The 121,896-nt window shown below is 40.7% G+C and overlaps 1 protein-coding gene, 1 non-coding gene and 1 pseudogene across 6 annotated transcripts; 1 reads left to right on the top strand and 2 right to left on the bottom strand.

Moving 5' to 3' along the window:
* The first annotated feature begins 4,771 nt into the window (after positions 1–4,771).
* On the top strand, positions 4,772–98,060 carry LOC149270110 (LIM domain transcription factor LMO4). Of its 5 annotated transcripts, none has more exons than XM_089465702.1 (5): positions 4,772–4,925; positions 16,214–16,522; positions 36,704–36,857; positions 84,952–85,137; positions 97,824–98,060. In XM_089465702.1, exons 2-5 carry the CDS (start codon positions 16,279–16,281, stop codon positions 97,954–97,956), a joined length of 717 nt encoding a protein of 238 aa, XP_089321828.1. In that variant the 5' UTR covers positions 4,772–4,925; positions 16,214–16,278; the 3' UTR covers positions 97,957–98,060. The 5 variants fall into 5 exon arrangements, with proteins under 5 accessions (XP_089321828.1, XP_089321829.1, XP_089321832.1 ...); XM_089465703.1 differs by having other exon boundaries at positions 4,802–4,925; positions 16,192–16,522; XM_089465706.1 differs by having other exon boundaries at positions 4,810–4,884.
* Positions 60,489–60,561, bottom strand: TRNAK-CUU (transfer RNA lysine (anticodon CUU)). Its single transcript has one exon. It is a non-coding gene; the product is annotated as a tRNA-Lys (tRNA).
* Positions 98,061–112,467: 14,407 nt separating the features above from the next.
* Positions 112,468–120,224, bottom strand: LOC149270109 (uncharacterized; annotated as a pseudogene).
* Between the last annotated feature and the right edge of the window lie 1,672 nt (positions 120,225–121,896).

The raw sequence follows: 121,896 nt of genomic DNA, 5'->3' as shown, positions 1-121,896 counted from the left end.
GGGTCTTAGAACCAACACTGCTCCAGGGCCGGACGGGATCCCAAATCGTGCCATAAAGCTAGCCCTCGCCTTGCACTCTAGTACGTTCGCTGAATTATTCAACGAATGCTTACCACAAGAGACGTTCCCGGCAAAATGGAAAGCCCAGAACCTGGTGTTGCTACCCAAGGCTGGCAAACCACCAGATGAGCCATCTTCATACAGACCGATCTGTCTCTTAGACACCATGGGAAAGGTGTTTGAGAAATTGATCTGCTCTAGACTGGAGACTGCGATTACTAGCACCGGAGGCCTGTCACCAAATCAATTTGGATTCCGGAAGGCCCGGTCAACAACGGATGCGCTAAACAAAGTTGTTGGTCTGGCCACTTCCGCCATCCATGGCACAAGATGGAAGCATAGGACGAAGCAGTACTGCATTATTGCGACCCTGGACGTAAAGAATGCCTTCAACACAGCTAGTTGGGATATGATACTGAATGCGCTGTCACAATATAATATCCCTAAATATCTTAAAGAAACAATAAAGAGTTACTTCAGAGGAATACAATGCAATACAGAGGAATACAATACAGTGTCAGCTGGAGTACTCCAAGGCTCTGTGCTGGGGCCTCTCCTATGGAATATCATGTACGACGACGTACTGCGCTTGGAACTACCAGCAGGTGCGCACACCATTGGCTTTGCTGATGATGTAGCTGTCGTAGCCATAGGAAAGGAACTCAAAGATGCAGAGGATATGTGCAGCGAAAGTATCAATCGCATACGAAGTTGGTTGACTGGAGCTGGGCTCGAGCTAGCGGCACACAAAACTGAAGTTGTCCTAGCCAGCAGTCGCAAAAGAGTGGTGTCTGAGTTTTGTGTTCAATCTACAATCAACAATCTACATAACTCATCCTAAACAAATTAAGATAGTAGGTAGAATGGTTATCTGCAGTACCAGAACAATTAGCAAATAACCCATCCTTATCGCTAGGTATAAGTATTGGGTTATCTGTTATAAGATAGCCTTTTCTGACCGTAATAAAAACTTTTATATATTTATTTAGGTTTATTAAATAAGTAAAATTCCATAATCACTGTCTTGTATTGATACCTACCACCTAAAAATAGTATATAAGGCCATTACGTTCATAAAATAAATTAGTAAGAAAATAGCACTTGAAAATAGAGCAACGAGTCTCGTCTTTCACTATTTGATACTCATCTCCGTTGTCCAACTGGTTCAAGTACTTGTTGCGACGCCCGTAGTCACTGGTTCTGTACTAGAGGCTTACAATTAAACACAAATACAACTACCTAGTCTTGGTTTTGTACCAAGGTCTAATAGATACTCAACAAGTGGAAACTGTCAATATAAAGATCGGCAGCGTTACCATTGCGTCAAAGAGGGCGATAAAGTATCTTGGTGTCATGATAGACACAAGATTAACTTTCCGCAAGCACTTAGAATATGTGCATAAAAAGGCAGCTGATTCTTGTAGAGCTCTCTCGAGAATTATTCTTAACACGCGGGGACCTAAACAGCAACAACGTCTCCTTCTAATGAGCGTCATTAGGTCCGTCATCCTCTATGCTTCGCCAATATGGGCAAGAGCGATGGCAACGCCGAGCTACAGCCGGGGCATTTGCGCGATCTACAGACTGAGCGCAATCAGAGTCAGCTGCGCTTTCAGGACTATCTCCGATGACGCGGCGCTCGTCATAGCTGGTATGGTACCATTGGAGTACTTGGTCGCCGAAGCCGTGGAGCGGAATTCGCACGCGCCTGCGCGACTCAACGCTATCAGGGCGAACAGCATTGCACGATGGCAAAGGAAGTGGAATAGCTCAGCTAAAGGGCGGAGCTTGAACCATGGGTTAACCGCAAACATGTCCTCTCTGGACATGGATGCTTTCGGAGCTATTTCTTTTCGAATGTGGACGGTTCCTGGAGGAGAGGCGTCGTCTGGAAGAGGCAGTGGGCCACTCCATCAGAGCGGACAACATAGTCAACGCCATGCTGGAATCGGAGGAAGCTTGGGAACTAACAAGCACCTTCGCGGCCACAGTGATGATGGAGCTCCGCAGAGTCGAGCGAATAAGAAGACGAGCTGTCCCAGGCTAAGGTAGCGCACAGTGCTTGCGAAGCAATGCTTTACGGCCGTCCCGCAAGCATAGCGCACTATCCTAGCCACCACGCAACTTGCAACTTGTATTAAAGATTATATAAAGATTGGCAACAAACAAATATATAAAAAAAAAAAATTTAAAAAAAAACAAGTAAGAAAACTCTAGTCGAGAGTGCTCGACTAGATACTACCCTGAACCCAACAAATAAAAATGCTCATTTAGTATGGCTGAAATTTCAATTTCGATGTATTTAAAAATATAAATAAAATACCAAACTCATTTAATAAAATATAAAAATATTTTGAAACAATTAAAAAAAATTAACATCAGTTGCATCGATCGGGATTCGAACCGCGACTCCTCGATCGAGCGTCATGCTGCTAACACACTAGGCCACCTCACTCCTGCTAGTGGCGCTGGCAAAACTCAAATAGATTCACTGCTGCAGCGCCATCTACCAAAACTAAACGAAACTAACTGCTGATGTGATTCTAAGAATCTGCTAGAATAACCAAACTATTAAAAACGCACATAAAGCATAGTTAAAATTTCAATTGCGGTGTATTTAAAAATATAAATTAAAAAGAAAACGTATTTATGAAAATATAAAAATATTTTGAAACAATTAAAAAAAATTAACATCAGTGTTGCACCGATCGGGATTCGAACCGCGACTTCTTGATCGAGCGTCATGCATCTAACACACTAGGCCACCCCACTCCTGCTGGTGGCGCTGGCAAAACTCAAATAGATTCACTGCTGCTGCGCCATCTACCAAAACTAAACGAAACTAACAGCTGATGTGATGTATTTGTTGTAGCTGCTGCACGTGCGTTTGTTAATTGGCCAAATATTTGATTATTTTTTATTAATTTTTGACTGAACGGAATTTAATGAAACTTTCAGCATATGATCTACATATTATATTGAATATTTGAGAAATTTAAAAAAAAGAAAAATCATTCACAATTAGCTATAGAGGCATCTGATTTGAACTTGAATGTTTTTACTCGATAAAAACATAACGGGATGATTTATCGAATTTTAAAAGCAAACTCGACGTCCGCGCTGTATATACGGTCATTTTAAAAAAAAAATTCAAGTCTCTAGCTCTTATATCTTCGGAAATCGACGCGTTCAAACATACGGACAGACGGACAGACGGACAGACGGACGGACGGACAGACGGACAGACAGACAGACGGACAGACAGACAGACGGACAGGGCCAAATCGACTCAGCTCGTCGCCCTGATCAAGAATATATATACTTTGTGGGGTCTGCCACGCCTCCTTCTGCCTGTTACATACATTTCAACAAATCCATTATACCCTGATTTCCCATTTTCAATGGGTTCAGGGTATAAAAACACACACACACACACACACACACACCCGAAATAGTCGAAAATTTCGCAGAAGCAAAAGAAACTACTAAAAAAGTAGGAGTTTCGATAAGTGTTCCCCGGGTTGTTGGACGCCAGGCAAACAGAGATAACCATACTGGTAACCCAGAAGAATACTATCGAAAATCAGTTTTTATCCCATTTTTGGATCATTATTGCAGAGAATTGGAGTCAAGATTTATGAAGCACCGTGATCTTCTTTCAAAAATTCAAACGATATTGCCATCAAAATGTGATCAACTGGACTTCTATAAGATCAAGTCTGGTAGCACAATTATTGTTGAATGATATATTTGTTCGCATTATTTTCATGTTCATTTATTTCATTTTTGTTTCCTTACCTTTCGATGGAAAAATAATTCAGTAAATCAAGTAAAAATGTGGTTACAAATTAATTTTTGTACTACGCCATAAGATAAAATATAGCAAAACTTTTTTCAGGCGATGTTCGGAAATCTCAAAAGATGAGCGACAAAACACGTTCATTGATGCATTGAATCATTGTTGCGAGTCTTTTTACCCCACGGTTCATCGGTATTTGTAAATTGCTGCGACGCTTCCAGTCTCTGTTGCTCCGAGCGAACGCTCTTTTTCTTCACTAAGGAGGCTGAAAACGTACCTAAGAAGTACAATGGGTCAAGAGAGGTTAAACGGACTAGCTTTGCTCAACATCCACTCTAAAATTGAAGTCACTCCAGAGGATATTTTGAACGAAATGGCGAAAACAAGTCGCAAAATAGACACTCTTTTGTAGAAAAAAAATTTGAAATAAAGGTCATCCATTATATTATTAAGTACGAATATGTGTATTTAATATTTGCTGATTTTCGTAACCCGAACGTGAGGAGCCGAGCGAATACGAAGTTGTCCTGGGTGCTAACGCTCGAAAAAAAAAAGTGTGCAAAACGCTTTACACTACTTTTCCGGTCTGTGCTCTATGGTTAGTGGGCGGATTGGGAAAATTTTAACACTAGTACTACACTAGTATGTGCTCCAAATTTAAAGTCAGTTTCAGACGGACAGACGGACATTGCACAAAACCAATATACTAATTCACTTCCGTGAATGAGTATTAAAATACACTTTCGTGAATAAGAATAAAAATGAGATGCTGCTCATTTACAAAATTTAATACATAAAAATACACATATACAAAAAAATCATTCTTCATGTTCACTGTTATATGTACGCAAAATATTAAGAGAACGGGAAAATTATCACCGCTAAAATATTTGGCACTGATTATAATAACACCTACAATACATAAAAAGTTATCGATTGCCAGTTATTTCCATCTCTGTAACTTTGTATTTAGCATTAGGAGCGATATTTATTATCAAAACATCTCGTTTCAAGTTAAATCTGAAGTAATTACTGGAATGTCGATTTATATATTGAGTTTTTAAATGTGAGTTTCTCTATTAGGAAATTTTCTGTTATTCTTCGTGTATTAGTGAATTATCCTCGTAAATGTATACACATATACATATTGATGTGCATTTTGCATTTTAATTGTATGTAGCTAAAAATGGTTATGTACATAATGTGAACTATAATATCTAATGCATTTTAGTTAATATACACAGTGAAGTAATTTGGTCCTTATCAAGGTTGTGGTTATTTGAACAGATATATGTATTATTGTTTCATCAACAAGTAAATATGTATGACGTGCATACTCTCATTGCCGAACAAAAAGAACTGTCGTTTATTGCAGAATCAAATATGGCACCATATTCATAAACACTTTCAAATCGTGAATGCATATACATACATACGCATGAACTTATAAACATAAGTACTGTTCGTTCGATTATATTTATGCTATATATATATATTATATGCTTATGTTTGTTTTAATACGTACGCAATGAATATGCATATGCCATCTCATTGTTTACATAGCTTTAGGTTTCACTTGTGACTATCGAAAGGTAATTATTGCAGTTGAATTGAAGTTCATATATTTTATTAGTTAAGTACAAGGGAAACAGCAAAAAATCTAAGTACTAATAAATATATTTATTTAAAAAATTTAATGCCTCTAGCAGAATGTGCATTGTTTTTATCCATTCAGTAGGTAAGTTTTAAAATACTATAATGCAGGTTATTGAGGAAGTTAGATACATAGATACATAGTATATGCTTAATAACTTTCAGGAAATAAATGTAACCAAATTTATATAAATACAGTGTGCGTCATTGAAAATCGTACAACTAATATGAATTTAAAATTTAGCTCTTAAATTCTAAATTAAACATTTTTGTACAAAATATTTTTTAAAAGGTAGGTTGTACAAAAAGGTTTAATATAATTTTCATAAAACAGGCGTTGGTACTCCCATTTTTTCTTAAAATGGGGCAACACCTCAAACTGTACGAAAATGTAGTGTCACTGAAAGTCGTACAGCTGTTTAATTAAATCAAATTTCGGGTATTCCAAAAACTTTTCCAATTGAGCTTAGCCGAGAATGTAGCTGGAGGTGTCTTTAGTGATTTTCCGCTTAATTTATGTAATTTAAAAGCTTCACTTAATATATCTCGAAGTACCATTCTGTATATCATGAAATGAATTAAAACAAACAGTATAGTCCAAAATAAATTAAAAGTTCAGGCAAATACCAAGTTAACAGGAAATAATACAAAGTGGATAGTTCGACAAATAAAACAAATTGCCTTGAAGTCCTTCCCAAAAATTAACAACGAGCTTAAATTATATTTTAAAAAGGAAGTTAATGATTCTACAGTCAGAAGAGTGTTTTGAAACAGCTATTATCATAGCAGAACAGCTTGTACCAAGCATTATTTTAATAAACGCAACCGGCCAAAACGATTGAAATGTAAATAAGCTAATAGAGTTCTGATTTAATGTTTTTTTTCGGATGAGTCGAAATATAACATATTTATATATGATGGCAACCAAATGGTGTGGAAATAGCATAATACGAAGATTGATGTAGCCGATATACGCCCAACGGTCAAACACGGTAGTGGGTCCGTGATAGTCTTCGAGTGTACATACATATGAATGTCAGCTATTGGGGTCGGCAATTTAGTTTGCGCCAGTATGGTTACATAAACATACTTAAGGAAAATTTTTATTCCATGTGTCGAAAAATTGGACATGAAGATCACTTTTAAACTTCATGAGGACAACTAATGATTATTAGTTAAAATTTATTAAACAAAATATGTGGCAGACGACGTAGATGCAAGTCTACGAAAAGTAATTTTATAATATGAGGAATTGGAAAATAGGGAATAATGGTTTTGATCATATATTTCTCAGGTAAAAGGAAGCCTGACAGGCTGTATAAATCATAAAGTCTGTCCAAAATGAGTTGGCACACTGAAAAAAATGAATTTTTAGACTTTGAATCCAAATATCCAAATCCAAAGTCATTAAAGCATAAAAACAATTTTTTATACCCTGTACACATTGAAAAAGTAAAATCAGGGTTTTGTTAAAAGTATGTAACAGGCAGAAGGAGACGTGGCAGACGAACTGAATCGATTTAGCCCTGTCCGTCTGTGTGCTTCCTTACGTCCGTCCGTATGTATGGCCTCGTCGATATCACTCATAAATAACAGTGATCATTTTGCTCATCTACTTTGCTCTTGTTCTTAGAAGTAACGGTACTTTACCGTTTGTTTACATTTGTTTTACATTTCTTGCGATTTGATTGAACATTTTTTCTTGTTAAGCATTTAAGCGATTAAGCCTTGAGATAATGCAGATAGTGCAGCTCATCTACCACAACCACGAAATGAGAAAATCCGTTTCAGAATTGATGGAGATGTTTTCTGTAACTAGGAGAAGAGGTTTTAATGTCAAATCGGGCCGAAAATAAAACAGGCTGCTTTTAAAGACGAGAGGAGGGCCGCAAAAAAAAAAAAAAAAAAAAAAAAAAAAAAAAAAAAACTAGACAAGTAGAACGGTTTATTCTAAGAAAAGTGAACGCTACATACATATTTCGGTAAGAGGTCTAGAGTTGAAAGAAGAATGTGACATACATAGATGTCTCTCAAAACCTCTCTCTCAAACCGTACGAAATTATTATCATTCTTATTCGTGTAAATATAATTCGAACTGAAATTAATTCCCCCATAATTTATTACACCCTGAGATCGATCCTTAGACGCTTGCAGATGCTGTAACGAACCTTCGGTTTATCCCGAGTCTAAGCCGGACTAGTTTCAGCTGACTGTGGATTCGTGCCAACAAATTTATTTGTTGAAGCCCCTGCGATATTAATTAGTTACTTGTGATTTAGTTTATAGCGTAAAGTACATTTTCAGATCTCTCTACAGATCTCTCCTACTATTCCACTCGCTCACAGCACAACACTAGCTACGTTTCACTCACAACCACTTCTCTTGCGCACGGCTACATGAACTCACTCAGATGTGCAGGCCTCGCTTAAGATGCTGGGCTGCACCAATGTCCTTGTTGGTGCCGCTGACGATCCTGCGGGGCCTCTCTGCCGTTTGCACCCATAACAACGGTAAAGTGGCGTGCTCTGGGTGACGCCACTTTCCCGCCAAATTGCGTGGCAGCCTCCTATTGGCCGAAGTACCGTTGGTTCCCTGCGAGTGAAAGTGTCCACTACTCTCACCTAGCCCGAACGGCACCTCGGCTAACGGTCCTCGATGATCGACGTGTGTACGACGCGAGCCCATTGCTGAATCTGTAGGAGCGAAAGAGGCCGACTATAATCGGACCTTGACCCATTTCCAGTCGCGAGGGTCGCTCCTACAGTACGTGCGTCGCTGTGTGGAGCAACTTGTATATGCACGTATATGTATATAAACGCACAGCAACTACGTACGTTCATATACATTATACGTGCATACCAATATTGCTCCTCACACCTTCCTCTTTCTTCGGGAAAACACGAGACCATCGTGTTTGAACTTTGGCGCCCGCCTCAGCTGCGCTGCTCCGTTTTGCGTCACTCTATCCCTCGATGCTTCATTTTGCGCTGATCGCTGCTGTTAACTCGCTATTAACGACATCAGCTGTCCTTTTATTTATCGCTGGCAATGCTATATGCTGCTGGTAAGTAACTGGAGTTAATATTCTTAAGTTCCCATAAAATTAAAAAAAATATCGTTTTGCAGGCTGGGCATCTTCTCCATGCCCCTTGACCTGATGGCCTGCCGCTGCCAATGCCCACGCCGGGCGCTGCTGCAAAACTCGCCTTTCGGTTTTACAACCCCCGGTGGCATTGACGCATGAGCGCACGGCAATTGCCATTTCGGCCATTTCATGCCCGCTGTCCCTCGCCGCTGGAGACGTCTCTCTGCTGGTTTCTGCTGCTCTTTGGACCCTTGGGGATGCTCCGGTGGGGCTCTGCAGTCATTTCATGTACTGCTGCTAGGAGATCGGGCCACAGACGTCGTTCGCAAATGGACACCGTTGTCAAGTCTTTGGTGTCGGTACGCTTGATGGCCCCTCCATCTTTCGCGCACAGCTCCAGCAAAGTCGCTGGCCAGTGCAAAACTCACCTGTTGGTTTTGCAGCTCCGGTGGCCTTGGCACCCGTGCGGGGGCCACCTGCTAAGCCACCGGGGCCCGGTGCGGCTCACTCCTCATTCGCGCACAGCTCCAGCAAAGCCGCTGGCCAGTGCACGAGGATCGGCCAACAAAACGCGCCTACGCCCCAGCACAGACAGCCGGTTGGATTCGTCTCGCGGCAGGCATCGATGGTGAACCAATCTTTCAATGGGCTCCTCCTCGTCTTCACTTGGAACACTTCACTCGACACACTGCACTCGAGCGCCGTTGGTCCACTCTGGTAACTCATCCACAAAAAGCCCGGCCCGATGCCAACATGCCCATTTATACCCTCTGCTGCCGCGCCGCCGGCTGCGTAGGCGGCAGCATATAACGGGTCCTGTGTCCTCTGTTCAGCCCACTCTAGCTTTCCCTGCCTTATGGCTGAATTCCAGGCAGGCTACGGTATCGCCTTGATACCGTTTTTCCCACTCTCATCTACACATGCACACACAGCCTTTCGGTGGCCGAGCATTCTAGTGCAAGCTCATTCATTGTTGGCCGTTTTATTTATCTCTTTGGTGGTGGTTGTTTTATATGTTGCTGTGTGTTTTGTTGGTGGCTGTTTTGCATGTCGCTGTATGTTTTGTTGTTGGCCGTTTTATATGTCGCTTACTTTGACATCTTCGTGCGCTAGGGCCCTTGCCTACGCTCGCTCGCTCTCGCTTCGCTGTGTGTGTGTGTGTAGAAATTCTTTCGCCTGGAATGCGTACGGTTTGTTGTTTTTCCGCTGTCGCTTTTGTTAGAAAATTCATGATTTCGGCTGCGCGCGTTGTTGCCGAGTGCGCATGTACTGTAGGTGGATGCTGCTTGCACCTGCACTGCTTGTTGTTGTATTGCATTGCGCATGCACTGGCAGTTAAGTTTTAGGTACCGAACTGTACACTGCTTGTTGCCATGCGTGCGCAATTTGAACATTTGTTGTTGCGCAATTATACAGTTAATTTCCCGGTGGTAACTGTGGTTTTTCAGCCACAGATGCGTTCGACGACAAAATGATGCATTTTGAGCAAAATTGTTACTGTTTTTTTCTTCTTCTTTTAATTCGCTTAGATGAGAAGCAATACACTTCGCTGTGTATTCACTCCCTTGTTTTTCGAAAAAAAAAAAAACGAAACGAAACAGTTCTATTGGGGGCTCCTGGCTGCTGCTCCCGCTTGCCCCTGGCTGGCGGGTGCCGCTGCTCGTTTCCCGACTGGCAACAGGCAAAAGTTCACACTCCAATGTGCACGCACTGCCAGCAGAAATCCAGCGCCCTGTTGCGGGACGCAAAAGCGCGATGCCCTTCTTGACCACACATTCGGCAAGCCCTGGCTGGATTTGGGATGTGCGTCCTTGGTCCTGATGTTCCTGTCCCCGGCGCAGGAGAAGGCTTTGCCTCATCATCCATGCGACGATACTCCACGTCGTCTCCAGCGTCGTCCATGGAAATCAATCGCGTCCAGCTCCTCGAACTCGTCTGTCAGCTGCATCAATTCCACCAGAGTCCGGAATTGATACGGGCGAGCGTAGACACGCAGATCGGGCAGGCTTTTGTTGTGGATGAGCTTCATCTCGCGGTCTGCTGCTGTTGGCCACATACCACGTCAAGGCCATGCCTTTCAGCAGCTCTTGCATCGCCCTCGGGATCATGTCCAACTCCAAGCGATATGTTTCAGCTGACCACTCCACTTGCTCCAGGAACTCCAAAGGCTTTGTAGTGCCATCAAAGCGGAAGCTCCACTCACTTGTTTGGCCACCTTTGGATACTCCTGAGCTGTGGTGCCGAGCCCTCGTGGTCTTATTTCAGGTTGCGGGGTGGATGTGGCTCCCATCTCACCTTGCCGCGTATCCTGCAGGCGTGCAGCTGCGCTAGTGGAGGGCACACACAGCCGCGCCACATGCGCAAGCTCTGCCTCCAGATCGTCCTCCGTGACGGCGGTGGTTGCCTCATCCCTGAGTGAGGCACGGCGCCCATGCAGTCGCTTAGCTCGGCGATCCTCAGTGAGTAAGTAATGCTTCCATCATTCCTCTAAGCCCACTCGCTAAACTGCCTCCGCATAACGCTCAGTGTGCCGGACAAACTCACTCCGAACTCGTCACCATAACGCAGCACTTCATCCTTTTTCATGTTATATACCCACGCTCGCACCATAGTCATTATTTCTAATTAAACTCTTATCGCAGGGCTCCACGTTGGGCGTCAGTTGTAACGAACCTTCGGTTTATCCCGAGTCTTTTTCTGGGCTAGTTTCAGCTGACTGTGGATTCGTGCCAACAAACAAATTTGTTGAACCCCCTGCGATATTAATTAGTTACTTGTAATTTAGTTTATAGCATAAAGTATATTTTCTTGAATATAAGTTGTTAAATTTACACGTCACTTATTTTATGTTGGTTCGCTTTAGCAAGGCACAACGGCTGAGTGCTGGTTAAACGCACTCCGGCTGGGAGAGTGTTGTGCTAAAACACGCTAGTTTCAGTGGAACGATTCGGAAAACGCCAGGATTTGAGTCTGTGAGCTCAGGCGGTTCGCTCGGCTATACAGATCTCTCCTACTATTCCACTCGCTCACAGCACAACACTAGCTACGTTTCACTCACAACACTTCTCTTTTTACGCACGGCTACATGAACTTACTCAGATATGCAGGCCTCGCTTAAGATGCTGGGCTGCGCCAATGTCCTTGTTGGTGCCGCTGACGATCCTGCTTGCCTCTTTAGTCGTCGCAAGGATTCCCACTAGATGTCCTTGCTGTCCTTGCTGTTTCTACGATGTCCTGGGAGTCGTGATCTGCCACTCGCGTTGACTCTTACTTTACTGTTTCACTTCGGCACTTTTGTCACTCTGACTCTCACTCTTAATAATCACTTTTTACTCTCTTAACTCATTGACCGACCCCGTATGGAGCTGCCGGTGGCCTTTTATAGCCCAGTCACTCGGCTCTGGAGCGGGGCCTTTCTGCCGTTTACACCCATAACAACGGTAAAGTGGCGTGATCTGGGTGACGCCACTTTCCCGCCAAATTGCGTGGCAGCCTCCCATTGGCCGAAGTACCGTTGGTTCCCTGCGAGTGAAAGTGTCCACTACTCTCACCTGGCCCGAACGGCACTTCGGCTAACGGTCCTCGATGATCGACGTGTGTACGACGCGAGCCCATTGCTGAATGTGTAGGAGCGAAAGAGGCCGACTATAATCGGACCTTGACCCCTTTCCAGTCGCGAGGGTCGCTCCTACAGTACGTGCGTCGCTGTGTGGAGCAACATGTATATGCACGTATATGCATATAAACGCACAGCAACTACGTACGTTCATATACATTAATACGTGCATACCAATATTGCTCCTCATAATGCTAAAGGAGGGTTTAATTATTATTAATATTTTTGTTATTATCACCATTGTTAATTTTTTGTCTAACTATATTTAATAAATATTCATGTGAAAATATTTTTGTCCAGCCAAAGAATGGCAATCTGCCATGGAAATAATTACAGATAAAGAATGAGTTATGTTATTAATGGAATATTTTGGGAACTTATAATTATTGAAATCATTCATAAAAGTGTCTCTATCTTGCTGTCTGTAGGATTGTAACTATGTTGCCGCTATGGAAAATCGATTGTAGGGACTTGAAATGCGGAACATATGCTCGTGTATAGTCTGTCAAAATATTCCCGATCCTCACATTGGGGACGTGGCAAAGCGATGATGAATTTTCTGGTATGAAATATTATGATTATATAAAGATCGATGAAAAATTATATGCCACTGCCCCCGCCCACTTGTTTGTCTTGGTTGTTCGCCATACTATGTTTTATAAATGAGCCTCCGCTTAGTACTTTTCCGCTTTTAACGACAATCCACTTATCGTGACGATTTTTGCTCATATTTTTCGGTCATGTACCGGGTATTACGAAATTCCGAAAAAAATGCAGCGAAATAATAAAACAGTTAAGCGTTAAAAGGCGCTCTTAGCAATGCACACAAACAAGGGTATTGATCATTGGTAAATACATATGCACATATATACATGGAGGCTGCCACGCAATTTGGCGGGAACGTGGCGTCACCCAGATCACGCCACTTTACCGTTGTTATGGGTGTAAACGGCAGAAAGGCCCCGCTCCAGAGTCGAGTGGCTGGGCTATAAAAGGCCACCGGCAGCTCCATACGGGGTCGGTCAATGAGTTAAGAGAGTAAAAAGTGATTATTAAGAGTGAGAGTCAGAGTGACAAAAGTGCCGAAGTGAAACAGTAAAGTAAGAGTCAACGCGAGTGGCAGATCACGACTCCCAGGACATCGTAGAAACAGCAAGGACAGCAAGGACATCTAGTGGGAATCCTTGCGACGACTAAAGAGGCAAGCAGGATCGTCAGCGGCACCAACAAGGACATTGGCGCAGCCCAGCATCTTAAGCGAGGCCTGCATATCTGAGTAAGTTCATGTAGCCGTGCGTAAAAAGAGAAGTGTTGTGAGTGAAACGTAGCTAGTGTTGTGCTGTGAGCGAGTGGAATAGTAGGAGAGATCTGTATAGCCGAGCGAACCGCCTGAGCTCACAGACTCAAATCCTGGCGTTTTCCGAATCGTTCCACTGAAACTAGCGTGTTTTAGCACAACACTCTCCCAGCCGGAGTGCGTTTAACCAGCACTCAGCCGTTGTGCCTTGCTAAAGCGAACCAACATAAAATAAGTGACGTGTAAATTTAACAACTTATATTCAAGAAAATATACTTTACGCTATAAACTAAATTACAAGTAACTAATTAATATCGCAGGGGGTTCAACAAATTTGTTTGTTGGCACGAATCCACAGTCAGCTGAAACTAGTCCAGAAAAAGACTCGGGATAAACCGAAGGTTCGTTACAACTGACGCCCAACGTGGAGCCCTGCGATAAGAGTCTAATTAGAAACAAGTAAGAAAGCTCTAGTCGAGACTGCTCGACTACGAGATCCCCTGAACCCTTGGAGCAATAGATATTTTAATAATTTTTCGCGTCTTTCAGCTTACATAAGAAACACGACACGAACTGCGAACTGCGACACACACACACAAACGCATACACACACATACACAAACAATTACATACATATACACACACAAGCATAAATACGCATGGGCGGCAGTGAGCGCTTACTATGAGAACTTAATTGCTTAATAACTTTTTTTGTGGACATACGATCTTCATGAAACTTTTAGATTATGATTATAACATGGATATGCATGTAATTGCCAAAGCACAAGTCTCTAGTATTTGAAATACGCTTTTTACAAAAGTGAGGGTGAGGGGGTGAATTTAAGGGTGGGGGGTAAATTTTAACAAAAATCGAAATTGTATAAATTGCATATAAGCATACATAACAAATTTGGAGACTCTAGCAATAAAGGTGTAGAAGATATAATTTTATAACTGGTTTTCGATAAGGTTTTTTATCGATAAAAAAGATCGGGATGAGTTGTCGATTTTTAATGATAAACTTGATATGCGCGCTGTAATTACAGACATTTAAAAAAAAAATTTGAAGTCTCTAGCTCTTATATCTTCTGAAATCGACGCGTTCATACATACGGACAGACGGACAGACAGACGGACAGGGCCAAATCAACTCAGCTCGTCGCCCTGATCAAGAATATATATACTTTGTGGGGTCTGCCACGCCTCCTTCTCCCTGTTACATACATATCAACAAAACCATTATACCCTGATTTCCCATTGAAAATGGGTTCAGGGTATAATAATGACTATGGTGCGAGCGTGGGTATATAACATGAAAAAGGATGAAGTGCTGCGTTATGGTGACGAGTTCGGAGTGAGTTTGTCCGGCACACTGAGCGTTATGCGGAGGCAGTTTAGCGAGTGGGTTGAGAGGAATGATGGAAGCATTCCTGGGCGACTGCGTGGGCGCCGTGCCTCACTCAGGGATGAGGCAACCACCGCCGTCACGGAGGACTATCTGGAGGCAGAGCTTGCGCATGTGGCGCGGTTGTGTGTGCCCTCCACTAGCGCAGCTGCACGCCTGCAGGATACGCGGCAAAGTGAGATGGGAGCCACATCCACCCCGCAACCTGAAATAAGACCACGAGGGCTCGGCACCACAGCTCAGGAGTATCCAAAGGAAGCCAAACAAGTGAGTGGAGCTTCCGCTTTGATGGCACTACAAAGCCTTTGGAGTTCCTGGAGCAAGTAGAGTGGTCAGCTGAAACATATGGCTTGGAGTTGGACATGATCCCGAGGGAGAGAGCCAGAGCTGCTGAAAGGCATGGCCTTGAAGTGGTATGTGGCCAACAGCAGCAGACCGCGAGATGAAGCTCATCTACAACAAAAGCCTGCCCGATCTGCGTGCCTACGCTCGCCCGTATCAATTCCGGACTCTGGTGAAATTGATGCAGCTAGCAGACGAGTTCGAGGAGCTCGACGCGATTGATTTCTATGGACGACGCTGGAGACGACGTGGAGTATCGTCGCACGGATTATGAGGCAAAGCCTTCTCCTGCGCCGGGGACAGGCGCATCAGGACCAAGGACACACATCCCAAATCCAGCCAGGGCTTGCCGAATGTGTGGCCAAGAAGGGCATCGCGCTTTTGCGTCCCGCAACATGGCGCTGGATTTCTGCTGGCAGTGCTTGCTTGTGTGCATAGCAGCGACATAAATGCTGCTAAGACAGAATGAGACAAACTTCAATGCCAACGTCACACAAATGTTTCTACACCATGTTATTGAAATAAATTTTTAATTGTTTTTGTTTTGATTAAAAAATTAAATTGTTTTATGTTAAAACTTATTACAAAAATTGCAATTGTAAAAAAAAAAAAAAAACAAACAAAAATATATATCTTGCTCCTTGTGGTTTAATCGTCCTCCAGTTATAGGGACGTAACATCGTCGGTCCTTTGAGCGTCCTTGTAAACGGATTCCTCTGTACTTTGAAAATATGCATTTCCTAGACTGATAAGGAATAAATGGTTGTCTTGTACATCTATTTTGCCAGTACGCCCTAGAAATGTATTTTCTGATTCTTAGGTCTCCAGTGAGTGTTACATTTATACACTTTGTAAACTGATAAAAAAAAAAATAGTTTTTGCAGTAAACTAAATATTAATTTTACTAATTGTATTATTAATAATAAAATACAAGATATACGTTTGTATTTTTCCAGAGTCCATCGTGCAATAAACAGCCCCTATATGCCTTTATAGATAATATCTATCGCAAAATTTTGCAATGAATGCATCGTTCCATTCATATACTGATATACTGGCGGCGCATCAGCAAGATTCCTCTAGTCCGGAAAATTTCCCTTCAGTAGTTGTTGGCTATAGAACCAGCAACGCAAAGGATATTGCTGAAAGTAATTCAAATATCTCTTCGTCTCAATTATCGTTTATGGATGAGTCCTCGAATGAATTTAATAACCAACAGTTAATACATCCAAACACATTAATAAAAGTATGTGGAGGCTGTGGAGGTAAGTTTTAACCCATCATATATTAAAACTAATAAATATTCTATTCTATTGAAACCATTGAAAACAAGCACGAGTTTTCAACTCTCTAGTCCTAAACAAAAAGCAGGGAATGATCGATTAATATTGGGAAATTATCGACAGCTATTCATTTTCAATGGGGAAATCATGATATAATGGTTTTGTTAAAGGTATGTAACAGGGAGAAGGAGGCGTGAGGCTAAGCCCTGTCTGTGTATCTGTCCGCCCATCCGTATTTATGAACGCGTCGATCTCCGAAGATAAGAGAGCTATCGAGTTTTTTCCAAAAATCGATAACTACCCCCAAATATATTTTTATCGATTAGAAAAAAATTTTATTTATATCCCTAACCATAGATCACATACACCTGACAAGTAGTGTAAAGCTTTTTGCACACTTTTTCGAGCATTGCGTTCCACACAACTTCGTATTTGCTCGGCTCCCCTCTTTTAGGTTCGGACTACGAAAATATACGAATGCTGAACAAACAAAAGTTTATGTGTCTGTGTGTTTCTTGTGTAAGCAGAAAGTCGCCAGGAATTTTTGAATTCTTTCTAGAAGGGTTCAGTGGATCTCGTAGTTGAGCAGTCTCGACTAGAGCTTTCTTACTTGTTTAAGTTTTATAAAAAAGTTTCTTTCCGTCATATGAATGTCTATCTAAGTTTATTTATGTACATAAGTGGCACACGCATATAAAGGGGGCTATCCACAGACGAATTTGTTACACGAACATGTTGTGTTCGTCAAATATTCGAATGTGGATAGGAGTGTTCGTACTAACATTTTGTTCATTTTGTTGTTTTGTTAAAAATAGAAATGTTTCTTTCTTACGGGTGTTCGTGCGAGCATGTTCGACAATGGATTCGAGTGCTCGCACAAACATCATTTCTAGAAATATTTCGGCCAGCAACATAAGCCAAAATGAACCGATAATTTTTTGATTATTTTCAAAATGAGCAGGCTTTGTGGCAAAATAAAAGCGAAAACTATCAAAATAACAAATTGTGCAACAAATCATGGGACAAATTATAATTAAAATACAAAGTTGTCGAAGAAGAAGACACAATTAATTTTGTCAAAGCAAATGTAAATTGTATGCACGCTTCATATAGGCGGGAACTCGAAAAAATAATTGGGGGCGTGGCAAATCGGGTAAAACTATATCCTCTACAATCTTAAAGCTAGAACGGTGAGACCAAAACAGTTCCACAGCTTATTTCAACCAAAAACTTTTCAGCGGATCACAGATCCGTTAGTTTGCATTGCAACGGTATATTCTTGGTTAATGCTTTATTCACTGTTTTCGCAATATGATGAAATAAATTTGCACTGAATTTTAAGTGCTCAACTTGCTGGAAAGTGATTTGGGACCACGCACAACTATTGAGCAGCGGGATCTTGCTGATGGTTGGATTTAGTGATTCTATAGTTCAAAACATCCTATACCGACTTGTCCGTGAAAATCAGGGCTGTCATTTTAGCTTTTTTCCCGTAAGATCTGGCTATATTTGAAGTCCCATTGCGGGGAAAATTCGAAAAGGGCGGGCTGCGGGAATTCTGGCTTTAAATTAATTAATTTAGCTCTATTTTAGCTTTATTTAATTTTCATTTATTTATTTTGTTTTTCTCTCTGTCAACACTAACAAGTAAGAAAGCTCTAGTCGAGACTGCTCGACTACGAGATCCCCTGAACCCTTGGAGTAATAGCTATTTCAATAATTGTTCGCGTCTTTCAGTTTACACAAGAAACACGCATACACACACACACATACATATAAACATTTACACACACATACACCAGTGTGCCCTTATTATGAGAACTCAATTGTTTAATAGCTTTTTTTGTGGATATACGATCTTCATGAAACTTTCAGATTATGATTATAACATGTATATGCATGTAATTGCCAAAGCACAAGTCCCTAGAATTTAAAATACGCCTTTTACAAATGTGATGGTGAGGGGGTGAATATAGAGGTGGAGAGTAAATTTTAACAAAAAACCGAAATTATATAAATTGCATATAAGCATACGTTAAAAATTTGGAGACTCTAGCAATAAAGGTGTAGAAGATATAATTTTATAACCGGTTTTCGATAAGGTTTGTTATCGATAAAAAAGATCGGGATGAGTTATCGATTTTTAATGTTAAACTCGATATCCGCGCTGTAATTACGGACATTTAAAAAAAAAATTGAAGTCTCTAGCTCTTATATTTCGGAAATTGACGCGTTCAAACATACGGATAGACAGAAAGATGGGCAGGGCCACATCAACTCAGCTCGTCGCCCTGATCAAGAATATATACACTTTGTGGGGTCTGCCACGCCTCCTTCTTCCTGTTATATACATTTCAACAAAACCATTATATCCTGATTTCCCATTGAAAATGGGTTAAGGGTATGAATACATGAATACAAGTATCGATACATGATTTTATATCATATCGCAATTATTTTGTGGTATGAGCAACAAACAGGTCCTGTTTGTCAACAAGAAAACACAAATGTGCACGAATTGGACGGGCACAAAAAGAAAAAATTGATTTTATGCAAACTCCAACAAAAACCGCAGAGCAAGAGATAGCACTTTGCCTCTTTGTGGCAAATCACGCAATAATTTCTCCTGTTGGGCTCAGCAACCAGCGCTTCATTGTAATTAAGAGCGGCAGTTCATAGAATATGTTAGCATTTAAGAGAATTTGTAACGGAGGTCACGCTCTCCCTTTTGCGTTGTCTCTTTTTCCCACGCAGCGGCTCAGCTTAATCAGCCGGCTCCCGTACATTGAAATTAGTATGCAATTAACTCTTGTTTAGAGCAGATGCAGTGTTAGATTGACTATTACATATAAACTCTGTAAACTCTAACAATCAATAATAATCGTTGAGTAAATTCAATCGTTTAATAATTGAAAGCTTTTCGAAAAATCTCTATAGCTCAATAGCTCCCATCAACAACCTAGGTATTCTCTGCCAAACAAAATTATCCGACAGCATGAACGTTTAGCGATTTAGACTACGCCGTACTAAATGTACAACATAATTAAACATGCGTTGGCTCCTCATTTTCTGGAGGATCTTAGAAATAAGATTGGAAGCGTTAAATTTATTTTGGTTTTGGACAAATCAAATGACAAAGTGGCTGGATAAATAACAATTATTTATTAAACACCTGACCTCTCTTTAAATGATTGAATATTTTATAATTTGTATACATGTATATGCATGTATATCTATAATATCTTCGTTAATGGTGTTTAGGTGTGTGTTTAAATACGTCTCTGTTGAGAGGGGAGTGATGATTTCGACGTTCCTGATTTTAATATTTCTTTTGAAAGTGGAGATTCCTTGTCTATAGTTGAAGGAATCAAACAATTAAAAACAAATGAATAATCATAAATGAATTTAATTAAGAAAATAGTGTTGTTTAAACCCAGCTTTTATTTTGGCTTATTTTTTCTTGAATTTAGTTTTTTTTGCCAATCTGGTTCTATTTGCTCGAAAAATTATGACAGCACTGGTGAAAATAGAACCCACGATAAGGGGAGCAATGCTCCGAACAAAATTGTTAATCCCACGGAAGAGCGCTATATTGTGAGAAAAATCCGGGACAACCCAAGGGATAGCCTCGACAAGTGGCCAATGATGTTAAAAAGGGGTTGGGCAAGGCATGCCACCCAGAAACTATTTTCCGTATGCTTTGGCCACATGATTTTAATGGCAGAGCACCACGCAAAAAGCCTTTTATAAGCGTGTAAGGTGGCCTTTTTTGCCCATCACCTTTATTTGGATATGCCGGCGGGTTTTTACGCCGCCGGTATACCACACTCTCTAGCCCCGGGTCCCTGCTCGGGCGCTTGTAAGGTTACATTATTTTCCAGCCGGGGTCAGAGTCTCAGTCTGCCCAGGGCAATAACTCAAAAGAAATTTGTAAGTTGATACGGGACGTATTGAGTTAGAGAGGGGGGGAGAGGGAGAGGGGGGGAAGTTGTATAGGTTAGGCGACCACGTGGCCTGAGCTCGCCGACCACGCCCACGCGCACGCGTTTGCGCGTGGGAGGGCGGCCGCAGTCGAGTGGCGCGATCAAGCGCACTCCAGATTGCGGGGGTCGGGGCTGCGAAGGCGTGTTGTGGAATGTTAGTGGGGTTACTACGATTGGTAGACCGCGGATCGAGGAACGGCCAGCGTTGCCGCCGGCGTTCGCTCAAGACCACGCGGTTTTACTGCCAGAGTTTTAACCTTCTGGCGAACGGGTCGTGACCTCGTTCAAACTACCAGTTAGTAGTGTTACGGTGGTTATGATTAGCAGACTGACAAAAATTAGTAGATTGACAAACCAGATCTGAATAAAACACGCAAGTTACTCCCATTATACATGTTCTTACTTTATTTATGCCTTACGTCCTCTATACTCGCTAAATCGTCTCGCTGCCTTTTGTTCTCGCTGTCGCGTCCGCTCGCTTCGGGAGCTCGAAACTAACTAAAACTGATGCGCAGCTTTCGATCCTTTTCTCTCGCCTCTGCAGCTTTCACCACGCGACCAGCAATGCAGCTCACCACGACGAGCTTTCAAGCCGCCGGGTTGCACTGTTAATCGCGCTCAACTATTTAAATTTTGCTTACTTTTAAGGCTAATCGCTACGGCACTTACATCTAATTATCAACTACCTAGTGCTACCTTAGGAACTAACGCTTATTCTAATAACAACTAACTTCTATCAACTTATAAATGACTTCAAAATGTAAACCAAAATCTATATCGAAATCCACCCTTACAAACTAACTCTTATTCTAATAATACACTTCAAAATATAACCTTACTATCTACCAAATCAAAATCTCCAACAAAAATCCATTTCATTTCAACGTCTACTTAGGCTATAAACATGTAAGGTGGGCAAGAAAATGCCGCCTTACAAGCGACAAAAAGAAAAGGTCTCGCTTAAATTTTGCTAAGGAGCACTTCCACAAGAACATTTGATTCTAGAACACTGTTTTATTTTGCGATCAGTCCACATTCAATTTGTTTGGGTTGGATGGGCCCTCATATGTGTGGCGTAAGCCCAATACATGGTTTGGGTCTGTATACCAGCAGGCGGCGTTGAGGACTTGGAGTTCATAGAGACTACAATGGATACAGGCAAATATTTTGATATTTTTAATTCAAAGTGTCAGAAACTCTGATCAAAGAAGGACTTCAGACTTTACCGAGATAATGACTTCAAAGACACTACAAGAATAGTCTAGACTTGGCTGATTTGGAAATGTCTGAACGTTATGAAAACACCAGCCCAGCCACCAGATTTTAACGTAAACTAAAATTTGTGGTCGATTTTGGAAATAAACTTTTGCAATCACAAAATATCAAACAAATGGGACATAAAAGACGAATTGGTTAAGGAATGAGATACCGTTACTAAAATTAAATAATTAAAATAATTAATTAAATAATTTCAATAGTAAAACCGAACCGATGGGGGTATTTTATTTGCCAGTCTGGCCAGCTATGCCCACGTCTCACAGCCAAATATGGTCAGTGATACTAATGAAACTATAAAAAGAAAGTGTTAGTAAGAAAACTTAAAAAAAATATATTAAATGTAGATTTATTAACTATACCTAACATAATAATTAAAATAATTCTTAAAAAAATAAAATAAATAAAATATCAAAAACAAAAAAAATTAATAAAAAAAAAGAAAAAATAAAATAAAAAGAATTTAGTATAGAAAAAGAAAATCGAAGGTATTAAAAGAAGTTGCAAGAAAAGTTAATGCAAAGAATAGGAAATAGAATATAGGGTAGAATTGAAAATTCACTACACAACATTGGCAACGAAAACGTATACCGATGCTTATGGCTGGGCATTGTGAGTGTTTTCCCTAAGATAAGCTAAGAAGTAAACTTTTTATTTTAGGAAGAGAGAGCTCTAAGGAAAAAACGTGATAATGTTTATTAAAATTAACAAAAAGAACATGAAACGCACTGTGCAAAGAATAATCCCTAGTGCATACAGGTAAATGAAGCGGACGATAATATCTAGTTGCTCGGGACGGAACCGAAAAATTTAGACGACCCAACAAAGAGGACGAATCTATATCACCACTAATCAATTTATGCAGAAACACAATTCATTAAATTGTTCTGCGATTGGTTAGCGATGGAAGGTCAACAAGCTAGAGCCTACCTACTATGATAAACCGGTAATCGTAAATTACTGTCCCATCTAAGGTCTCTTAAGACAAAAAGAAGAAACTGTTTTCGGACCGGTTCGATACGATCCTGATACAGTTTATGCTGCGGAGACCATACATCAGAGCAATACTCTAAGATAGGACGCACAAGCGAATTGAATAAGCGCTTGGTAGTAAAAGGATCTTTAAATTCCTTAGACCAACGTTTAATAAAGCCAAGCACACTTTTGGCTTCATTAATGATGGTAGAAATATGAAGATTAAAGTTAAGATTACAGTCAAAGAACACACCAAGATCTTTGACTGTTAAGATGCGTCGTAAGGAAATATTGCTAATTTTATAATCAACAATTAGGGGAACGGTACGACTGAAGGTCATTGTCATACACTTTGAGCAATTTAAGTCTAGCTGGTTTGCCACACACCAAAGCTGAAATGCATTTAGGTCATCTTGAAAGTGATGATGTCCATTTGCACTGGAGTATGGAAGGCAAAGTTTTACATCATCAGCATAATGTAAACAGTTTAATTATACCCTGAACCCATTGAAAATGGGAAATCAGGGTATAATGGTTTTGTTGAAATGTATGTAACAGGCAGAAGGAGGCGTGGCAGACCCCACAAAGTATATATATTCTTGATCAGGGCGACGAGCTGAGTCGATTTGGCCTTGTCCGTCTGTCTGTCTGTCCGTCTGTCCGTATGTTTGAGCGCGTCGATTTCCGAAGATATAAGAGCTAGAGACTTGAATTTTTTTTTAAAATGACCGTTTATACAGCGCGGACGTCGAGTTTGCTTTTAAAATTCGATAAATCATCCCGTTATGTTTTTATCGAGTAAAAACATTCAAGTTCAAATCAGATGCCACTATAGCTAATTGTGAATGATTTTTCTTTTTTTTAAATTTCTCAAATATTCAATATAATATGTAGATCATATGCTGAAAGTTTCATTAAATTCCGTTCAGTCAAAAATTAATAATAAAAAAATCAAATATTTGGCCAATTAACAAACGCACGTGCAGCAGCTACAACAAAAACATTCGTTGAATCACATCAGCTGTTAGTTTCATTTAGTTTTGGTAGATGGCGCAGCAGCAGTGAATCTATTTGAGTTTTGCCAGCGCGACTAGCAGGAGTGAGGTGGCCTAGTGTGTTAGCTGCATGACGCTCGATCGAGAAGTCGAGGTTCGAATCCCGATCGATGCAACTGATGTTAATTTTTTATACTCATTCACGAAAGTGAATCAGTATATTGGTTTTGTGCAATGTCCGTCTTGCTGTCCGTCCGTCTGTCCGTCTGTCCGTCCGTCCGTCTGTCCGTCTGTCCGTATGAACGCAATCTATTTCGGCGCTATTGAAGCTAGAGAAATTTGGAACACATACTCGTGTATATCTCCGATTTATAAAGTGTTAAAATTTTCCCGATCCGCCCACTAGGGGCGTGGCAAATCGGAAAATGCAAATCATGTTTGTTGAAGAGCTAGAAAGCTGAAACTTGGTATGTAGGTCCGCGTTGTCCACCCAAGATCACGAGCTATGGCGGATATATCTACGCCCATTGGGGGCGTGGCAAATCGGATAAAACTGTATCTCCTAAAGTTATAAACCTAGAATGCTGAAATTTTGCACGTCAGCTAATGGTATGATTCTATAAAGTCTGAAGATAAATTATAAGTCTACGCCCGTTGAGGGCGTGGCAAATCGGACCTGAAGATATAGTGATTTTTTAAATTCTATATTTTGGACACTATTGATGGCAGAGACCTCAAATTTTGTATATATACTCGGACTGATCACCCAAGACCAAAAAGTTTTGTCGGATATATGTCCGCCCACAGGGGGCGTGGCAAACCGCAAAAGTTTTTATCTCCTAAAGTATAATAGCTAGAAGCTTCAAATTTGGATAGTTGAGTTACTGGTAGCCTCCTCTATCGATTCCCCAAAAATAATTTTTACGCCTCTTTAGGGGCGTGGCATATCGAAAAGTACCCTGTAATTTTCACATTTTTTTAGGGTAAGCATTCAAACTTTGCAGTTAGGGTAACGTTATCTCTTTCTAAAAACTGACCAAAAATGAGGTGTCTACGCCCAGTTGGGGCGTGGGAAATCGGAAAAACCTGTATATTCTACAGTATTAGAACGAAACTTAACTACTAAATTGTTGATGGGATGTGAATGAGTATTCCGCAGTCGGTAACGCCCGACTGCAACGTTCTTACTTGTTTTTAATTGTTTCAAAAATTTTTATATTTTCATAAATGAGTTTTATATTTAATTTATATTTTTAAATACACCGAAATTGAAATTTTAACTATACTTTATGTGCGTTTTTAATAGTTTGGTTATTCTAGCAGATTCTTAGAATCACATCAGCAGCTAGTTTCGTTTAGTTTTGGTAGATGGCGCTGCAGCAGTGAATCTATTTGAGTTTTGCCAGCGCCACTAGCAGGAGTGAGGTGGCCTAGTGTGTTAGATGCATGACACTCGATCGAGAAGTCGCGGTTCGAATCCCGATCGATGCAACTGATGTTAATTTTTTTTAATTGTTCCAAAATATTTTTATATTTTATTAAATGAGTTTGGTATTTGATTTATATTTTTAAATACATCGAAATTGAAATTTCAGCCATACTAAATGAGCATTTTTATTTGTTGGGTTCAGGGTAGTATCTAGTCGAGCACTCTCGACTAGAATTTTCTTACTTGTTTTAATTTTTGTTTTAAACTTTAAAACAATCAAACAACCAAAAGTTTGGTTGGAATTTTTGAAAAATGAAAGAAAAACATTGATTTTAAAATCTTTTTTAGTCTATCCCTATGAACTTTCTGTGTTCTATTCTTATTATTTGTGTTTTTTATAACTATATTATTATTATTTTCTATACTAGTGACCTCAAATGGTCCTGTATAAGCAGGTTCTAGCTTATGACCTGTTTCGTTTTTTAGATAGACCTGGTCTCCTACTTTTAATTTAATGTCTAATAGTTTCTTATCATTTATGTCTTTTTGTTTCATTTTATGTTTTTCTAAAAGTATTCGAGCTCTCTTATGCGCATATTCTAGTCTAAACTTAACTTCTTTAGCATAATCTTCTATATTGTATAATGGTTCACTTACATCTACGGTATTAAAATGTATTGGAAGGTTACTTTGCCTTCCAAATACAAGTTCATATGGACAATAATTATGAGTTACTGATGGTGTTGTGTTAAAACAATACACGAAATACTGTAACCATACGTCCCAATCAGCTTTATCCACTGATATATATGAACGAATGTACTCATTGACTTTTTTAAACGGTACCTAATGTCTGGTGGTGATGTGCTGTAGATGATATGCTGTCTATTTTTAAATATTTGCACAAGTCACTTATAATGGAATTCTTGTATTCTGTACCCATGTCCGTAATGAACGTCTTCATTGGACCGTACTTCAGAATAAAGGATTCGAATATGGCTTTTGCGACAGTTGCTGCGCTTTTATTTTTAATCGGAATAGCTTCTAAATACTTTGTCAAGTCACATATTAACGTAACAGCGTATTCATTTCCGTTTTCTGAGCGTGGTAGTGGACCAATCGTGTCTACTATCACTCTGTCGAAAGCCTCTATTGGTGTCTCGGTTATAATCATGGGTGATCTATTGTGTTTCGTCGTTTTCGACGTCAGGCATTTTGGACATTTATTTATGTACTCTTTTACATGTTTAGTCATGTTTTTCCAATAATATTGTCTCTTTAATTTCGCTAGCGTTTTCGTTATGCCTGTATGACCCCCTTGTATTGGATCATCATGTAATGTAGCGAAATTGTTTCTTTTTCTTTTTTATTATATATTGTGGTCACCGGCTTGAGTAGCGCTACTCTTAAATTCTTTAATGTTTTTTTGCCCATATTTTTAAAAGATTCTATTGAAATTGTCAAAGATCTTTTCGCTCGGTGCCATTCTTAGTTTGCTAATTTGAGATACCCCGGCTTGTCGTTCAAGCCTTTGGAAAAACTGACCTAAGTCGAGGATTCCATTGGAGTATAAATCGCTAACTTTAATTCTTGCTATAACTTGTTTTCCATGTTTCAATAAACATGTAGAATCTGTTAGTCGCAAGGTCACTACTTTTCGTACCTCGTCATTTGTGATGACTTCGTATAGGTTGGGCTTAGAAGCTTGTTTCAGACTTTGCCTTGGCAACAGTCTCTCTTTATTATCTGCGCAGATATTTTTTGTCTATTTCGTTGCCTGGTAGTGACTTTCAGGACTTTTCAGTTCATATCAATTAATTCGGATATTTTTATCCTTGAGAAGTCATCTGCCACGAAATTGTCTTTTCCTCTCAGATACTCTACTGTGAAATCGTATTCTTCTAACTCGAGTCGCATGCGTGTTAATTTTGAGCTTGGCTTTACCATGGAAAATAGGTATGTTAAAGGCCTGTGATCCGTTCTAACTGTGAAGTGTTTGCCATAAATATATGGTCGGAAATGTGTTATTGCCAAATGTATTGCTGCTAGTTCTTGTTCTGTAGTACTCTTATTGCTTTTACCATTAGTGAATGTTCTTGATGCAAATGCAACTGGGAGCTGGTGTCCATTATAGTTTTGAGTTAAAACTGCACCACATGCTTGTTTGCTTGCATCTGTGATTATGCAAAATTCTTTGCTAAAATCAGGGTACTGTAGTAGATTTGGTTGAACAAGTTTATTTTTTAGATATTGGAATGCTTTTTCACACTCCGTTGTCCATTCAAATGGGATATTATTTTTACATAATCTTGTTATGTGCCGTGAATGTTCGGCGAAGTTTCGTATAAAACGTCTATAATAATTGCAAAATGCAATGAATCTTCTAGCGCTCTCTGCGTCCGTAGGGACAGAATAATTATTAATGACCAGAGCTTGCAAATGAGAGTTGAGCGTTTTTTCGTTTATTCTCTTTCTCGCATCATACTCAAAAAAAATTGTGTAGACACGTCTCTCTCTGAGCGTCACTCTCTTTTTTCTTTAGCTTCTGTTTCGCTCAGACGCAATGCGATGACTCATTCGTGTGACGCTCTCATATGAGTGTCGCGTAAAACTAACACGATTTTCTCTCACACAAAGCCTCTCAGCAAGAAACACTTTGACTAACAAACTCAGCAGAAAATGTTTTTGCCTTCGTGTGCATGTAAATACACGCATACATACATACAAAAAGAACGCAGCAATCGCGCGTGATTACCCATACAAACGCAACTTACCGTTACTTCATTTAACTCAAGCAAACGATCAGTGTTTGACTTGAGGAAACGAAAACAGAAACAACTGTCTCCCTCAGAGCGCGAGAGAGCTAAGCCAGACGCGACAAAAACAGTTTCTGTCTGAGTTTTTTTGACTGTGTCAGTGAAAGACACTTTTTTGCAGACAACGCAAAAGTGTTAACAGTTTTTTGCGAGCTATGTTAATGACGTAAAATTTCTTGTCATCTGGTAAGATTCCTTTATCTGTGCATTTATGACCTAAGAATGTCACCTCGTGCATGAAAAATGAACATTTTTCTGGATGCAGTTTCAGATTATGTTTTCTGCAAACATTGACAACATCTGTTAAGTTTTTAATCATATGTTGTTCAGAACAACCAATAACGATTAAATCATCCATGTAAAGGAAAGCTTGTGTGGTCTCTAGACCTGAGAATGCTATTGTCATCATTCTCTGAAAAGAATTAGGCGCTATTTTTAAACCAAATGGTAATCGCTTAAAGCGATACGAACCATTGTTTGTTGAAAAAGACGTTATATCTCTTGAGTTTTCCTCAAGTTCAATTTGATGGAAGCCTGACATTAAATCAAGGCATGAAAAATATTTTGCTCGACCCAATTGATCAAGAATATCGTCAATTCTGGGGCGATAGTCAATTACTAATCGCCATTTTTCTTCTGCAGTGCCCGGAAGGGCCTTTTTGGGAACTAATAAAAGTGTGCTATTATAGGATGAAACAGACGGCTCAACAATATTTTGCTCAATTAACTTTCCAACTTGGTGCTGGATTTCTTCTATTTGGCTATGCGGACATCGATAATTTTTCACGTATACTGATTCATCGTCTTTAAGTCGCAATTTTTGTTTATAAAAGTTGTTTATTGTGATTGGTTCGGTTTCAAGTCCGAAAACATCACTATACTGGGTGCAAATTTTCTCAAGTTTTTCTTTAAATAAAGGTGGAAAATTCTTCTTTAATTTGTTAAGTACGGACTCTGTTCTATTATCTTTGGAATTTTGAGCTACATTGTAGTTTGAAAGTGTTTCAAATTTCAATTTATCTATGTTTACTATTTGTTATGTACTGGTTGTATTTAAGATTCGGACAAAAGCGGTTTAATTTCCTGATTGGGAATTAAAATATTTTCTTCGACTGAAGATAATTCTATTTTGCGTATCACCTGGGATCTGGCTGGTAGAAGGGTTGAGTTAGTACCAGAATTAAATGTTATTGGAACGTAAATGGGATACGTTAGGTTTTGTGGTGTAATTATAAACTAATCTTCTGAGCTATTATAATCTAATCTGCAATTAAATCTTTTAATGAAGTCTAGTCCTATTATTCCATCGCATGGGACTGCGAAGTCTGAACGAAGTATGTGAAACTTGTATGGAATAATAAATTTGTCTGTTTGTGGTTCAATTGAGGCTATTCCCTTGGAATTTATTATTCCTTCTCCTATGCCTCGAATGTCTATGATTCTATTGGTTTGGATGTCATGAAAAAGTTAAATTTTTATTTGTTGCAACATTTTTAAAGGATACGAAGTTATTGAGACTCAAATTGACGGTAAATATTGTTTTATTTAGCTTTGAGTATCTGGAGGCGTTTGGGAGTTTCCCGAAGCTTGCTTAACAATTCTTACGCTATTGTTGTGACCTCTTGTCGAGTTGCCACGGCCTCTTGAGTTGTCTCTATATCGGCCCTGTCCTCTACTATAAGTGTTGTTAGATTGGTAACCATTATTGTGGTTATTACCTCGACTGTGGTAATTCCCACGGTTACCCCTGTTGTTCTGTCTCTGGTAATACAGGACAGCATTTGACTGCCCTGTTGCCTCAGTGCAACTGTTGACGAATTTACATACGGCTTCGTTCATGGTATTAAACGTTCCTGCCTGCATGATAAGTTTTACCTTATCTATTGGGTTTTGGGTCATGGCTTTTACAGCTAGGGTCGTACTATATCTGTTTGCCAGTTGACATGTTAAGCCATCGCTTATATACGCACCCTCGAGAGCCTTTGCCAAAGTTGCCACCTCTTGAGTGTACTGATTGGCTGTCTTGCTCCTTTGCTGAAGGTTAAGGATTTTTGCAGATATTACCTTTACAGATTCTCCTTTAACTGACTTTGATAAGCTAGCAATAATGGCGGAAATTGTCTGCTCATTACTTATCAAATTACGTGCGTGACCCTTCAGTTTTGTCTTTATTAGGTTTATGGCAACTGCTTCGTGGCTGCCCTTTAGGGAATCTATAAGTTCCAAAGCATCCACGAAACTACGTAGATTTTCAGCTTTTCCATCGAACTAACTAATCAAAATATAAAACAGGCACGAGAGTGACAACTGTCACGGTCGCCATGTAAACAGTTTGGTTGATGGATAGCGAATGCTCTCCGTATTTTATTCAAATAAAGTCTTAGCCTAAAATACATAAAGAATTCTGTCGCTAAAAGCAGCGGCAGAATGGCAGTATATAGCATGCTGTATGTGTGTGTATATATGTTTGAATGCATATGCAGAAGGCATATACATTTTAGCGTTTAAGCTGCGGCGTGGACAAGAACGTAAGAATGCTTACGTTGCAGATCCCACGCTGCAGCCTGGTCTGTACATAAGTGACCAATCATATTACGGCACTTATGTATAGCTGTTATAATATAAATAAAGCAATAAAGTGTTGCTATGTTGTGAGCATGATACTCTTACTTATATTTCGGGCATATGTCAACTTCATATATTGTATACACTACAATACTGTGAGCATATGCTTATATGACATACAACATACTATAATACATAAATATAGTAGAATACGAGATACAACTAGGAAGGTCATTTATAAAAAAGGGAAAAAAGCAATGGACCCAAATGGCTACCCTGAAGGACACCAGACGAAACAGAGATAAGTTTAGACGTAGCAGTTCTCAGCAAGACTCTTTGGGTTCTACGCATTAAATAGGATGAAATCCAAGACACAAGTCTAGGTGAAAATCCTAAGCGTTCAAGCTTAAGAATTAGTATGTGATGATGTACTGAGTCAAATGCTTTACTGAAGTCAGTATAAATAACATCAGTTTGCATTTTTTAAGAAAAACTGTCATTAACAAGCGAAGTAAACTCAAGTAAATTAGAGGACGTTGATCGATTTTGAACAAAACCATGTTGAGATTGTTGAATAATCGATTTGCAAAAATGCTGCAAGGCCGATGTTATGATTTTCTCAAATAACTTTGGAATAGCAGATAATTTCGTAATGCCTCTATAATTCCACCTTTTTTTATATAAGGGATTAATGGAAGATTCTTTCCAAATTGAAGGGAAGACAGAAGTATCTAAGGACAAGTTAAACAATTTTAGTAATTGTGACTGAAGAGAAACACTGCACTCTTTAATCACACAACTAGGAATATTATCGGCACCGGGTAAGATGATTTCAATGTCCTAATGGCTGCAGGCAGAGAGACTGCAGAAACTTTAGGAGTATTAATAGATATGGATATACTGCAGTAGAGATCAGCAGAAGAATAAGTGGATTGAAAAAGATCAGCAAATAGATCAGAAGAATCCTGGTCATTGCAAGTTTTTTCACCACCAAGGACAAATGAGGACGGCAAACCAGAAGATTTACGCTTCAAATTTACAAAAGAGTAAAATTGTTTGGGATCTCGAGTAAACTGACGTTTGCAACGTATGAGATAATTCTCATAACAGCTAGAATTTAAAAGATTGAAGTTTGGCTTGGCAATGGAATATTGCCAGTCAACACTTGAACCAGACTTTTTATAATTTTTAAAACAGTTAGTTTTAATGTTTCTTAAGTTCGAAAAAGTCTTGGTAAACCATGGTGGCTTATTTGAAACTGGCGAATTACGGCAGAGAGGGACACAAACATCCAGAATAGCGTTTAAGATAGAATAAAAAAACGATGCTGCTAAATTCATATCAACCGTAGACCAGTCTGTTGAATTAATTAATTGGTTAAGCAAAACAAAATTGCATTTACGATAACAGCGACTAAGTTTAGAATGCATTGGAGTATTAGTGGGAGGATTATCAACAGTTAATAAAACCTCTAAAGTGGGGTGATGTATATCATCTGGTAAGCAGAAAGGAGTTGATCTCGCGACATTAATGAGCGAATCATGATTAACAAACACAAGATCTAGAGTGCGATTTAGATGGTTTAAAAAAGAGTTCATCTGAAACATAGACAGGTTAAACAATTCATCAAAAAGATAGTGGTCAATTTTCTGAATAAAGTAATTTGCATTACGAATCGATGACCAAGAAGTGTTCGGAATATTAAAATCACCTAACACAAGAAGCAAGTCTCTATCATTTACATGCTCATAAACTTCTTTAATACAATTAATATGTTGAGCATAAACTTGTACATCAGAAGAGGGAGGAATATAAGAACATGTGATAAACAATAAGCGCGATTGGAGAGGGGATAATAGACTTAACATCGATTAACACACCACCCCCTCTGCGAACAGAACGATCGAGTCTATAAGTAGTGAAATTACCTGAAAGAATTTCAATATTATGAATATTATTACTTAGCCAGGTTTCAGTGAATGCAATAATATCATATTGTACACTGAAACTGTGCAAGAATAGATTTTTAAGTTTAGAATTTAAGCCACGTACATTTTGATAGATCAGAGACAGCTGAAAAGATTGTAAATTATTTAGTTTTTTGGCACAATGTTAGATGAAGATTGTACCGAAGGTAAATTTACTGAAATAGGAGTCGATCTGTTCGATTTTTTTTATGTCCATTTATACAGCGCGCATATCTAGCTTATCCCCAAAAACCGATAAAGCATCCCTTCATTTTTTATCGATAAAAACCTTATCGAAAATCAGTTATAAAATTATATCTCCAACATCTTTAGAGCTAGAGGCGCCAAATTTTATATGTAAATTCATAGGTACATATACGAGAGACTTTAGCAAATGCACTCATTTTAATGATGCAATCACAATCTAAAAGTTTCATGAAGAAAGTACTTCCAGAAGCAAAGTTATTAAATAATTAAGTTCCCATAGTAAGCCTACACTGCAGCCCATGCGTGTTTATGCGTACGTACCTATGTGTGTCTGTGAGTGTGTATGTTTCTTGTGTAAGTAGAAAGACGCGAATAATTATTGAAATATCAATTGCTTGAAGGGTTCTGAGGATCTCGTAGTTGAGCAGTCTAGACTAAGGCTTCCTTACTTGTTATACCCTGAACCCATTGAAAATAGGAAATCAGGGTATAATGGATTTTTGAAAATGTATGTAGCAAGCAGAAGGAGGCGTGGCAGACCCCACAGAGCATATATGTTCTTGATCAGGGCGAAGAACTGAATAGCCATGTCCGTCTGTCCGTGCGTATGAACGACGAAAATATAAGAGCTAGAAACTTGAAATTTTGCATAATACTCGTAGTACGTAGAATAAATTTATCATATTTTTCCGATAACTCATTCCGTTTCATTTTTGTCAAGAACATTCGATAAATTGAATTCGTTTTCATACATTGAACCAGTGTTTGAAAAGCTGACAGTCACAGCAGCAACAGTCGTAAAATTTTCTCTGTGCTGTGCTTCTGCAGCCAACAGTTTTTGCAGTTCTGTTATTGCTAGAACTGTTGTTGCGAGTATTTTCGACAGTCGCTTCGGGAATCGACAGCTTCGGCAGTTTTGAGAATGCTGTTGCTGCGAGCATTTTCGACAGTCGCAATCGCAGCAAAAGCGAAAAACAATTCTTGATCAGCAGCGCAGCGCTTTGAACTGCGTTCAGCACAGCAGACAGCTTCCACAGTTTTTGCGAAATGAATGAAAATTAACATTTTAATTATTTATTTATAATGGCGATTATTTATTTTTTTATTTTTGATTTGATTTTCCGTCGGTTGCCTTGAAGCCGTCACAAATTGGGCTTAAAATATTTCGCATATTATCAGAATTTAACACATTGAACGATATGGAGTATTCCGTAACGAGCCCAATGTGTGACCTTATTAGTTGCTTTTTGATTATTTCAATTTTAATTTATTTTTATACCCTGAACCCATTTTCAATGGGAAATCAGGGTATAATGGTTTTGTTGAAATGTATGTAACAGGCAGAAGGAGGCGTGGCAGACCCCACAAAGTATATATATTCTTGATCAGGGCGACGAGCTGAGTTGATTTGGCCCTGTCCGTCTGTCTGTCCGTCTGTCCGTCTGTCCGTCTGTCCGTCCGTCCGTCTGTCCGTCTGTCCGTATGTATGAACGCGTCGATTTCAGAAGATATAAGAGCTAGAGACTTCAAATTTTTTTTAAAATGTCCATAAAGTCAGCGCGCATATCAAGTTTATCATTAAAAATCGATAACTCATCCCGATCTTTTTTTATCGATAAAACCCCTTATCGAAACCCAGTTATAAAATTATATCTTCTACACCTTTATTGCTAGAGTCTCCAAACTTTTAATGTATGCTTATATGCAATTTATACAATTTCGGGTTTCGTTAAAATTTACCCCCCACCTCTAAATTCACCCCCTCACCATCACTTTTGTAAGAAGCGTATTTCAAATACTAGAGACTTGTGCTTTGGCAATTACATGTATATTCATGTTATAATCATAATCTGAAAGTTTCATGAAGATCGTACGTCCATAAAAAAAGTTATTAAACAATTAAGTTCTCATAGTAAGCGCACACTGCAGCCCATGCGTGTTTATGCGTGGGTGCTTGTGTGTGTATGTGTTTGTGTATGTGTGTGTGTATGTGTTTGTGTATGTGTGTGTATGTGTATGTGTGTGTGTATGTGTATGTGTGTGTGTATGCGTTTGTGTATGTATGCGTGTGTGTGTGTGTCTGTATGCGTGTGTGTATATGTATGCCTGTGTGTGTGTGTGCGTGTTTCTTGTGTAAGCTGAAAGACGCGAAAAATTATTGAAATATCTATTGCTCCAAGGGTTCAGGGGATCTCGTAGTCGAGCAGTCTCGACTAGAGCTTTCTTACTTGTTTTCGTATAATTTTAGACGACGAACAAATAGAAGAGTTTTCCGACAGAGGAAGGAGGCGTAGTTTTCAAATGATGTACATTGACAACATGAGCTTTTAAATATGAAATTCCATTGGTTTTAAGTTTGCTTTTGCATGTTTTATATGTAGCAAAGTCCCCTTCCTCATTGTTATCAAAATACTTCTAAACATCACATTGTTTATTACGCGTTATTTTTGCTGTTGCTCGGATGCACATTAATACAAGATTACGCCTACGATCTGTTTCATTGCTACAAAGTATGCCGCAAGTGACTTCGGCAATTACAGTTACAAAAGTTACCAAAACAAAGCAAAGAAAAAACTGTGGAAGCTGTCTGCTGTGCTGTTCGGCAGTCGACAGTTTTTGCTCTAGCTGCGACTGCGACAGTCACCAGTGAACGCAGTTCGAAGCGCTGCGCTGCTGATCAAGAATTGTTTTTTGCTTTTGCTGCGACTGTGACTGTCGAAAATGCTCGCAGCAACAGTTCTAGCATTCTCAAAAATGCCGAAGCTGTCGATTCCCGAAGCGCTGCGCTGCTGATCAAGAAATGTTTTTGCTTTTGCAGCAACTGCGACTGTCGAAAATGCTCACAGCAACAGTTCTAGCAATAACAGAACTGCGAAAACTGTTCGCAATTTTTTAAACACTGCCCTGAACCCATTGGAAATGGGAAATCAGGGTATAATGGTTTTGTTAAACATATGTAACAGGCAGAAGGAGGCGTGGCAGACCCCACAAAGTATATACATTCTTGATCAGGGCGACGAGCTAAGTCGATTTGGCCCTGTCCGTCTGTCTGTCCGTCCGTCCGTCCGTATGTGTGAAGGCGTCGATCTCAGAAGATATAAAAGCTAGAGACTTGAAATTTTCCTAGGTCCGTTTATATCACGCGCATATCGAGTTTTTCTCTATATATCGATAACCGCGCCCGATATTTTATTATCGATCATAAACCTTATTGAAAGCTGGTTATTTAATTATATCTCCTACACCTTTAGAGCTAGAGCTTGCAAACTTTAAATGTAGGCTTATATGTATTTTATATAATTTCGATTTTTGTTGTAATTTACCCGCCACCTCTATATCCATCACCTCACCCTCACCTTTGTAAAAGGCGTATTTCAAGTACTAGAGACTTGTGCTTTGGAATATATTTTCACCATATGATTACGCTCTGAAAGTTTCATTAAGATTGTACGTCTAGAAATTAAATTATTCAACAAATAAATTTTTATATGTTGCCCACACTGCAGCGCAGCCCAAGCGCAGTCGCTGCTCACTGCGCAGTTAGAAGAGCGCGATCAAATACGTGCGTGTGTATGTACATATGTATGTTTGCCGAAGAGAAGTGCAGAGTGATTAGAATATCAGATTAGAGGGTATATCTTAGTCGAGCAATCTCGACTAGAGTCTTCTTACTTGTTTTTTTTTTTTTTTTTTTTTTTTTTTTTTTAGAATATAAGAATAATATACTTTTCTGAATAAACAGATTTTGTAATTTACGTATTTCGGCTCAATTTGTAAAAACGGTATTTCGAGTACTAGAAACATTTGAGCCATTTCAACATTATGATTACATTCTGAATAAATTTATGAATTTAATTATAAATTTATTTTTGTTAGTTATATAATTAATAATTTAATGTGAATTCATAAATTATATACTAACTCGTTTCTTTTCTTTTTGTATTTTCATAGACAAAATAAGTGATAGATATCTTTTATATGCGTTAGACAGATATTGGCACAACAGTTGCCTAAAATGTCATTGCTGTGGAGCTATGTTAGCCGACGTTGGCTCAAGCTGTTTTACTAGACGCGGTCTAATACTCTGTAAAAAGGATTATTCCAGGTATGGTGGATGCGATCATAAAGAAAAAACTTTAACAGATTTAAAAAATGATTAGAAAAAACTAAAGTATTAAATTATTTTTCATTTATAAACAAAATGTATATTGTTATCCCCATTTAAAATAGGATATCAGGGCAAAATAAATTTCACTAAAAACGGATATTTATTAAATGATGGACATAAGTAGCAGTTCCAAATAACTATCCTGGGTACATCTGACAAAGTATATACACTCATGGCTAAATCAATAGATGTGAACAATTTTTTTAAGGTAATGACGTCTACCTTTTCTCGTGTAACTTAAAAAAACTTTGTGTTCAAAAATTGACATATCTTAGAATAATAAAAAAAAAAAAAGTTAATAAAATAATAATGCTTAAAAAAGTTTTGGCATACTTCATACTTAAAAAAATATTAAAATTTCTAAAATATTGTGGAATATTTAGAATATATATAATACCTTTTATGTCCGGCCTTATTCGCAATTACTTGGCTGATCCCTTAGGGCATAGAAGATATTAACTTTCTACACATTTCCACAGCAATGATGTACCAGTCCTTCTGAATATTTTCCCGTAATTGGGTTTTATTGGAGCAGCTAGTCTTGGAAATCCTATTGGAATTTCCATTTTAGAGGCATGTTGTTGTCATATGGTGGCATAACACTGTTCAATATTTCTTTATACAGGAATCTGTCCATGATGCTGTGATTTCGATGAATGTGATTGCCATGAAAAGTAGCCTAAGTAATTATGCCTTCGTGCTTAACCGTCTTTGTATATCTAGGATTCAATTCTTTGCCATTTGGTCTTCGAACATTTCTGTTTGACTCATTCCCAAACAAATCTGTTTTCGTCTCATCACTCCAGAGAATGGAATCGTCTATTACGATAGTTTTCCGCCGGACACCCCGCTTGTCTTTATCTTTTGTGAAATGAATATATTGGTTTTATGCAATGTCCATCTTGTCCGTTCGTCTGTCCGTATTAACGCAATTTTTGTCGGCGCTATTGAAGCTAGACAATTGAAATTCGGAGCACTCACTCGTGCATATCTCCGATTTATAAGGTGTTGAAATTTTCCCGATCCGCAAATCGGAAAATGTATTTCCTATATATCAGAAATTATATTAGTTGAAGAGCTAGAATGCTGAAATTTGGAATGTAGACCCGCATCGAATACCAAGATCACGCCCATTGGGGGCGTGGCAAATGGGATAAAACAGTATATCTTAGAGTTTTACAGATAGAACGCTAAAATTGTGCACGTAAGCTAATGCTATGATTCTATAAAGATTCATGAAAAAATAATATGTCTATGCCCATTAGGGGCATGGTAATATTGAAGATATAGTGATTTTTTAAATCTGCTATATTAATGCTAGAGACCTCAAATTTGGTATATATACTCGGGCTGACCACCCAAGACCAAAAAGCCTCGACGGGTATATATCCTCTATCGATGACCCAAAAATTATTTTTACGACTCTATAGGGACATGGTATATCGTGGTAATTTTCACATTTTTTGAGCGTAAGCATTCAAATTTTGCAGTGGGCTACCGTTAGCTCGTTCTAAGAACTGACCCAGTAGGGACGTAACAAATCGGGAAAAACTGAATTTTCTGCAGTATTAGAGCAAAACTTAGCTGCTAAATTGCTGATGGGATGTAAATGAGTATTCCGCGTTCGGTAATGCCCGAATGCAACGTTTTTACCTATTTCCTCTTTCTACAAACATTATAATTTTTTAAAAACTTTTTTGGCATTATTATGATTTTAAGATAGGTCTATTTTTTAACTCAAGTTTTTTTCTTTTAAATTACATGAGAAAATATAGACGTAATTACCCTTTAAAAAATAAAAAATTTAGCATCTATTAATTTAGCCATTATTGTATATGAGTAAATTATAAGCGATCAAACCTTTTTTACCCTGTACCTAATACAAATGGGAAACCAGGGTAATTGGTTTAGTTAAATTTATGTAACAGGCAGAAGGAGGCGAGGCAGATCCCATAAAGTATATAGATTCTTGATCATGGTGACAAGCTGAGTCGATTTACTCCTGTCCGTCCGTCCGTATGTATGACCGCGTCGAAATCGAAGATATAAAAGGTGGAAAGTTGAAATTTTTTCTCTAGATCCGTGTATTGCACGCGCATATGGAAAAATCGATATCTTCTCCCGATATTTTGTTATCGGTTAAAACCCTTTATTAAAAACTAGTTAATTGATTATATGTCCTAAACCCTTAGAGCTACAGTCTCCAAATCTTAAATATATTTTATATAATTTCGACCATACTTTATATATTTTCCGCCATATTTTTTAGAAGGCGTATTTCAAATACTAGAGACATGTGCTTTGGCATATGCACTTCAATGTTATGATCCCGATCTACAAGAATGATGGAGATTTATTTATTTATTTTTTAAAGCTATTGACAAAAACGTTTAATTAATATTTGAAGGTGACGTGAATGATTGAGTACTTGTCAATTAACTAATATACTAGGGCTGTCGAATATTTTAAAAACATCGTATCGATATTTTATAAAATAAAAAATAATAATAATAATAAACAATTAAGAAGACTCTAGTCGAGACTGCTCGACTAGGAGACACCTGAACCCTCTAATCTGATATTTTAATCACTCTGCACATGTTTTCGGCACACATACATACACACGCACGTATTAGAATGTGCTCTGCTACTTTGTGGGGTCTGCCACGCCTCCTTCTGCCTGTTACATACTTTTAACAAAAACATTATACCCTGATTTCCCATTTTCAATGGGTTCAGGGTATAAAAGCAAACAAAAAATATCGATATGATTTTAAACTTTAAACAAGTAAGAAGGCTCCTGTCGAGACTGCTCGACTAGGAGATACCCTGAACCCTCCTGAACCCTCCAAGCTCATGCACTTCTTCTATGTACACATACATACACATACACTTATAAGCACGCGCTCTGCTAGCTGCGCAGTAAGCAGCGGTTGCGCTTGGGCTGCGCTGCAGTATGGGCAATATTATGACAATTTATTTGTTGAATAATTTCTTTTGTAGACATACAATCTTAATGAAACTCTCAGAGCGTAAAATGTGTGTACATTCCAAAGCACAAGTCTCTAGTACTTAAAATGCGTTTTTTACAAATTGGGGGCGAAGGGGGCGTGGTATCCAAAATCTGTAAATTACAAAATCTTCGTGTCTATTAACTCTATATACAACGCAAATTTGAAGTCTGCAGGTTTAAAAGTGTTCAAACTAGGCTGAAAAAGCCATGTCGATTTTTCGATTATTCTCGATAAAAAGTTATCGGATAAGTTATCGAAAAAATAAAGCAAACTCGTACTGCCTATGGTATACACGAGTATGCATGCCAAATTTCTCTTATATCTTCTGAGATCCTTTTGCTCATACGGACGGACTAGAGCTTTCTTACTTGTTTTATATAAGAAAAGGAGCATATCAAGTTTTGCGCTTGATAGCCTTGTTCGCCTTTCATTTAAAATTTTTCCAGAAGAGGAGAATACTCGCTCGCTTGTTGCAGAGCTTACCGGAATACATAAAATATTTTTGGCCACCACTTACAACAATTTAAGGCTCATTGCCTCCTGCCAAAAATTTAAGAAGAGACAAGTTTGAATTATAGCGTGTGGCATAATATTTATCAATTTCTAAGTCAATTGCATTTTTTGTCAGATTCGTCAAGCTTTCTTTTTATATCCTGAACCCATTGAAAATGGGAAATCAGGGTATAATGGTTTTGTTGAAATGTATGTAACAGGCAGAAGGAGGCGTAGCAGACCCCACAAAGTATATACAGACTGTCAAGAAACACTTTACACAGTGGTCATCGAGTTGACCAAGTTTTGGATATATTCTAGGAGTATCTTCTGCCACTCCTCCATTACAAAAGCTTTTAGCTGTCCACGGTTGGTTAGATTTATTCCAACCTTTTTCTGGGACTTTTCCACAATTGTAAAGTAGCCAATTGCGTACATTGTACTCCTTATGTTTAGGATCGTTGTCCTGATAAAATTTAAAAGTTGGCCTATTTTCGGTTATAAAGCCAAATTTGGTTGCACTTTGGCGTAAATTTGACTTCAAAATTTGAAGATATTGCTCGGCTTCATGATGTTTTCAATGAATACCAGTTCACCGACTCCTTGGCTGGATATGCAGCCCCAAACCATAACCGACAGTTTTCCAAATTTGACTGTTGAAATGATATTCGCTTTATCATAAGCTGTAGATACTTTTCGCCATACTTTTGGCGGACCTTCGTTGTAATACAATATTATTTTGGTCTCGTCGCAAAATATAACGTCCTTCCAATAGTCCTCTAGGTGCCTAAGCATAGTAAGAGCAAAAGAGAAGCGCTTTTCCACATTCGTCGACGACAGCAAGGGGTTCTTACGTACCACTTTCGAAGAATACCCATGCCGTAGAATGGCCTGACGTACCGTTTCGTGGGACACAACCACGTCGCACTCTTCTTTGAGCTCCTTGGCAAGAGTTCTGCTCGAAATTTGGGGATTTGCTTTTATCTTTCGCATCATAAGGCGGTTTGCCCGATCAGAAATAATTTGTTTCCGGCCACCTACACCCTTTGCCTCAAATCTTCCCTCGTTTTCCGCGCGACTGAGAACGTTGTATATTGTTTTTCTCGACACGGAAAGCATTTCCACTAATTCTGGAACTGATTTGCCCAACTGCCGATACCAGAAGATCAATTGGACAACATCGAAACTTAATCTCTTTCCAGGCATTATTAATCAAAATTTTAATTGCTTTTTATACCCTAAACCCATTGAAAATGGGAAATCAGGGTATAATGGTTTTGTGAAAAAGTATGTAACGGGCAGAAGGAGGCGTGGCAGACCCCACAAAGTATATATATTCTTGATCAGCGTGACGAGCTGAGTCGATATAGCCCTGTCCGTCTGTCCGTCCGTCCGTCCGTCCGTCCGTCCGTCCGTCCGTATGAGTGCGTCGCATGCATACTCGTCAGTACCATACGCAGTACGAGTTTGCTTTATTTTTTCGATAAATCGTCCGATAACTTTTTTATCGAGAATAATCGAAAAATTGATTTTGTTTTTTTGGCCTAATTTGAACATTTTTAGACCTGGAGTCTTCAAATTTGCGTTGTATATAAAGTTAATCGGTACAAAGATTTTGTAATTTACAGATTTTGGATACCACGCCCCCCTCACCCCCAATTTGTAAAAGACGCATTTCAAGTACTAGAGACTTGGGCTTTGGAATGTACACACATATTTATCATATGATTACGCTCTAAAAGTTTCATTAAGATCGTATGTCTACAAAAGAAGTTATTCAACAAATAAATTCTCATAATATTGCCCACATTGCAGCGCAGCCCAAGCGCAGTCGCTGCTTACTGCGCAGTTAGCAGAGCGCAGGCATATGCGTGCGTGTGGATGCATCTGTATGTATGTGTGCATAAAAGAGGTGCAGAATAATTAGAATATCAGCTTAGAGGGTTCAGGGTATCTCCTAGTCGAGCAGTCTCGACTGGAGCCTTCTTACTTGTTTCATGTGAACTCAGCCAAATTTCGCACAAAGTGAAAAATAAACACAAAAATCGAGATGCATACAGAGATTCTAAAAGCATAGTTAACGGTAAAGCACCGTTATTTCATAGAATGAGAGCAAAACAGACGAAGAGAACAAAATTTGAGTAAACTAAGTTGTTGTTTTTTTAAGTTTCACCCTTATTGTTTTTGTTTCTGTTTTTTATAATTTAATTTAAAAATATCTATTAAAAAGTTAACCATTGAAAAAAATTAGCTAAATTAAACAAAAACTCTTTATTTCTGCAAATTGAGTTTTTTTTTCCACTGTGTAAAGTGTTTCTTGACAGACTGTATATTCTTGATCAGGGCGACGAGCTGAGTCGATTTGGCCCTTTCCGTCTGTCTGTCTGTCCGTCCGTCCGTATGTTTGAACGCGTCGATTTCCGAAGATATAAGAGCTAGAGACTTGAATTTTTTTTTAAATGACCGTATATACAGCGCGGACGTCGAGTTTGCTTTTAAAATTCGATAAATCATCCCGTTATGTTTTTATCTAGTAAAAGCATTCAAGTTCAAATCAGATGCTACTATAGCTAATTGTGAATGATTTTTCTTTTTTTAAATTTCTCAAATATTCAATATATTTTTGTGGATCATATGCTGAAAGTTTAATTAAATTCCGTTCAGTCAAAAATTAATAAAAAATAATCAAATAATTGGACTATTAACAAACGCACGTGCAGCAGCTACAACAGCATCGTATGCGTGTGCACACATACATTCAAACTTCTTCAAGAAACATTCGTTGAATCACATCAGCTGTTAGTTTCGTTTAGTTTTGGTAGATGGCGCTGCAGCAGTGAATCTATTTGAGTTTTGCCAGCGCCACTAGCAGGAGTGGGTTGGCCTAGTGTGTTAGCTGCATGACGCTCGATCGAGAAGTTGTGGTTCGAATCCCGATCGGTGCAACTGATGTTAATTTTTGTTAATTGTTTCAAAATATTTTTATATTTTCATAAATCTATTTAATTTATATTTTTAAATACACCGAAATTGAAATTTTAACTATACTTTATGTGCGTTTTTAATAGTTTGGTTATTCTAACAGATTCTTAGAATCACATCAGCAGTTAGGTTCGTTTAGTTTTCGTAGATGGCGCTGCAGCAGTGAATCTATTTGAGTTTTGCCAGCGCCACCAGAAGGAGTGAGGTGGCCTAGTGTGTTAGCTGCATGACGCTCGATCGAGAAGTTGTGGTTCGAATCCCGATCGGTGCAACTGATGTTAACTTTTTTAATTGTTTCAAAATATTTTTATATTTTATTAAATGAGTTTGGTATTTTATTTATATTTTTAAATACATCGAAATTGAAATTTCAGCCATACTAAATGGGCATTTTTATTTGTTGGGTTCAGGGTAGTATCTAGTCGAGCGCTCTCGACTAGAGTTTTCTTACTTGTTTTTGGTTGATTTTTGTCCAAAAACTCTTGAAATTCATGGTTCAAATTTGGCGGAGAGTTTTCAATTTTCGCGTACTCAATTGAATCATTTTGCATATCATCATCATGCATATCATGTCTTCTAAGACATGATTTTTTTTTCAGTTAGCAAAAAACTTAATTCTTTGAATAAGGGATTTAAAAATAATCCAACCAAATGAACGGAAGTTGGCTGAAAACGCTTCTCTAAAGAGTTCATAACTCCATAACATTGGAGTCATATATTTCAATTTTACAATTTTTTATGCCCTGAACCCATTTTCAATGGGAAATCAGGGTATAATGGTTTTGTTGAAATGTATGTAACAGGCAGAAGGAGGCGTGGCAGACCCCACAAAGTATATATATATTCTTGATCAGGGCGACGAGCTGAGTTGATTTGGGCCGGTCCGTCTGTCCGTCCGTCCGTCTGTCCGTCTGTCCGTATGTTTGAACGCGTCGATTTCAGAAGATGCAAGAGCTAGAGACTTCAAATTTTTTTTAAATGTCCGTAATTACAGCGCGGATATCGAGTTTATCGTTAAAAATCGATAACTCATCCCGATCTTTTTCTATCGATAAAAAAACCTTATCGAAAACCAGTTATAAAATTATATCTTCTACATATTTAAAGCTAAAGTCTCCAAATTTTTAATGTTTACTTACATGCATTTTATACAATTTCGGTTTTTGTTAAAATTTACTCCTTACCACTAAATTTACCCCCTCACCCTCACATTTGTAAAAAGCGTATTTCAAATACTAGAGACTTGTGCTTTGGCAAATATCCGTACATATCCATGTTATAATCATAATCTGAAAGTTTCATGTAGATCGTACGTCCACAAAAAAAGTTATTAAGCACTTAAGTTCTCATAGTAAGCGCTCACTGCCGCCCAAGCGTGTTTATGCTTGTGTGTATGTATATGTAAATGTTTGTGTATGTATGTGTGTGTATGTATGCCTGTGTGTGCGTGCGTGTGTGTGTGTGTGTGTGTGTGTGCGTGTTTCTTGTGTAAGCTGAAAGACGCGAAAAATTATTGAAGAAGCTATTACTCCAAGGGTTCAGGGGATCTCGTCGAGCAGTCCCGACTAGAGCTTTCTTACTTGAATGGTTGGGTCTGTTTCAAACAGTGTTGCCAATTTTTGTTGAGCAAAATAAGCTGTTTTTAGTGTGAAGATACTTTAAAAAAAAAAACGAAATTTTGTGAAAAAAAATCGGAAAAAAGCTGATTTTTTTGCTTTGATTTGACTGATATTGAAATGTATTTTTAACAACTTATAATCATGGCATCATTCTTTCAACCACCGCAAGCCGTATCTGTGAAGTTTTATAATATATATGTTTTACCTGATGCTTAAAATTGAGTTAAGTATCACAGTATTGATCTGACGAAAAATGTTACCCACTTGGGCATTGACAAAGAAAGCAATGCAAAAGTGGCCAAGTTCCTAAATTTCTTATATCCTATCAAACCCTGAGAACACGCTTCTCAACTCAAAACTTTGTAGCGTCTTGAATAGTTTCCTACTGAATTGAGTGGATGTTCTTCTATTGGGGTTCAATACTATCAATGTTCTCCAAAAATATATATGCATGAAAAGGAACATTTTTCACTATTTGAAAATTTGTCGGCAACCTTAAACACATAAATTCTTGTACTACACGCTATCAAAAGAGTTGCATACATTTTTTAATCTTTTCGTTTCATTTACATAGAATCAAAAAGTTCGATGTTGTTGTTCACAATAAGTTCTGAATTAAATATAAATCATATCCTAGTCTAGTTAGTTCCATATTATTACCGCTTGGTTCGTTCATTAAAAATTGAATTACTGAACTATTTGGTTTTAACTTAACTACAATGAAGAAAACTTCATTCTTCATACGAATTATATATATAACATCCAAAAATTTCTTCAATAAATAAAAAAGCGTAAATAAAGCAAATTATTCTATAAAAAATCCATAATTTCCGCTGCCCGCTGTTTTGGAATTTTTCCCGCAATCGGCTTTTCAAAAAAGCCAGATTTAATCAGAGCTCGCAAATGAGAGTTGATCGTTTTTCGTTTATGCTCTGCTTCGCATCATAACCAAAAAAATTGTGCAGACATGACTCGCTCTGAGCGTCACTCTTTGTTTTCTTTAGAATCTATTTCGCTCGGACGCAATGCAATGACTCATTCGTGTGACGCTCTCACATGAGCGTTGCGTAAAGACTAACACGATTTTCCCTCACACAAAGACTCTCAGCCAAAAACAGTTTGACTAAAAAACTCAGCAGAAATTTTTTTTGCCTTCGTGTGCATGTAAATACACGCATACATACATACAAAAAGAACGCAGCAATCGCGCGTATTATTCATACAAACGCAACTGACAGTTTGCTTCATTTGACTCAAGCAAACGATCAGTGTTTGACTTGAAGAAACGAAAACAGAAATAACTGTCTCCCTCAGAGCGCGATCGAGCTAAGCCAGACGCGACAAAAACAGTTTCTGTCTGAGTTTTTTTGACTGTGTCAGTGAAAGACACTTATTTGCAGACAACAGAAAAGTGTTAACAGTTATTTGCGAGCTATGGTTTTAATTGAAGAGGTTGCGCTTATAAATAAGTAGATGATTTTATTTCAATGATCGTGGGCAAGAATGATTCTTTCTTTTTTTTTTTTAATTGTAGTACTCGATTAATTTTAGTGGGCAAATTGAAATGCGATTTTCGATCCCTTGAACCTGCACATATACAGGTGAAATTTACATTTTAAGAAGTATATGTACATACATACACATACATATACTGGCCAAATGGACCCATCTGTTAGATGTCATAAAAATCATGAAATTAAAAAATACCTATAAAAGTAATGGGAAGTGCACTTGATACTTTAGCTAGTCAGCTACTTGAATGTAAGCGCGCCTCTTCAATTAAAACACAAAATCGTTCACTCCATTCTAAGTTGAGGGAGGCACACGCCACTTTCATGTTCCATGCAAACAAACAAACACATACATACACGCACATGTAAAGGCACACAGGCATACACATGCTTCTACAAGTGATATCCCATAATTTTGAGCATCGCATCCCATGCGTACACACAATCAAATGTATATACATACATATGTATGTGAGCACTTCACAAGATCGACCAAATGCAAATGCTGGACTGTAAAATTGTTACAGGCGGCAAGAGCTTCGCATACAGGCATACAAATGCTCATAGTACATGTAGCATACTGTAAGTGTGTGTGTGCATGCTCATCGCGAAAACATTTTCATTATGCGCACCAACGCTTTCATACCCTTCCCACAAATAATAACGAAAACGCAAATATTTTTTTGAAGAGTTCGGAATACTCTTCACACGTAAGGGAAGAAACGGCAGTCTAACGCGAAGAAATTTCAATTTTCGTGAGCTGCTGCTTGTGCTCACATGCATACATACATATACATATTTGAGAGAGCAGAGAGAGCGAGAGAGCAAGAATAAAAATTGAGCATAGAGGCATCTATTATTCAACATTTGACCATCTCGGTCGAGCGCATGAAGCGGAATGATTGTGCTTTCGCATATTTTCGTAGCCCGAACCTAAAAAGTGAAGAGCCGAGCAAATACGAAATTGATAGATTTTTCGGTGTTGAAAAACTTTGTACTACATGTCTAGTCTATGTGTTCTCTGGTCAGTGCTAGTACTCATTTAATGCTGTACAGGAAAAAAAAGTGTGCTCATTTAAATGAATGATTCAATAGCCTTTTTGAATGCATCCATGCAGATGTCTATCTTCAAGTATACAAAACATAAAAATTTTAATTTTACAAAATAGCAGTTTTTTTTATTAATTTTATGAAAACTGTTAAAAAAAAAAGTCACTTTTTTCTTGGTTACTGAAATAGACGTACTTAAACAAATAATTTTTTTTTAAAGAAAGGAACTTCATTTTAAGTATTAATATAAGTTTTTATAAATATTTAAATAATAAGTATACAAAAATAATTTCAATAATGAGTGCTGCCTCCTTTGTTCGAAATAACTTCATAGATCCGGTCTTTCATAGAGTGATACAACGAGTTTATGTAGCTCAGTGAAATCTCGCTCTAAGCGAATTTAATTGCAGCGGTTAGTGTTTCTTTTTTTTCGTATTGTTTACCCCCTTCAAATACTTTCCTTGAAAGCCATCTCCAAACATTTTTAATTATGTTAAAATCTGGGGAATACGGAGGCCAAGTCCTGAACATTTCCTGAACCTGAACATTTTCACTCGTAATAAATGACTTCACAACACCAGCGTTATGGATCGGAGCATTATCTTGTTGGAAAACCCATAGCAATGGTCCGAAAAGATCCCTAATCTTAGGAAATACGGACTGCAAAAAAGTTTTGAAGCGCTCACCGAGCATCTTCTGATCAATGAAAATTAAATCTATTGTTCCATAAATGTAACCCCACACCAAGACTCCACCTTCACGGCTGTGATGGCGACATAAATACATGTCATATTTTCGTAAATCATGGTAGTAATATTGAAAACCATCAGGGCCATCCAAATTAAAACGTTTTTCATCAGTAAAAAACAACTGAACGCCAATCATTAAGTCGAGTGTCAGATTAAACTGTCCATGTCATGCATTCTCTCGCATACTGGAGCCGCTTTTCTTTATGTATAGCATTTAGGGATGGTTTTTTCTTAATTTTCAGACGCTTTAAATGTTTTGCATTTCTAATTGTACGCTGAAAAGTTGAAAGGCTGGCGTTTACACCGGCTGATTCCTTAATTTTAGCTGCAGACTTAGTCGAATTTGAAGCAAGTTGAACAATTTTACGCTCATCTCGGGAAGTAAGTGCTCGTTTTCGCCCTTTAAAGTGTGTTCCATATGCCTCTGGATCTTTGAAATATCTGTCAACAGTTCTGGAGCTGCGTTTTACCTTTTTGGCAATATTTTTGTTAGACAGTCCCTGTGATTGAAAGAAGTCTACTTTTTGACGTTCCAATAAGCTTAATATAAAAGCTTTTCCCATTTTTATACCCTGAACCCATTGAAAATTGGAAATCAGAAGATATAAGAGCTAGAGACTTGAAATTTTTAGACTCATTCACGAAAGTGAAATGAGTATATTGGTTTTGTGCAATGTCCGTCTTGCTGTCCATCCGTCTGTCCGTATGAACGCAATCTATTTCGGCGCTATTGAAGCTAGAGACTTGAAATTTGGAACACATACTCGTGTATATCTCCGATTTATAAAGTGTTAAAATTTTCCCGATCCGCCCACTAGCGGCGTGGCAAATCGGAAAATGAATTTTCCGATATACCAGAAATCACGTTTGTTGAAGAGCTAGAAAGCTGAAATTTGGTATGTAGGTCCGCGTCGACCACCCAAGATCACGAGCTATGGCGGATATATCTCCGCCCATTAGGGGCGTGGCAAATCGGACCAAACTGTATCTTCTAAAGTTATAAACCTAGAATGCTGAAATTTTGCACGTAAGCTGATGTTTTAATTTTATAAAGATGAGTGAAAAATTGTATATCTACGCCAACTAGGGACGTTGCAAATCGGACCTGAAAATATAGTGGTTTTTCAGAATTCGGCTATATTTTGGACACTATTGATGCTAGAGACCTGAAATTTGGTATATATACGCGGGTTGACCACCCACGTCCAACGAGTTATGGTTAGATATTTGTCCGCCCATAGGGGCCGTAGCAAACCGAAAAAGTTTATATCTCCTACAGTTTAAGAGCTAGAAGCTTCAAATTTGGATAGTTTAGTTACTGGTAGCCTCCTCTATTGATGCCCCAAAAATAATTTTTACGCCTCTTTAGGGGCGCAGTGTGGGCAACATTATAAGAATTTATTTGTCGAAAAATTTAATTTCTAGACGTACAATCTTAATAAAGCTTTCAGAACATAATCATTATATTCAAATGTATGTACATTCCACAGTACAAGTCTCTAGTATTTGAAATACGTTTTTTTCAAAGGTGTGGGTGAGGGGGTGGAAATAGGAGTAGTGGGTAAATTTAACAAAAATCTAAATTATATAAAATATACAAGTATATGTATATAAGTCTACATTTGGAAGCTCCAAAGATGTAGCTCCAAAGGTGTAGAAGATATAATTAAATAACTAGCTTTCGATAAGGTTTTTAATCCATAAAAAAATATCGAGGTATTTAGAGAAAAACTTGATATGCGGGTGATATACACGGATTTAGAAAAACATTTTTTTAAGTATCTAGCTCCTATATCTTCTGAGATCGACGCATTCATACATACGGACGGACGGACGGACGAACAGACAGACAGACGGACAGGGCCAAATCGACTCAGCTCGTCACCCTGATCAAGAATATATATACTTTGTGGGGTCTGCCACGCCTCCTTCTGCCTGTTAGATACATTTCAACAAAACCATTATACCCTGATTTCCCATTGAATATGGGTTCAGGGTATAAAAAAAAACTTAGACTAGACCATAGTGCAATGGTTCTATATATGTCGGAGATGGCTCTGAATTCTCGTGCTCTATAATAACTTCTTAATTTCAGTAGGCGATATTTGTTCTTATGCTTTTTGAACGCAGCGAGTCGCAATTGTCTCGTTGTTACCTCTGCTGTCCTCAGACTAAAAAAGCCACGTACGCCGGCCTCAACGCTCGTGCTTCTCTTCCTCTTTACATAACAACTACAATCGCGCCACACTCGGCCGAGGCATCTCTCTCGCTCTCGGGCCTCGTTCTCGGCATAGAATTTACCGCTAACCGACATTCCTCAGTCATCATTTACTTTGCTTATTGCATTGTACATAGTAGCAACACAGCTCGTTGCTATGAAGTTTTACAACATCGCAATACCGTGTCAGACTCACTGACGTGGCAACGCAGCATTACATTGCTACGTCATCAACATTTTACATTCATGTTATTAACATAACATGCTCCTGTTATGTCAAATTCTCATGTTAATTACATAAATCTCTGACACGGCCTTCCTGACGATAACACGTCCTCGTGTATGAAATTAAACACTCTGATTAGAATCATATCTTTTTTTTTTTTTAATCAAAATAAGCCAATTCTTTTACATGGTTTCATCATTCAACACAACATATTCGCTTCATTTAAACATTTACATTAATTTACAATTAAATCTTTCTGTTCATTACCCGCATAATAATTACTCAATCTTATTACACATTTTTCAAATGTCTTCAAATGTTAGTTAATACAAATAAACTCAACCATTTGGATTTCATGTTTGTCTCACATCTACATATTTAGATCTTCAAATGTCAGCGTTACGGAAAATCTCATTTACATTTTCAAAGTACATCGTACCCTTCCGTAACAACTCGCCCATTTGGCTTTCCATCAAATGACAGTTTGGCAGAATATCACTCAAATTTAGTAGCTCGTACTCTTCTGCGCAAACCCGACCATTTGGCTTTCCATCAAATGACAGTTTGGCAGGATATCACTCAAATTTAGTAGCTCGTACTATTCTGCGCAAACCCGACCATTTGGCTTTCCATCAAATGACAGTTTGGCAGGATATCACTCAAATTCAGTAGCTTGTACTCTTCTGCGCAAACCCGACCATTTGGCTTTCCATTTTATCATACCACAGTTAAACAGGCTCTTGCCGCCACTCTGCGACGATATGTACCACATGTACCTTGATCTCTCACTAGATCAACTGTCCGCCATGAACAATTTCAGCCTTCACCAGCGTGAACATTGACACTTGAACCTAGCCCCTGTGTATGATGTCCTCCACACCTACTAGGTGGCAGAGGTAACCTTTTGACCAGCGTCTGTTTCACCGTGGTCAATGTCGTCAAACATTTATCTTTCGACTTGCTTATCGGGTAATGCTCGTAAAAATTCATGCGAATACTTATATTTTCTTTTATTTGTTAATGATTTCAAAATGTAACGGTCACCTTCTAGCAATTCAGTCACTACAAATGGTCCCTTAAATTTTGGATCCAATTTTGTCTGATGCCGCTCTTCACTTTTTAACAAAACATAATCACCAACTTTGTATTGCCTTATTTTTGCCTTGTTTTTATCTACTCTATTTTTGTCATACTCGGCATACCTGACCATATTCTCTTTAGCTATAATTCTCGCTTCATTACGATCAATTTTCGTTTCTTTACCGATAGGTAGCTTGCCCAAGGGCCTTGCTGCCCTACCGATCAATAACTCTAGTGGACTAAAGTTAGTTACTCTATTGGTCGTGCAATTTATGGCTAACTGTACTTCTTTTAAAGCTTCTTGCCATGTTCGTGAACTTGTTTCCACTGCTGTCAACATACTTTTGATAGTGCTCATCACGCGCTCCACTTGCCCATTAGCTCTACTAGCGCTTGTTGCTATTAAATGCAAATCTATTTTGTTATTTGAACAAAAATCTTTAAAACCGCTACTTGCAAAGCTTCTGCCCTGATCTGCAATAATACGGTTAGGTGCTCCAAAAAGTGCTATAGTTGACTTTACGGCTTCAATGCACTTATTTGTGTCAAGGTTTAACGTGTGATGTAAATGGACAAACTTAGTAAATGCATCTACCTGAACAATGACATATTCTTTAACATCATTTTTGCCACTCAACTTGCCGCTAATATCTATATGTATAGTGTGCCAAGGTATTTCAATTTTGGGAATGGGATGCATTTCCATTTGTATTCTTCCGGACGAAGGCTTAGACAACTTACACGTTATGCAATTCGCTACAAATTTCCTTACATATTTCGTCATGTTTTTAAACCAATATTGCTCAAAGACCTTGTCCAGAGTTTTCTGCCAACCCAAATGCATTATTGCTTCATGCACATGATTAATTACGGACCACTTAAATGCATTCGGAATCACAGGCAGACAACGTGTTTTGCCATTTCGCTGAATAATGCGATACAGCAACCCGGCCTAATTTCGTATGTTCTTAAAATATCATTTTGGGTTTCCCCAGCATTTAATTGCTTGATATATCCATTATTTCTGAATCGCGTTGCTGCTCTGCCAATAGCCAATTAACTGTGATTTCTGCTAAGTCCACACGAACTTCTACTTTCTTTACAATTTTGACCTCTTTGGGTAATGGATTTCGAGACAGAAAATCTACATGAGCCATTTGGCTGCCTTTCCGATATTCAACATTGAAATCAAATGATTGTAAGTACGCCCAGCATCGATGCACTCTTGGCGTCAATTCAGCTTTTGTACGGCTTGCTTTTAATGAATTGCAATCAATCAATCGGAAAATTTTGTGCCATGTAAATAATGTCGAAAGTGCTTCACAGCATTGTACACTGCCAGAGTTTCCAACTCATATGAATGATATTTGGATTCTGACGCTGAAGTACATTTGCTGTAGTACTCGACTACTCTACATTTGCCTTCTTGTTTATGCATGAGCATAGCACCATAACCGTACGAGCTTGCATCTGTGTGAAGTTCTATTGGGAGTTGCGGATCAAAAATAATAAGCACTGGGTCACTTGTCAACATGGAAATGATTTTTTGACGTATTTGTTCATGCTCCTCCTTCCAAACAACGGTTTCATTTGTTCAGAAAATCTAGGAACAAACTGCCTGAAATATGAGGCCAGGCCTATAAATTGCCTTAATTGTGTGACACTATTTGGCTTTGGTAAAGCGGACAACGCCTCTATTTTTCTCGGATTTGGTTTTATTTCACCGTTTTTTATATAAAATCCGAGGTACTCAATTCCTTTTCTCAAAAACGCACATTTTTTTATATTAAACGAAAATCCTGCATTTGCCAATGCCTTTAAAACGACTGCCAACCTTTCAAATGCTTGTTCTTTTGATTCTGCCACAATCAAAACATCATCAATGTAAACAACTGCATATGAATATGCCAATTCACCCAAAGCTTTTACAATCGCACGCTGAAACACTGACGAGGCATTCTTAAGGCCAAACAGCATAGCTAAAAATTCGTATTGACCCTCTGGAGTCACAAAAGCGGTTCGCTCAATAGAATCTTCGTGTATGGGTATTTGATAAAACCCACTTTCCATGTCCAGACTGGAAAAATATTTTCCACTTCGTAATCTGGCTATCTGATCTGATATTAATGGAAGGGGATATTTATCAGACACTGTATTCGCATTTAATTCTCGGTAGTCTATACACAATCTATCACTACCATCCTTCTTCTTAACCAATAACATTGGACTAGCAAATGGTGAGCTGCTTGCTCGTATGACATTTTGTTTAATCATTTGCTGGATTTTTCCTCTAACAAGTTCCTTCTCGTCTGCGCTCAGCCTATATGGGCGTCTTTGAACTATTTTATTTTTATCTAACAACCTAATTTCTAAAGCACCAGTCGATACACGTCTATTTGGTATTCCATCTATAAAATCATTTGAATGCTCAGCAAGTATTTCTTTTAGTTTTCGCCTATCACTTTCATTCAGTTCAACATTATTACCAATTAGATTTTCTAGAAATTTAGTATTACTTTCTTTGTAGGTTTCATTAATTTGTCTTATTTTATAAATGTCAAATTTGTCAGCTTCAATTAAGACACCAAAACCGAGCTGCAAGATTTCTCGACCAATCATTACATTATGCTTCAAGCAATCATCTGCTACTACGTGAAATAATATTTCTAGATTAAATTGAGACACTTGCACTGTAGCCAAAATTTGCAAATGGCTTTTCACAACATTTTCTCCTATACCTCTTAATATTGTCAGATTATTAATTCGCTTGCCAGATAACTTATTACTTAATGTTTCTTTGATCAAAGAGCACTCGGCGCCCGAGTCAAAGAAAAATGGAAAGAGCTCACCCAGTTGGTACATTTTTCCCTTTGGCTCTATAACTGTACACAAGTTTACTCGCTTCTCAATGCTGCCAGATGATACTTCTCTCTTCAAACAAGCTGATGCAATGTGACCTATGTCGCCGCACTTATAACAAGTCACTCCTGCTCTCTCTCGTCCTGATGTAGAGTGTGGTCGATGTGGCCTTGTATCGGGTTTCTCGTCTGCTTTCTTCTTACGGCACTCGGCTACCTTGTGTCCAGTTTTCCCACAGTAAAAGCATTTGCTTGGAGTTTGCATCTTTTGTCTTTTCCTTTCTGGCTCTGAACCCGACGGCAGATGATCGCTTCGTTTAAATGCATAAGCTTTTAATTCTTGTTGCATTTCATTGCGCGTTTTTACATTTGTAAAAATTAATTTTTGTAATTTTGCGTCAAATTTTGATGCATGTGCCAGCACGACAGCAACGTCTCTATGCCCTCATATCGTTGTATGAACAACTCGCCGAACTCTGGCCAAGTTATGCCAGTGTGACAGATTTGGGCAAGCCACGGTGAAGAGCTCCCCACTAATGCCTTTGTAAGCGCCATTACTAGTGCACTGCCTTCCAGAGGATGCTCAGATAGAATCATATCGGTTGTTCTATACCACGCTAGGGCGTCAGCTCCCGGTGCATCAGGATTGAATATTGGTAGAGTAGTTGTTGTTGTTTTTGCTGCTGTCTGCATTGACTTTAACATCTCCATAAATTTGTTATTTTGCGACTCCAGTATCGCTTCCAGCATGCGTGCTGATATTTCTTGTGGGTAGGGGTATCCCACTTCTGATGTCGGAGATGGCTCTGAATTCTCGTGCTCCATAATAACTTCTTAATTTCAGTAGGCGATATTTGTTCTTTTGCTTTTTGAACGCAGCGAGTCGCAATTGTCTCGTTGTTACCTCTGCTGTCCTCAGACTAAAAAAGCCACGTACGCCAGCCTCAACGCTCGTGCTTCTCTTCCTCTTTACATAACAACTACAATCGCGCCACACTCGGCCGAGGCATCTCTCTCGCTCTCGGGCCTCGTTCTCGGCATAGAATTTACCGCTAACCGACATTCCTCAGTCATCATTTACTTTGCTTATTGCATTGTACATAGCAGCAACACAGCTCGTTGCTATGAAGTTTTACAACATCGCAATACCGTGTCAGACTCACTGACGTGGCAACGCAGCATTACATTGCTACGTCATCAACATTTTACATTCATTTTATTAACATAACATGCTCCTGTTATGTCAAATTCTAATGTTAATTACATAAATCTCTGACATATGTATATGATTTTATATATCATATTTTACGATATACCACGCCCATAGTGGGCGGATCGGGAAAATTTTAACAGATATACACGAGTATGTGTTCCCAATTTAAAGTATCTAGTTTCATTAGCGCCAAAATAAACTGCGTTGATACGGACAGTCCGACAGACGGACGGACGAATAGCAAGACGGACATTGCACAAAACCAATACACTAATTCACTTTCGTGAATGTGTGTAATAATTAAGGAAAACACGAAGGGTAATGTAATTATGTGTGTGCAGACCAGACGGCCGATCGACGGCAAATTTACCAATGCAGTTTCGTAGCGAAAACAAATTCTTTATGCGTACGAACGCTTTCATCCCCTTGCCACAAATAACGACAAAACGAAAGGCAATTGTTGTTGGATGGAGACTCTTCTCTATCCGAGTTGTTGCAAGTTATCTAATTGAAATATAGAAATAATAGAAAATGCCGCGCTTGTGTGCTTTCGCTGCAAAAGTTTATTTGTGACTAACTACTTAGAGGTGGTACCTATCAGCTAGATATGGTACACGCGCTTATCGATATATCGTGTCGCATTGTAACAGATGATATTCATTAACACCCTTCCTCAATGCGATCAGGATTACAAATTTAGTTTACATAATCCATTTCAAATTAACTTAACCCTTTATTTGGCACCACGTCCGATTTTGATGCGGTTTGTTTTATTAGATAGAAAACTGAAAATAAACAAGTAAGAAAGCTCTAGTCGAGACTACTCGACTACGAGATCCCCTGAACCCTTGGAGTAATAGCTATTTCAATAGTTTTTCGCGGCTTTCAGCTTACACAAGAAACACGCACACACACACACACACACGCACGCACGCATACACAGGTATACATACACACACATATACACACACACACACATACACACACATATACACACACACACACACACATACACACACACACGGAGGTTCGAGTTACGTTTTCACGGAGTGCGGTCGATGTCATCGTGATCCATCGTAGACAATAGCTTGAACTGTGTTTTCCCCTGCGAAAGTGGAAAGAACTGAAGTCAACGTGTTTGCTGTGGGCGCGGCGTACCCAGCGACCTCAAAAAAACTACCAGAGACTTACTGCGCGGCGGTTCGTGGAATTCCCAAGCGGTATAATTCGTAGGTGCAAGAGAGGGGGAGGCGATAGCGTCAGTGTTTTGGCGTCAGGGCTTCTTTCTTTTCCTTGTCTTTTGTGGGTGCGTAAATTTTGTTACTTTATGCGTCACACTTGCGCAATAATAAAAATCAGGTGCATTCACTCTAACAGCTGTTAGTAGTGCTGGAAATTGCATCGGGCAATCAGCTGCTCACTAACGTTGGTGAGTTGCTAAGCCTTAGCAAAGACAGCAACCTAGCTGCTGGAGTGAAGTAGCAGTTATTAAAAGTAGTGCATACTTTCGGGCTCTCGCTATAGTCAAGTTGAGTTTAAGTTACTGCGGGTTGTAAACTCAGATTATATTAGTAGCCATTGCCCACTACAGGCTTCACGCCGTGGTAGTCGGAGCAGAAATGGATGCCATGATGGAGGACGAGCTGCAAGCTTTTGCGCGTCGTTCCTCGTTGCAGCGATCGCCGCAGCAACAACAGAGGGCGTTGGCGCAGCCGTCGACTTCTAATCAGGCTCCAGTGGCTGTCACTAAAAGAAGCGTTAGCTCAAATAGGAGCTACACTAGAGGGTTTGTCTGCCTTATTTGGGGGTCAGCGGCATATAAAATAATACACTTTTTTTTTTCGTTTTTCAAAATTTTGATTCAGTACGATTTTATAAAGGAAAAAGGATTTGTTGCAGATATAGAAAAAAATTACTGACAGTTCTCTCGGTATTTAGAAAAACGTAAACGTAATGTAATTTGGATATTCTTAACCCTCTAAGACTACTTTCTAAAATAAAGGCAGAAATTAATTCGAATAATTTTTTATACCCTGAACCCATTTTCAATGGGAAATCAGGGTATAATGGTTTTGTTGAAATGTATGTAACAGGCAGAAGGAGGCGTGGCAGACCCCACAAAGTATATATATTATTGATCAGCGCGACGAGCTGAGTTGATTTGGCCCTGTCCGTCTGTCTGTCCGTCTGTCCGTCCGTCCGTCTGTCCGTCTGTCCGTATGTATGAACGCGTCGATTTCAGAAGATATAAGAGCTAGAGACTTCAAATTTTTTTTAAAATGTCCGTAATTACAGCGCGCATATCAAGTTTGTCATTAAAAATCGATAACTCATCCCTATCTTTTTTTATCGATAAAAAACCTTATCGAAAACCAGTTATAAAATTATATCTTCTACACCTTTAATGCTAGAGTTTCCAAATTTTTAATGTATGCTTATATGAAATTTATACAATTTCGGTTTTTGTTAAAATTAACCCCCACCCTTAAATTCACCCCCTCACCCTCACTTTTGTAAAAAGCGTATTTCAAATACTAGAGACTTGTGCTTTGGCAATTACATGCATATCCATGTTATAATCATAATCTGAAAGTTTCATGAAGATCGTACGTCCACAAAAAAAGTTATTAAGCGCAATTAAGTTCTCATAGTAAGCGCTCACTGCCGCCCATGCGTGTTTATGCTTGTGTGTGTCTATGTATGTAAATGTTTGTGTATGTGTGTATGTGTGTGTGTGTGTGTGTGTATGTGTGTATGTATGTATGTGTGTGTATGTATACCTGTGTATGCGTGCGTGCGTGTGTGTGTGTGTGTGTGTGCGTGTTTCTTGTGTAAGCTGAAAGCCGCGAAAAACTATTGAAATAGCTATTACTCCAAGGGTTCAGGGGATCTCGTAGTCGAGTAGTCTCGACTAGAGCTTTCTTACTTGTTTTTAAGTAAATAAGGGCTCCTGAGTTCAAATATGAACTCAGAAGAAATGTAGAAGCTTTCGTTTACCTGGAAGGTGAGAAAATTTAAATAAGTGCCTCAAGGCACTCTTGGGGCTTAAAGGGTAAAAAAAATATTTCCCAAAAAAATTGATTTTTTTATTTTTAAAAATTTTTTTTTTTTTAAATCATATTATTTGTTCAAAACAATTTTCATTGGCCGAGAGGCATAAATACAGTTTGCACAATATGCAAATGCACTGCGTTTGTGAAGTTTTGCAGTGCTTGACCATCTTTTTCCCACATTGCGATCCAACTGCTCTGGCTCATGAGGTCTAATGATTTAAAAAGTCACACTTCAAGTCCTTTATTGGGTGGTTATTTAATTTTTGGCATTATTTGAGTTGTGGCTGCAAGGGTCGCCGAGAAATTGGCGACTGCATAGTATTGTGAGGAGCAATATAGGTATGCACGTATGAGTGTATATGAACGTACGTATTTGCTGTGCGTTTATATGCATATACGTGCATATACATATTGCTCCACACAAGCGACGCGAATACTGTAGGAGCGACCCTCGCACTGGAAAGGGGGTCAAAGTCCTGTTAGAGGCGGGCTCTTTCGCTCCTACAGATTCAGCAATGGGTTCGCGTCGCACGCACGACGATCATCGATGACCGTTAGCCGAGGTGCCGTTCGGGCCGGGTGATAGCAGTGGACGTTTTCACTCGCATGGCAACAACGGTACTTTGGCCAATGGGAGGCTGCCACGCAATTTGGCGGGAAAGTGGCGTCACCCAGATCACGCCACTTTACCGTTTTATGGGCACGAGCAGCAGGAAGGCCCCGCTCCAGAGCCGAACAGGCCCCGTTACCACACGAGGCAGGGCCTGTGGCTGGGGTATAAAAGGCCACCAGCGGCTCCATACAGAATCAGAAAAAAAGGAGTCAAAAGAAGTAAAAGAAGTCGAAAATATACCGGTGAGAAGCTATATAGTGAAAGTGCGTGAAGAAAGTCAAGTGAAAGTCAACGCGAGTGGTAAATCAGGACTCCCAGGACATCGTGGGAACAGCAAGGACATCGAGGGAACAGCAAGGACATCCAGTGGGAATCCTTGCAGATCAGCAGCAGGCGCCGATCAGGACATCGGTGCATATCAGCAACTTAAGCGAGGCCTGCACACCTGGGTGAGTTCGCGTAGCCGTGTGTAAGAGAAGTGCTTGTGAGTGAACGAAGCTAGTGTTGTACTGTGAGTGAGCGAGATAGTAGGAGAGATCTGCATAGCTGGCGAACCGCCTGAGTTTACAGATCCAGATCCTGGCGTTTCTCAAATCCTTACGGTGAGCTAGCGTGTTCAGCATAACACTCTCCCAGCCGGAGTGCGTTGAACAAGCGCTCAGTAGGTGTGCGTCGCTAAGCAAACCAGCGAGCCACATACATTTGCATAAGTGACGTGTACAATTCATATCTATTTAAGAAAATATACCATTACGCTATAAAACCTAAACCACAAGACTAATTAATTATCGCAGGGGCTTCAACAAATAAATTTGTTGGCAACGAATCCACAGTCAGCTGAAACTAGCCCAGCTTAGACTCGGGATAAACCGAAGGTTCGTTACAACTGGCGCCCAACGTGGGGCCCGAACCCACGACCCTGAGATTAAGAGTCTCATGCTCTACCGACTGAGCTAGCCGGGCACACTAGACGTTATGCGGAGGCAGTTTGGCGAGTGGGTTACGAGGAATGAAGGAAGCATTCCTTACTCACTGAGGATCGCCGAGCTGGAGCGACTGCATGGACGCCGTGCCTCACTCAGGGATGAGGCAACGACCGCCGTCACGGAGGACGACCTGGAATCAGAGCTTGCGCATGTGGCGCGGCTCTGTGTGCCCTCCACAAGCGCAGCAGCACGACTGCAGGACACGCGACAGGGTGAGATGAGAGCCACATCCACCCCGCAACCGGAAATAAGGCCACGAGGACACGACAGCACAGCTCAGGAATATCCGAAGGTGGCCAAACAAGAGCGGGAGTGGAGCTTCCGCTTTGACGGCACCACAAAGCCTTTGGAGTTCTTGGAGCAGGTGGAGTGGTCGGCGGACACCTATGGCCTGGATTTAGACATGATCCCAAGGGCGATGCCAGAGCTGCTGAAAGGCATGGCCTTGAAATGGTACGTGGCCAACAATCGGCACTGGACGGCGTGGGCGACATTCGTGCGCAGCTTCCAGGAGTTTTTCCTGCCCAGAGGCTATCTGGAGAAGCTGGAGGATGACGTCAAACGCCGGAGGCAGATGGTAGATGAGTGCTTCAAAGTCTACATGGTGGAGATGCAGACTCTCATGCGGCCTCTGCGCTATGGAGCAGACCGCGAAATGAAGCTAATATACAATAACAGCCTGCCCGATCTGCGCGCTTACGCCAGGCCGTATCAATTCCACAATCTAGTGGAATTGATGCACCTGGCAGATGAGTTCGAGGAGCTGGAGAAGGACCGCGAGAGGTTGCGGCAACAGCCACGGCCTGGCCGGACACGACTGATGGCCATGGACGACGCTGGAGGCGATGTGGAGTATCGCCGCATGGAGGATGAGGCAAAGCCTTCGCCTGCGCCAAGGACTGGCACAGCCAGAGCACGAACACACATCCCGAATCCAGCCAGGGCATGTCGAGTGTGTGGTCAGGAGGGGCACCGCGCGTTTACGTGTCGCAACAAGGCGCTGGATTTCTGCTGGCAGTGCGGGCGCATTGGAGTGAGAACGTTTGCCTGTTGCCAGTCGGGAAACGAGCAGCGGCACCCGCCATCCAGGGGCGAGCGGGAGCAGCAGCCAGGAGCCCCCAGGTATTAATGGGCAGTCTTCAGGACGAAGGCAGCCGGCTGACGGCGATCGTGGCCATTGGAGTCTCACAGCAGAAGGCCACGATTGACACGGGAGCCTCGAGCAGCTTCATCAGTGAGAGGCTCGCTGAGAAGCTCGGAGGAGTGGGCGTGGTGCGCGCCACACGGCGGCGCATACGCTTGGCGGACGGCAGTTGCAGTCAGGTGGACTCGCAGCTGGAGACGACGATCAGCCTGGGAAATCAGCAAATCCAGATACCGTTGCTGATCCTGCCAGGAGTGATCGACGATTTGGTGCTAGGCTGGGATTTCTTGGCTAGTATAGGCACCACACTGGAGTGTGGCGGTTTGGCGCTGAAAATTGGGCCAAGAGATCCCAAGCCAAGCCACCAACTGGAAGCGAAGTTATCGATGGTTGCTGTAAGCATGGAAGCGGGTCCCAAGACGCCACTGGAGGTGACTACTGATAGTCAAGAATCGCTTCATGTGGATAAGGAGGTGAAGGGCACCAACAGGACCAAAAAGCAACGGTATCTTCGACGCAGGAAAGACATGCGAAATGGGGTAGCAGATGCACTCTCTCGGCAGCTTCTGGAGAAAGAGGCGAGCCGCTTGGTCGCTAGTAAGGAGACGCCAGCTGGGACAGGATGTCGTTGGCTCACCAAGCTGCGCCAGGGTCTGCGCAAGGCACCACAAAAGTGGCCAGACTATCGCGAGGAGTCTGGAAACTTATACCGGCACAGTCCGCATCAAGCCGGCCACAAAAGTGTGGCGGCGTGGAAGCTGTGTGTGCCTACGGAGCGGCGCAAGCAAGTACTGGCAGAGAGCCACGATGCAGTCGCCGCTGGCCACCTTGGGAGCCGAAAAACAATTGCTCGGGTGGCCGCACGATACTACTGGCCCGGTATGTATCGGGATGCGCGGGCGTACGTGCAGCGTTGCAAGCGGTGTCAGAACTGCAAGACTAGTCAGCCGCCTGCAGCTGGGCAGAGGCTGAATCAAGTGCGTCGGAACCTGGAGAGAGCTGGACAGGATCAGGCGCGGCATTACAATCTACGGAGGCGGCAGTGGAAGCCGGCCGTAGGTGACAAGGTGTGGGCAAAGGAACGCCACTTGTCTAATGCCGCAGAGGGATTCGCAGCAAAACTGGCGCCACGCTATGGAGGGCCATATATAGTGCCCAGTTTTGTGTCTCCAGTCATCTGCCGGATCAGGTCGGAGGCAGAAAAGCGGACCAGGACGGCGCATGTGCCGGATCTCAAGCCGTGGAGAGGAGACACGGGTGAGCAATAGAGCTGTTTTGTTTTTTTTTCCCAAAAAAAAAAAAAAAAAAAAGGGGAGTGAATACACAGCGAAGTGTATTGCTTCTTAGAAAAAAAGAAGAAGAAAAAAACAAGTAAGAAAGCTCTAGTCGAGGCTGCTCGACTACGAGATCCCCTGAACCCTTGGAGTGCTAGCTATTTCAATAATTTTTCGCGTCTTTCAGCTTACACAAGAAACACGACACGAACTGCGAACTGCGAACTGCGACACACATACACTCACACATGCATACACACACAAACGCACACACAGGCACACATACACACAAACACATACACATACAAGCACCCACGCATAAACACGCATGGGCCGCAGTGTGCGCTTACTATGAGAACTTAATTGTTTAATAACTTTTTTTGTGGACGTACGATCTTCATGAAACTTTCAGATTATGATTATAACATGAATATGCATGTAATTGCCAAAGCACAAGTCTCTAGTATTTGAAATACGCGTTTTACAAAAGTGAGGGTGAGGGGGTGAATTTAGAGGTGGGGGGTAAATTTTAACAAAAACCGAAATTGTATAAATTGCATATAAGCATACATTCAAAATTTGGAGACTCTAGCAATAAAGGTGTAGAAGATATAATTTTATAACTGGTTTTCGATAAGGTTTTTCATCGATAAAAAAAGATCGGGATGAGTTATCGAATTTTAATGATAAACTCGATATCCGCGCTGTAATTACGAACATTTTACAAAAAATTTGAAGTCTCTAGCTCTTATATCTTCGGAAATCGACGCGTTCAAACATACGGACAGACGGACAGACGGACAGACAGACAGACGGACAGGGCCAAATCAACTCAGCTCATCACCCTGATCAAGAATATATATACTTTGTGGGGTCTGCCACGCCTCCTTCTGCCTGTTACATACATTTCAACAAAACCATTATACCCTGATTTCCCATTTTCAATGGGTTCAGGGTATAATAAGACGACAAAATTTTGCTCAAAAATGCATAATTTCGGTTGCGAAACGCATCTGTGACTGGAAAACTACAGTTGCCACCAAGAAAATTACGGTATGTGGGTGCGCAACAACAATTGGTTTGAACTGCGCGCGCACGACAGCAAGCAGTGTACAGTACTGCACCGAAAAACTTAGCTGTCGGTGCATGCGCCATGCATAGATACAACAACAAAGCAGTGCATGCGCAAGCAGCACTCATATACGGTACATGCGCAACAACAACGCGCGCAGCTGAAATTATGTATTTGTCTAGCGAAAGCGAAAAGCGGAAAAACAACAACAAGCCGCACGCATTCCAGACAAAAGAATTGCTGCACACACACACACAGCGAAGCGAGAGCAAGCGAGCGTAGGCAAGGGTCAAGGGCCTACGTCGGCTGCCCAGCGATCGCTTGCGCACGAAGATGTCAAAGCGAGCGACATCTAAAACCGCCAACAACAAAACATACAGAGATAACTAAAACAGCCAACAACAAAACACACAGCGACATATAAAACAATCACTACCAAAGAGATACATAAAACGGCCAACAACAATGCAACGCAGCAGAAGAGCTTGCATTTGGTTGTTCGGCCACCGAAGGGCTATGTATGCATGTGTAGGTGAGAGTGGGGAAAACGGTATCAAGGCGATACCGTAGCCTGCCTGGAATTCAGCCGTAAGGCAGGGAAAGCTAGAGTGGGCTGACAGAGGACACAGGTCCCGTTATATGCAGCCGCCTACGCAGCCGGCGACGTGGCAGCAGAGGGTATAAATGGGCATGTTGGCATCGGGCCGGGCTGCTTGTGGATGAGTTACCAGAGTGGACCGACGGCGCTCGAGTGCTGTGTGTCGAGTGAAGTGTTCCAGGTGAAGTCGAGGAGCATGCAGGCATATTTTTGGGTTGCCCATTGGGGTTGGTTCACCATTGATGCCTGCCACGCGACTGTTCTTCCGGTTGTCCGTGCTGAGACGTAGGCGCGTTTTGTTGGCCGATCCTCGCGCACTGGCCAGCGACTTTGCTGGAGCTGTGCGCGAATGAGGAGTGAGCCGCAAAATAGCAGCCGGCGTCAAAGTTCGACACCGGTGGCAGTTGCGAACGACATCGATGTGGCCAGCTCCCAACAGCAATCCAATTATGTGTCTGCAGCGCCGCAAATGGAGATCAGCGACGAGCCTTCGCCAGCAGCAGAGAGGTCGACGAGGGATATGGTGAGGCAGGTGGCCGCCGCACGAGTGCCAAAGCCACCGGAGACTGCAGAACCAATAGGTGAGTTGTGCAGGAGCGTCCGGCGTGGGCGGAGGCAGCGGCGGCCCATATTGCACGCGGGCATGCAGTCGGAGATGTGGCTGTTTGCTGTGAGATGTGACTACAGACGCCTGCCACGCGAATGGCTCCACCGGTCATGGATCGCCAGGTGTCGGTAAAGCTTGGCAACCGAATCCTCGCGCACTGGCCAGCGACTCCGCTGGAGCTGTGCGCGAAAGAGGAGTGGCCAACAAGCGCACCGACACCAAAGATCTGACACCGGTGACCATTTGCGAACGACGTCTGTGGCCCGATCTCGTAGCAGCAGTGCATGTATTGACTGCGATGCCCCACCGGAGCATCCCCAAGGGGCCAAGAAGCAGCAGAAACCAGAAGAGAGATGTCTCCAACGGCGAGGGACAGCGTGCGCCAAATGGGTGAAATGGCCATTGCCATGCGCGCGTGCGCCAATGCCACCGGGGGCTGCAAAACCGAGAGGCGAGTTTTGCAGCAGCGCCCGGCGTGGGCATTGGCAGCGGCAGGCCATCAGGTCAAGGGGCATAGAGGAAAAGATGCCCAACCTGAAAAACAATATTTATACTCATTCACGAAAGTGAATCAGTATATTGGTTTTGTGCAATGTCCGTCTTGCTGTCCGTCCGTCTGTCCGTCTGTCCGTCCGTCCGTCTGTCCGTCTGTCCGTCTGTCCGTCTGTCCGTATGAACGCAATCTATTTCGGCGCTATTGAAGCTAGAGACTTGAAATTTGGAACACATACTCGTGTATATCTCCGATTTATAAAGTGTTAAAATTTTCCCGATCCGCCCACTAGGGGCGTGGCAAATCGGAAAATGCATTTTCCGATATACCAGAATTCATGTTTGTTGAAGAGCTAGAAAGCTGAAACTTGGTATGTAGGTCCGCGTTGACCACCCAAGATCACGAGCTATGGCGGATATATCTACGCCCATTGGGGGCGTGGCAAATCGGATAAAACCGTATCTCCTAAAGTTGTAAACCTAGAATGCTGAAATTTTGCACGTCAGCTAATGGTATGATTCTATAAAGTCTGAAGATAAATTATAAGTCTACGCCCGTTGGGGGCGTGGCAAATCGGACCTGAAGATATAGTGATTTTTTAAATTCTCCTATATTTTGGACACTATTGATGGCAGAGACCTCAAATTTTGTATATATACTCGGACTGATCACCCAAGACCAAAAAGTTTTGTCGGATATATGTCCGCCCACAGGGGGCGTGGCAAACCGCAAAAGTTTATATCTCCTAAAGTATAATAGCTAGAAGCTTCAAATTTGGATAGTTGAGTTACTGGTAGCCTCCTCTATCGATTCCCCAAAAATAATTTTTACGCCTCTTTAGGGGCGTGGCATATCGAAAAATACCCTGTAATTTTCACATTTTTTTAGGGTAAGCATTCAAACTTTGCAGTTAGGGTAACGTTATCTCTTTCTAAAAACTGACCAAAAATGAGGTGTCTACGCCCAGTTGGGGCGTGGCAAATCGGAAAAACCTGTATATTCTACAGTATTAGAACGAAACTTAACTACTAAATTGTTGATGGGATGTGAATGAGTATTCCGCAGTCGGTAACGCCCGACTGCAACGTTCTTACTTGTTTTATTAAAGTTTTGTCGAGACTTATAAAAATATTAGCCCCATTCACTTACCGGCAGAGTGCAGCATTGCCAGCGGTAAGGGAAAAATACAGCTGTTAACGTTAACAGAGCGTTAACAGCAGCGATCAGCGCAAAACGGAGCAACGCAGCGGAGACGGGCGCCAAATTCAAACTCGATGGTCTCGTGTTTTCCCGAAGGAAGAGGGGAGTGTGAAGAGCAATATAGGTATGCACGTATGAGTGTATATGAACGTACGTATTTGCTGTGCGTTTATATGCATATACGTGCATATACATGTTGCTCCACACAAGCGACGCGAATACTGTAGGAGCGACCCTCGCACTGGAAAGGGGGTCAAAGTCCTGTTAGAGGCGGGCTCTTTCGCTCCTACAGATTCAGCAATGGTTTCGCGTCGCACGCACGACGATCATCGATGACCGTTAGCCGAGGTGCCGTTCGGGCCGGGTGATAGCAGTGGACGTTTTCACTCGCATGGCAACAACGGTACTTTGGCCAATGGGAGGCTGCCACGCAATTTGGCGGGAAAGTGGCGTCACCCAGATCACGCCACTTTACCGTTTTATGGGCACGAGCAGCAGGAAGGCTTCGCTCCAGAGCCGAACAGGCCCCGTTACCACACGAGGTAGGGCCTGTGGCTGGGGTATAAAAGGCCACCAGCGGCTCCATACAGAATCAGAAAAAAAGGAGTCAAAAGAAGTAAAAGAAGTCGAAAATATACCGGTGAGAAGCTATATAGTGAAAGTGCGTGAAGAAAGTCAAGTGAAAGTCAACGCGAGTGGTAAATCAGGACTCCCAGGACATCGTGGGAACAGCAAGGACATCGAGGGAACAGCAAGGACATCCAGTGGGAATCCTTGCAGATCAGCAGCAGGCGCCGATCAGGACATCGGTGCATATCAGCAACTTAAGCGAGGCCTGCACACCTGGGTGAGTTCGCGTAGCCGTGCGTAAGAGAAGTGCTTGTGAGTGAACGAAGCTAGTGTTGTACTGTGAGTGAGCGAGATAGTAGGAGAGATCTGCATAGCTGGCGAACCGCCAGAGTTTACAGATCCAGATCCTGGCGTTTCTCAAATCCTTACGGTGAGCTAGCGTGTTCAGCATAACACTCTCCCAGCCGGAGTGCGTTGAACAAGCGCTCAGTAGGTGTGCGTCGCTAAGCAAACCAGCGAGCCACATACATTTGCATAAGTGACGTGTACAATTCATATCTATTTAAGAAAATATACCATTACGCTATAAAACCTAAACCACAAGACTAATTAATTATCGCAGGGGCTTCAACAAATAAATTTGTTGGCAACGAATCCACAGTCAGCTGAAACTAGCCCAGCTTAGACTCGGGATAAACCGAAGGTTCGTTACAGTATGTGATGGCGGTATATTGGCATGTAAATTAAAATGCTGATATAGTGATGAATATCTTCCGTTGTGATTTTAGCCTTGTTGGCAATATTTTCCTTCAGGGATGCGCGTCCTCGACTATCATATTTATAATATCAGAGTTTTAAAAAAACAAAAGTTGATGCGGAGTTTTCAGATGATTTAATTTAGGATGCCAACGAAGAGTCGCCTTGAAAATATATATTGTTAATGTGCAATATCTTTGATTGTTGTGCCATATAACTTACTTTTTAATTTACTCGATATCTACTCATAACAAATTAATGAGTTGGACTACAAATAAAAGTAATGATTTGCTTACTAAGCCTAAATAAGCCACCAGAACACTGTAAAGATACACGTGTTGCTACTTCAATAACTGGCAATGGTGATTGAGGCCTATTAGGAGATTTTCGAGAAGGCTCATAGTTCTGCACATTATTGTCAATGTTTTCAAAAGTACTGCACATTATACTCGACATGTCCACATCCGAAGGTACTGATTCGAGCAACTCCAGGAGTTGTTCATTCATCAGACCATTTATAGTGCCCTCTTGAAGCTATTTTTCAATCTCTATTAACAATTTTCAACAATAAATAAAAATCACACACAAATCATACAAGAAGTGCAAGCAGTTGTGGAATAGCTGCTGACAACAAATTTTGCCGTTAAGCCCCAAGAGTGCCTCAAGGCTCTTATCACTTTTACGATGCTACTAAGCTCAATTTCAACATATTCGCACCATTTAAACTTTTGTATAGTAAATTATCCTACCTTTCACGAAAAAAATATTGAGTTCAATAGGTTTTATAAATTCGCTTTTATCAACACTTCAAAAGACAATATGCAGCAGCTGAAATTTTTGGCGCGAAATTTTATGTGATGTGAACATTTGTTTATGAAAAGTATAATTTAAAATGTCTGAGAGCTTTAAAACTTTTTTAGGGCATTTTGGCAAGTATTTTTAACAGTCTTACGTTTTTTAAATTAACTAAAAGCTCTTAGTTATTTTTTAAAAATTAAAAATAAAATAAGTGCCTAGAGGCTCGCTTGGGGCTTAGAGGGTTAAACTATTTAACATATTATTATATTTATTTAATAACTATACGACTATTTATCTTAATAATATATTTATTAAACTTTAATTTAAGTGGAAATTTTTAAAACAATTGTTTCTCTTGTTGAAACATAAGGCCACTTCACATTTCCCACACATTACTTGCGAGAATCCCGTACACTTCGGGTACTTGCACCTTTTTCGTCTTTCACCCCACAAAGGCCAATGTCCAAATTCATCCTGCCGTACCATTCGATTTTGCACGCGTTGCGTAGGACCTCTTTGTTTTTTTTTTTTTTTTTTTTTTGCTGCAATTCGTTCTCGAGCATAGAACTTCTTTTTCCCATTATTAATTTGGTATCAATTTTTGTTAGCACCTCTGCAATATTTATCCGAAACTCGGAAGATCCTAAGAGTTTAGTGCTTGATGCATTCGCCTTATGAACGCGTTTGTACAAAAGCCAAGCATTACTCACTGTCAAGTCGAGTAGATGGTAAAAAATGCGAACCTGCCAGCGTCTACTTCTTAGTAAAATTTTATATCTTCCAATAATGCTGTCGATCAGATCAACACCTCCCATATAGCTATTGTATTGTGCTACTGCAAAGGGTCGGATGAATCCGCTAAGTATTTCAAAAGGGGCAATGGATTGAAAAAATTGTCAAAATAAATTCGAAAGTTCTGATGCCTAGGCACTTCTCTGACCATTCTAACAACACAGTTTGATGCCGCACCTAGATCTGGTTCGTTAGGCAAAACTTTGTTTTCATTTCCTGAATCTATCTCAAACTTATAGCAGAAGCCTGAATGACCGCTAAGAACATAAATTCTATATCCCCATTTATGAGGCTTGTTCGGGTTGTATCTTTTAATATGATTTCTAGCTTTGGTTGAACAAATCTATTCGTCGACACACAAAAACTGCTCCATTGGAACTTTTTTAAAATTGTTGTTTAGTTCCTGGATAATTGGCCTGATTTTGAAAAGCCGATCGTGATTGGCATGAGTCAAAGGCAAAATATTATCATTATTGTTAAAATGCACATGACGTCTTATAGTTTCGAATTTTTTTTGCGACATAATGTTTTGAACGGCTGCAATGCCCATATTATTATTATTAATAAGTTGCGTTGTCTCCATAGCAGAGATCTTTTTTGGTTGTTCTTGGGCGAACCAGTGCTATTTGAAGCAATGGTTACATCAACGTCAGCACGTTCATCTTGCTCATCAATGTCCCCATCCGTACCATCCAATTCTTCTTTGTCTGGCTCGAAATCACTTTGTTCATTGGCAGAAAAATCGAATTCGTCCTCGCTCTCCAAACTATTAAAAAATCTTGCGATTTCCGAAGGTGTCAATCCCCTTGCGGACATTATTCCTAAGTAAGAAATACTGTCTACAAAAATACTGTCTATAAATATGTGTAGGTCGGCCTCAAAGAAGAACATAAAACACATAAGACAATCCAAAATAAATTCATAGCAACGCATAATGACCCAAACAACAAAAGAAGTATATAGTGACATGTAAAACATAAGCACAATAAATGGTATGTTGCATAAATGCAACAAAATTGAGAGTGCAAAAAAGAAGTCCTAATAGTACTTTGTTGCATATCTGCAACATACCGATATTCAAGAGTTACTCACAATACACAACAACAAACCCAAAAACTTGATTACAAACGCATTATTAATATAGTTACCTTATTTAAAAAGTAGTTGTTCGCAAATTAAAAATTTTTGTTATTAGAAAAATTTGCAAATATAAAATTGATTAGGACACCATATACACAATTCACTAAATTGGTGGGAAATTTTAATATTTGTATGGCAAGACATGTGACAAGTGTGACCAGCTACAAAAAATGCCATACCACTTTCTTGATACCCATTGCGAAATAACTCAATTTAAACGGTATGTTGCAGATATGCAACAAGGCCGTATAAAGGGTTAACATTTAACATAATTCATTTCAAACCTAACATTTCAGTAAATTTAACATGCTTGTTCTTCTTCTTTGTCATGATATCCGCAATAATATCTGTTGTACAAGCATACTTTAAGTTAATTTGACCATCGTCAACTACTTGACGTACAAAATGATATCCAATATCAATATGCTTATTCTGGACCACGAGTTTGCAATAACCCCTTGATGTATTGCGAATGGCCTATGGTGATATTCCCAAGCTTATCTTCACGCATCACCTCCATGCTCAAGAACAATTCAGGTACACCTTTGTCGACACATTCAAACGAATTCAAAATCGCCGATTTGATGCTAACCAGGTCCTGTTTGGACTGACATGCTATCAGTAAATCATCAACATATACCAGGGCTCCTTTTTACCAGACCACGAAACCCAAACCAATCAGCACATCATTTAGTTTTGTGTTCCACTCCCTTCCTGATTGTTTCAATCCATATATTGGCTTCTGTAGCAACAAAGCCTTATCTGGTTAAGCCCGATCAATGTACCCTTTTGGTTGCTTCATGTACACATTTGGTGTACATACAGTCTTAATTTCGCTGCCAGTGCAAAGATGAATCGCATGCTCTCTAGTCTGCATACTGGAGAAAAAGTTTCTGTATAGTTTATGCCATACTGCTGGGAGCAACCTTTTGCCACAAATCGTGCCTTAAATCGTTCTACTTGACCATCTTTGTCACGCTTCAGACTGTATACCCATTTACAGCCAACAGCTCGCTGTCCTTTCGGCAAATTTGTCAATTGCCATGTCCGGTTAGGCATCAGTGCGTCATATTCCCGTTTCATCGCATCGCACCTGATGCATGAGCACTCTTCATCGCCTCCTCATAGGATGATGGACCCTTTACTAGAGCCCCAAGTACGTTGTGCTGCTTTCGAGGTCGGCCTGGCTTGCCGGCTCGAATCAGCCTTGGTCTGTCAGGACCAATGCGAGGAACATTCACAGATTCGTCCACGCTTACTTTGTCTTTGTCGCTGCTACGCCCATGGCTGCTGTCTCGATCGCTGCTGTGTCCAGCGCTGCTCACCCGATCGCTGCTGTGTCCAACGCTGTTCTCTCGATCGCTGCTGCGCCCATTGCTGCCAGAGTCATCATTCCCGCTACCACGGAATGATTGGTAGCACTCGAAATTGGCAACACACATACAAATGAATCGTCGTCATCTTGAGTGTCGTCGAAAAGAACATCTCGCCTCTCAACCACCTGGTGAGTTATTGGGTCGTACAAACGATAGACCTTGCTTTCTACCGAATACCCAACCATCCGGTATTCCTTGCCTTTCGGTTGCAGTTTGCTCTTTCTTGGACCCTTGTCCAAAGCCACTGCAATTGAACCAAACGTTTTTAGATGACCGACAAAAGGTTTCTTACCACGCTTCCATAGGCGTCATACTGCCTAAAGCACTGGTTAGCGATCGATTTCGTATATATACGGTTGTGTTGACTGCTTCAGCCCACAAAGATTTACCGAATCCTGATTGCGTCAACATACATCTTGTCATCTCCACCAGAGTGCGATTTGCTCTCTCAGCTACGCCATTTTGCTGTGGAGTGTATGCTACTGCCAGCTACCTCTCGATCCCTTGACTCTTCAGGTATTCATCAAACGGCTTATTGACGAATTGAATGAGACACTTGCCTGTTTGCCGTTCAGCCAACGTTTTGAACTCGTCGAACTTCTTGAAGACTTCATCCTTCCTCCGAAGGAAATATACGAAGATACGCCTTGACTTGTCATCAATAAACGTTAAGAAGTACGTCGATCCAGCCAGAGACTGTGTGCTAAAAGGCCCACACACATCTGCATGAACCAACTTCAATATGCCTTGTGCTCCATTGACAGTTGCATCAGGAAATGGCTGCACATGAATTTTGCATAGCATGCAAGTTTTACAATTCATGTTATCATTGAAAACCATATTTTCAATACCGCGCACCATTCTTTTCTTGATCAGGTCTTTCAAGCTATTTACATTCAAATGGCCATACCGTTTATGCCATAGCACACCATCTGCCCTGACCGCAGAATTACAGCCATTTAGCTTTCCTTGAAACATGTACAAGTCTCCAACTTTATTTGCTTTCACAATGAAATCACCCTTTTGCATTACTTTTGCATACGTTTGCCCGAACGTAATAAAGCAATCATATTCCCGTTCATTTTCGGCACATAGAGAACATCTTTTAACAGCAACGTGCATAATTCCGGCTCTAGCCTTATTTCTCCTCTTCCCTCTGCTCTCAGCAAACCAGAGTCAGCCAGACTGATCATTTCTGTGCTTGTGGCGCCACTATCCAAACACCACATACTCTTTTTCAAATGATCTGCGCTCAACGCATTAAATAAACTGCACTGCTTGTTCTCTCTTCTTCCTGCCTTTTTCTCACTTGCGCTCTCTTTCTAAAGCTAGGTATACACGATGCAAACAATTTGCAGCAAGTTGATTGCTGCAATCAAATTAGCACGTTTGAACACCAGTGCAAACATTTTGCTGCAAACAAAAAATTTGCAATACCTGTTTGCGGCAGCTTTTTTTGCTTGTCGTCTGAACACAGAATTTAGCCGTTAACTTGGTTGCGTCAGTTGCTTGCTTGTTTGCATGTGCTGTATGCTTTTATTGCAGCAAGCAAAGCAATATGTGGGATCGCGAGAAAACGATTGAATTAATTGAATTATACGAGAATTTTTGAGTTTTATGGGATGTTTCGTCAGCAGACTTTAAAAATAAGTATAAACAAGTAAGAAAGCTCTAGTCGAGACTGCTCGACTACGAGATCCCCTGAACCCTTGCAAGGGCCTTGGAGCAATAGATATTTCAATAATTTTTCGCGTCTTTCAGCTTACACAAGAAACACGCACACACACACACACAGGCATACATACACACACACGCATACAGACACACATACACACACACACACACATACACACACACATACACAAACACATATACACATACACACACACATACACAAACACATATACACACATACACAAACACATACACACACAAGCACCCACGCATAAACGCGCATGGGCTGCAGTGTGCGCTTACTATGAGAACTTAATTGTTTAATAACTTTTTTTGTGGACGTACGATCTTCATGAAACTTTTAGATTATGATTATAACATGGATATGCATGTAATTGCCAAAGCCCAAGTCTCTAGTATTTGAAATACGCTTTTTACAAAAGCGAAGGTGAGGGGGTGAATTTAAGGGTGGGGGGTAAATTTTAACAAAAACCGAAATTGTATAAATTGCATATAAGCATACATTAAAAATTTTGAGACTCTAGCAATAAAGGTGTAGAAGATATAATTTTATAACTGGTTTTCGATAAGGTTTTTATCGATAAAAAAAGATCGGGATAAGTTATCGACTTTTAATGATAAACTTGATATGCGCGCTGTAATTACGGACATTTTAAAAAAAATTTGAAGTCTCTAGCTCTTATATCTTCTGAAATCGACGCGTTCATACATACGGACAGACAGACGGACAGGGCCAAATCAACTCAGCTCGTCACCCTGATCAAGAATATATATACTTTGTGGGGTCTGCCACGCCTCCTTCTCCCTGTTACATACATTTCAACAGCTTACACAAGAAACACGCACACACACACACACGTACACATACACATACACACACACATACACAAACACATACACACACAAGCACCCACGCATAAACACGCATGGGCTGCAGTGTGCGCTTACTATGCGAACTTAATTGTTTAATAACTTTTTTTATGGACGTACGATCTTCATGAAACTTTCAGATTATGATTATAACATGGATATGCATGTAATTGCCAAAGCACAAGTTTCTAGTATTTGAAATACGCTTTTTACAAAAGTGAGGGTGAGGGGGTGAATTTAAGGGTGGGGGGTTAATTTTAACAAAAACCGAAATTGTATAAATTGCATGTAAGCATACATTAAAAATTTGGAGACTCTAGCAATAAAGGTGTAGAAGATATAATTTTATAACTGGTTTTCGATAAGGTTTTTTATCGATAAAAAAAGATCGGGATGAGTTATCGAATTTTAATGATAAACTTGATATGCGCGCTGTAATTACGGACATTTAAAAAAAAATTTGAAGTCTCTAGCTCTTATATCTTCTGAAATCGACGCGTTCATACATACGGACAGACGGACAGGGCCAAATCAACTCAGCTCGTCACCCTGATCAAGAATATATATACTTTGTGGGGTCTGCCACGCCTCCTTCTCCCTGTTACATACATTTCAACAAAACCATTATACCCTGATTTCCCATTGAAAATGGGTTCAGGGTATAAAAACAAACACTATATTTCAAATATATAGATATCCGCAACTGGGCCCATAACCTGTTGGATGGAGACTCTTCTCTATCCGAGTTGCTGGAAGTTATCTAATTGAAATATAGAAATAATAGAAAATGCCACGCTTGTGTGCTTTCGTAGCAAAGGTTTATTTGTGACTAACTACTTAGAGGTGGTACCTATCAGCTAGATATGGTACACACGTTTATTCATTAACAATTGTGTAATATCACTGACCAGAGAACACATAGACTAGACATGTAGTACAAAGTTTTTGAACACCGAAAAATCTGCCTCCTAGGGCCTATCAATTTCGTATTTGCTCGGCTCTTCACTTTTTAGGTTCCGGCTACGAAAATATGCGAAAGTACAATCATTCCGCTTCATGCGCTCGACCGAGATGGTCAAATGTTGAATAAAAGATGCCTCTGTGCTCAATTTTTGTTCTTGCTCTTTCGCTCTCTCTGCTCTCTGCTCTCTCAAATATGTATATGTATGTATGCATGTGAGCACAAGCAGCTGCTCACGAAAATTGAAATTTCTTCGCGTTAGACTGCCGTTTCTTCCCTTACGTCAAGTGTATTCCGAACTCTTCAAGCCGTTTGCCATGCGTTTTCGTTATTATTTGAGGGAAGGGTATGAAAGCGTTGGTGCGCATAATGAAAATGTTTTTGCGACGAGCATGCACACACACACTTACAGTATGCTACATGTACTATAAGCATTTGTATGCCTGTGTGCGAAGCTCTTTCTGCCTATAGCAATTTTAAATCCCAGAATTTGCATTTGGTCGATCTTGTGAAGTCCTCATATACATATGTATGTATGTATGTATATACATTTGATTGTGTGTGGGACGTGAACATTGGCGTGTGCCTACCTCAACTTGGAATTGGTTGAACGATTTTGGGTTTTAATTGAAGATGCGCGCTTGTATTTAAGTACCTTTTATTTTCTATTAACAATTCATAAAAACCATTGTTTCAAATAGGGATCTGTTTAATATTATTTCATTAATTTAATAAATATAAAAATAGAAAACATTAAATTTAATATAAACAAATCAATAAAAACAAGGATAATTTAATATGATTAACAAGATAATTCAATAAATTTATAATTCAATAACATTAACAAGATAATTCAATCAATTTATAATTCAATAACATTAACAAGATAATTCAGTAAATTTATAAATATAAATTGCACGCACAAGCCAGTTGCGTTCAAAAATTATGACTTCTTGGCGACGATGGGTTCGTCGTCATTTCCTCCATTGCCACACTGTTGAAAGATTACAATGATAATGTTAGATTTTAAGATTATTGTTATTATTTGCACTGTGCATAATGAGTATGTTTTTACTTACATGCATACACATCCAATTACATATGTATGTACATATGTGCGAATCTCTAGTCATGCTTCCTGTGAAAAATTTAAGTACGTATGTATATTATGTATGTATGTATGTTCATAATGCGTGAACATTGGCGAACAGTGCTGCCATTTTAGCCATTAAGTTGCTAGATCTAGCAATTTTGAATTTGAGTTTGCAATTTTATTTTTAAATTGCTATTAGCCACAAATATAGCTATTTTAAAAAAAAAATTATGCAACTTTTAGCAATTTTGTGATTTTTGTGATCTCACAATAACATCATCTTAAAAAGAACTCAACTTGTTCAAAATCATAACAATATCGATAAATGCACAAACTTGTGAACAATAGTTCAATAGTTGTGAACAATAAGTAGTTTACAAATTCATCGAAAGTGATCGAGTGTCATTAGTGCGCTGAGCTTTAAATTGTATGCCTTTTTGTTAGATTCATTAAAAGTTTTATAAAATACGCCAAAAACGTATACCCAAAAATTTCGCGATGTGTGGTTGAGTGGCGAGTTTAAAGAGTGGATTCGCAAGGATGACACAGACTCAACAAGGGCCTATTGCGCCTATTGCAAGTGCACTATTGGCGCGAAGCTTTATGATGTGCGCCACCACGCTGCCACAAAAAAACATATAAGTGCGATGGGTGCGTGTACACAAAAAAAACAAGTTGCCTTTTGTTGTAAAAAGTGACAAGACGGAGGAGCATGAGGCTGCACTGTGCCTATACATACATTGCAAAACACGCAGCAATAGTGACAAGCGATCATTTGTCGCAATTATGTGCGCACCAATTTGCAGCTTGCCAATCGGCAGCAAACATAAAATTGGGCAGAACAAAGAGAAGTCATATAATAAAAAATGTTCTTGCCGAGCACTTTGCGGAAAATTTGCGGGCTGATATTGGTGATTCAGTCTTTTGCTAGATGAATTGTTTAAATTTTCTTAAATCTTTAGGAGTTGCTATTAACTATTTCAGCAATAGTAAAGGCACAATTGTCTCAACATTTCTAAGCCTTGAGCTTATTGAAGTGGGCGACGCGATATGCATAGCAGATGCAGCTCCAAATATGCTATTAATGATGAAGAAAGTATATTGGAACAATTGGACGACATTTTAACTATCATTTAAAAACTTAATCATGAATAAAAGTAATAAATTTAACATATAAAATTTTAACAAAATTTGGCCATTTCTTTTAGCAATTTTAATAAATTTTTTAGCAATTTTAGCAACTTTTTTTTGAAATTCTAGCAATTCTTGCCTTCAAAATTCTGGCAGCACTGTTGGCGAATGCTTGCCAAGGGCTTTTAATTGTGCGAAAGATTTTGAATTAAATCTGCAGAGGGGAGTGCTAACCGACCTTTTATTATCACTTCACTGTTTTCTACTGTTGAGAATTGTGCCAAAATTAATATACATAAAGTCAAATTCCTTATTGATGTATCATTTTTAATTTTCGTTTACTTATGCTGGTTTTACCAACAATTTTCTCAGTTTGCCATTTACAATTCTTTCTAATTAGAATTAAGGCAAACTGATTAAGAATACATTTTCAATGCTCAAAACAAGGGTGGGTGGGAGAAAACCATTCATTATCTAAAGATGATTTTGCTGTAGCGTGCATGCAGTACAGAACAATTTTCTCTTTAATGCGAGCGATGTATGGTTTCTTTTTGAAAATTTTTCTAAATGATTCGAAATGCAGCTTTATCAAATTGTAAAAATGGTCAGAAGGGGCCTTCAATTTAAGATATCTATTTATATAATGAAAATTTTCATTGAGTATCAAATACTCACTGTATTTCGTCTGATGACGAAATTCAGTGTTTTGCAACAGTTTGTGTAGAAGATACCCAGCAAAATATCGCAATGCATTTTCAATAAAGTCATTTTGAATATTGGCAATGGTTGTATCTAATGACAATTATATTTCTAAATCATCATCTAAAGGTTCAATTTCTGTTGGAGTGTGACATGAATTACATTGTTCATGAAAAACAGATAATTGGGACCCGCTATCTTTTATGATATTGGCCAACATCAAATCTTCATCTGGAATACAATTTCTAGATACCGAAGCTGATGTCAACATTTTCATGGATAGCATTTTAGATATTATTGTATTAAATTCGAATACTGTTGGATTACTATTTGTTCCTCCCCGACATCTAATCAAATAAAATAAATTCTCCAACGGGTCCTGATTTAATTTGGATGTGGCAACAAAGAAAATATCAGTGTTGTTATTACAATATTCCAATATCGATGAGATTGTAATCAACATCCCATCAATGCAATATACTTTGTGTAGATAATGCAGATTTAGGAAATATTCACGCATTTCCTGAAGATACTCATGGACATTATTATTCTCCCTAAGTGCACATCTATAAGGATTATAAATATTGCCGTTGCAACTGCACTATCTTTGCAATCGGAAAGCCCACCTGTTTCGACAACTGTGCGTATCGCAGCAGCTACTCTGTGGCTAAAGATTTGTGTGGCAAATTTCACTTTCATTTTTTCAAAGCAATTCGGACTGACATGTTTTAAGGTCAATTTCGGACATAAACGTGTTAAATTCTTGGTCTCAGTTTCATATAATCTTCTAATTATTCCCCATGAAACTGTACCTTCTGGTATTCTTTAAAAGAATATTACAAGATGCGGTGCATCAAATATTGCAAAAATGTTTTCACCATTAACCTCAAAACTATGATTGTTTAAATCAATACCCCATCTATTCAACACTGCTCTATTATTGGATCCCTGATCGCAAACAACGGCTTTGACATTAAGCCCCAATGCTTGCGATAGTCCAATATTTTCTTCACATTTTTTTTTTAGGTCAGTATGATTTATGCCACGAGTTGAAACCGTATAGCTTAAAACATACTTCCAGTTGTCAAACAGCCCCCTAACAAGGAAAGCACAGACTTGCTGTCCTAAAAACTTAGTCCTTTTTATGCCATCGTTTTCAAATCCCTGTATCTCGTCAAGAGATGAATTATACTGAAGAGCTCTCTTTACTTTAATTTCATCGCAAATTAATACGGTATATTTTTCCTTGGTGGTCATTTTTCCGAAAATGTCCTTCCAGTTTTCTAATAGCGCTGGATTAAATCCAGGAACTAAATTTTTTAAAATCGCCCAGCGATGTAATTGTTTCTTACATGGGAGTTTTAAATTAAGAACATCCCTAAGGTAATCTTATGCCCTAGCTGAGTAGAAATGCATATTTTGCGAAATAACTCTTTCAGCGCTGTTATAAACCTGATTTTTTTTTTTTTTAAGCATTTTACATAAGACCTTTGATTGGTCTGAAACATGAGGTAAATTGTTAATTGTCGTGAAGATATTAACATGCTTTTTCTCCTTTCTGGCTCTTTGGTAAATGTTTCTTTGCCTATGAGCATTTCTTAAAAATGAATACCTTTTTTTTCAAATTATAATTTTCTTTCTGAACATTCTGAAAAGCTACTTTCATTTCATAATACTTTTTACGATAATATACCTCATTTTGCTCTCTTTTTAAACAATTTGAACAAAAAGAAGACCTACCAGCGCTTAAAACTTGCCACAATTGATTTTGTAAACAAAGCACAGAAAATTCTCCAAATTTTCTTTCCCGTCACTTTGATTTTGAATGTTGCTGCTCTGATGCTGCTGTTCTGTCTTAGATGGCTTCATAAAGTCATCTACTACTTTATTTAAGCATTTCTTTTGATAGCTATAAGGAGCAATAGCTTCCTCCTGTATGTCCAATGAATAAATGTCATCACTTACGTCAGCATTATTATTTGAAATCAAATTTGAATTGTCCAAATGAAAAGTTGGAACTGCATTGGCTCTTAAATAACGTTTCCCAATATATTTTCGTTCAAAATGCCTGTTGCATATTCTAGCCCTTTTCCGGTCGAAATTATTAGGTAAATTGCATGCTATAATCCACTTGTTTAAATAAAATTCTTTAGACGGAAACGCAAATAAGCTAACCGGAAAATGAATGGAACTGTTCCTATAACTCGCGCCACACGTTTCAATAATGCATTTCCCGCCATTTCTCTGTGAACATTTTTTGACACCAACTGTTGATTTTTTATAACACTTGTTTCAGCCATAGTTTAAAAAAAAAGCGTATATAAATTTTGGCACAATTAACAATAGAAAACACTGAAGTGATAATAAAAGGTCGGTTAGCACTCCCCTTTGCAGATTTAATTCGAAATCGCTCGCACAATTAAAAGCCGTTGGCAGGCACACGCCAATGTTCACGTATTATGAACATACACACTTACAATATACAATATACAATATACTAAGAATCGTTTCCCACACTAACACATACATAATGGCAGATACATATAAAACGGGACTACAACGGACATTTGACGAACGTATTGAGGGAGATTTGAGTTTCGCGACGCATGCAGACAAAAGCCCATACTATAAATATGTGTGTGCATGCTCGTCGCGAAAATGTTTTCTTTATGTGTACAACAGGCAGCAAGAGCTTCGCACACTGTCATACATTTGGTCATACATGTACTAAGTGTGCAAGTGTGTGTGTGCATGCTCGTCGCGAAATCATATTTGTGCGCATCAAAACTTACATACCCTTCCCACGAATATCCATCGAAACGCTACATTTTGTTTGCATGGGCGTGGCAAACGCTTTTAAAATTTCGGTGTAATCTTCACTCAAAAGGGGGATCGTTGTGAACAAATTTCATTTTTGTGCGATGCTGAGCTTGATGATTTGAGAGCCCATAGAGAGAGAGAGAGAAGGACAAAAAACGCAAAGCGCATAGAACGGGCCGGTAAGTAATGTGTGGTATAGTGACTGGGTAACTCGCCTTATCTTTAAGCACCTGATTTTATTTCAATGACTGTGGGTTTGCCTATCAGAATGCGTTTTTAAAGATTAAACTCAGTGGGAAAAATGGGATACAATTTTCGATCCCATGCACCCGTTCATATATGTACATACATATACAGGTGCATGCAAGTAAAAAAACGTATAACAAGCAAGTTATTCCGCTATTTGAATATAAGCGCGCCTCTTCAATTAAAACCCAAAATCGTTCACACAATTAAAAGTTGAGGTAGGCACACGCCAATGTTCATCTCCCAAGCATAAAAACAAATATATACACACACGCACATGTAAAGGCACATAGGCATACAAATGCTTCTACAAGTGATATCCCATAATTTTGAGCAGCACATTCCATGCGTACACACAATCAAATATATACATACATACATATGTATGTGAGGACTTCACAAGATCGACCAAATGCAAATGTTGGGATTTAAAGTTGGCAGAAAGAGCTTCGCACACGGGCATACAAATGCTCTAAGTACATGTAGCATACTGTAAGTGTGTGTGTGCATGCTCGTCACGAAAATTTTTTCATTATGCGCACCAACGCTTTCATACCCTTCCCGCAAATAATAACGAAAACGCATGGTAAACGGCTTGAAGAGTTCGGAATACACTTGACGTAAGGGAAGAAACGGCAGTCTAACGCGAAAAAATTTCAATTTTCGTGAGCTGCTGCTTGTGCTCACATGCATACATACATATACATAATTGAGAGAGCAGAGAGCAGAGAGAGCGAGAGAGCAAGAGCAAAAATTGAGCACAGACGCATCTTTTATTCAACATTTGACCATCTCGATCGAGCGCATGAAGCGGAATGATTGTACTTTCGCATATTTTCGTAGCCCGAACCTAAAAATTATAATTGCTAATAGCTATAAAATTATGGATAGATCGAAACATACTATAATGACATGAAAACACTAACATTTTGTACGAGCAGAGCAAACTCCCTTTGATATACTTTCTAAAGGGAAAGGGCATATAAAGGACAGCGTTTTGAAAAATTAGCGCACAGTTAGGCTTCATATTGAGATGCGTGCTTTACGCTTGAACGCTCGAAGCGCACTAATCTTGGCGTAAAATTTGTTCACTGCTAGAGTCTCAAGCGACGGAGCCAAGCAAATACGAAGAGTTGACCGAAACTCGCAAAAACACGAGTGCCTCGACGTCTATATGCTTCGTTTAAATGTTGTATTTCTTTTTAGGTCTTATTTATTCTAATTCTTTTTTCTAAAGGCAGTGAGATATGATATATTGAGTCCATGCGATCTCCCATTCTGTCAACACATTCTATGCCCGTACTCACTCACTCAGTCTCAATTTGAGTGGACTCTATTTTGTTATGAGTGCGGCCATGCAGCTCTCTATTTCAAACCCTTCCTAGAAATAATAAGAATAATGAGTTATCGAAAAAATAAGATAAACTTGTACTGAGTATGGCATACACGAGTATGCATGCCAAATTTCAGCTCTCTAGCTCTTATAACTTCTGAGATCGACGCACTCATACGGACGGACGGACAGGGATTCAGCTCGTCGTGCTGATCAATAATATATATACTTTATGGGGTCTGCGATGATTCCTTCTGCCTGTTACATACTTTCACAAAACCATTATACCCTGATTTCCCATTTTCATTGGGTTCAGGATACACAAATTGGGATCGTCGCGTACAAATTTTAATTTTTGTGCGCTGCTGAGTTTGATGATTTGAGAAGCCATAGAGAGCGACTGAGCGAAAGTAGGACCAATGACGCATAGCTGTGCTTTACATAAGAAGGGGCCCCATTTCGTTTCAGTTCGTTTGAGCGCTTTACAGCGAACTAACTTAGGCGTACAGTATATTTGATTTTATTTTGTATTGCCTAAATTAATTACTGTCATGATTAGAGAGTCCGTCCACTCAGTGGCTCAAGTTTTCTCAATCAGGGAACTCTATGGATTTGAAGGTCGAATAACTTGACAAGTGGCGAATTTTTTTGTTTGTCCGTATAGACTAATTTTGCCATTAGATATTGATATTTACACTCATTCACGAAAGTGAATTAGTATATTGGTTTTGTGCAATGTCCGTCTTGCTGTCCGTCCGTTCGTCTGTCCGTATAAACGCAATCGATTTCGGCGCTGTTAAAGCATTGAGGGTAGGCATTCAAACTTTGCAGTTAGGGTACCGTTATCTAGTTCTAAGAACTGAGCAAAAATGAGGTGTCTACGCCCAGTAAGGGCTTGGCAAATTCGGGAAAAACTGCGTTTTCTACAGTATTAGAGCGAAACTTAGCTACTAAATTGCTGATGGGGTGTGAATGAGTATTCTGCAGTCGGTAACGCCCGACTGCAACGTTATTACTTGTTAATATATACATTCGGGTACTCGTGTCTGAAAAATTATTAGGAAAACATTTTGCCGCAATTGTAGGAAGAGAGTGTATGTGTGTATGCATAATCATCGCGGAAACCGATTTTTTATGAGCATCAACGTTTTAATACCCTTCACACAAATAATAACGAAAACGCAAACATTTTGTAAGAACTTGGCAAACTGTTTGAACAGTTCGGTATATTCTTCACTCCAAAGGAAGACATGGGTTCTTAGTTTAAAGTTTTGTGAGCTTCTGCTTGTGCCTACATACATACATACAAAATATGTATATATATTTCAGTGAGCAGAGAGCAGAGAGAGAGCAAGCAAAATAGGATAGAGGCATTTTGCTCAAAGTTGTCCATGTCGGACGAGCACATGAACCGAAATGTTCATGAAATTTTCGTTTGTTTGTTATATAGTAAGTTGCGGGAAAGACAACGGCATGTCTGCAATAAATTTATAACTGTCCTCTTCTAATATTCATTTTTCCGTCACGTTGCACTATTTGATTATTATATTTATTACAGAAAATAAATATTAAATTAATACGGACATTTTGATAAATAAACTATTAATAACGAATAGAATATAGCTTCGTCCTTATAGACTTTATTATTATGTGTAAAAAAAATTAGTAAAATTTTTCTTGATATTATTCGTTTTTACAGCATGTTTGGTAATTCTGGTGTTTGTTCTGGATGTGGGGAAACAATACCCCCAAGTGAAATGGTAGCGAAAGCTCTTACTGGAATTAATAATATTGATTTACAAAATCAACAAAAACAAATTATAAACTTTCATCTTAGATGCTTCAGCTGTGCAAAGTGTGGATCTAATTTACGTCCTGGTGATAGGTAAGCTATTTTTAATAAAGCATTGATCTATAAAAAATATCAGTACACAAAATTTTTCAGTGATAAGATAGTGTTAATGTTATAATACAGTGCTTATCATAATTATAGCCCACCCAGCAACTTAAACTTTGAGCCAGTTTTAACAATATTTTAAAGGTTTTTCAAAAATAAATTTTACAGTACTTTGTAAACTGGAGAATGTTCAGTAGATTTTATTTTTATGGAAAACTAAAAAAGAACCGTTAACTCTTGCTCTGTGCTAGCATTTTGGTGTATCATAATTATAACCCACTGTCGCAAATTTGAGTTTATTAAGTGCGGAACAGACTTTTGGCTTTACAGACATTGTAATTAAGTACAATGCCGCTTGGAAAACAATTATCTTATTATGAATAGGAAGAGCCTATTTCGCGTATTTTACGAATTTCGAAAAGAAGTCAAAGTGTAATTGAAAATTTTTTTTGATAACCCTGAATAATAAAAATCAAGAAAACGTACTGGGCGAAAACCGTTACTAATTGCGCACGATAAACGCAAAATTATCAAGAAAGCCAGCAACAACTCAACTGCTTGTACAGCTTTGGCCTCACATGTGGCCGAATCTATGTCAGCGATGACTGTTTGGCGAGTACATAAGAGCTCAGGAATCATAAATAGGTCTAAACAGACCAAAGCATCCATGTTGCTTTGTTGTTTCCAAAAGACGTACTGCGACCGATCTGACATACGCGCGTTTAAATCATCGTCTTTTGGCTTAAAAATATGACCTGTTAGATTATATTTATAAATTTAAACCCCAACAGGTGATATTTTCTGATAGGAAGAAGTTTAGCCTAGGTGGTCCTGATGGATTTGATTCTGAGATCCTATGTTTTTTCAAAGACAGACTTTGGAGGTGGCTCCGTCATGATTTGGGTACATTTTGTTCAGTTGGTACCTTAGAATTGAAGTTTGTAACTAGCCGAATGAACAGTGGAGAGTATGTTCAGACTCTGGATAGTATTTTCATTCCATATTTAAGGGAACTACGTGAGAAACCAATGGTTTTTCAACGGGATAATGCCAGAATCCATGTGAGCAGACGTACAAATGAGTGTTTGGAGGAATGTCATGTTGATGTCCTTGACTGGCCAGTATGTTTTTCAGATCTCAACCCGATAGAAAATGTCTGGGGTAATCGTGCAAGACGTGTGTATGCCAAATATCGCCAATCGGGGACAGTTGGATATCCTAAAACGTAAATTAATCAATCGATAACTTTCCCCGTTATTTTGTTATCGACTAAAAACATTATCGAAAACCAGTAATAAATTTATATCTGCTACATCTTTAAGGCTAGAGTCGCAAAATTTTTAATGTAGATTCGTATGTACTAGAATTTCGGTTTTTATCAAAATTTAACCCCACCATTATATTAACCCACATATTTGTAAGAGGCGTATTTCAAATACTAGAGACTTCTGTTTTGGCAAATGAATGCATATTCATTTTATAATCATAATCTGAAAGTTTCATGAAGAAAGTATATCCACAAGAAAAGTTATTAAACAATGAAGTTCTCATAGTAAGCGCACACTGCAGCCCATGCATGTTTAGGCGTGTGTGTGCGTGTGGCTTGTGTAAGCAGAAAGACGCGAAAAATGATTGAAATAGCTATTGCTCGAAGGGTTCAGGGGATCTCGTAGTCGAGCAGTCTCGACTAGAGCTTTCTTACTTGTTATACTCATTCACGAAAGTGAATTAGTATATTGGTTTTGTGCAATGTCCGTATTACTGTCCGTCCGTCTGTCCGTATGAACGCAATCTATTTCGGCGATATTGAAGCTAGAGAATTGAAATTTAGAACACATACTCTTGTATATCTCCGATTTATAAAGTGTTAAAATTTCATTATATTATCATAACATTAGCTGACGTGCAAAATATCAGCGCTCTAGCTGTAAAACTCTTGAAGACACAGTTTTATCCGATTTGCCACGCCCCCCAATGGGCGTAGATATATCCGCCATAGCTCGTGATTTTAGGTGGTCGATGCTCCATATATCAGCTTTCTAGCTCTTCAATTAATATGATTTCTGGCATATTGGAAAATGCATTTTCCGATTCCCCATGCCTCTAGTGGGCGGATCGGAAAAATTTGAGCAAAAACGGAAATTGTATAAATTGCATATAAGCATACATATAAAATTTTGAGCTTTAGCTTTAAAGATGTAGGAGATATAAATTTATTACTGGTTTTCGATAATGTTTTTAGTCGATAACAAAATAACGGGGCAAGTTATCGATATTTAAAGCTAAACTCGATATGCGCGTGCTATAGTCTCTAGCTCTTATATCTTCTAAGATCGACGCGTTCATACATACGGACAGACGGATAGATTGACAGACGGACGGACGAACAGAGCTAAATCGACTCAGCTTGTCGCCCTGATGAAGAATATATATACTGTATGGGGTCTGCCACGCCTCCTTCTGCCTGTTACATACATTTAACAAAACCATTATACCCTGATTTCCAATTTTCAATGGGTTCAGGGTATAATTAAGTTCTCATAGTAAGCGCACACTGCAGCCCATGGGTGCTTGTGTGCGAGTATGTGTGTGTGCCCGTGCGTGTTTATGCGTGGCTGCTTGTGTGTGTGTGTTGTTTTATACCCTGAACCCATTTGACGAGCTCAGTCGATTCGGCCCTGCCCGTCTGTCTGTCCGTATGTATGAACGCGTCGATTTCAGAAGATATAAGAGCTAGAGACTTCAAATTTTTTTTTAAATGTCTGTAATTCCAGCGCGTATATAAAGTTTATCATTAAAAATCGATAACTCATCCCGATCGTTTTTATCGATAAAAAACCTTATCGAAAACCAGTTATAAAATTATGTCTTCTACACCTTTATTGCTAGAGTCTTCAAATTTTTAATGTATGCTTACATGCAATTTATACAATTTCGGTTTTTGTTAAAATTTACCCCCACCTCTAAATTCACCCCTCACCCTCACTTTTGTAAAAAGCGTATTTCAAATACTAGAGTCTTTTGCTTTGTCAATTACATGCATATTCATGTTATAATAATCATAATCTGAAAGTTTCATGAAGATCGGGACGGCCATAAAGCATTGCTTCGCAAGCCCTGTGCGCTACCTTAGCCTGGGACAGCTCGTCTTCTCATTCGCTTGACTCTACATGTCTAGTCTATGTGTTCTCTGGTCAGTGCTAGACATCTAGAACAAATTTTTTCACCGACGAAAAAATGCGCTGAGGAGACTACACAACTTCGTATTTGCTCGGCTCAGTCTCTTGAGGCTCAAGCAGTGAAAATATTGCACGACAAAATCTGTGTGCTGCAACCGCCCAAACGAAATGGTGCCATTCTTATATGAAGCACGGCTATGCGCTATTTGTCCTACTCGCTCTCTCTCTCTCTCTCTCTCTCACTCTATCTCTCTCTCTCTCTATGGCCTCTCAAATAGCAGCAGCGCACAGAAATTGAAAATTGTTCGCGACGATCCCAGCTCTTTCCTTTTGAGTGAAGGGTATACCGAAATCATAAAAGCGTTTGTCACGCTCATGCAAACAACATGTAAGCGTTTCGATGGTTATTCGTGGGAAGGGTATGAAAGCGTTGATATGCATAAAGAATATGATTTCGCGACGGGCATGCACACACACACTTGTAGTCCCTTGCCACATGTATGAGCATTTGTGACCTGCGTTCGTTACTCTTGCTGCTTGTAGCAATTTTAAAGCCCAGCATTTGCATTTGGTCGGTCTTACGGACTGTCATAACCACTTTACACAGATGTACTATGTATGAACATACATATTTATGTACATAAGTACATTTATATATTATTATTGCTAATCATGTTTATAAATGTGTTTATATCCGTAAATAATTATATATAATTAAAATTATTTTATACACATTTTCAACCGAAAAAATTATCGTAAAACACTACTAACATTATGAAATGCTTTGCAATATATGAAATACACATGTCATATTATACTCAAGCTGTACTCATTATTGTCCAAAATTTCTAATTAAGTCATAATGGCCCATTTGATAGTCACCCTACGATTCAAATTATACAAAATTTACAAACTACTAAATCCAGAGACAATTAGCTTGCCATCCCATACAAGCAATCACATACACAAATGTATGTATGTATGCATGTGCTCACTTCACAAGGCAGACCAACGGCAAATTTTGGGCTGATGATTGACGAAAATACTGAGAAAGAATTGAGTTTCGCGACGCACGCACACAAAAGCACATACACGTAGCAAGGATGTAAATGTGTGTGTGCATGCTCGTCGCGAAAATGTATTCTTTCTGTGCACAACAGCCTGTGCAAATTGTAAAGCCAAAATTTGCCGTCGATCGACCTTGTGAAGTGAGCACATACATACTTACATTTGCATAAGATAATTGTCTCTCGATTTCATAGTTTGTTAATTTTGTATGGTTTGAATTGTAAAGTGACTGTCAAATGGGCTTTTAGGATTTAATCAGTTATTTTCGCCACAATGAGTCCATAGTAATTCATGTCCCACTTGAAGATTTTCTAGTCGCTACCCCCCGATATATTGCAAAGCATTTAATATATCTTTTTAGTGTACCACGATCAGTTTTTCGGTTGAAAATGTGTAAAAATTATAATTATATATAATTAGTAGTATTTTATGGATATACACACATTTATAAACATGATTAACTATAATAATATATGAATGTACTTATACACATATGTAGGTATGTATGTTCATACATAGTACATCTTGCTACAGGCAGCAAGAGCTTCGCACACTGTTATACAAATGCTCATGTACTAAGTGTGCAAGTGTGTGTGTGCATGCCAGTCGCGAAATTAAATTTATGCGCAGCAACACTTTCATACCCTTCCCATAAATAATCATTGAAACGCTTACAGCTTGTTTGCATGAGCGTGGCAAACGCTTTTAAGATTTCGGTATGCTCTTCACTCAAAAGGAAAGAGCTGGGATCGTCGCGAACAAATTTCAATTTTTATGCGCTGCTGAGCTTCATGATTTGAGAGACCATAGAGAGAGATAAAGTGTGAGAGAGTAGGACAAATAAAGCGTATACAACGAATCCATTTCGTCTATATGTCTAGTCTATGAGTTGTTTGGTTAGTGTGTATACCACGCGAATATCGCGTTTTGTTTTAAAAATCAACACCTTTCCCCGTTTTTTTTTTATCGAAAAAAAAACCTTATTGAAAATAAGTAATAAAATTATATTTCCTACATGAAACTTTCAGATTATGATTATAACATGCATATGCATGTATTTGCCAAAGCACAAGTCTTTAGTATTTGAAATACGCCTTTTACAAATGTGTGGGTGAGGAGTGAATTAGGGGTGGGGGGTCCGTCCGTCTGTCCGTATGTTTGAACGCGTCGATCTCAGAAGATATAAGAGCTAGAGACTTGAAATTATTTTTCCTAGGTCCGTGTATAGCATGCGCATATCGAGTTTTGCCTTAAATATCGATAATTTGCCCCGTTGTTTTGCTATCGATTAAAAACATTATCGAAAACCAGTAATAAATTTATATCTCCTACATCTTTAAAGCTAGAGTCCCCAAATTTTTCATGTATACTTCTATGCATTTTATACAATTTCGGTTTTTGTCAAAATTTACCCCCACCCCTAATTCACCCCCTCAACATCACATTTTTAAAAGGCGTATTTAAAATACTAGGGACTTGTGCCTTGGCAAATACATGTATATCCATGTTATAATCATAATCTAGAAGTGAAGAAAGTATATCCACAAGAAAAGTTTTTGAACAACTAGGTTCCTATAGTAAGCCACCACTGCAGCCAATGCGTGCTTATGCGTGCGTGCGTATCTCTGCGTGAGTGCGTGTGATCTCTGCGTGTGTACGTATATGTGTGTGTGTATGATGTGTGTGTATATGTGCGTGTGTATGCTTGTGTGTATATGCGCGTGTGTGTGTCTTGTGTAAGTAGAAAGACACGAAAAATGATTGAAACAGCTATTGCTCGAAGGGTTCAGGGGATCTCGTAGTCGGACAGTCTCGACTACAGCTTTCCTGTTTTTATATTCGTTTATTTATAATCTTATTATATTACAAGTTGCAAGTTGTGTGGTAAATAGGATAGCGCGCGATGCTTGTGGGACGGCCGTAAAGCATTGCTTCGCAAGCACTATGCGCTACCTCTTCTTATTCGCTCGACTCTGCGGAGCTCCATCATCACTGTGGCCGCGAAGGTGATTGTTAATTCCCAAGCTTCCTCCGATTCCAGCATGTTGTTGACTATGTTGTCCGCTCTGATGGAGCGACCCAGTTCCTCTTGTAGTCGACGCCTCTCCTCCAGGAACCGTCCACAAAGCACTTTAAATAACTCCGAAAGCATCCATGGCCCGAGAGGATCTGCGAAAGATAGAAGTTAACCTCGCCGTGTTTGCGGTTAACCCATGGTTCGAGCTCGGGGATGAGCTTGTGCGTCCACCGCCTTTTAGCTGAGCTATTCCACTTCCTTTGCCATCGTGCAAGCTGATAGCGTGTGTCGCACAGGCGCGTGTGAATTCCGCTCCACGGCTTCGGCGATCAGGTACTCCAGTGGCACCATGCCAGCTATGACAAGCGCCGCATCATCGGAGATAGTCCTGAAAGCGCAGCTGACTTTGATTGCGCTCAGTCTGTAGATCGCGCAAATACCCCGGCTGTAGCTCGGCGTTGCCATCGCCCTCGACCATATTATCGCAGCATAGAGGATGACAGACCTAATGACGATTATTGGAAGAAGACGTCGTTGCTGTTTAGGTCCCCGCGTGTTAAGCATAATTCTTGAGAGAGCTCTACAAGAATCAGCTGCCTTTTTATGCACATATTCTAAGGGCTCGCGGAAAGTTAATCTTGTGTCTAACATGACGCCAAGATACCTAATCGCCCTCTTTGTTTATATTGGCAGTTTCCACTTTTTTGCGACTGCTTACTAGGACGACTTTCGTCTTGTGCGCCGCAAGCTCGCGCCCAGCTCCTGTCAACCAGCTTCGTATCCGATTGATACTTTCGCTGCACATATCCTCTGCATCTTTAAGCTCCTTGCCTATAGCGACGACAGACACATCATCAGCAAAGCCAATGGTGTGCGTACCTGCTGGTACTTCCAATCGCAGTACGCCGTCGTACATGACATTCCATAGGAGAGGCCCCAGCACTGAGCCTTGGGGAACTCCAGTTTGGGGACCCTCACTCGTGTTGTATACCAGTGTTCTTCCTCTGAAGTAGCTCTTGATTATCTCTATTAGATATTTAGTAGAGGCCTGCACGAATACGTCTCAAACGCTAAACGAGACACCCGTGTCTTGTTGGTGCTTGGTTTCACATTGTTTCGTTTTGTTCAAATAGTGTAAGCCCAAGCATCGTGGACGAACGAAACAAAACAAGCATTGCTCACATACCGAACAGTTCGGTATGTAGATGCTTGTACAGAAAGGAAGCAACGAACGAAAGAAACGATAAAGCATAATTCAAGTATTGTTTTCGTTTTAGCTATCAGCTAGTGATGCCACGTTAGACTATTTCAAGCTAGATTTATATTTATATAACTATTAAATGCACAAAGACACTTTTATTTAGAAATAAGAATAATAACAAAATTTTATTTATATAAAAGTAATTTTATAATCTTAGCCACCCTTAACAACTCACAGAAAAAGATTAAAGGAAAGCAAAAAAAAAAAAAAAAAAACAGTTAACCGAAAGAGATTGAAGGAAAGCAGAAATCAAAGTATTGACAATTTTGTATGTATTTGCAGCATACATTGTAATTTCGCACGCATACATACATGCATACATGGCGAACAGTTGTAAATAGTGATGCCAGTTTATGCTATTTACTATAAAATTCGTTATAGCCTATAGCCATAAATCTAGCAATCATAAATCATAAATCTTTTCAAGTTCATATAGTACTTAATATTGCAGCATATTACTGAGTAGACTATAAAACATTGTGCATTTCAGCAAAAAAGAAAAAAATGTTAGTTTCTAAACATATCAGTTAGTTTTTATAATCTAGGTTGCTATTCTAGCATTTATTTTCAATTTTTAGCCAATTCTAGCCTGATTTTTGCTCAGCAACGGCGCTTAAAGCGCAGTAAAAGTACCGTACGATTTTTTTTTTTTTGACGTTATTCGCTTTTCGTTTTGTTTCGTTTCGTTTGTCAAGGTTTTTGTTTTACTCTGCTTAAAGCGTAAGAAGTAAAGTAAAACAGAATACTTGGCGACTTCGAGTACCATTCATTTCGTTTTGCAGCAATGCTTGGTATGCTCAAAAATTTGCAAGGATCAGTATATTTCTGGATAGAGCGTTTCCACAATCGATTTAAGCTCCAGACGATCCGTCGGTCCGTCGGCTGCACCTGTTTACCTTTGTATAGTCCTTTAACTACTATCTTATATGCCCTGCCCCAAGGATCATATTCGGCTGAGTCGCACAACTCTAGAAAGCATTCTCTTTTGCTTGCCCGAATGGCCTTCTTCAACTGTCTTCTGGCTGCCTGGTAAGCTAATTGTTTTTCGAAAAACGTAGACCTACCCCGAGCCCGTTGATAGCTTCTTCTCGCTTGGATGCATTTGCGTCGAATGTCATCTATTTGTGCATTCCACCAATACGTAGGCTCTTGTTGTCACGTGAACTGCTTGCTGCTATTGCAGGCACTCTGTATTTGGGCCACCATTTGGCATGCTCAGGCCTCAGCATTACCAATTGTGACCAGAGACTGAATGGCCTCTGAAAAGACCGCGGGATCAAAAGTATCCAGCCGATACGATTCCATCCACAATGTTGGCGCCCTGGCAGGTGGCTCACACCTATTGTGAACAGAAGTGCCGTATGATCGCTGCCCGTATAGCTATCGCAGTGGCTCCATGTTGCTTCCCGAACGAGGGATGAAGTGACAAAAGTAATGTCAATTACAGATCCGTATCCAGCCCGACTGAAGGTGAACTCGTGGCCAGTGTTGAGCAGTGCAACATCTAGTGTCGCGAAAGTCTCCAGTAAGATACGGCCTCTGACATTTGTTGTGTGGCTACCCCATTTTAACGCCCATGAGTTAAAATCTCATGCTATAATGGCCTAGCATCCTCGGCAAGCTCGTCGAGCACCGTCGTGAATTCACTGAGCTGCATGCTGGGGGCCAGATGACAACTGTAAAGCCATAAGTTACCATATCGGCCACGTACGAACCCATTGAATGACTTAACATTCGAAAGTACGTTCGTTGAGTTTCCGCATACCCACAACGCAGCTTTGCCATGAACGTCTGTTGACCATGCCCTAGGGCAGCTGGTTCTACAGTGGTGAGGCTCACTAAGAAAGGCTACGTCTATACATTTTTCCCTTATGGTCTGCTCTAGAAAATCTTGGGCAGCAACACAATGATTTAAGTTAAGCCGAAGGAGCCTTAACATTTCATTTACGAGCAGCCTTGCGGTTGGATGGGCACTTGAAGCTGCCTGTTGAGTGGTCGGTCTGCTTTTTACCTTTCCGGATGCAGAGGCTACATTTTGGTGGCTTGATGCATGCTTTTGCACTGTGACCCATCTCTCCACACCTGAAACAGGCGCGCTTTAGGTCACAGTCGCTGCCGTAGTTTGCTGCCATATGACCGTAATCGAGGCACTTGAAACAGCGTTTAGGTTGATCCACGGCGCGGATACGGCATACAACCCATCCAGTTCTGATTTTTGACTCGAGCTGTCAGAGTTTTGGCTTTCCCAATTGGAAGAGCAACTGTAGCTCTTTGCTGTCCACCAAATCCGGTCGAAGCGACTTGATAGCCTCAATGAGGAGTGAGTTATCCTTCAACTCCGCCTTAATTGACTCCAAGATCTCCTCTTTGCTCGCTAACTCATCTAGGTCACGAATCTCAATTTGAGTCGATTCGGTAAGTGTTTTAACTACCGCTCGGTCACCCAAGACCTTGCCTACAGCTTCGTGAAGGGCCTCAGCGCTATGCTCGGGCTTTCTGCTCAGTTGCAACAAAAGGTCCCCCTTAGCTGTCTTCCTAATGCCCTGAATGTCGCCGCTCAGACGCTTTAGATTTGGGTCGGTCTTGACTACACGAAGCATGTCCGCATAGCTGCAACCACGCACGCCTGAAATTGCGATGGCGTCACTTCTGGGGCGTTTTTGCATGGCCATGCGTCCTTTAACGACTGTCCAGCTGTTCGGGTTTGTCTGTCGACCTGCCTGATTTGAATTTTCAGCTGTAGCCCGTAGAGCCATTGGTTCTTTTGGGTTCGCTGCGCTTTTATTGGGCCTCGGTTTTTTTGAGGGTGTTTTCCACTGATCGGTGGCAACTTCCCTCGACCACTTGGGCGTATTGCTAGCTGAGATTGCACTAGTGCTCGCTTTCTCCACTACTTTCTGGAGCGGCATGGTCTTCAACTCGCAGTTTTTAACCGGTCGGTTATGGAGATTGACCAGCCTAGCCAGCTCCTTAGGGCGTTAATACGCCGCTGACCCCAAATAAGGCAGTCAAGCCCTCTAGAGTAACTCCTATTTGGGCTAACGCTTCCTTTAGTGAGTTGGGTGCCTGGCACTCAGCCACTGGGGATTGATTAAAGGTCGACGGCTGCGGCAGTGCCCTCTGTTGTTGCTGCGGTGATCGCTGCAACAAGGAACGACGCGCGAAAGCTTGCAACTCGTCATCCATCCTGGCATCCATTTTTTGCTCCGACTACAATGACGTGAAGCCTGTAGTGAGAAATCACTACTAATATAATTTGAGTTTACAGACCGCAGTATCTTAAACTCAGCTTAACTACAGCAAGAGCCCGAAAGTACTTTTAGTAACTGCGTCTTCTTCCAGATGTTAGGTTTCTGTCTTTGCTAAGACTTAGCAACTCACCATTGTTAGTGAGCAGCTGCTTGTCCCCTGAACTTTCCAGCACTACTAACAGCTGTTAGAGTGAATGCACCTGATTTTTATTAATTGCGCAAGTGTGACGCCTAGTGACAAAACTTTTCGCGCTTGAAAAAGAAAAGGAAAGAGAAAAGCCCTGATGCCAAAACAATGACGCTATTGCCCCCCTCTCTTGCACCACTGGATTCTACCTCCGGGGTTCTCCACGAACCGCCGCGCAGTATGTCTCTGGTAGCTTTCGAGGTCGCTGGGTACTTTGCGTCCACAGCATACGCGTTTTATTAAGATACTTTCACTTTCGCAGGGAAAAACTCGGAACAAGCTATAGTCAACGATGGATCACAATAACATCGACCGCACTCCACGAAAACGCAACTCGAACACACACACGCACACGCAAACACGCACACACACACGCACACGCAAACACGCACACACACACACACACACACACACACACACACACACACGCACTCGCATACACACACATACGCATACATACATACGATCTCAGAAGATATAAGAGCTAGAAACTGAAATTCTTTTTCCTAGGTCCGTGTATATCACGCGCATATCAAGTTTTTCTCTATATATCGATAACTACTCCCGATATTTTATTATCGATTAAAAACCTTACCGAAAGCTAGTTATTTAATTATATCTCCTACACCTTTAGAGCTAGAGCTTGTAAATTTTAAATGTAGGCTTATATGTATTTTATATAATTTCGATTTTTGTTGTAATTTACCCGCCACCTCTATATCCATCACCTCACCCTCACCTTTGTAAAAGGCGTATTTCAAGTACTAGAGACTTGTGCTTTAGAATATATTTTCACCATATGATTACGCTCTGAAAGTTTCATTAAGATTGTACGTCTAGAAATTAAATTATTCAATTATTATTATTCAAAATTTACCCCCCACCTCTAAATTCACCCCCTCACCCTCACTTTTGTAAAAAGCGTATTTCAAATACTAGAGACTTGTGCTTTGGAAATCATCCGTACATATCCATGTTATAATCATAATCTGAAAGTTTCATGAAGATCGTACGTCCATAAAAAAAGTTATTAAACAATTAAGTTCTCATAGTAAGCGCACACTGCAGCCCATGCGTGTTTATGCGTGGGTGCTTGTGTGTGTATGCGTGTGTGTGTATGTGTGCCTGTGTGTGCGTTTGTGTGTGTATGCATGTGTGAGTGTATGTGTGTCGCAGTTCGCAGTTCGCAGTTCGTGTCGTGTTTCTTATGTAAGCTGAAAGACGCGAAAAATTATTGAAATATCTATTGCTCCAAGGGTTCAGGGGATCTCGTAGTCGAGCAGTCTCGACTAGAGCTTTTTTACTTGTTTTTTTTTTTAATGTATGTAACAGGCAGAAGGAGGCGTGGCAGACGTGTGTCGTGCATGTGTCTTGTGTAAGCAGAAAGACGCGAAAAATGACTGAAATAGCTATTGCTCGAAGGTTTCGAGACTACTCGACTACGAGATCCCTGAACCCTCGAGCAACAGCTATTTCAATCATTTTTTGCATCTTTCTGCTTACACAAGAATCTAACACACACGTTATGAATTGAATGAATTGAAAGTCCAAATTATTAACTTTAAATGTATATTTATATTGAACATTTTTAAAAAAGATGTCATAAAAATAGTTTATAATGTAAGCAATCTAAAAAAAAAAATAAATAAAAATACAAAAAAAGCCAGCAAACTATTATATTAATTTTGATGTGTTTTAATTCACTATTTAGGTATACAATGTTGGGAGCTAGCCTAGTGTGCGAACAAGATTGGCACAAATTGCTTAAAAACCCCTCGAATTCTAATGGAACACTAGCGCAACGGAAAGGAAAAGTTGGAAGACCAAGAAGATCAAAGGACTAATATAATTACAGATTTTAACCTAATAATATAAATTTAAGACTAGTTCATTATTTGTATATCTATATTTTAAAATTCGAAATATTAAAACAACTATCACAAATTTATTCAAATCGATTGTTGAATCTTCAGATTATATATTAATGTAGGCTATTATATTTTGTGGTCCTATATAGAATTTTAAAAGTACACAAGAATAAAAGTTCTAGGCGAAGGATATTCTGAGTCCCGGATTATCTGCCATCTTATACCCAGAACCCACTGAATACGATTTCAGGATGTAATGCTTTTAATTTAAGTAAGTATAAATAATTTTGATCAGGATGACAAGCTGAGTAGATTTAACCCTATCCATCTGTCTGTACCTCCATTCGCCCTTCCGGTCGTCTGTCCTTATGCATGAAAGCATAAGTCAAGTAAAAGAGCTTGGGACTTAAATTTTATGTTTATGTCCGTACTATACACGGTCAGTAGATAAAAAACGATAACTATAATTCTAGTCTCCAAATTTTATATATAGATTTTCATATGTGTGATTAATAGGATTTCAGGCTTTCTCATCTCGTCGTTTGCGCATTTACCAATAAAATAATTGTTTTATTCACCTTTAGTCAATATTAATATATATTTTAATGATATTTTTATAATTATTCGTTTATTTTCTGTTTACAACAGAAACTTACACACACACGCACTGACATACATAGACACTTACGAATAAAGTCGTCAGCCAATGCTGACACCACGTCTGGCGGACTTCCTGCACACGCCAACCAGAGCTCCAGCAATTCTAAGAAGAATTGCACAACGGTTCAACAACACCATGAGCGACGCCGCTGACAACGCCGCCGATTTAATTAATCAGTTTCAAATTTCTACTTGAACAGGAGGTACTGCTTCCGAGCACTTAAATACATTAAACAAAACTTTGATCTATAAAAATAACAGTAAAAAAAATTATTTTTCAGTTTTAAGATAGTTTTAAGTTAGTGTTATTGGTGTAATATTATTAAAGTAAATATTACTATTGGAAAAAAGCTAAGTAAGAAAGCTCTAGTCGAGACTACTTGACTACGAGATCCCCTGAACCCTTCGAGTAACTGATATTTCAATAACTTAATTGCTTAATGACTTTTCTTGTGGTGGACTATCTTCATGAAACTTTCAGATTAAGAATATAACATAGATATACATGTATTTGCCAAAGCATAAGTCTCAAATACGCCTTTTACAAAGATGTGGGTGAGGAGGTGAATTAGGGGTGTGGGGTAAATTTTGACAAAAATCGAAATTCTATAAAGTTCATATGAGTTTACATTAAAAATTTGGTGACTCTAGCTATACATAAATTCGACAATTTTTAAATCGATAGCAAAATTACGGGGCAAGCTATCGACGCTTGAAGCAAGACTCGACATGCGCGTGGTATACACGGACCTAGGAAAAAGAATTTCAAGTCTCTAGCTCTTATATCTTCTTCTCGGACAGATGGACGTTGTCTATTATTACTAAACTTTTATTGCTCGACTGCCGGGATACGCCGCGGCAGGGTGATCGGGAGGGGGAATAACTACGCGCGAATAACTCAACCGCGCGATCCCCCTCGTCGGTCCTTCAAGCTTTCACCACAAAGCGCACGGTTGTACCGACGATCGCTGCGATTCGCTCGGGTCCATTATTGTATTCAAATATAACTTCTTGCGACTTTACTTCATTACTATTTACTTCATTACAATTTACTTCATTACTATTTACATATACTATTTATTACTAATCTCGATCATGTTAAACGGTTCCGTGAGCTGCTTTACAACTATAAAATAGTTTAATTTTCCCTTCTATCCACATTAACTTCGTTCGATGCAATTTTAGGAAACTATAGTTGTAGTAGTAAATGAGAGCCGAAATGAAAATTCATGGCGATGTCATGCCCATTAAACAAAATATATACATAAGAATAAATGAACAAGTATGAAGGCTCTAGTCGAGACTGCTTCACTAGGAGATACCCTGAACCCAAGCTGATATTCTATTCATTCTGAGCTCCATTTATGCATACATACATACACATCCATCCAAACGTATGTATAAGCATACGCTCTGCTAGCTGCGTAGTAAGCAGCGACTGCGCTTGGGCTGCACTGCGGTGTGGGCAATATTATGAGAATTTATTAGTTGAATGATTTCTCTTGTAAATGGTCTATCTTTATGAAACTTTCAGAGCGTAATCATATGGCTAAAATGTGTGTACTTCCAAAGGACAAGTCTCTAGTATTTGAAATACGTTTTCTACGAATTGGTGGCGAAGGAGGCGTGGTATCACAAATTCTTTGTATTTATCATAGGTATATACACAGTTTTGAAGTTTTTAGGGCAAAAAGTGTTCAAATTACCCTGAAACAAACAAAATCTATTTTTATACCCTGAACCCATTTTCAATGGAAATCAGGGTATAATGGTTTTGTTGAAATGTATGTAACAGGCAGAAGGAGGCGTGGCACACCCCACAAAGTATATATATTCTTGATCAGGGCGACGAGCTGAGTTGATTTGGCCCTGTCCGTCTGTCCGTCCGTCCGTCTGTCCGTATGTATGAACGCGTCGATTTCAGAAGATATAAGAGCTAGAGACTTCAAATTTTTTTAAAAATGTTAAATGTAATTACAGCGCGCATATCAAGTTTATCATTAAAAATCGATAACTCATCCCGATCTTTTTTATCGATAAAAAACTTATCGAAAACCAGTTATAAAATTATATCTTATACACCTTTATTGCTAGAGTCTCCAAATTTTTAATGTATGCTTATATGCAATTTATACAATTTCGGTTTTTGTTAAAATTTACCCCCCACCCTTAAATTCACCCCCTCACCCTCACTTTTGTAAAAAGCGTATTTCAAATAGTAGAGACTTGTGCTTTGGCGATTACATGCATATTCATGTTATAATCATAATCTAAAAGTTTCATGAAGCTCGTACGTCCATAAAAAAAGTTATTAAACAATTAAGTTCTTATAGTAAGCGCACACTGCAGCCCATGCGTGTTTATGCGTGGGTGCTTGTGTGTGTATGTGTTTGTGTATGTGTGTGTATGTGTTTGTGTATGTGTATGTATGTGTTTGTGTATGTGTGTGTGTATGTGAGTGTGTGTATGCGTTTGTGTCTGTATGCGTGTGTGTGTATGTATGCCTGTGTGTGCGTACGTGTGTGTGTGTGTGTGCGTGTTTCTTGTGTAAGCTGAAAGACGCGAAAAATTATTGAAATATCTATTGCTCCAAGGGTTCAGGGGATCTCGTAGTCGAGCAGTCTCGACTAGAGCTTTCTTACTTGTTTCAATTATTTTCGATAAAAAAAGTTATCGGATGAATTATAGAAAAAATAAAATAAACTTGTACTGCGCATCGTATATATAAGTATGCATGCCGAATTTCAGCTGTCTAGCTAATATATCGTCTGAGATCGACGCACTCATACGGATGGACGGACGGAGAGAGGGACAGGGATATATCGACTCAACTTGTCGCCGTTATCAAGAATATATATACTCTATTGGGTTACATACTGTAACGAACGGTTTATCCCGAGTCTAAGCTGGGCTAGTTTCAGCTGACTGTGGATTCGTGCCAACAAATTTATTTGTTAAAGCCCCTGCGATATTAATTAGTCACTTGTGAATTTAGGTTTTATAGCGTGAATGTATATTCTCTTAAATAAGTTTGAAATGTACACGTCACTTAAATCTATGCTAGTTCGCTGGTTGGCTTTAGCGAAGCACACATACTGACACATACACACATACAGGCCTCTCCTACTATCCCGCTCGTTCACAGCACAACACTAGCTACGTTTCACTCACAAACACTTCTCTTGCGCACGGCTACGTGAACTTACTCAGATGTGTAGGCGTCGCTTAAGCCGCTGATATGCACTGATGTCCTGATCGGTGCCGCTTATGATCCGCAAGGATTCCCTCTAGATGTCCTTGCTGTTCCCACGGTGTCCTTGCTGTTCTTACGATGTCCTGGGAGTCCTGATTTACCACTCGCGTTGACTTTCACTTGACTTTGGCATTTTCTTCACGCACTTCAACTTTTCACTTTATATCTTCTCTTCAGTATAGTTTCGACAGCCTCGTATGGAGCTGCTGGTGGCCTTTTATACCGCAGCCACAGGCCCTGCTTCGTGTGGTAACGGGGCCTGTTCGGCTCTGGAGCGGAGCCTTTCTGCTGCTCGTGCCCATAAAAACGGTAAAGTGGCGTGATCTGGGTGACGCCACTTTCCCGCCAAATTGCGTGGCAGCCTCCCATTGGCCGAAGTACCGTTGTTGCCATGCGAGTGAAAATGTCCACTGCTATCGCCCGGCCCGAACGGCACCTCAGCTGAATCTGTAGGAGCGAATGAGACCGGCTCTAGCAGGACTTTGACCCCCTTTCCAGTGCGAGGGTCGCTCCTACAGTATTCGCGTCGCTGTGTGGAGCAACATGTATATGCACGTATATGCATATAAACGCACAGGGACGCACAAGGGAGACCTAGACAATTTGCTCACAATCTACCCACATCTATTTGCAGACCCTAATCAAAAACTTACCTACGCAACTACGGAAAAAGCATCATTTTCAAAGTTTTACCAGTTTCCAATGTCTTTCAATGATGGATGTTAGAATAATCCGCCCATCCCTCTCGCCGGTGTGGATTGTCCCAAAAAAGCAGATAGCTCTGAAGAAAAAAACATTGCATGGTTATTGACTATAGGAAACTAAACAAGTTTACTATCGCAGACATATATCCTTTTCCAGAAATTAATGAACTATTGAATAGGGATTATGGACGCGTGTCCAAGAAAGAGTCGTCGAAAAAACTAATAAAACTTGATAAAGCAGCGGTAGAAGCATTTAACAGAACAAGTAAGAAAGCTCTAGTCGAGACTGCCCGACTACGAGATCCCTTGGACCCTTTGAGCAACTGATATTTCAATAATTATTCGCATATGCACACATACACGCACACACACAGACATACACGCACACACACAGCCATACACGCAATAGTTGCAGTGCTGGCTTACCATGGGAAGTTAAGTGTTTAATAACTTTTCTTGTGGATGGACTATCTTCATGAAACTTTCAGATTATGAATATAACATGGATATGCAAGTATTTGCCATTGTATTTGAGATACGCCTTTTACAAATGTGAACCGAAATTTTACAAAATGCATATAAGTATACATATAAAATTTGGAGAACCTAGCTTTATAGATGTGGATGAGTATAGATATAAATTTATTACTAGTTTTCGATCATGTTTTTAATCGGTAACAAAATAACGGGTGAAAGCTATTGATATTTAAAGCAAAATTTGATATCCGCGTGGTATACACAGACCTTTTACAAGAAAATTGAGGTCCTAACTCTTGTATTTTCTGAAATCGACGCGTTCAAGCATACGGACAGACGGACAGGGCCAAGTGAACTTAGATCGTCGCTCTGATTAAAAATATATTTCATTTGTGGGGTCTGCCACGCTTCCTTCTGCCTGTATAGCTATATCAATAGCTATTTCAATCATTTTTCGCGTTGCATCGGACTATCAGCTGCTCACTTACTTTGGTGAGTTGCTAAGTCTTAGAAAAGGCAGAAACCTAACATCTGGAGTGAAGACGCAGTTACTAAAAGTAGTGCATACTTTCGGGCTCTTGCTGTAGTTAAGCTGAGTTTAAGATACTGCGGTCTGTAAACTCAAATTATATTAGTAGCCATTGCCCACTACAGGCTTTACGTCGTTGTAGTCGGAGCAAAAAATGGATGCCAGGATGGATGACGAGTTGCAAGCTTTCGCGCGTCGTTCCTTGTTGCAGCGATCACCGCAGCAACAACAGAGGGCGCTGCCGCAGCCGTCGACCTTTAATCAGTCCCCAGGCACCCAACTCACTAAAGGAAGCGTTATCCCAAATAGGAGTTACTCTAAAGGGCTTGACTGCCTTATTTGGGGGTCAGCGGCATATTAATGCCCTAATGAGAGAGAGAGGCTAGGCTGGTCAATCTCCATAAGACGGCCGAAAAGTTCTGCAACCGACCGGTTAAAAACTGCGAAGTGCACAACAGAAAGTAGTGGAGAAAGCGAGCACTAGTGCGATCTCAGCTAGCAATACGCCCAAGCGGTCGAGGGAAGTTGCCACCGATCAGTGGAAAACACCCTCAAAAAAACCGAGGCCCAATAAAAGCGCAGCGAACCCAAAAGAACCAATGGCTCTACGGGCTACAGCCGAAAATTCAAATCAGGCAGGTCAACAGACAAACCCGAACAGCTGGACAGTCGTTAAAGGACTCAAGGCCATGCAAAAACGACCCAGAAGTGACGCCATCGCGATTTCAGGCGTGCGTGGTTGCAGCTATGCGGACATGCTTCGTGTAGTCAAGACCGACCCAAATCTAAAGCGTCTGAGCGGCGACGTTCAAGGCATTAGGAAGACAGCTAAGGGGGACCTTTTGTTGCAACTGAGCAGAAAGCCCGAGCATAGCGCTGAGGCCCTTCACGAAGCTGTAGGCAAGGTCTTGGGTGACCGAGCGGTAGTTAAAACACTTACCGAATCGACTCAAATTGAGATTCGTGACCTAGATGAGTTAGCGAGCAAAGAGGAGATCTTGGAGTCAATTAAGGCGGAGTTGAAGGATAACTCACTCCTCATTGAGGCTATCAAGTCGCTTCGACCGGATTTGGTGGACAGCAAAGAGCTACAGTTGCTCTTCCAATTGGGAAAGCCAAAACTCTGACAGCTCGAGTCAAAAATCAGAACTGGATGGGTTGTATGCCGTATCCGCGCCGTGGATCAACCTAAACGCTGTTTCAAGTGCCTCGATTACGGTCATATGGCAGCAAACTACGGCAGCGACTGTGACCTAAAGGGCGCCTGTTTCAGGTGTGGAGAGATGGGTCACAGTGCAAAAGCATGCACCAAGCCACCAAAATGTAGCCTCTGCATCCGGAAAGGTGAAAAGCAGACGGACCACTCAGCAGGCAGCTTCAAGTGCCCATCCAACCGCAAGGCTGCTCGTAAAATGAAATGTTAAGGTTCCTTCGGCTTAACTTAAATCATTGTGTTGCTGCCCAAGATTTTCTAGAGCAGACCATAAGGGAAAAATATATAGACGTAGCCTTTCTTAGTGAGCCTCACCACTGTAGAACCAGCTGCCCTAGGACATGGGCAACAGATGCTAATGGCAAAGCGGTGTTGTGCGTATGTGGCAACACAATGAATGTTCTTTCGAATGTTAAGTCATATAATGAGTCCGTACGTGGCCAATACGGTAGCCTATGGCCTACAGCTGCTACCTGGCCCCCAGCATGCAGCTCAGTGATTTCACAACGGCGCTTGACGAGCTTGTCGAGGATGCTAGGCCATTATAGCATGAGATTTTAACTCATGGGCGTTAAAATGGGGTAGCCACACAACAAATGTCAGAGGCCGTATCTTACTGGAGACTTTCGCGACACTAGATGTTGCACTGCTCAACACTGGCCACGAGTTCACCTTCAGTCGGGCTGGATACGGATCTGTAATTGACATTACTTTTGTCACTTCATCCCTCGTTCGGGAAGCAACATGGAGCCACTGCGACAGCTATACGGGCAGCGATCATACGGCACTTCTATTCACAATAGGTGAGCCACCTGCCAGGGCGCCAACATTGTGGATGGAATCGTATCGGCTGAATACTTTTGATCCCGCGGTCTTTTCAGAGGCCATTCAGTCTCTGGTCACAATTGGTAATGCTGAGGCCAGAGCATGCCAAATGGTGGCTCAAATACAGAGTGCCTGCCATAGCAGCAAGCAGTTCACGCGACAACAAGAGCCTACGTATTGGTGGAATGCACAAATAGGTGACATTCGGCGCAAATGCATCCAGGCGAGATGAAGCTATCAACGGGCTTGGGGTAGGTCTACGTTTTTCGAAAAACAATTAGCTTACCAGGCAGCCAGAAGACAGTTGAAGAAGGCCATTCGGGCAAGTAAAAGAGAATGTTTCTTAGAGTTGTGCGACTCAGCCGAATATGACCCTTGGGGCAGGGCATATAAGATAGTAGTTAAAGGACTATACGCAGGTAAAGCCGACGGATCGCCTGGAGCTGAAATCGATTGTGGAAACGCTCTTTCCAGAAAGATTAAGCTCCATTCATGCCCTGGAGTCCGAGTCTGCTAATCAGGGCTCAACGATCACTCAAATTGTTTTAGTTACAGACGAAGAAATCTTAGTAGTTCTCAGAGGTCTTAGAACCAACACAGTTCCAGGGCTGAACGGGATCCCAAATCGTGCGCTAAAGCTACCCTTCGCCTTGCACTCTAGTACGTTCGCCGAATTATTCAACGAATGCTTAATACAAGAGACGTTCCCTGCAAAATGGAAGACCCAGAACCTGGTATTGCTACCCAAGGCTGGCAAACCACCAGACGCGCCACCTTCTTACAGACCGATCTGCCTCTTAGACACCATAGGAAAGTTGTTTGAGAAATTGATCTGCTCTAGACTGGAGACTGCTATTGCTAGCGCCGAAGGCCTATCACCAAATCAATTTGGATTCCGGAAGGCCCGGTCAACAACGGATGCTCTAGAAAAAGTTCTTGGCCTGGCAACTTCCGCCATCCAAGCACCAGATGGAGGCACGGGACGAAGCAATACTGCATCATCGCGACCCTGGACGTTAAGAACGCCTTCAACACAGCTAGTTGGGATATGATACTGAATGCGCTGTCACAATATAATATCCCTAAATATCTAAGAGAGATAATAAAGAGCTACTTCAGAGGACGAACACTGGTATACAACACGAGTGAGGGTCCCCAAACTCATACAGTGTCAGCTGGAGTTCCCCAATGCTCAGTGCTGGCGCCTCTCCTATGGAATATCATGTACGACGGCGTACTGCGCTTGGAAATACCAGCAGGTGCGCACACCATTGGCTTTGCTGATGATGTGTCTGTCGTCACCATAGGCAAGGAGCTTAAAGATGCAGAGGATATGTGCAGCGAAAATAACAATCGCGTACGAAGCTGGTTGACAGGAACTGGGCGCGAGCTAGCGGCGCACAAGACGGAAGTCGTTCTAGTAAGCAGTCGCAAAAAAGTGGAGACTGCCAATATAAAGATCGGCAGCGTCACCATTGCGTCAAAGAGGGCGATAAGGTATCTTGGTGTCATGATAGACACAAGATTAACTTTCCGCGAGCACTTAGAATATGTGCATAAAAAGGCAGTTGATTCTTGTAGAGCTCTCTCTGGAATTATGCTTAACACGCGGGGACCTAAACAGCAACGACGTCTCCTTTTAATGAGCGTCATAAGGTCCGTCATACTTTATGCTGCGTCAAAATGGTCAAGAGCGATGGCAACGCCGAGCTACAGCCGGGACATTGCGCGATCTACAGACTGCGCGCAATCAGAGTCAGCTGCGCTTTTAGAACTATCTCCGATGATGCGGTGCTTGTCATTGCCGGCATGGTGCCACTGGAGTACCTGGTCGCCGAAGCCGTGGAGCGGAATTCGCACGCGCCTGTGCGACATAACGCTATCAGGGCGAACAGCATTGCACTTAAATTGCACCGCATTAAAAGGCGGTGGACGCACAAGCTCATCCCAGAGCTCGAACCATGGGTTAACCGCAAACACGGCGAGGTTAACTTCTACCTTTCGCAGATCCTCTCGGGCCATGGATGCTTTCGGAGTTATTTGAAGCGCTTTGGTCACGAGGAAACTGATGAGTGCCCCTAGTGCGGGCGAGGGCATTGAGAAGACGCCAACCACATTCTTTTCGTATGTGGACGGTTCCTGGAGGAGAGGCGTCGACTACAAGAGGAACTGGGTCGCTCCATCAGAGCGGACAACATAGTCAACAACATGCTGGAATCGGAGGAAGCTTGGGAATTAACAATCACCTTCGCGGCCACAGTGATGATGGAGCTCCGCAGAGTCGAGCGAATAAGAAGACGAGCTGTCCCAGGCTAAGGTAGCGCATAGTGCTTGCGAAGCAATGCTTTACGGCCATCCCACAAGCATCGCGCGCTATCCTAGCCGCCACACAACTTGCAACTTGTAATATAATAAGATTGTAAATAAACGAATATAAAAACAGGAAAGCTGTAGTCGAGACTGCCCGACTATGAGATCCCCTGAACCCTTCGAGCAATAGCTGTTTCAATCATTTTTCATGTCTTTCTATTTACACAAGACACACACACACGCATACGCACACAAGCATACACACGCACATATACACACACACATCATACACACACACACACGTACACACGCAGAGATACGCACGCACGCATTGGTTGCAGTGGTGGCTTACTATAGGAACCTAATTGTTCAAAAACTTTTCTTGTGAATGTACTTTCTTCATGAAACTTCTAGATTATGATTATAACATGGATATACATGTATTTGCCAAAGCACAAGTCCCTAGTATTTTAAATACGCCTTTTACAAATGTGATGTTGTGGGGGTGAATTAGGGGTGGGAGGTAATTTTTGACAAAAATCGAAATTGTATAAAATGCATATAAGTATACATGAAAAATTTGGAGACTCTAGCTTTAAAGATGTAGGAGATATAACTTTATTACTGGTTTTCGATAATGTTTTTAATCGATATCAAAAGAACGGGGCGATTTATCGATATTTAAGGCAAAACTCGATATGCGCATGCTATAGACGGACCTAGGAAAAAAAATTTCAAGTCTCTAGCTCTTATATCTTCTGACATCGACGATTTCAAACATACGGACAGACGGACGGACAGACGGACGGACAGACGGACAGAGCTAAATCGACTCAGCTCATCGCCCTGATCAAGAACATATATACTTTATGGGGTCTGCCACGCCTCCTTCTGCCTGTTACATACATTTAACAAAACCATTGAAAATTGGAAATCAGGGTATACAAAATTAAACAATTTACAATCTTTTTATCAGCTGTCTCTGATCTATCAAAATGTACGTGGCTTAAATTCTAAACTTAAAAATCTATTCTTGCACAGTTTCAGTGTACAATATGATATTATTGCATTCACTGAAACCTGGCTAAGTAATAATATTCATAATAGTGAAATCCTTTCAGGTAATTTCACTACTTATAGACTCGATCGTTCGTTGCGCAGAGGGGGTGTGATGTTAATTGCTGTTAAATCTATTATCCTCTCTGAATTGTTTACCTTTTCTTCCCTTCATGATGCGGAGATTATAGGGGTTAAATTAACTCTCCCATCGTGCTCATTATATATCACATGCTCATCTCTACCTCTTCTGATGTACAAGTTTATGCTCAACATATAAATTGTATTAAAGAAGTTTATGAGCATGTTGTAACGAACCTTCGGTTTATCCCGAGTCTAAGCTGGGCTAGTTTCAGCTGACTGTGGATTCGTGCCAACAAATTTATTTGTTGAAGCCCCTGCGATATTAATTAGTCACTTGTGATTTAGGTTTTATAGCGTAAATGTATATTTTCTTAAATAAGTTTGAAATTTACATGTTACTTAGATCTACGATGGCTCGCTGATTCGCTTTAGAGGAGCACACCTATTGAGTGCTGGTTCAACGCACTCCGGCTCCGGTGTTGTGCTAAAACACACTAGTTTCACTGGAACGATTCGGAAAACGCCAGGATCTGGGTCTGTAGACTCTGGCGGTTCGCTCAGCCAGGCCTCTCCTACTATTCCACTCGCTCACAGTGCAACACTAGTTTCGTTTCACTCACAACACTTTTCTTGCGCAGGGCTACGTGAACTTACTCAGATGTGCAGGCCTCGCTTAAGCTGCTGGTATGCACCAATGTACTTGTTGGCTGACGATCCTGCGTGCCTCTTTATTCGTTGCAAGGATTGATACGATGTCCTTGCTGTTCCCACGATGTCCTGGAAGTCTCGATCTGCCACTCGCGTTGACTTTCACTTTACTGTTTCGCTTTGACACTCTCTACACGTAACTCCAAAACTCAGATTTTAACTCCCCGTATTGAGCCGTCGGTTGCCTTTTATAGTCCAGCCACAGGTCCTGCTTCGGGTGGTAACGGGACCTGTTCGGCTCTGGAGCGGGGCCTTTCTGTCGCTCGTGTCTATAAAAACGGTAAAGTGGCGTGATCTGGGTGACGTCACTTTCCCGCCAAATTTCGTGGCAGCCTCCCATTGGCCGAATTAACGTTGGCGCCCTGCGAGTGAAAGTGTCCACTACTACTACCCGGGCCGAACGGTACCTCGGCTAACGGCCACCGATGATCTTCGTGCGTGCGACGCGAACCCCTTGCTGAATCTTTAGGAACGAAAGAGACCGACTCTATCCGGACTCTGACCCCTTTCCAGTGGAGAGGGTCGCTCCTACAGTATTCGCGTCGCTGTGTGGAGTAACATGTATATGCACGTAGATGTATATAAACGCACAGCAAATACGTACGTTCATATACATTCATACGTGCACACCTATATTGCTCCTCACACTCCCCTCTTTCCTCGGGAAAACACGAGACCATCCCGCCTCGGGCCCGCCGCTCCGTTTTGCGTCGCTCCATCCCTCGGTGCTCCATTTTGCGCTAATCGCCGCTGTTAACGCACTGTTAACGACGTCAGCTGCCCTTCTACTTACCGCTGGCAATGCTGTATTCTGCCGGTAAATAATTGGTGTTGTACTTTTTTTAAAATTTCACAAATTTTACAAAATTTCTTGATTTTCAGGCTGCGCGCTGCTGCAAAACTCGCCTCTCGGTTTTGCAGCCCTCGGTGGCATTGGCGCACGCGCGTACGGCAACGGTCATTTCATGCATTTGGCGCATGTTGTCTCTCGCTGCTGGAGACGTCTCTCTGCTGATATCTGCCACTCAATTGACCCTTAAGGATGCTCCGGTGGGGTACTGCAGTCTTTCCATGCACTGCCGCATGGCTGGACACCGGTGTCGAATCTTTGGTGTCGGTACGCTGAATAGGCCGCTACGCCTCGTCGCCTGATGTGGCGTCTGCGGCCTTTCCGGTGTTGGAATTTCTTTCAGTGTGAACCCCGTGGGCTTCGTGGTGAGGGGCTGTCGAGGATAACGATGGGTTCCCTGTCCTCCTCGTCGCTGCTAGGCATCGCCCGGTGAGGCGTGGGTGGACGACCGTTGCGTACATACGTCTCGTCCCACCGCTCCTGCTCCAGCCTCTCCCAGGCTGTCGTCGGCATGGGTGCCGTCGCGACACCGGACGAGTCCACGGGCGACCATGGTCTGCCCCCGTCCTCCGTGTTGCTGGTCGAGCTGCCCGGTGACCACGATCTGCCCCCGTCCTCTCTGTCGCTGGTCGAGCTGCCCGGCGACCACGTGCCCGCGTTCACCTCCTCGCTGGACGACGGTTCCAGCTCGAGGTAAGGCCGATGAAGTGCAGCCGTCTCCTCTGCTGCCGTCGCGGATGGAATGGCAACCTCACTGGCGGCAGCCGCACTTTGCTTCCTCGTGCACGACGGCTGGACACCGGTCTGTCCATCCGGCTTGTTCCTCCTACCGCACCAGCGTAGTCGCTGGCCAGCAATCGAGGATCGGCAGGGTGTACCCGGCCGATGCCCAGTTCGACACGATCTGCAACGTTGCGTCCACTTTCCATTATTTTCGTAAAATAGCTCGAGCCCAAGCTGGCCTTCCCATTTTATACCTACTGCTGCCGCCTCGCCGCTGCTTGGGCGGCAGCATAACGGATCCTCTGATCGACCCACTCTAGTCTTCCCTGCCTTATGGCAGGGTACGGTATCGTCCTGATACCGTTTTTCACATGCGCACGCATACATAGCCCTTCGGTGGCCGAACAACCAAATGCAAGCTCTTCTGCTGCGTTGCATTGTTGTTGGCCGTTTTATGTATCTCTTTGCCGCTGGCTGTTTTATATGTTTCTGTGTGTTTTGTTGTTGGCTGTTATATATGTCTCTGTCGCTTTTGTTGTTGGCTGTTTTAGATGTCGCTCGCTTTGACATCTTCGTGCGCTAGCGATCGCTGAGCAGCCGACGTAGGCCCTTGCCCTCGCCTACGCTTGCTTGCTCTCACTTCGCTGTATGTGTGTGTGTGCCACAATTCTGCCTGGAACATATGTGGTTTGTTGTTGTTTTCCGCTTCTTGTTTTCGCTAGAACAAATACATAATTTCAGCTGCGCGCGTTATTGTTGCGCATGTACCATATATGAGTGCTGCTTGCGCATGCACTGCTTTATTGTTGTATCTGTGCATTGTGCATTGCGCATGCACTGGCAGCTAATTTTTTCGGCGCAGTACTGTACACTACTTGCTGTCGTGCGCGCGCAGTTCAAACAAATTGTTGTTGCGCACCCAAATACCGTAATTTTCCTAGTGGCAACTGCAGTTTTTTTTATGTTTTTTATGCAGTTTTGAGCAAAATTTTTGCCGACTTTTTTTCTTCTTTTTTTCTAAATGAGAAGCAATACACTTCGCTGTGTATTCACTCCCTCTTTTTGATTTGAGAAAAAAAAAAAGACAAAACAGCTCTATTGCTCACCCGTGTCTCCTCTCCACGGCTTGAGATCCGGCACATGCGCCGTCCTGGTCTGCTTCTCTGCCTCCGACCTGATACGGCAGATGACTGGGGACACAAAACTAGCCACTATATATAGGCCTCCATAGCGTGGTGCCAGTTTTGCTGCGAGTCCCTCTGCGACATTAGACAAGTGGCGCTCCTTTGCCCACACCTTGTCATCTACGGCCGGCTTCCACTGCCGCCTCCGTAGGTTATAATGCCGCGCCTGATCCTGTTCTGCTCTCTCCAGGCTCCGACGCACTATCTCGAAAACCTCGTGCATCTTTTTGGCTCTCTCTACTGGGCTCTGTGCCTCCTGGCTCTCGCCCTTGCGTGATCAAGACTGCCGAATACCCTGTAGATGCTGACACGCTGCTGTTGACCACCAACTTCAACTCCGGCAATGTGTCATCCCAGCATCTCTGGTAACCTCCAGCGAACTGCGCAATCATCGTTTTCACTGTCCTGTTGGCCCTCTCAGTGGGATTCTCTTGAGGTGTGTATGGTGCTGTCAGCTGGTGGCACATCCAAGCTCCTCTAGAAACACCTTGAATGCCCAACTGGTGGATAGGGTACCATTATCCGTAATGAGCACCTATGGCGTGCCGAACCGTGCCAAGATCCGCTCTCGAAATGCTTTTTGGAGAGCCGCGCTATTCGCACTCCGTAGCGGCACCATCTCCGTCCATTTCGAGAAGCGGTCGATGAAGACCAAAATCATAGTGTTCCCGTACTTTGATCTCTGCAGTGGGCCAACAAAATCGGCACATACTGTTGCCCATGGCTCTTCGGGTACCTGCGTCAGCATTTGCCCAGCAGCTTGCAGCTGTCTGGGCTTATATCGCTGACACACTTCGCAGCGCTGTACGTTTGTCCTCACATCTCTGTACATACCAGCCCAGTAATACCTCGATGCCACCCGAGCGATTGTTTTTCGGCTCCCAAGGTGGCCAGCGGTGGCTGCGTCGTGATTCTCCTCCAGCACTTGCTTGCGCCAGTCCGTCGGCACGCACAACTTCCATGCGGCCACATCCTCGTGGCCGGCTTGATGCGGGATGTGCCGATATAAGTTTCCAGACTCTTCCATATAGTCTGGAAACTTAAGTGGTGCCTTATTTAGGTCCTGACGAAACTTGGTTAGCCAGCGACATCCTGTCCCAGCTGGAATCTCCTTGCTTTTGAACAACGGCACACCTCCTCGCCCAGCCGTACTGCTGCAGCTCCAGTGCCCATTTGGCAGTCCTTCCCGTTGGGCTCTCGATCGAATTGAGCCACTTCAGAGCCATATGGTCAGTGACCACTACAAATTTGTAGCCTTCTAGGTATGACCTGAGCTTCCGTATGCCCCAGATGATAGCCAGACACTCTTTTTCAGTAGCTGAGTAATTCTTTTCAGCACTTTTCAGTGTCCAGCTGGCATATGAAATGACGCGCACTCCTTCCTCCGAGGTGTGCGTCAGGATTGCCCCAAGCTCATAATTGCTTGCGTCCGTTTGCAAGCAAAACGGCTTCGAGAATTCAGGGCACGCCAGCCTCCGTGCCCTTATTGAGCAGTGCATTTAGCGGATGCACTGTGGCTGCAAAATCTGGTACGAAGCGGCGGTACCATGACGCCACGCCACGTAACTCCTTTACGTTTGTTGGCGGCTTCAGCTCGGCAATAGCGGCCACTTTCTCTGGGTCTGTACAAATGCCATCCTCTGTGACCCAGATACTTCAGCTCCTTCTTGAAGATGTTGATCTTCAAATTGGCTGCTCGCAGTCGCCGGAACACCCCTCGTAGGTTGTCTATGTGCTCCTGCCGCGTTCTGCCGATGACGATGATGTCGTCCAGATAGGCGAAGTCATGGGGCATCATCTCTGGGCCGATGACCTGGTCCAGCGCCCGCTGGAATGTGGCCGGCGTGGAATGAAGCCCAAATGGCATCACCTTCCACTGGAACAGTCCCTTTCCTGGCAACGTGAATGCCGTCAGTGGTCTGCCGGCCTTCTCCATAGGCATCTGCCAATATCCATCTTTCAAATCCAGGCTGCTGATGTAGCGCGCCTCTCGCAGCTGATCCAGAATATGATGCACACGCGGCAAAGGGTATGCATCTTTAATCGATCTGCTGTTCAGCTGTCGAAAATCCACATATAGCCGCCACTTCCCATTCTTCTAGCGGACAATTACAATTGGCGCGCTATGTGGGCTCTTCGAGGGCTCGATGCAACCTTTGGCCAACAGCTCATCCACCTGCAGGTTGATCTACGCCTGCATTTTTGGGGAAGTAGCGCTGTTTAATGAGCCTGTTGTCCTGCATCCTGATCCGGTGCTCCGTGATGCTGGTGGTGCCTTTTATACGCTGGAACTTCTCTAGCTCATGCCTAAGGAAAGCGTCCACCTCTGGGTCCTCGTGTATTGGCGTTGGCTGCTCCATGTTCGCCCCCGCTGGCGTCTCTGGGTCCGCCTCCAGACTGGCCACAGCCACGGACAGCTTCTCCTCTGACTGTCCGCTCGACTGCGGAATTCTCGGATCGCATTCCTTTGGGTTTGCTGATTCCCCAGGTTGATCATCGTCTCCAGCTGCGAGTCCACATGACTGCAACTGCCGTCCGCAAAGCGTATGCGCCGCCGTGTGGCACGCACCACGCCCACTCCTCTGAGCTTGTCAGCGAGCTTGTGACCATCGAGTCCAGAACGTATGCTTCAAATGTTGAATTAACTCTAATCTTTGTCCAAGCGACCTTCCGTCTTCTCTTTCTGCGTCTTTCAGAAAGTGTCCAGGTGTTAGTGCAGCAAGATCATGTGGATCGGTTGACATAGGAGTTATTGGGCGAGAGTTAAATATTGCCTCTATCTCAATGACATCGGTTTCAAGTTCATCATAAGTTAATGAAGCGGTCGATACATTTTTCAACAGTAAGTGTTTTGCTGACTTAACTGCTGCTTCCCAGAGTTCGCGAAAGTGTGGTGCTCGAGGAGGAATAAAGTGGAATTTTACATTTGTTTTGTGGCATTCGGCTAATATACTGTCTTTTGCCTTGTCGCTGTAGATTGCGTCTTCTAGCTCTTTCAATTTGTTGTTTGCGCCCACAAAGTTTGTAGCATTGTCGCAGTGTAGTGTTTGGCCATTTTCCACGACGTCCCATAAATCGCTTTAAGGCCGCAATGAATTTGTCAGTAGTTAAATCACTTACTGTTTCCATATGGATGGCCTTAGTCGCAAAACAGCAGAATATCGCGATGTAAGCCTTGTCTGGGCGCCTTCCTCGAACTTTCTGATGAATCCAGAATGGACCACAGTAATCGACCCCAGCATTTTTAAATGGTCTTGCTGGGCTGACGCGTAGTTCCCATAGATTTCCCATTAATTGTTGAAACATCTTTGGTTTTGCTCGAGTACATCGGACGCAGTTTTGAGTAATGTTCCGTGCTAATGTTTTCCCTTTAAGTATCCAGTAATTTTGCCTTGACATTGCAAGTAGTACTTGTGGTCCACAGTGCATGTTGTCTATGTGGAGTTCTCCTAACAGAGATTTGACAATTGAGTCATTGTGTGGTAACAATATCGGATGTTTTTCATCAAATGATAGAGCTGATTTTTTGATCCTACCGTCCACTCGTATGATGTTATCCTTGTCTAGAAACGGTGTCATAGATTTGAGGTTGCTTTTGCTGTCTACTACGCCATGTTTTGTTAGGTTCGTCAACTCCTGAGGGAAGTCTACCTGTTGGATCTTGCGTAATATAACAATCCTGGCACGTTCCAACTCCAACTCCAACTCCTCATGTGTGAGTGTATTACGATTTTTGTGTGGGTGTCGTAGCCGCATTATATATGCTATAATGCGTTGTAGTCTTCGGAAAGAATTATTGTGATTGATGGAATAGATTACATCACATGTTTTTGCGACAAGAGCTGCTACAGCCCTTGGGTTTCCCTTTTGCCCCAATGAGTCGTTAGCGCTGGGCATTTTGACGAACGGCTCTGGCCATTTTGATGGTGATCCATGAAGGAATAATGGCCCGTGTAGCCACAAGGTCGTTGAATCCAGATTCTTTGCTAATGTTCCTCGTGACAGTATATCTGCAGCGTTGTTTTGTGAGGAGACATGACGCCACTGAGTTGCTATAGTCAATTCCAGGATTTTTGCAACTCTATTTGCGACAAAAGTTTCCAAACTTGATGATTGTGAATTTTTTCATGATAGTACAATTCTTGAATCTGTCCATAAATATGCTGGATTGCAGCTAATCTTCATATTAAGGTCCTTTCGTACTCGAGCAGTAAGTTCCGCTCCTAATAGTGCTGCACAGAGTTCCAGACGAGGCAGTGATTGCCTTGATAATGGTGCTACCTTAGATTTCGCACATAACAAGCGTACAGTTATTCCCTTGTCTTTGTATGTCACCCGAATGTACGTTGCAGCTCCATATGCTTTTTCCGAGGCATCAACGAAGGTATGTATTTCCCTTGCTACTGGAATTTTTCCGTCAAACATGTGTCGAGGAATCTTTAGCTTGTTAAGATCGTCTCGGTATATTTTCCAATCTTGTTGAAGGCTGGGCGATAACTCCTCGTCCCATCCAATTTTTGATTCCCATAGTTGTTGCATAAATATTTTTGCCCTTATCACAACTGGGGCAAAGATTCCTAGAGGGTCAAATATTTTTGCTAATTCAGAGCATACCACTCTTTTTGTGATTTTCGTTGCTTTTGCCGCTTCAGCTCGTCCATGAAGGCTGTCAGATTTCGGACTCAATGTAAGGCCAAATGTTTTAATACTGTTGTCTTCCGTATTATCCAATTTCATCATTTGTGTTGTGTCTTCCTTAGGGATTCCCGCGAGAATCTGGTCATGGTTAGCACACCATTTTCGAAGCCCTAATCCTGCTGGTAGAAGTATTTTGTTGACTTCATCTCAAAGTCTTATGGCTTCCGTTATTGAGTCTGCTCCCGTTAAGCAGTCATCAACATAAAAGTCACTGCCTTTGCTCCGACTGGATATTGATCCTTGCTTGAATTTGCTAAATGCTGCAAACATTTGGTCGTTAAAAATGGTGCTGATGTTGTGCCATATGTGACAGTTTTTAGTCGGTAGTACTGCCTTTGCTCCGACTGGATATTGATCCTTGCTTGAATTTGCTAAATGCTGCAAACATTTGGTCGTTAAAAATGGTGCTGATGTTGTGCCGTATGTGACAGTTTTTAGTCGGTAGTACTTAAGCTGTTCCTGAGGTGAGTTTCTCCAGACAATCATCTGGTGAAACTGATCTGCCGGATTCATCCATATTTGACGATTCATCTTTTCAATGTCCGCAGTAAAATCATATTTATGAGTTCTAAAACGCAATAGAATTGAAAATAATTCACTTTGTACCGTAGGCCCAGCGTACAGTATATCATTTAGGGCCCTGCCTGACGCTGATTTAGCAGAAGCGTCAAACACAACTCGTAGTTTTGTGGTACTGCTATCTGGCTTCAACACACAGTGATGCGGAATGAAATAATGCGATTTCGGAACCATCTGCGGTGTTACTTCCTTCATGCGGCCGAGTTTTTCGTAATCCTTCATGAATTCCACGTAGTTGCCTTGTAGGTGTGGATCACGGCACAGTATTTTTTCCAATGCTAAGAAACGCCTTATAGCTAACTCCCGGGACTCTCCCAGTTCTGAAAAATCTTCAGAATAAGGTAATTTTACTATCAATTTTCCGTCAACTGCCCTTTGTATATTCTCTTTAAAATGTGTTTCACAGTGTGACTCTGCTGGTGTCCGAGAGGGCTGTGTTGTTTCCAGATTATCCAGTTTCCAAAATCGTTCCAATAGATTAGTTGGGTCATCAGTTGTAGTTGCTACAGAGCATGTGGCGACTGTCGAAGTTTATCTGTTAACTCTTCCAACTATTATCCAGCCTAGTTTAGAATTTGGCATCATAGGTAATTTTGGGCTCCTTTTGATTTGCTCCGGTGGTATGAGCTCGAAATAATGTTCGACTCCGAGTAGTAAGTCAATCTTTCCAGGTTTCGCAAAGGTTGGGTCCGCCAGTGGTAGTTGCTTGGTACCCAAGTTATGTTGTCTATTAAACATTGACCCTGGATTTCATTGAACTTGGGTTTCCTCCAATGCCTTCGATTCGCATGGTTGACTGCATGGTTTTTGACTGCAAGTGATAATGTTTTTACAGCTCTTTCAGAGATCATGTTTATCTGAGAGCCTGAATCCAGGAGTGCTCTGAAACTTCCATATTGGTCGTTGTTTCCATGCACTTCGACTCGAGCAGTGGCGAGTAGCACATAATTATTTATTGTACTATGTGCTGCGGCAGTTATTTTGACGTCATCTTTGTTCTCCAGGTGTAGCAACGTGTTATGTTTTTTGTTGCAGTTCATGCAGTTGCGTAGGAAGCATGATTTTGCCATATGATTGGGCCGCAGACAGTTTAGGCACAGTTTTTGGTTTAGTGCCCATTTTAAACGTGCGTCTCCAGAATTTGACGCGAACTTGTCACATCGATAAATTCTATGTTCTGCTGAATCACAGAATTGACAGCCTTTACTCTTTTCTGTTGAGGCAGACGCGCATATCCTTTGCTTTTCTTTAGGGATGTATTGTTTCCCTCCTATAGCTTCCAGTGCCAAGAATCTTTGTTCTGAGAAGGCTAAGAATTCCTTGATGGGTTGTAGTTTCCATGTGTCCTTAATGGATTGCTCATACAGTACATGAGTAGTCCTATCCAATTTTCTTGCCAGTGGCACTAGCAAAAGTGGATCCCAATTGTTGACTTCTATGCCGCCGTTTCTCAACGTAGCTAACGTTTCTTGAATAATGTCGTAGAAACTCTTTATTGATGATGCATCGTTTGTCACTGGCGGTTGATCCAAAAGTTTGTGTAGAGTCGTTGTAGTCAGGACTCGCTTGTTGTCAAAACGGTCCTTCAGCATCGTCCAGGCAGTTTCATAGTTGGACTCTGTTAGATCCAAGTGTCTAACCAGTCTTTCAGCACCTCCAGCGAGTAAGTACCACATTTTTTGTACTGTTGGCAATGTTGACTCATGAATCATTTTAGTGAATAAATTATGAAATGGTTGCCATTTTAAATAGCATCCGTCGAATTGTGGTATAAATACCTTTGGTAGCTGTACTTGAGTTTGGGCAGCTGCAGCATTAATTCATGGCTTCACATCAATAGGTGTGGATTGAAGTTGGAATATGGCTGCCTCTGCATTCAAATAATTTTCCATGTTGTATCCAAGAGCTATTGGATCTTCGAACAGTCTGAATATTCTTTTACAAGGGCCTGAATCGGGCCTGTGACTCTTGTGTTATCTGACCAATCATTCTTTGTAGCGCTGCTAGTAACGCGGTTTGATGGCTTTGGAGGGGTATCAAGTCCGGACGTGCTGTATCTGGAGGGCTTAGCTCGTTCAAATTTTTGGAAAATTCCTCCTGATATTTAATTACAATGTCCTTGATCTTTGAGAAGTGACTTTCCCTAACATAAGAATTCTCCACAGGATTTTCTGCCATTAGATTCCTTATTTTTTCATTTCCTTAATGGAAAGCAGTCCAGAGCTGATTTAAATGAGCAGCCTTATTATGGAAATATGTTGCATTTGACTTCCGTTCCTGATCTTTTTTATAGTGCCTAATTAGAGCTTGGATCTCCTCACCAAGCGTGGTTTGGTTATTAATTAAACCCTCCATTAAAATTTTTATACCCTGAACCCATTGAAAATGGGAAATCAGGGTATAATGGTTTTGTTGAAATGTATGTAACAGGCAGAAGGAGGCGTGGCAGACCCCACAAAGTATATATATTCTTGATCAGGGCGACGAGCTGAGTCGATTTGGCCCTGTCCGTCTGTCTGTCCGTCTGTCCGTCTGTCCGTCCGTCCGTCTGTCCGTCTGTCCGTATGTATGAACGCGTCGATTTCAGAAGATATAAGAGCTAGAGACTTCAAATTTTTTTTAAAATGTCCGTAATTACAGCGCGCATATCAAGTTTATCATTAAAAATCGATAACTCATCCCAATCTTTTTTATCGATAAAAAACCTTATCGAAAACCAGTTATAAAATTATATATTCTACACCTTTATTGCTAGAGTCTCCAAATTTTTAATGTATGCTTTTATGCAATTTATACAATTTCGGTTTTTGTTAAAATTTACCCCCCACCTTTAAATTCACCACCTCACCCTCACTATTGTAAAAAGCGTATTTCAAATACTAGAGACTTGTGCTTTGGCAATTACATGCATATACATGTTATAATCATAATCTGAAAGTTTCATGAAGATCGTATGTCCACAAAAAAAGTTATTAAGCAATTAAGTTCTCATAGTAAGCGCTCACTGCCGCCCATGCGTGTTTATGCTTGTGTGTGTATATGCATGTAATTGTTTGTGTATGTGTGTATGTGTGTGTGTGTATGCGTTTGTGTGTGTATGCATGTGTGTGTGTGTGTGTGTCGCAGTTCGCAGTTCGTGTCGTGTTTCTCATGTAAGCTGAAAGACGCGAAAAATTATTGAAATATCTATTGCTCCAAGGGTTCAGGGGATCTCGTAGTCGAGCAGTCTCGACTAGAGCTTTCTTACTTGTTATTTATTAATTTAATGCCGAGTCTGTGGACACTGTTTAGGCGGAGTTAATTAGATTCGAGACAAAATATGTAAGTGTTGCGCGAATGAAGACCGTTTTTGTACAGAGTTTAAAAGAATATAAATAAAGAGGAGTATGCAATTAACAGAGCGGATGAAATTTACATATGTATGTGTGTTATGCTTTGTTATGTGCAAGAGTGCGCTAACAGCGAATGAGAATGACAAAGGCAAGAGATTAACTTAAGAGAAGCTTATTTAACTATTAAGAGCAATTATTAGCTGATGCGCCGAACACTTTATCTCCTAAAGTTAAAAACCTAGAATGCTGAAATTTTGCATGTAAGCTGATGTTTTAATTATATGAAGATAGGTGAAAAAATTATATATCTACGCCCACTAGGGGCGTGGCAAATTGGACCTGAAGATATAGTGATTTTTCAAATTCTGCTATACTTTAGGCACTATTGATGCTAGAGACCACCCACGTCCAACGAGCTATGGTAGATATATGTTCGCCCATAGGGGGCGTGGCAAACCGCAAAAGTTTGTATCTCCTACAGTTTAAGAGCTAGAAGCTTCAAATTTGGATAGTTAAGTTACTGGTGGCCTCCTCTATCGATGCTCCAAAAATAATTTTTAAGCCTCTTTAGCGGCGTGGCATATCGAAAAATACCCTGTAATTTTCACATTTTCTGAGCGTAAGAATTCAAATTTTGCATTTAGGTAACCGGTTGCTCGTTCTAAAAACTGGCTAAAATTGAGGAGTCTACGGCCACTAGGGGCGTGGCAATCGGCATTTACAGTGCCCGA

The sequence above is a fragment of the Drosophila arizonae genome, chromosome 3 (assembly GCF_054131065.1).
Source record: "Drosophila arizonae isolate 15081-1271.41 chromosome 3, UAZ_ARI_1.0, whole genome shotgun sequence".
NCBI lineage: Eukaryota > Metazoa > Arthropoda > Insecta > Diptera > Drosophilidae > Drosophila > Drosophila arizonae.
Note: the sequence above shows the minus strand (reverse complement) of the source record. Positions and strands in the feature narration are given on the sequence as shown.

What these genes read in the sequence shown, in the direction of transcription:
- LOC149270110 (XM_089465702.1), top strand. Translation starts at nt 16,279, where the DNA reads ATGAATGCATCGTTCCATTCATATACTGATATACTGGCGGCGCATCAG. An exon ending in AGTATGTGGAGGCTGTGGAG is followed by an intron (nt 16,523 to 36,703) that starts GTAAGTTTTAAC and finishes GTATTTTCATAG; the next exon opens with ACAAAATAAGTGATAGATAT. An exon ending in AATTTACGTCCTGGTGATAG is followed by an intron (nt 85,138 to 97,823) that starts GTAAGCTATTTT and finishes TTCACTATTTAG; the next exon opens with GTATACAATGTTGGGAGCTA.